This window comes from Leptodactylus fuscus, chromosome 2 (genome assembly GCF_031893055.1).
Source record: "Leptodactylus fuscus isolate aLepFus1 chromosome 2, aLepFus1.hap2, whole genome shotgun sequence".
Classification (NCBI taxonomy): Eukaryota; Metazoa; Chordata; class Amphibia; order Anura; family Leptodactylidae; genus Leptodactylus; species Leptodactylus fuscus.
In genome coordinates, this window is record NC_134266.1 from 155,689,435 (window position 1) to 155,833,219 (window position 143,785).

Consider the following 143,785-nt stretch of genomic DNA (forward strand, 5'->3'; position numbering starts at 1 on the left):
TAGTGAGACAGGGAAGGTGGAAGGGGCTGGGCTTAGTGAGATAGAGAGCCCGAGATGCCGCTGGCCCTGTGTGCGCGCTCATAGACCAGTGACCATAGACACAGGGTGTCGGGTCTGTATTTGCATTGTGAAGGCTAGACTGGTCTATGAGCGTGCACGCAGGGCCGGCGGCATCTCGCCGCTTGGCTTTGCATATGTGACCGCGGAGCGGAATAACAGCATCGCTTCTGCCGCTGCTGGCTTCATGCAGGGCAGAAGCATAGTGATGTTGCTGGCTTCACCTGTGCTGGCGTCTAACAGTCCCCAGCATCCGCCTACCTATTACAGCGGACGCCGGGGAGTGTTAGACGCCGGCACAGGTGAAGCCAGCAACATCGCTATGCTTCTGCCCTGCATGAAGCCAGCAGCGGCAGAAGCGATGCTGTTATTCCGCCCCCCCCCGGAATAGCAGCATCGCTACTGCCGCTGCTGGCTTCATGCAGGGCAGAAGCATAGCGATGTTGCTGGCTTCACCTGTGCCGACGTCTAACCCTGTATTGGCGGTCCCTTCCCCCCAAAGGGTAAACTACCCCCCCCCTCCAGGCTCGCTCCCGTGCACTTAGCCCCTCCTCCCTCCCCCTGAGAGCAGGCTGATACATCACTTGACTCATGAGCAGCTAGGTCAGGGCTGTGGCCATAAAAAAATGAATAAAGTGAGATAGTGGCCAAACAAAGCAGTTTTGCTGAAGCAATGTATTTAGGAAAAGTCTTACATTCACATTAACAAGCAGTATAGATAGGATCCTTGTGATGGGACAACCCCTTTAAAGGTCAGAATTTAATTTATGAATTGTTAGCATGTATCATTAAAGTCAGTGAGGAGGGAACATGTAAATAGGAGTTACAAAGGGTTCAAGAATGAGAATGGAACCTTGCTAGGAACCAGGGTTGAGCGGGGTAGCCATACTGTGATCCAGTGCATACTTTTGCATGCACAGGGGGTGGTCGTGCACGATCCGACGTCATCTTCGGTCCCGCCTTCCTCTTCTTTCTTCTTCCAGCGACGTCCTCCTGTCCTGGCTCTTCTCCGCCTTCATCATTCCCAGAACATATGAAGCAGGCGCAACATAGGGCATCCGAATGAAAATCAATCCAGAAAAGAAACCTAGGGTTTCGATAAACACTATGTAATTGATACAAATGAGCCAATCTTTGTACCTCACAAAGGGACATTTTCAGGGTGAGCTCCAGCATATAATTCCATTGCTCTTCAGAAAGAGGCCCAACTTCCACCTCCCATGCTTCCCTAATCCACAATGGGAATTTATCTAAGTGTATAGAGAACAAGCGTCCGCCTTTTTCCAGGGTATCTCATGAGAAAGCCATATCTGTGAGATGTTCTGCAAGTATACCTACATACAAGGAGATACGCTCACAGCATTCAGCTGTGTCCTGTGGCACCTTCACAAAAACAAGCATAGCGCTATACATTTTACAGTGGCTGTGCTTTGCAGGCAGCTCATTCCCATTTACTTGAAAGGGACTGAACTGCGATCAGACCATGTAATGTCACATGACCTGTGAAGTAGTAGTGGTGCTCTGGGAGTGCTGCCATTGCTTATAAATAGTGATCCATAGATGTGGGACCCCTGATCATCTTCAGTTTATGATCTACCCTAAGGATAAAACCTGGAAAATATATTTAAAGGGGTTGTCTGGTTGCCCTTTAATTGGCAGACCCATAAAAGTTGCAGTGGTCTTTGAGGTTTTCTATCAATAATCTAGGCTTGATGTGGATAGTTACATGCATATGACAAGTGCATTCTGCTTGGATCATAATAATAAAGTCTGATCACTCTTCATATAGTCACTGGACGTTGTACTACACACATTAGTAGGCAGCATTGCACAACAGGAAGCCGGGATCATGTTATATGACCTTCCTAAAATGGCTACTGTAAAATGACCTTCCCAAGATGGCGGCACTTTCCTCCCCACCCCCCAGCACGCAATGTGTAGGTCACACAATGGGGGAAGGGTTAAGACTGCGCAGGCGCGCTGGGGCCAGAGCTAAGAGTGAGAGGGACAGAGAGTGAGGAGCCGGGGAGGGAGATCGAGAGGTGACGGCTCAGACCAGCTGTGCTGCTCCCTCCTCTCCGGGGTCGCTTGTTCCTTAGTTCAGTCACATCGGTACAGCATGACGGAACCGCAGTCTGCGCTCCTGCTGCGGAGGCAGCTCGCAGGTAATGTGCCCCCCTCCCCGGGGTAAGAAGGGAAGAGGGGAGGGTATAGAGCTACACATAAAGGGGGCAGCGCCAGAACGGGGAGCTATGTGTTTGTGCTGAAGGCTGGCGGGATGTCCGGGCTCTCCTTCCTGTCCCCCGGCAGCGGAGACTGGAGCAGGGCAGATGGCTGTGCAGTGAGGAGGGGGCAGTGTTGCTATAGAGAGGGGGAGGGGGTTGTTGTGGCTAGGCAGCGGGCGCGCAGTAGGCAGGGGTAAGAGCGGGGCAGGCAGCATGGTGGTGTGGGGGTCTCCGGGGGCTATGGCCAGGTGCTCGCTCTAGTCACGTAGTGGCGTCATAGCTGGGGAATTCCCCGACTACAGAGCCCACGGGGGCGCCTGCTACTGCTCGCTGTTGTCACCGGCGGTGCTGACAGGACGGCGCTGTAGTGCTGCCCTCAGTCACTGACACAAGGCCAGGTGCAGGTAAAGTTTCGTGTTGTGTAATGCCTGCCCGGCGGCTTCCTGCCTTGTGTGCTCTAGTTCGGGCGCCCCCTCCCCTTTGTATCAGCTTCTCTCAGCCCTTGGCTGGTGTTGCCCAGGGCTCTAGCTGCCAGTGACACACGGCCCGGGCCGCTGCTCTGCGCCTGCTCACTGACCCCTCACGTTGGGGCCTCACAATGCAGTTTACATGTGCTGCGAGGTTTAAAGCGACAGGAATCAGGTCCCTGTCATCGGGGCAGCCATGGGAACAGGCTCCTACTAGTCTGGTGACTAGGCTTTATCTAGCTGGTGACTAAGAACTCGTGTAGGAGAAGTAGCACTATAATAATAATACCTAGGGGACCAGGGTTTAATAAATATGTAGGAAAACCTAACATCACAGTAGAGGGTCTAGAGCTCTGACGGGGGGTTCAAGACTGGTTTTCTGTAGAGGTTTGTGAGGGTTTGTTCACACAGTGCAGTTCTGCCAGTTTTTTTTTTTCATACAGCTTACGTTTTCCAGTCCATTGCTGGGATTCTGCAGCTAGTACAGGTGAAGCTTGTCTTAATCTGCAGTATTTTTCTGTACAACTGTATGCAGTGTTTAGCCATCCAATACACAGCAGAATGACAAGAACAGCAGTACTCCCAGGCCGTCTGAATACCGCCTTATGCATGTTAAGAAAATCTGTATATATCATTTGATTCTTGCCGTTCCCCTGAATAATTTTTATTTATTTTAATTCGTCCACCCAGAACAGACGACCCCTGGAAGATTATATGTAAACTAGCTCTAATTTTCCATATGGGCGTGAACCTTTTTTCTCAGTTTCTGCCCACTTGGAGAATCAGAGCTATAACCTTCCAGGGGCCTTATCTTTTGAAAGAAAGGACCGATTGGGGCACAGTGAGAATCAGATGATGGAATTTACTATATTATACTTGGTGACAGATCCTGTGAATTATAGGACAATATGTATTCTACACCTAAGGCTGGGTTCACACCGGCACTGGAACTCCGTTCAGGGATTCTGTTCCCTTAGCTGCTTGAAAAACGTAGAGAGAAAAGCACTACGATGGCAGAAACCCGACGGACCTCAGTCTATGGAGTCTGCAGATAACCACATTTGTTTTATACGGATTAGGTTTCCGTTTGTGGGGTTCATAAGCGGAAGCCCGAATGCAGATGTGAACCTAGCCTAAGGGTGGAAAATGAAGAGGAATTCCTGTTCATTTTTTTCCAGCGGCATTTTTGCCATGGTATAGCTGCGGTTGGATGACGCATTAGCGCATGATTTCATTAGCATTTCGTTGCGGCATCCTGCCCCTTACTAGGCCCGGATGAATAGGCCTTATCATGAGGGAGTCTCAAGCCAGGGCGACATAAACGGGACGCTTCTTTTTTCTGCATCCTGCTGTGAACTCTGATTGTGATTGTTTTCAATGGGAGATGGATTCCAGGAGGAATCTGCTCCGGATTTGGGGGTGAAATTCCACCCCAAATCTGTGGCAAATTCCTCTGTGTGAACACAACCTAATACTACAGCTTCCTAGCATATTAGTTCCTGTTTTACAAATAACCCCCTTTTTTGTAACATTATCTGCTTTTATAATCTCCATTAGAAGATAAAAATATGCGGCTCAGATTAGACCCCCAATGTTAGGTTCACACCTGCGTTTAAGGTTTCCATTCAGGGGGTCCACTTGGGGACCTCCTGAATGAAAACCTAATCCACTTAAAGAACCGGTTACTTGGCAGACTCCATAGACTATAATGGGGTCTTCCGGGTTTCCGTCCAAAAAGGGCGAAAAATGCAAAGAGAAAAACGCTGCATGCAGTACTTTTCTCTTTGCATTTTTCAAGTGGAATGGAGAACAGAATTTCCCCAGCGAGTGGGGAACCTACAGCAACTATTCAGTGTGTGGGTTTTTTTGTGGAAAAATAAAGCATTCCCAAGTGCTCTTCAATATCAATGCAATGTTTTCTGCCCATTGATGCAGGGGTTTGAGCCAGGTTGTATTGTATACATACAACATCTTAGTGAGGTACATGACCAGCAATTCACTGTAAAACCAAAGCTATTTCTCTCCGGCCTTGTGGCAACAACTGTGCATTTGTCACCTAATCTGTTCTTTTGGTCCGTCATAGGAATGGATTAAACAAAAAAACGGATCAATTTAATGACAAATAATGGATTCTGACTGACCCATTTACTAAAAAAAAAAAAATCATGCTTGCTGGAATTTTTCACTTTTTCACATGTGAGTTTAGACTTCCTCTGCGCCGCATGGTGTGACACAGATGCATAATGTTTCCAGGTGTCATTGGTGATGTCTATCAATGTGCTGCCACTAAACCCCACACTGCACTGTTTTCAGGGCAACACAGTTGAATTTCTCTGACAGAGTATTCACGTGGTGTCCCTAGTGTTTGAAAATAGTTGTGCATCTGCCCCTTCATAAGGAGTGGCGGAGATGGCCGAATACTTTACTACAGCCATCTTCAGCACTCCCATTGATGGAAGCACCATCCATCACCATTCACAACCACATTTGGTCAGGCTGCATGTACACCTCCCATGTTCTTGGGATTGATGGGGATCTCAGCGGTCAGGATAGATCAGGGCTAGGGAACCTTTGGCTCTCCAGCTGCTGTGAAACTACAACTCCCATCATGCTCCATTCACTTCCATGGGAGTTCCCAGAACAGCAGAGCCAGTATGCATGCTGGGAGTTGTAGTTTTGCAACAGCTGGAGAGCCGTGCGTTCCCTACCCCTGGGATAGATGATAGATACTTTTTAAAGTAAGGAAATTGATCTGTACTGGTTTGAGAGCTTTTTAGAGGGGATGAAATTGTAGAGAATAATGTGGTGCCCTGCACTGTCCATTAAGTAGGGTGCTTACCTTCCATGCTTGGCATCATAAATGCATACATTGTTTTCCTCCTGTTCATCTTGTGTATTTTGTTGCCACTATGAACCCTTATTTTGCTCTTTTAGATCTTGCACACTGTTTCATTTAGTTTTTTGTGGAGTCACTTGGGATACACTACTGTAATATTGGCATAGTCAGTGGTCGGTGCTGTTTCAGCAATAAGGCATGTGCATGTTATTTGCACCTTAGAAGGAAATTTCAGTCCTTGAGATTACAAATGTGTAGAAACAGATGGCAGTTCAGTATGTGCTTAGTATGTGATATGGGAACTCACATTCTAATGTACTCTTTGTGTGATTTTCCGTTTAGTTTCAGCATATTGCTGCTTTCTACAGCTTGTTTCCAGCCCTGTGCTGCATGTAAGGTATTTATTTATTATATGAAGGCAGAGCATGTTTTCCTCTTGACTTACTTGATACGATGTAAACCATTGAATCTATATCTCATATTTCTTTGTACATGGAGTCATGATGTGAGGGAGATGAGGAATCCCTTTTCTTGTGAGATGACAGCACATAACACCTCCTCAGTAATGAGCACAGTTTTAATATGTATGGTGCAGCCTGGAGTGACAAGGAGGGTGTGTGGTGAGAGAAGAATCTGCGGTAATGGTCTTCTGTAGTAATTCAAAGGTTCTGAAGAGAGAGACAATATCCAGGTAGATTGTGATGAGCTTTTTTTCATATGAATGATCTGTCAAAGCTGAAATCTCAATGGCCTTTAGATCGTTCAGAGTAAAGGATAAAGGCCTGTTTACGTGCAGACATGCTTCAATGGTATTTAGGTCTTTGGACAGCAATCACTCAGGGCATATAACTAAATGCAACTAGAATTTTTCGTCCATACAAATGCTTGAGCTGTAGTAGACAGTGGCAGTTCTGTGGTAAATCAGGTGCCAACAAGTCTTACTAAAATTTCCAGGTAATATAAGACTATACTTGCATGCAGCAGTTGCAGTAACGCCTGTACAGGATCATAGACTTGCCACCCAACTTCCTGACATAATCGCCGGGTTCTCAGCTATTTTACAAAGCTGAGACCCAAAATATTTGTTTTGAATGGAGTCCTCTATTATGGACATTTGGTACATCTCAGGTCTCCCCCTGACATTTGCATACCTGACCCTCACCTCTTCAATTGCTATGTTGATTGTATATCTCTTGTGTGGCCATATTGCAGCAGGGTGTCCAGTATCTGACAGCCAGGAGTCTTGTGATGGCTCTCAGGATTCTCCTAGGAAAATGACTATTGAGGCTTGACTGTGCTTTGCCTCAATAGTTATACAGTGGTTCTCCCATAAATATTTATCCAATACGGTGAAAAAAGATCATAATGTTTGAACTACTATGTTTTGCACTGTTTGGATACATTCACACAGAGGAAACTGCCGCAGATTTGGGGGTGGATTCTGCTCCTGAATCTGCTGCGGATGCCACCCAGAAACCATGGGAAAACAATAGGAGGCATAGATTGCAGCAGGACACTGGAAAAAGTGTCTTGCTTGATCTAGTTCCGGATTCTGCAGCTCGAGACTCTCTATTTGCTCCACACACCTGGGCCTAAGCAGCAGCGAAAAGTTGTGATGGAATACCGGTGCCCTGTGTCAGCATCCCGTGGCCACTGAATATGGTGGCAGAAAACGAAGAGGAATTCCTCTTCAAAACTTAAAATCCACATATAACAGCAGTCAAATATCTAGGTAAAAGTTCTTTATTATGTGTATGAAATTGGCCCATCTGGGAGACAAAATTAAGCCAAGACAAATGTCTTGTACAACTATTTACAATGTATAGAAAGTGTCCCTGTGTAATGTTTAAACCACCACAACATTTTAGACATACCTGCTTGGGCTAGAAGCCTCCATCTTACACATGACACACATTTTGAGTTTCTCTGTGGTAAGTACAGGTAAAATAATCTTGTGTATTGATTATAACATAAGTATTCAGCTTTTCTATAAATAGAGCTGTTTTTTTTATATACAGCCACCTTAGCTTGCTCATGTGATAAGACTGTATCAGCTGAAGGCTCTTGTATTCCTCATCTAGGCATTGTGAGACGTGGCTGTTGTATATTTGTACTGTAGTCTGTGTTGTGTAATGTGCTCTGACATGTTGCTGTGTGCTGTTGAATTCCTAGGTTAATGTTTTATGTTTGACCTGTATGCTTTCTCAGTAAGGGAGCCTGCACAAGGAGTTTACACTCGCTCATTCTGAACGTAAAAAACTCGTTCAGAGTGAGTGGCGTAAAATACAGATCCCATTGACTTGAATGGGTGCCGGCATATGCGCATGTCACATTGAAAGCAATAGGTAAAAAAAGCCTCCCATTGATTTCAACGGGGAGGGCACGTATGCCAGCACCCATTCAAGTCAATGGGATTTATATTTTACGCCGCTCACTCTGAACAAGTTTTATGTTCAGAATGAGTGAGTGTAAACTCAGTGTGCAGGCTCCCTAATCTTGCATTGTTGAGGCATGGCTATATTTGGATTGCTAAGACTCTGTTCACATCATGTTCAAGCACTACATTTGTATATATCAGGGAAGCTCCTGTTAGATATATAAAATGTATCTTGAAGGTTCTATTCACAAAGTGTCATTAGAGTTTAGAGACATCTAGTTAAAATACTGTATAGTGTACTGGATGTCTGTATCAAAGACTGTCTACTATAGCTGGAAAAACGACATCTCCTTTTTATTGTTGAAGGCCTATCGGTATGTACTCTAAGGGGGCGTTCACACTACCGTCGGTGTCCGCTACTAATGTCCATGCAAAATCTTGTGCGGGCTTTAGCAGCGGACACTAGCTGTGTCTGTGACATTTTGAATTGATTTATATGGAGATCGGGTGCGTTCTTTTACAGTCCGTGTCTGTCCTTAACTGTCCGTTCCCATAGATGTCCGACTTTTCAAGCGGACAGAAAAAACCTACATGTTGGGTTTTTCTGTCCGCTTGAAAAGTCAGACATCTTTAGGAACGGACACTTAAGGACAGTAATGTCCGCACAAGATTTTGCATGGACATTAGCAGCGGACACTAGCTGTCTGACACTGACGGTAGTGTGAACGCTCCCTTATACTGTAACATACATTTGAGACACATGTTCAGTGTTTCTTTAATAGAATTAAAAGTGGCGTATACAGGCCTTAACACATTAAACCTGCTTTTTATATTTTCACCCACTTCTAAATTCTGGCTAAAAAGCCTTTAGCAGAAGTGTTATTCATATTCCTTTATAACATTATTCCTTTGGGTCCTTGTATACAGATGAATTGCCCATAATGAGCACTAATCAGCACTATATTTATTATTTATATTACTTATATAGCACCAACATGTTCTGCATTGATTTTTAAATCTTGCTCACGGTCGGATTTGCAAAGCAAATCCCTATTCGTACCGAAGGCAGGTCAGCAATATAGAAAGTTGATCTGGACAAGCCTATTTTTATTTTCGCTTAGTGTTTTGATCAAATTGTTGTTCTTTCAGTCTTTCATGCAAACCCTCTTTATCAACATACAGGGACAAATAAATGAATGCTTCCTTTTAGACAGTGCGAAGTGTCCATATTTATTTATCTTCCTACATTGTGAAGTCACGGGCATGTCTACACTGCAGCGATGGAATGAATGTAACTATGAACACTTCTTCTGCTGATCATTATTAGCCTGTATAAGGGCCCATCCACACGGCGGAAAAGTTTTTCGCCGTATGTTTTTTTGGCGCAGCTAGCCGCAACTTGATGCTGATGCAGTGTATCGGCATTCTGCTCCTGATTAGGCCCAAATGAACAGTCCTAAACATTGGCGTGTCTCAAGCCGCGGAATCTGCGGCAATATAGGGCATCTCTCTTCTTTTTTCTGCTACTAGCTAGTGGGGAAAAAAAAGCGAGTAGCTCCCATTGAAGTGAATAGGAGCCTTTTTTGCAGGCGGATTTTGAGGCGATTCCACGTCAAAATCCGCCGGCAAAAAAAAATGTGTGAACATCCCGACAGGGCATTGGATTACTTTTATACAGTTATACTATTATTTAGCTTACTTGGATCACTACCAATTTAGAAACAAACAGTTAAAGCAAATTCACGACACAGATTTAGTTAACGAAATGTAGAAGTCTCAAAAATTAGGTAATAAATCTAGTCACTTGCTAGCTGCATGTGGCGGTGGAGAATTTAATTTTGGTGCAGATTTATGGTCAGTATGTCTGACAGACAATTTATGAAAATGCCCTTCTTTCAGTTCTCAATGTAGGTTATTTTTTTTCTTTTCTTAAACTCATTTTAAAGGGTACCTATTTCCTATAATTTATTTATGTATCACTAAAGCATTTTTATGCATTTGAAATAGTGTTGTGTATTAATACGCATGAGACTTTTCCCGGTAGCTAGACCACCCCCTCTCAAAGATCCATGTCCTGGTGGTGAAAGAGTAGATCCCAGGGCAGGATGGGGAAATCTCATACAGGCAAAGCAGCATCAGTATGGAATAAGAAATTCTGTGGTCAGTAGCTGTAGCCAAAAGCAGCATCTACCTCCTGTTTCCCCATAGCATGATGACATTCTTGGACTTGAAGGATGCCTGTTAGCGTGTCGCAGTCTTTTCAAATTTTCTTTTATTTATTTAGCTCCATAATATTCCGCAGTGATTTACATTGGGCTCACAATCTACTTTCCCCCATTGGGTATGTCTTTAAGGTGTGGAAGAATACACATACAAACTCCTTGTAGAACCTGTGATTCCAGCGCTGCAAGGCTGCTTTTCTAACCACCGTGCTGCCAAAGGTTCTTAAAGTTTGCAGTGTTTTTTTTTTTTGTTTTTTTTTAGTAGGCCTTTACCTGCTGCAGTAACTCCAGCAGGTAACAGGACCTACTTACTGTTTGATCCATGCTCCTGCCCACGGCTGCCTCCAGTTTGCTTCCAGCCCTCTATGGGGTCCTGTGCGTAACTGACAGATATATATATATATATATATATATATATATATATATATATATATATAATATGAGATATCCTGGACTGAAGGGGCAGCAGAGGTGGCCGTTGCCAGGAGCAAAGACCGGTAGGTACGGCTATTGGCCCATGGCAAGAGTTATTGTTGGCCAAACCTTACGAGGTTCACCTGCCAATTATAAAATTTAGATTAATTTTATGCCCGATTTAGCTCCCAAATAAGAGGTAAATCCTTCCCTCATTCTGCCTCCAGGGATTGGAGCAAAAAAGAAAAGCGTCCTGATCGATTTTTCCAAGGATTCTGTATCTGATTCAACCATGGAAGCTGTGGCTTGAGACTCGCAACTGATTAGGCCCATTCATGTTCGCCCCAGGTTCTCTGCTGCGATGTGCATGAGTTGCTCCAAAAAGGGGCCCACAGGGGCTCTGTTGCCCAAAGGTTCAAATAGTCCTGGAGCTGACCATCCTGTCTCAGGACCCAGAAACCAACAGTTACACGTTTCGGCTAAGGCCCCACATTGTGGAAACACAGCTTTTTTTTTTCTTGCGGTTTTTTGAGCCAACGCTACGAATGGCTCCAAAGGATTGGGAGATATATATAAAAGTCCCAATACTTCTCCCTTCTGCTCAATCCACTCCTGGCTTTGGCCAGGAGTGGATTGAGCAAGAAAAAAAGCTGCGTTTCCGCCTTCAGAATATTTTCAGAATATTTTCAGAATAGACTTTTGAATTTTTCAAACTTTTTGGATTTTTGTAAAGGCTTTAAAACATGACGGACTGTTAAACTCCTTCCCAACTTCTGCTGTACTAGTTTGGAGGATGTCAGATTTTTAAATATGGCAGCCGCTCAGGAATTATACAGTAGAGACCTGATGCCTGTGATCAGTGCCCGAAATATTAAATGGGTCTATGACAAAGTTAGATTTGTCCTTTAAAAAGATAAAATTAAAAAAAAACCTTCAATACAACTTTATGAATAGAAAAGTCATGGCTCTTGGAAAGCAGGGGAGTAAATGATGCTAAAAATGTAGTGGTTAGGGGTTAATGCATGAATAATAGTGATGTGTCTTTAATGTCAGTTGTCTTGATGTCGCTTTGAAGCAGTACAAAATGTCTGCTGGTAATGGGTGTTTTAGTGAGGTTTTATGCTTAGGAAGCTTGCTTTCCTGGAGGAAATCCTATCCTCTCAGGAAGTAAAATGAGCTGTGACTACAAAGGTGACGCAAAGTTCCCAAGATACTGTTAAGTTCTGCTAAATATTTTAGGTGCCCGAGAAATATTGCAGATTGTATTTTGCGCTATGGTACAGATCTACTCTGCTTTTCAAATAGTAGTTTGCATTGAAGTTTATATTGATTGGAAATAAAATTATGGATTGTTTGAGAGTTAGACAAAGTTGTTTGGGACTTTATAAAAACTGAGATGAGGTAAAAATGGTTGGATTTTAGTCAGTGACTTCCCTTTCATATGCAGGGTTAGGAAGCATGAGTGTGTAGTTAGAGCAAATCTGTGCCCGGTGTAAAGCGCTATCGGTCCCGGTACTGTAGCTCTTTACAGTCAGAAGGGTGTTTCTGACAGTCTGTCAGGAACGTCCTTCTCTACAGCAGTGCCTATTGCGCTGTACAGTGTGAGCGGGGAGGAACGCCCTCCCTCTGCTCACAGTACTCGTCCATAGATGAGTATTATCAGGTTGGGAGGGGGCGTTCCTTCCCGGTCTCAGAACACAGCGCTATTGGCGTTGCTTTGAAGAAGGACGTATCTGACTGACTGTCAGGAACGCCCTTCTGACTGTAAAGTGCTACGGCACCGGGACCAATAGCTCTTTACCCGGGGCACAGATCGGGAAAGCCAACAGTGCACTGAATTCAGCGCACTGTCGGCTTTCCAGCAGTATATAGAACTGCCTGTGTCCCGGACCATGAAAGGTCCTCTTTAAGGTCAATTTAGGCACCACCAGATTTCACCCAGTTACTTTGGCCATATGAGTAACTTTCCCTTTGGGGTATGTTTACACTTTGCTTTAGCAATGCTACTTTTTGCCTATGTTAGATTATTCCTCCCATTGTTTCCCTGGTCCCTCTCCTATATCTTATAAGACAGGTCAGAGGATGACTGTGTGGGGACTGTGCTGTTATGTACAGTTCTTTGTTCAGGATAATCAGATCAGATGCTTGTAGTTTGCTGACAAATGCTAGGACAATGTCTGTTGTCTCTCCATGTAAACACAAAGATAACATTGAGTTTACGCCCACACTCATATATGAGACTTCTCCCTCACCACTCCTCTGGAATGTTATATCAGACTAACTTTCCCTGCACCACCTGCACAGTTAAGGACACTGACTGGTGACAGCTTTTATATGTAATGAAAGTAACCTCTATCACAAAAACGGCTGGGCCACTGTAAAAGCAATGCTACCTTCTATACTGCTCCTACTACCCCTTGTCACCCCCCACCCCCACCTCATAGATTGTAAACTCTTGTGAGCAGGGTCTTCAGTCCCATTTGGTGAACTGACTAATGCTTAATTTTGTCTGTACTTGAACCCTACAATTTATAAAGTGCTACTGCATATGTTGGTGCTATATAGATAAAATATATTAATTGCTGTTTTTGCTAACCTGATTACTACTGAAGTAGGTTGTGTGCACTGATAAATGTGGACATGATGTAGGAGCAGATGGAATGGATGAAGTGACCACAATTTGACGCTGTCATTTGAACATGCCTAGCACACATGCCATAGCTTTGACAAGAGGCCTCTGAGCTGACCTTTTTGTGGGTCGCCTGTAACTGCTGATCGAACGCCGGATGCAATCTGAGCTGATCTTTGCTTGCTCATGGTATATAGTTACAATGGTGTTCTGTGAGGGTGTATATTTTGGAGAATGCCTATTGCAACATAGTGGGCATGACTCTGATGTACAAGATGTACATTACTTTTCTCTAAAATGACACTACAGATTAAATGGAAAGATGACACAGAAGCACTTTCTCTGCTGTGTATATAAAACATCCTTTTTTTTGGAGGGGGGGGCGCTATCCTAATAAAAATAGACTTTTCATATGACAGACATTTATGCTTTAAGAGTTTTTTTTGTTTGTTTTGTTTTGTTATTTCAAAATATAGCCATCACAAAAAATTCAAAATAGCCGGATATGCTGAAATTAGGGGATGTTCACACTTGTGCCCGTGTCCGCCCGCTGGGTCTCTGTCCTGTTCCCAAGAGAAACTGCATAGGGGATGGCTTGCTGGTGGTCTGTTTTAAAAGCTCATTCATTGAATGGGTATTTACAGCAAACCACCAGTGTCCGTATGTAGCCTCTGAATGGGTTTTGGTTTTGTTTTTTGTTATTTTTTGGTACAAGCTTTTGTGAGGAAAGTGTGGTGTGTGTTTGTTTCTGGTTTTTTGTTTCCTTCTCCCCCAGATTTAATTTTGGCTGTGGTGCATATTTTCTACAGACTACCTCTTTACATAGGAAAGTGTAGAGTTTGTGCTGAAAATCTCCATATATCTTTTTTTGTGTTTTAAGCATTATGTAGATGTAATCTTCTTTGTAAAACATTGCATTGTTTTCTGCAGTTTTTGGGCACTGCAGAAATGCTGCATTTCCTTTGTTTCCCCAGCATTAAGAGGGTCCCCTAAGTGGCTAATTGGGCTATTGCAGAATGTGGACAAACCAGGCTCTTCTGTTAGCCAGTGGAGCTTATATGTATATATGCTTGTGTCGGTGTATTTACTTTTCAAGGTAGTTTTCAGTGCTGCTCACTTCTCTGAGCTTCTCCAGGACACTTTCCCTTCACTTTCAGTGTGGTACTGGCTTCTCGCATGTTCCTTTCTGAAGTAAAAGGCTTGTGCGTTAGTAATACATGGCACAAACAAGGCTGGGGTTCGTGTTTTGCTAAGAAGTGCAGCCACAGCCCTTTCCTGATTTTCAGGCTTGTATGAGATCAGTGTTGTGTTTCCATTCGGTCAAATGGTTGGCTGGTGAGTATTAGCACAAACTTGGAACATTTCGGAACTGCTCAGCTTCTGAATTTAGCTAGAGGGTTCTTTCTGCTTAGTCATGTTTTAATAGTTGAGTTGTTTTAGTCAATTAGATGCCTGTAGAGACAAGCAGAGCAGCTGTGTGAATCTGAAGATCTAGAAACTTCAGCCGTATTTACAGCTGTGCATTCACTGTGCCCTGATCATTCCAGAAAAGTGTAGGTGCAACGCTTGTGCCCCGCTCTCCAGCCCTTTCAGGCAGCTATTGTGTGAGTGTAGCTTTCAGTTGTGCTTTTCAGCTGTAAGCTGGGAGAGAAGCATCCTAATAATTGAGATCTGGATTTGTTTTGTTGTGGACCAATGTCTAGGCTTGTTTCCTGAAAAGCAGAACACCACTTTCTTTATATAAGGATTGAAACGTGGTGTGTGTTGGGTTGCTACAAGGTTGTGCAGTGAAATGTCTTACACCTAGAGAGAAAAAAATTCCTGCTTACGTAAAATACCCCCCAAGTAGTGCCAGTACCACATTGCAGCACAAAACACTTTTCCAGCAGTGCCAAAATGTTGGCCACTTTTACCCCCATGAGCAGGGCCTGTAAGCGCCAACCACTTTGTCCTCATACGTGCCAGCTACATTGGCCAGTTTTGCTTTTTTGTTTTTACTCCGCACCAGGGCTAGAAAGAGGAGTGGAATCTGAGGTGCCCAATTCCTCTTCCCTTTCTAAGAGTCCTAATGTGTTGTCCTCTAGATTTGATAGTTGCATACATCACGGCTACATTATAACTTCTAAGTTAGCATGCAGTGCCATCCTATACTGCAGATAGTATTGTGTGTTGAATATAAATGGAAGTCTGTTATTTCAGACCACACTCGACATATGGTATTTAATGCACCTGTCACCTTCCTCCACGCAGAATGTATATAATTGCATTACAGATCTAGTTACTGGTCAGCGGAAACTGTGCTGTGACATCTTAAGCATCTAAAGAAGTGTGGAGAGTGCTGAAAGCTTCATTCCAGATGAATTTTCCAATTCAATTCATTTTTTTTTTTATACATTTTACATGACTTATTTTAGCATTACACTTTAAAACATTACTACTTCAGCACTTCACATACTACGCTGCCATTTGTATATGATGCACCATAAAGGGTTAGTTCACACATAGTTTTTTGGTCCGGGTTTTGATGCGGGAAGCTGCGCCAGAATCCAAACCAAAATGCATTTGTCGCGGCTTACGACAGTCGTGGCTTTCCGCTCTGGGTTAGGCCTAAATGAATTTGCTTAGTCAGGAGGGATTGTCTTGACGCAGACGCTGCGGCGGTTTCCGCCGTGGAATCCGCGTCAAGATAGGGCAGGTCGCTTCTTTTCTCCGTGAGCGATATTTTATTTTAAAAAGGAAATGACCGGCTCCCATTGAATTCAATGGGAGGCGTTTTTTTTATGCAAATTCTGCATCAAAATCCGGACCAAAAAACTACGTGTGAACTAGCCCTTATAGGCCATATAAATGGGGTGGATGGTTTGGATAAAAGGTATCCAATCCTATATTTACCTTCACTTGGCTATATTTTCTATGGTCTATATGTATGCCAAAGCATCCCTTTAGTGTAATAGCTGGGGCGTTCCTCCCCGCTCCACGGTACACTGCGATAGGCACTGCTGGGCAGAAGGGCGTCCCTGGCTAAGTGTCAGAAATGCCCTTCTGACTGTAAAGCCCTACGCTACCGGGACCGATAGCACTTTACCTGGGGCACAGATCGGGAAAGCCAATAGTGTGCTGAATTCAGCGCATTGTCAGCTTTCCAGCAGTATATAGAACTGCATGTGCCCGATCTGATGAAAGGTCCTCTTTAAGTGTAAAGAGAAAAGTATTGTATTCCTCAGTTGTATTGACCCAATCGTGGTGTGTATGTTGAGGAACAAGCTTCCAAGTTACTTTATTGTATCAAAAACCATATTTATTTTGTGTAACTGTAAACCTTTATTTTGTTTTGCAGAACTAAATAAAAATCCCGTAGAAGGGTTCTCAGCAGGTTTAATAGATGACAATGACTTATACCGATGGGAAGTTCTTATTATTGGTCCTCCAGACACATTATAGTAAGTATCCCACTGGTTAATATATTCCAAATTGCACTACAGTACTCAAGTGTAGTCTTATGTCACACAGTTATAATGAAAATGACAGTTCTGCATCCCTGTCTGTATATTTATAGTAGTAGTCAGAGCTGGTACTGTCTCTAACTCTCCGTGTGATACTGTTCTGACATCATTGGACTAATGGAGAAAGGGGAATCTAAAAATAAAGATGGTGTCCAGTTAGAAACAGAATGGTGAAGTGCTGGAATGTGACTGGACTTTTATGTTTATAGCACAGTTTGAAAGAAATTCAAGAGTGGGGTGGTGTAGAGGTGAAAATGGCTATCTCAGCAAGAGTGGCCACAAACAGACTGTTAGGGGGCGTTCACACTAGCATCGGTGTCCCACAGCTAGTGTCCGATGCTAATGTCCGCGCAAAATCTTGCGCGGACATTAGCAATCGGACACTAGCTGTGTCCGTTCCTTTTTGCATTATTTTAAATGGGACATCATGTAATGTCCTTTACTGTCCGTGTCTGTCCTTAAGAGTCCGTTCACAAAGATGTCCGATTTTTCAAGCGAACAGCTAAATCCTACATGTACATGTTCCGTTTAGGAACCAGCTATGGCACTGACTGTTCTGAACTGGAGTCTCCATTACATAGATTTGAAGTGAAGTTTTTGTGTTGACCTTTATATTAGGAGGTTGTTTGTAAAACTAGTAAATCCTAACTTTCCTTCACAAAGGCTAGGTTCACAACTGAACATGGGTCTCCGTTGTTTAGGCCCACTGGGGATCTGAACAATAGGGAGACTTACCACTAAAACAGCCTGTGGACCCCCTAGACTATAATGGGGTCCGTCTGTTGTCCACAGTTTTTATGCTAAAACTGGCACTGAGGAAAGTCCTCCATGCAGGACTTCTCCCTGCCATTTTTATTGGTGGTTTATGCTGAGGCGTTTCCAAACTATGGTGCAGGATGTGAACCTAGCCTAAGCCAAATTATGTGCTTCTGCTTCCTGTTCTATATGTGATTTTGTTTTTTTTTAACAGCCAAATCTCATATCTACATATACATGATAGCTGTGATTCTTATCATTTTGCTGATAAGACATAGAGCTTACAAGTCACAATAGGAGATTTCACAATTTATCTGCTCCCCTATCTGCACAGGTAAAGTAGCATATTTAGAAAACGCTCCCATAGAACTTAATAGGGCCTGCTCTAGACCATTGCATCAATAATCCATGCTAATTGTCTGGAAAATGGGAAGATGGACTATTTTAGGATAAATGGCTGTAATTGCAACTGTAAGATTGTTAAATATAATTGAGACTATTGCTTAAATCAAATGATTTTAAGCTTTAAATACACTTCTCGTGTCGTGTTCCCTTTAAGTCAAAGGTTTGTATATGAGAATTGGTTCTATTTCAGTTATTTTATTTGCATTAGAAAAAAATGGTCCATGCAAACAAGAACAAAGAGAACAAAATTGTGATATTTTGCCATACGACTGTATTGAAGAAAAACAAAAAATTCTGTAGTTCTGACTCTGTCCACTAAGCCATACAATATGCTGACTCCCTGTTTTCTGTAGATTTATTTACAGCTGCCTCACTTATACATGATAGATGTGACCATCAGTGTACTTATATGTAGATATGCTACAAATGCTATGCTGCCCTCAGTGCTATAGCCATTTGTCAAGAAATGGGGCCAAAAAAGGTGTAATTGCACTCCAGTACATGGGCAGTGTAATGAGCCTGTCAGGTCAGAAAGGATTAAAAAGGGGCTTTTTTTTTTTTTTTTTTTTTTTTTTTTGAGAAAAAAAAAAAGGCAAAGTGCACATGGCTCATAAATGTGATTAATGCATGAGCAACATTAAACAAGGGGTTCGCCTACATTATAAATGGGCACCACAGGAAAAACTAGTCTTTAAAAAAAAATTGAAAAGTACCTATGAAAAACATGACCAAAAAAGAGGCAGCTGCTAGATAACCCCCAATGGACTCTGCCCAGATTCAGCCTGGGTTGTACATAGGCTCATTCGAGTAGCATCAGAATGGTGCTGTTGGCAACATAAAGCAGGATTCTACCTCCTCCTTTGTGTGCATGCATATATGTTGTGTTTTTGTTTAATAACCATATCTTGCTTGCTCCATAGTGAGGGTGGAGTTTTCAAAGCGCATCTTACTTTTCCACGGGATTATCCCCTAAGGCCGCCTAAAATGAAATTTATAACAGAAATCTGGCACCCCAATGGTAAGTAATTAGTCTCCAATTATTTATTTTTTCCCAACTCTCTATGTTTAGAATGTATAACATAAATTGAAGTTTGGCACACTTTGTATGTGGCACTCAGTGGTTTGCTTACTAAATGGGTGCTTGGAAAGGGTCCTAACTAGAGAGGAGCGAATACTAATTGAAACGGCAGTTTCGAATACCACACTGCCATAGGAATGAATTGGAGCAGCCGACGCGCAGGGGGTTAAGCAGCCGGCCCAGCTGTGTCCATTCGTTCCTATGGAGCGAGGTATTCGAAACGGCCGTTTCGAATAATATTCGCTCATCTCTAGTCCTAACCTGTTGTTCAAGTGAAATTAGAGATCCAAGCACTCCAGTAATAAGTTAGCAAGTGATAGTTTAGTTATAGTTTGTAAATTCACAGTAATCCATACTGAGTAAACTTCGGTTAAAGAGCCTTCTTCTGACACTATAGATTCAGTGTTATCAATATTGTATCAATCTTATCATTGATACCTACAAACAACTGGTGGATACCGCTCACAACCATAAAAGGAAGAAACCTATCAATATCATTGAACTGTAAATCCTCACATACTACTTTCCTTGGCATACCTGCACAAGACTCTAAGGTCACACATCTCACTGCTGTGGACCCTCTTTAGATGAACCAACTGTTTCTACATTGTAAATTCTGGGATCAACTAAGTCTTACATTGTGCACCTGAGGACCACATTGACTTTCAATCTTGATAACGTTGAATCTATAGAGTCAGAACAGTTCTTGTGTCTCTAATTTCACATAAAATGAAGATTTGGTTACCATAATGTCACATTAGCAGTCATGTAATGAACAGCTAACCGATATGTTGTAGTACCGTACTTTGTTCTGACTGCCATAAGTAAAAGGTGTGTGTGGGTTTTTTTTTTTTTTTTTTTTTTACTAGATTCAGATTTGTAGGTTACCTACCATAAGCTTTATGGCATTCAAATAACTGTTAGAAAGCCAAATGGTGATGTGCTGTAGTTCGTTCTGGCTGTGCATTGTGTTTGGTATTCTTTGGCCAAAAAAAAAAAAACCTAAATTCTTGTGGGTGATGTATTAACCAACACCCCCCCCCCCCCATGCCATCAGAAAGATGCAAATTGTGGCACACTTGTTCATTTTGTGCCACTTGTCTAAAAAGTAGGCAGGATGGGTCCCCTGCATGTGACATATTTATTATAATTCACTCCAGAAAACTGACACATACTGTGATCTATACCAGCTCCTAGTTGGCATAAATAAATTCTAGTGCATGGTCAGCCCAACAGGTGGCACAATCTGAAGAGGCACCTTGTTTAGGCAAAAGTGTATTATGGTGTGTGTGTGTGTCCCCTTTATTTGAATAATATAACATATATATGCGCACACTCAGCTTTGGCCATGATTACTACTGGGAATGATGGCTGAATAGACTGTAAATTCGTCTTTATTTTGTGTATGCTTTGACAATGAGAGTCATTGAATCCTGTGAAAATAAATTATACATACTTTACATCTGGAGTTTTTTAGTTTTATAGAGTTTCATGCATGACAATATATACGTTTGGTTCTTGTATTCTAGTCTGCTCTTACCTATGCTACTTTATAGGAGAAGATTTAATACTGTTACTAGTAGCCCTAGGTGACTAACTTCTATTTTTAATTTTTAGTTGATAAGAATGGTGATGTGTGTATTTCTATTCTTCACGAGCCTGGAGAGGATAAATATGGCTATGAAAAACCAGAAGAGCGTTGGCTTCCTATCCATACAGTGGAAACTATAATGATCAGTGTAATTTCTATGCTAGCAGACCCCAATGGAGACTCCCCAGCCAATGTAGATGCAGCAGTACGTTAACATTTATATTTTGTTTGGTTTGTCTTGTGATTTCTATTTTTATTTTTTTATTTTTTTCCTTCCCTTCCCCCGCCCCCGCAGTAGCATGCAGGTCCTGGAATTTATTCCCTGTTATACAGAGCTCACTTACTGCAGAATTTCTTCTCACCATTGTTTGCATCTTCACTGATCACTTGACTTGAGATGCTATGGTGCTTTGGCAAGTGTAAAAGTCTTGCCTTTAAATAAAAAAAAATTAAAAAAAAGTGACACCATTTTATAAACTTTGCATAAATTAAAAGTTTAGGTGAAGAAAAACTTTGCAGCTAATCTTTTTAAGAAATGTTTTCTTCACTTTTCAGGCTGTTACCTTCTACAAATTAATTTATGGAGAGGGGGAGGGTTGGATGTGCTTTTAAGACTGCTAGGCTTGTAGACAATAGACTACTAGTGCACAGAATGAGGCAATAAATGCACCACTTGACAGCCTCCCCCCCCCTTCCTTCCTCAGCCCCCTCTCCCTGTGTCCATAGAGTTCTGTATGTGAGGCTAGATATGGAGATCAATCTGACTGCTTGTTTGCATAAGATTCAAGGTCAGGAGAACAGCTTAAAAGGTACCTTTGACCAACACCAAGTTCAGCTCTATACATCAAATAGGTGCTGCTCCACTGATTCCAATGCAGTTGGAACTTTTTTTTCTCTAGCCCCCACCATTCCTGAGCAATCAATGCTGTTAGTTTTCTGTGCATGATATGCTATTTAGTCTTTGTACCGTCAGTAGGATGTGTCAGACAGGAGCAGACCAGGCGTATGATTCTGAGCTCTGACTCTGACTGCCTACGATTGGAGCTCTGAATCACACCTCTGCCTGATACTGCCCTTACGGAGCTTAAATAGCACATCAGCCACCAAAACTAGTTGTGCTTGTTGCTCAGGAATTGTGGAGGCTAGAGAGAAAATTCTAGCTGCGCTGGAACTGGTGATGCAGCGACTATTAACAGATGCTAAGAACTTGAATTGGTAGAGGTGGTGAAAAGTCCTCTTGGTGAAGGAAACAGATCTCAATAATGTGTTCTAACAGTTCTTGTATACAAATGCACTCATCATTTATAAAAAGTTTAGAACTGGAGGTACACTTTATACTGGAGCACAGCTCTCTACATTTTCTAGCAGCTGGATCTGTTACCGCAGCTTTTTTTGAAGCCACGAATATCAGTCTTAGAAAAACCCCATAAAGGCTAAGGCCCCTTGTTAATTGAACATTTTACCTTGATTACGATTAATGAACTATTTTAGAACACACCCTTTTTACAGGCCACATCCCATATTTATATGCAACGCAATGCTACTGAATTTTGGATATTCACATCAGCAATCCTGGTCAGATAATGTGCAGTTAGCGACATCTCTTGGCCACTAGCAGTATGAGACGAGATGGCATGGATGCAAAATAATTTAATCTGTGTGAGCAAGTTCATATTGTTGGAGCTACCTTGGCAATCTATGGCCCAAGGTAGCTTTTAAAAATCTGTACCAGCTGAAGTCAACATATCTGGCATGTTGGAAACTATTTTTTTTTTTTTTTTTTTTTTAATGTAGATTGTGAGCCCCACATAGAGCTCACAATGTACATTTTTTCCTATCAGTATGTCTTTTTTGGAACATGGAATGGAAATCCATGCAAACACGGGGAGAACATACAAACTCCTTGCAGATGGTTTTATGCCCTTGGCGGGATTTGAACACCAGAACTCCAGCGCTGCAAGGCTGCAGTGCTAACCACTGAGCCACTGTGTGGCCCCTATGTTGGAAACTTTTGGCTGTTTGGTTGACCAAAAACAATTATTTAGCATGATTGGCTAAATTTGGACAATCTTTTGCCATTTTGTACACACGAGCAAAAAAAAATTTTAATAGCTTTGTGCCCTTTTTGTTGTATGAATGACTATATCTTGGCTAGGTTCTATCTAATGTGTATGGCTAGCATTACTGTTACTTCATTTGTATTAGTTTTTCAAATATGCTCTGTTTTATTCTCTTCATAGAAAGAATGGAGGGAAGATCGTAATGGAGAATTTAAGAGGAAAGTTGCCCGCTGTGTAAGAAAAAGCCAAGAGACTGCTTTTGAGTGACATTTATGCAGCAGCTAGTAGCTTCACAATTTCAGGGTAAGTTTTAATTTTTGACTTCTTGTCTGCTCCCCCAATATTTGTGTTACTCAAATATTAATTGGTGTCTGTTAGAAGCCGTTTCAGGCAGAGGTAGTACTTAAAGGGTTTGTTCGGTTTAGGACAAAACATAAGACGAATATTGTTTGTATAATGAGAAGTTATATCAGTTTTCTAGATCTCTGCTGGCTGTCATTCATTCTGCTTACTTTGAGTGAATAAAAATCGGTCCATGGTCATGTGATGAACATTGGATATCTGCCTGGTTAACCAGTTGTGCACCTGGTCGTGTGTTTATCATGTGACCATGGACTTATGTTTATCTATTGGAAGTAAGGTCTGGTTCACATCTGCGTTCGGTATTCCATTCGGGAAGTCCGCTTGGGGACGCCCTGAATGAAATACTGAATGCATGAAAAAGCAGTGAGCAATGAAAGCGCAAGAACCCCGTAGACTATAATGGGGTCCGTGTTTTTTCCGCGCTGTGTTCGCACGAATCCTGCAGAGGAGAAAGTAGTTCTTGAAGTTTTTTCCCTCCGCATAACTCATGTGGAAAATACATTTAATTGCTCACTGCTCTTTAATGCATTTGGTGTTCCATTCAGGGGGGTCCCCAAGCGGATTCCCCGAAAGGAATACAGAACGCAGATGTGAATTAATTCTAGATCCCCTGCTGTTAAACTGTGGAATTGCTACAATTTTGTAGCCCACGTTCTGTATACGTTCCTCAGTTTTCTAGATTTCTGCTTGCTATTGTTCATTCTGCTTTCTGTTTTTAGCATTGGCTCTTCAGTCCCAAAAATTAAGCTAATGTTTAGGTCTTTGATGTAATATATCATCTTTTCATTCAGTCTCATAGGTCTGCGCTATATTTTAACTCTTGTATTGCTATATATTCTAATCTGGCTTTTTGCTCTTCCACACAGGTCTCCATTTGAGAAACAAGGCACTGTTTTTCCTGCACTCTACCCACCTTTTGCTGGACTTTTTGTTGTAATTAGTTGGCAAACACTGGCTGGCACCGGGGTTGCAATAAAACATGCCAGTTATCAATGCTGACAAGAGCCTAAAAAGTGCCAACTTAAAGGTGATTTTCGCATTTCAAAAATCTAAAGAACTGCTTTAAACTTCAGGAAGAATTGTACAGACCTGTACATAGCACAACATGATCCGGATAATATATATAATGTTCATGTACATCCATAAATACACATTGTACCAAATAATGCTTTCTTGTTAGGAAAACAATTATGTAAAGTCTGAGAATGCAATGAAGGAAGAGTGTACTTGGGGTTTGCTAGTCTTCTGTTCAGCCTCTTCTACTGATTTCTTTTCCTCCCTTTCCCGGTTTTCACCCTTGTAGTATGTAAAAGGTGTGCAAAAGGGAATTGGACAGTTTTAGAGCAGTGCAGGGTCCCCCTTCTCTCTTGGCAAGTGCTAATGAAATCTTTCAAATGTAACCCACTTCTGCTCTCAAAAATGAAAGTCTATTCTATGCAGAAAACCCCTTTATTGGTATTGATGGGTGACACTGTAATTGGTTTTAATTTTGCTGTGCAGCAGGATTTTAGAATTCCCCCTCCTTAATCCCCAAATTCCCATCTTAGTTTTTTTGACCTAACCATCGCTTTCAAAATGTTTTGTCACTGCAGGAGTTTGGTTACCCCTTTTTGTGATATTCCATATTTAACCCCTAAGGGGAGTATGGTAATTAAACTTCTGAAGTGCCTTATGTCCCAGCAAATGTTATGTGAAACCCCTGGTTCTACTGAGCTGACGCACAAGCTTCTCATCCTGGCTGTTCTAACGTTTACTCGTAGAGCCCTAGGACCCTACTGCTTTTAATGAAAAAAACAGTCAATTTTGCATTTCCTGTACAATACTTTTCCTTAACTGCCTGGTATTGAACTTGAAAGATGGAAAGCATGCATATGTGTCAGTTTATTAAATTATCTTCAGGGTTTGACATAATGTTGCATTTTCTCTTCTTTTTTTTCCATTTCTTTTTTTCTCTCATGTGACTTTTCCACTTAAACTCTATCATTCTTCTTTTCAGCAGATTTTCCTCACCCATTGTACAAAAAGAAAATTGCGATGTATATTTTCATGTAATTTGATTTTGGAATTGTCACCTACTGTAGTGCGTTCTTCCAAAATATAATTTTTTTTTCCAATGTTGTCTGTGTGAATGAATCATTCCCTGAGGTATCACATAGTTATGACTTAACTTCGGTAGTGTTATTAGGACTAGACATACAGTTAGAACAGTACATTTTCTGGAATATTCTTGAGAGAAAATCTTGTTTATAACAAATACAAAATGGCTCTATGACCTGACCAATTACTGGAAATAAGTATTCATAGGAAAGCTTGCTCCTTTATAATGGCCCCACCCTTCCCCATGTTCTTTGTATTACCCCATATAATTGACTGATGTGTTGCACCTACAAGATGTATAGTGCTGTGCCTGGAAGGAAGTTGCTGGAGTGCTGTGGCCCCTTCAGGCAACTGTTAAGAATACCACGAGTTGCATCCCCACAAACTCAAAAGCCGTTAAAGGGGTTTTCCCATGAGAATAACCATATTTATCCCCTTAACGGCAAAGGACATAATAGTACGGTACTATATAAAATGAATTATATAAAAGAAAACCCTAAAAATTCATAAAATCAATACATATTTGGTATCTTCGTGCCCGTAAAAATCCGTACAGTAAAACTGAAACCTTATTTAACATGCACGATGAAGGTCGGGGGAAAAATACGCTGGGAATTTTTTTTTTTAAATCTTTGCCATCTTGCCTTACAAAAAAATGCCTATCAAGTGATCAAAAAGTCATATGTACTCAAAAACTGTACCAATAAAAGCATAGGTCATCCTGCAAATAAGCCCTCCACCAATTGGGTATCGACCTGCAGAATAAAGGTAACGTCAATTATGCTGTATGTTTTGCAGAAAACAAATTAAAAGGTAAAAAGCTATGCCAGGATTGATAGCTTGAGTTTGTTTTTTCCACTGAGAAGGGGTTAATAAAACGTAATCAATAAGCCATAGGCACCCAAAATTGGTGTCATTACAAAATGCGTCTCATACTGTAAAAAAATAAGCCCTCATATGGCTAAATCACCAGAACGATAAATTATAGCTTGTACAATGTGAAGACAAAACCCCCTAAAATTTACAAATCTTTAGACCACAACTCACTGCATCAGGAATGGAATGTATAAGCTGTGTGAGCGTATATTGGGCTACACCCCAAATTTAGTGCTTGGTATCTTTACCACCTCAGACGTGACCCCTCCTAATCATAGGAGACACTGTGGAAATAATAGGAAATTTAGTATTTCCAATGTACTCTGGACAGCTTACCGGTACTTATTCACTATTTACCATCTGCTATGCATTCACATCTGGGATACTAATGCTCCATACACCCCTACATAAATTCTTTGAGGGGTGTAGTTTTCAAAATGGGGTTGCTTTCTAGGGTATTCCACTTTTCTGGTACCTTAGGTTCTTAAACATGACATCCAGATTCCAAACATCTGCTCTCCAAAAGCCACATAGCAGTCTTTCACACCTGTGGCCTGCAGTTTGTCACATGCATCACTGGTGCAACCAGGATAATGTACTTTAATGTCATATATGAGTGTAAACTACTATTTGGGCACAGTGTCATGACAATTTTGCAGAGCTCCTGAAATGCCAGTAAAGTGGAATCTCCTGACAAGTGATCCCATTTTGCAAACTACACCCCTGAAGGATTTTATCCAGGGGTACAGCGAGTATTTTTAACCCCCACGTGTTGCATTAATTTATTATCCATTAATGAATAAGCAGCTGATAAAGAAAGGAGCAAATGGCAATTTTTCCAGGAATATGTAATATAAATATTTTTTTGTCCCTAGGATTACTCGCTTAATAGATTTAGAAGTGCATGTCTCTGATGACACAAAATGAGCACTGAAATTGCATATTTCTTTAAAAATTAAAATTTTCACTTTGTACATTTAATTTTTGGAAAGCAATCTTGGGCTCAAACTGCACATACCCATGCCACTCCTGGACTTCCTCCCTATGCTTGGTCTTGGAACTCTGACCTTGCCACTAGTCTACCGCCTGCTCCATATCTGGGGGGGGGGAGTGTGATGTTATGCGACCCTTCTGGGATGTGGTTTTCTCTCTGTATTCTAAGGTATGTGATCGTTCTATTGCTCCATCGTCCCAGGTGGCTCTTCTCTCGGTCCTTGCTGGCAAGATCTCCAAGATCAAAAAGGTTCTTTTGCGTCAGTTTCTTACGGCCACCAGGGCTGTCATTCCTAGGCATTGGCGCAGTACTGCTCCGCCTTCCATGTTCAAATTTTTGCAGGAGCTTCTCCTTATCAGGAGAATGGAGGTCCTGGTTGCAAAGACTCTCTGGTCCTCTCCAGGTTTGACAGTGTCTGGCAGCCATGGGTCGTGTTTCAAGATTCTTCCGAATTCTCCTCTTCTTTCTCATGATTTCGCTTGTCTGGTTCCCTTCCTCTTCTTTCCTTCCTGTTTCATTTGTCCTCGTCTATTTGCTTGTGTTGCCTCTGTGTCTTCCCGTGGTTGTCTTTGTCCCTTGTGTCTTTTGCTGCCTTTGAGTTTTCACTCCATATTTGCCTTGTTTGATGCAGATGATCTTTATATTATGATATGCCTAGCTGATTGGGGGCTCCCCGATCGGCTTTTGTCACTGGGAGGCCTGCGAGCCTCAGTTTTCTTGTTGTTTTCTATTCTTGTTTACCCCTTCCCCCATATTTGAAAAACCTTCAATAAAATGCACATACCCCTTGAGAAATTCTTGAGGGGTGTAGTTTCTGAAGTGGGGTCACTTTTGAGGGGTTTCCACTGTACTGTTTTTTTTTTGTTTTTTTTTGTTTTTTTTTTTTTATGAGGCTCTGCAAATGCGACATGGCACCTTTAAAACTATTCCAGCAAAATCTTCCCTCCAAATAGTCTTTTTTCCATTCTGAGCCCCACCATGTTCCCATACAGCAGATTATGACCACATACGGAGTTCTTCTGTATTCAGGAGCAATTGTTTAACAAACCGTGGGTTGCTTTTTCTCCTTTAACCCCTTGTGAAAATTAAAACTTTGGGGATAAAGTGACATTTTAGCAATTTTTCATTTTCACATCACACAATGTTAGTAAAATCTGTGAAACTGCTTTGCAGTCAAAATGCTCGCTATATGCTTTGATGAACTGAAGTCACTTTTGGGGGTTTACATTGTATTTGTACTCTAGGGGCTCTGAAAATGAGACAAGGTATCTGAAAACTATTCCAGCTAAATTTGCTTTTCAAATGTCCGTTGTCTCTATTTCCCTTCTGTGCCCTGCTGTGTGCCCAAACATCAAACTTTCCAAATGCTATTTTAAATTAAGACAAGATAAAATAAGGTAATTCTTTAATAGTGCCACCATTATTTGACGGATTCAGTTTTGAAACTGGGGTAATTTATGGGTATTCTGCTAGTGGGGGAAAAAAATGGCAGAACCCATTGAAACCAATGGGAGGCTTTTTTTCAGCGAGTACTGTTCATGAAAAGCCGACACGTAGGGTTCTTCTGTCCGCTTGAGAAGTCTGACATCTTCACTTGCGGACAGGAAAGGACAGGCACGGAGTGCAAAAGAACGCACCCGATGCCCATTTAAGTGAATGATAGGTGTCACGGACACAGCTAGTGTCCGCTCCTAATGTCCATGCCAGATTTTGAGCGGACACTACCTGTCGGACACTGGCGGCAGTGTGAACGCCCCCTAAATTGTGATATTCTCCCAGTCCAGTATGGAAGCAGGAAACACTGTTACAGATGTGTGTGCAGGCTTTGAGAAAAACTACCCCCTCCCACTTCATTCACTGTGAACAGGTTTTATATCATACTGATAACTAAGGACGAACATTCCCTATAACACGGAGTGTAAAGCAAATATAGAAGGGAGACACCTAGTGGCAGGTTTCTCAGGCAGGTAACCGCAACAGTTTTAAATAAAAAGCATTATGTTTTTGTCCAGAATCCCATGATCTGGTAAATGAGAACAAGTTAGTGAACATTTAAATTTGTAGACAATTGCGTTAAACATTTTTGCAGTGTTTTACAGATTTTTCTCTTAGTGGTGACAATCTTTTGTTTAATGGATACCATGAATGCAGGAATACTGAACTACTGTTTTCGCTGTTTCGCGTCTCATAGAAATTTGAATAAAAAGCAATGGACTTTCACCAAAATGGTATAACTAAAAAGTACATCTGGCCCCGCTAAAAAAACCAAAAACTCCCTATTCATCTCCACATACAGAAATATAACAGTTACAGTGTAAGAATATGGTGTGAAAGCCTTGGATTGTAAGAGGTCAAAACGTAACTAAAACCTTATATAGATATGGAATCCGTGGAATCATACCAACCAATAAAATAAAGGTGACTTATTTTTTTGGCTGCACAGTGAATGCCATAGAAATGAATCTCATACAAATGCAGTTTTCTTCATTTCCACCCCAATTTGAGTTAGTTTTGTGTGTTTTTTTTTTTTTTTTTTTGCTGCAAAAATAAATTAAAAACCTACATCTAGTATTCTGTGTGACCTTTGTGATTTTTCATGACAGAATGGAATGAACAAGTTGGTGACATTGCAATATCATCCATTTCCATTCTTCAAGGACAACATCTTTTAGAGCCTGGATGTTGGATGGAGATTCTTAACTTGTCTCTTCAGAATTTCCAATAGGTTCAATTCAGGAGATGTACTTGGCCACTGAATAGCTTTTAACCTGTTCTTTAGAAATTCATCAGTAACCTTAGATGTGTGTTCGGGATCATTTTCATGTTGGAAAAGTTCACAACCACCAAAGGAGTCATGGTAGCATCTTCTCTTTCAATATAAAGAAGTTCATCTGTGAATTCATGACACCATCAATGAAATGAAGCTCCCAGCAGTACTCATGCATCTCCACATAAGGACACTGCCACCACCATGTGTCACTGTAGACCATGTGCATTTTTCTTTGTACTCCTCCCCATACGCCTTTGAAGCCATTAGTGCCTAGTAGTCCTCTTTTTGAGCATGTTTCCTGCAGATTGTAGGTTAGTTTTTTTGCGAATGCTTTCTTTCATAGATGATACCCATAACTGCATCAACAAGGCATTGTACACCGCATTGTGTCACATTAATCAGGACACCTAATTTTTCAGTGTCCTGTTTCAGTCTCCTATTCAATACAATACTGATTCAGGGCACAATTTGGTGCTGATTTTGAAGTGGAATCAGCCCCAAAAATCAGACCCTAGTTTGAATTACATTGTATTTGCTTGGTGATGCTCATGTTTAGGTTCAGTTCCATCTTTTTTTTTTTTTTAATTACCGATTTTGCTACAATATTCTGGCTGATAAGTAAAGCTGCTTGTATAAAGAAATCATTTTCTTTCTCAGGTCTTGTGACATTTTCTCCATGTGGTGCCATTGCTGACAGTATGAAATGGGAGAGTCATCGTTGCTAAGTTAAAGCCCTTGTATAGTCAGCTGTCTGCTGGACACCTGTTTAATGAAGGATTCGGTGGCGTTGGCAGTCCATTATGATGGTCCATTAAAAAAAGAAGATGGACACCTATCATAACGAACACTAACTTACGTTCATGTGCCCATTTTTTTTCCCCAGTGGATAAAAATGAGTCCATGGTCGTGATCTACACAAAGGTGCACAGCTCTGCCCTTAAGGAGGTTCAAATATATAAGTATCACAGCATGTAATTTATCTGGAGGTTATTAGGTAGCAATATAATAAGTAGTACCCGATGGTATTCTTACTGTGAGGGTTTCTGAGGTTTACATTGACTGGGCTCAGCTCACTACACTTTAGCATACTGTATTGACTCATTGAGCTTCCACTGTCAGGTTTTAATTGGCCTAAGATCAGATTTATTATGTGTAGATAAAGTACTGCACACGGCCAAGTACCCTGTCCTGGCTAAATAACAGAATGGATGCAAGTGATATGTGTGTATATATCTGCTGGCAAAGGTTGATGCACCATCTTTAAGAGCAGATGTCCCAGAATTGCATAAAGTGACAAATCCTGCGTTGTGCTAAGCTTTTCAGCACCCCTTCCCCCACTTGCTGATTACGCCTTTGTTCACATACTAATTGGTAATAACGATTCTTTGCTTTTGTTAGGTCATATTTCGGTCTGATTTCTTCCCTATTTTCATCATGTACAACACCCTTCAAATTACCAGCTTCTGAATAGTGGTTTTTGGTAAGCGAACAATATGTGCTGCTTGACAGTTGGTTAGTAGCCAGACACAATAGACTTGCCTACATTGAGAATGATATGTGCTTGGCTTCCAGCTGGGCAGGACTCTGAGGGGCAGCCAGCTGGCAACCAGTCACATTACAAAAGATGTTTCTTGTCTGCTGTGTGTCGGTAATACCGTTAAATATGAGCGTAAAGCAGTGAAATAAGAAAATGTGTTGTCTTCCTTTTTTTTTTTTTTTTTTTTTTTTAAAGCCATCTACCACTTCATTGAAATTTATTGCAACGGTTTCTTTTCCTCACTATGACTCCTGCAGCAAGCCATTTCTTTTCAATAATAATTTTGGAAGGTTGCCCTCTTGTCAACATGATCTAACATTGTACAAACATAAACCAATGTGTATAGTATCTCACTTTAAAGAGGACCTTTCATGTCCTTGAAGATCCTCGATATTCTATATAGCTAGAAAGCTTACAGTTCTCAGAATTCAGCGCACTGTCAGCATTACCGGTATGTGCCCCGGTGCCATTAGTTATGGACATATTGCATATATGTAACAGAAACGTCTAACTAGATTGCCTTCAAGCATTGTGATGGTGAATCTTCTACTTGGGATTAATAAATGTAAGATGACTTGGTTAAACATTTCCATGTTGGAGCCGAGGTGCCAAGGTCCAACACCAAGGGACCACCTCTGTAGATAGTTTTATTGAATATACTAATGCAGTCTAGAAAGTCTCATAATGTGAGCAAATCACCATTTTATTTTTAAAAACACAATGTATGTTCTTTTTGTAAAACTACATTTACATGGATATATACTTTTATTTTTTTATGTGTTTTTTTTCCTTTCCTTAAAGACTGGGGTGGTTCAATATATCACGATGACAGGGAGGAGGGCATCCTTCCATCAAAATGAACCTGCACAAGTAGCTGTGTAAGGCTAAGGCCCCACATAGTGAGCTGCAACATAAAAGCACTGCAGGAAAAAACATGGCAGCAATGCATCATGGTTTTTCCCTGCAGTGATTTTCACAGAAAGTCCCACCGATATTTCCTATGGAATAAACAGCACTGTATAAATGTTAGTGTTATTTTATAGCTGATACAATTATGATAATACAATACTAAAATTAGAGATATACACACAGAGAATTAAATACAATGGCTTGCAAAAATATTCATTCCCATTGAACATTTTCTCATTCTGTCACCTTACAACCACAAACTTAAATGGATTTTATTGAGATTTTAAGTGACAGACCAACACAAAGTAGCCGATAATTGTGAAGTGGAAGGAAAATGATACAGGGTTTACAAAATTTTAATCCAATAAAAATCTGAAAAGTGTGACGTGCAAATGTATTGAGCCCCCTACATGATTGAAGCACATGGGAGAACATAACGCACTACCCACTGATCCAACCTGCAGGACCTATAGGTGAGTAGTAATTAAATGGAGGGGCAGGATTTAAATATTAGACAGGATAAGAGTAATTACCACCAGGTTATTCCTGAGACAGATAAGGCAGAAATGCTGTAACACCACTGTGGAAGCTAACACTTTATTTCAGTCTCTCCCCAGTTATTACACCCTGGGAGCATTTAAAGGGGCTCTAGCATTAGATTTTAGGGTTTTGAGATAAAGATATACCTGAATAGCCTTTAAAAAAGACCCCCTCGTTTTTGTTACTTACCTTTGAAAGTAACAGGGTTCCTCTGTCCGCTTGATAAGTCGGACATCTTCTCTTGCGGACAGGGAAGGACGGGCACGGAGTGCAAAAGAACGCACCCGATGCCCATTCAAGTGAATGACAGGTGTCACGGACACAGCTAGTGTCCGCGACAGATTTTGAGCGGACACTAGGAGCGGACACCGACGGTAGTGTGAACGCTCCCTATGACGTCATGATTTGCTGCACTAACAAAAGCGGAGAATGAGAGAATGTTATCTTGGCACGGCAGTATGACTCATAACTCACGCCATCACTCCCTTCTTTCTATTGGTCACATGGCGCCATTCTGGGGAGATCAAGTCAGTGCGAAGAAGGGACTGGTCGCATTCGGTTGTTTCTTTGTGGTGTGTGCAATGGCTTCACGTAGTTGTGTTAATCATCCAGACGTATTCTGCTACATATGTGGCTGTTATACGACAGGAAAAAAACGAAGGCAAAATATTACGCCTTTCGTGAAAAATGCTTATTTCCAATACTTCGGGATTAAACTAGCAGATCAGGACAAAGTTTGGTTGCCTCACAAAGTGTGCCATGCATGTGTGGAGGGGTTGAGGAAGTGGAAAAAGGGCATCAATGCCATTCGGTGTACCCATGGTGTGGCGTGAGCCAAACAATCACAGTGACAACTGCTATTTCTGCACAGTGAAAATCGTGGGCCATACCAGAACCAGTAAGTGTAACATTGTGTATCCCAATATCCCATCTGCCATAAGACCAGTGCCCCATAGCGAATACATCCCTGTGCCATCCCCGTCCAATGTCAAGCCCTCAACAGACACCGATTCAGACAGTGATACAAGTGATGGGACGTACCAACCAGACAGTATGTTAGGTATGTTTGCTTTTAAATATGTATTTATGTTTATCTATTCCTTACACAGTCATTCCATCCCTCCGGAGAACATTTTCACACTTTACAAACGTTGTCATATAGCAATGTCATTAAAAAATTACGTTGTTTTCAATTTTCACATTTCCATCATTTTTGAAAAAACCTGACGTGATACGGAAATTTGAAGATTATTTTCAGAATCTGCAGAAAAAATCCATTCAGATACACCTATTTATTTGAAAACAACAGAAAAAAGTTGAAAAATTGTGTATCAGTGTCATTATTTAACTGGTGTATGCTATATCCCATTAACTGGAATTGGTTGATATATTCTATCCATATGGTTGAAACATGGCATTTTAAATTTATTTATTAAAAGTTATGTTTTATGGTATCTTGAAAATTTAACATCAATGCTGGTTATGTAATAATGGGAATGTACTGAAATTACTGAAATGTATTTAATACTTCATACCAAAGCCTTTGTTGGTGATGAAGCTTCAAGATGCATTTTGTAAGAAGAAACTAGTTGCATGCATTTTTGCCCACTCTTATGCTGTGTTCACACATCAGTATGCCATCCGTCCGTTTGAATTCAGTTTGACACTTCAAAACGGACTGATACACATACTGAGTGCAAACTGACACCTTTTTATACTGATAGCAAACACTGTCTGTTTACAATTGCTACTTTTAATCCCCTTATCTGTCCTCTAGGGGATGGAGAACGTTTACTATCAGCATAAAAAGGTGTCAGTATACAATCAGTATGTGCATCAGTCTGTTTTGAAGTCTCAAACAGAATTCAAACGGATGGATGGCATACTGATGTGTGAACATACCCTTAGACACAAAATCTTTTCAGATCCTAAAAGTTCTGTGCAATTCTTCTATGAACACCGAGCTAATAGATTTTCTATTGGATTCAGGTCAGGAGATTGGCTGGGCCATTCTAGTAGCTTTATCTTCTTTCTCTGAAAACAATAGAGAGTTTCCTTGGCTGTGTGTTTGGGATCATTGTCTTACTGAAATGTTCATCCTTGTTTCTATCCTACCAACTATCCTTGGTAGTTGGCAGATTTTAATAAAGAGTGTCTCGGTACATTTGTCCATTCATCCTTCCTTCAATTATATGACTTTTGCCAGTACCATATCCTGAAAAACAGCCTCACACCATGAAGTTCCCACCTCCAGACTTCACTGTTGGTATAGTGTATTTGGGGTGATATGCAGTGCCATTTGGCGTCCAAACATGGTGTCTATTATAGCACCCAAATAGTTTAATTTTGGTTTCATCTGACCAGACTATATTCTACCAGAATTTCACTGGCTTTCTAAATGTTGTTGAGAAAACCTTAAAGAGGACCTTTCATCAGATCGGGCACATGCAGTTTTATATACTGCTGGAAAGCTGACAGTGCGCTGAATTCAGCGCACTGTCGGCTTTCCCGATCTGTGCCCGGTATAAAGCGCTATTGGTCCCGGTACCGTAGCGCTTTAGTGTCAGAAGGGCGTTTCTGACACTTAGCCAGGGACGCCCTTCTGCCCAGCAGCGCCTATCGCGCTGTACAGTGTGAGCGGGGAGGAACGCCCCCTCCCTCTGCTCACACAGCTCGTCCATAGACAAGTATTTGTTAAGATCGGGTCTCGCAGGGTTCCATCACGGCGCACAGCGCCACCTGCGGGCCAATCCGAACCTCGCCCTCGGCGTTGTGTAATAGGATGTCTGGAGTCTAAGTCCAGTTTTCAGCCCACTGAGCATGCTCAGGCATTTTGGAGCCGCTCAGAGGCTAAGTGCCGTTTTCTCCCCACTGAGCATGTTCAGGCATTTTGGGTCCGCTCTGAGGCTAAGTCCCAGTTTGGCCTTACTGAGCATGGTCGGTGATGTCATGCCACCGCCCCTGTTGGGCGGGGATTAGCCTTTAAAAAGTGTGAGCCGACGCCCGCCCGGTGCTCACACTTTGCTTAAAATATGTTTGAGGTAGGAGCTTAGGGGCAGGTTCCAGACAAATTTAGGAGCTGTTTAGGGATTCAGCTTGTAGTCCTTTGCTCTTCCCTGTGGAACCAATCTACCCAGTCCTACTCCAACTGCTCTGTATCCCCTTGCAGGGTTAGGAGTTTGTTTAGACTGACCAGGAGTGGAGTTTAACCCCTGGCAGTCCTGTGTTTGCAGTTTAGTGTAGCACATGCAAGGTCTGCCTCTCCTGCTGTAAATAGCAGGGGCTTCCTATAGCTGCACTTGCTCAACTGCTTTACATTGGCACGCTCCCCCAGTGACAGTAACTGGAGAGAGTTAGTTGCCGCCAGTTCTCTTTTGTGTTGCACAGCATCACTGCCAGTGCAGTTCAACTGGTGGTGCATAATTAAGACATACGGCTGCCCATCTGGGCCTGTGGACCTCGCCGCAGTGCTCTGCGGCTTAGCGGTTTTGTTGCGTTTGTTATTATTTTTGTATTTGCACACAGAACCATAACAGTATTATCAGGAGGGGAGGGGGCGTTCCTCCCTGCTCCACAGTACAGCGCGATAGTCGCTGCTGGGCAGAAGGGTGTCCCTGGATAACTGTCAGAAACGCCCTTCTGACACTAAAGCGCTACGGTACCGGGACCGATAGCGCTTTACACCGGGCACAGATCGGAAAGCCGACAGTGCGCTGAATTCAGCGCACTGTCAGCTTTCTAGCGGTATATAAAACTACCTGTGCCCAATCTGATGAAAGGTCCTCTTTAAACGCTCTTAAACATGGTTTTTGTTCAGCAATGGAGTCTTGCGTGGTGAGTGTGCACACAGGCCATGGAGGTTGAATGCATTACTTATTGTTTTCTTATAAACAATTGTACCTGTTGATTCCAGGTCTTTCTGTAGCTCTCTCCAGTTGGTCCTTGGCTATTGAATAACTCTTCTGATTCTTTTCACTCCTTTGTCTGAAATCTTGCGGAGCACCTGGTCGTGGTCGTTTTATGGTGAAATTATATTATTTCCACTTCCGGATTATGACTCCAACAGTGTTCACTGAAACCTTCAGTAGTTTAGCAATTCTTATTTAACCAATGCCATCAGTAAGTTTTGCAACAATAAGGTTGCGAAGGTCTTGAGAGAGCTCACTGTTTTTTCCTGTGTAATTTCTCATTATTACCCATAATTTATGGACATCTATGGTTTGATTTCTTTGCCTGTGTGAATTGGATGGGTTGTTACTAGAGATGAGCGAACACTAAAATGTTCGAGGTTCGAAATTTGATTCGAACAGCCGCTCAATGTTCGTGTGTTCGAACGGGTTTCGAACCCCATTATAGTCTATGGGGAACAGATACTCGTTAAGGGGGAAACCCAAATCCGTGTCTGGAGGGTCACCAAGTCCACTATGACACCCCAGGAAATGATGCCAACACCTCTGGAATGACACTGGGACAGCAGGGGAAGCATGTCTGGGGGCATCTAACACACCAAAGACCCTCTATTACCCCAACATCACAGCCTAACAACTACACACTTTACACACTCAATACCACCTCTCTGACAGTAGGAAAACACCTTGAAACATGTGTATTTGGCACTTGCAGTGAGGAGAGCTTGTCACCAGCAGTGAATTTGGCCCTTGTAGTAAGTTGAGGTTGGCACCAACATTTGTTTTGAAAATCAGGGTGGATTGAGCCTCTAACCAGCAGAGTTTGGGCAAATTCATGGTGGAGGGAGCCTCTAAAAACCCCAGTTTGGACCAATTCATGGTGGAGGGAGCCTCTAACCAGCCCAGTTTGGGCAAATTCATGGTGGAGGGAGCCTCTAAAAAACCCAGTTTGGACCAATTCATGGTGGAGGGAGCCTCTAACCAGCCCAGTTTGGGCAAATTCATGGTGGAGGGAGCCTCTAACCAGCCCAGTTTGGACCAATTAATGGTGGAGGGAGCCTCTAACCAGCCCAGTTTGGACCAATTAATGGTGGAGGGAGCCTCTAACCACCCCAGTTTGGACCAATTCATGGTGGAGGGAGCCTCTAAACAGCCCAGTTTGGGCAAATTCATGGTGGAGGGAGCCTCTAAAAAACCCAGTTTGGACCAATTCATGGTGGAGGGAGCCTCTAACCAGCCCAGTTTGGACCAATTAATGATGGAGGGAGCCTCTAAACAGCCAAGTTTGGACCAATTCATGGTGGAGGGAGCCTCTAAAAACCCCAGTTTGGACCAATTCATGGTGGAGGGAGCCTCTAACCAGCCCAGTTTGGGCAAATTCATGGTGGAGGGAGCCTCTAAACAGCCCAGTTTGGGCAAATTCATGGTGAAGGGAGCCTCTAACCAGCCCAGTTTGGACCAATTAATGGTGGAGGGAGCCTCTAACCAGCCCAGTTTGGACCAATTAATGGTGGAGGGAGCCTCTAACCAGCCCAGTTTGGACCAATTAATGGTGGAGGGAGCTTCTAACCACCCCAGTTTGGACCAATTCATGGTGGAGGGAGCCTCTAACCAGCCCAGTTTGGACCAATTCATGGTGGAGGGAGCCTCTAAAAAACCCAGTTTGGACCAATTCATGGTGGAGGGAGCCTCTAAACAGCCCAGTTTGGGCAAATTCATGGTGGAGGGAGCCTCTAAAAAACCCAGTTTGGACCAATTCATGGTGGAGGGAGCCTCTAACCAGCCCAGTTTGGACCAATTAATGGTGGAGGGAGCCTCTAAACAGCCAAGTTTGGACCAATTCATGGTGGAGGGAGCCTCTAAAAACCCCAGTTTGGACCAATTCATGGTGGAGGGAGCCTCTAACCAGCCCAGTTTGGACCAATTAATGGTGGAGGGAGCCTCTAACCAGCCCAGTTTGGACCAATTCATGGTGGAGGGAGCCTCTAACCAGCCCAGTTTGGGCAAATTCATGGTGGAGGGAGCCTCTAACCAGCCCAGTTTGGACCAATTAATGGTGGAGGGAGCCTCTAACCAGCCCAGTTTGGACCAATTAATGGTGGAGGGAGCCTCTAACCACCCCAGTTTGGACCAATTCATGGTGGAGGGAGCCTCTAAACAGCCCAGTTTGGGCAAATTCATGGTGGAGGGAGCCTCTAAAAAACCCAGTTTGGACCAATTCATGGTGGAGGGAGCCTCTAACCAGCCCAGTTTGGACCAATTAATGGTGGAGGGAGCCTCTAAACAGCCAAGTTTGGACCAATTCATGGTGGAGGGAGCCTCTAAAAACCCCAGTTTGGACCAATTCATGGTGGAGGGAGCCTCTAACCAGCCCAGTTTGGGCAAATTCATGGTGGAGGGAGCCTCTAAACAGCCCAGTTTGGGCAAATTCATGGTGGAGGGAGCCTCTAACCAGCCCAGTTTGGACCAATTAATGGTGGAGGGAGCCTCTAACCAGCCCAGTTTGGACCAATTAATGGTGGAGGGAGCCTCTAACCAGCCCAGTTTGGACCAATTAATGGTGGAGGGAGCCTCTAACCACCCCAGTTTGGACCAATTCATGGTGGAGGGAGCGTCTAAAAAACCCAGTTTGGACCAATTCATGGTGGAGGGAGCCTCTAAACAGCCCAGTTTGGGCAAATTCATGGTGGAGGGAGCCTCTAAACAGCCCAGTTTGGGCAAATTCATGGTGGAGGGAGCCTCTAAAAAACCCAGTTTGGACCAATTCATGGTGGAGGGAGCCTCTAAAAAACCCAGTTTGGACCAATTCATGGTGGAGGGAGCCTCTAACCAGCCCAGTTTGGACCAATTCATGGTGGAGGGAGCCTCTAAAAAACCCAGTTTGGACCAATTCATGGTGGAGGGAGCCTCTAAACAGCCCAGTTTGGGCAAATTCATGGTGGAGGGAGCCTCTAAAAAACCCAGTTTGGACCAATTCATGGTGGAGGGAGCCTCTAACCAGCCCAGTTTGGACCAATTAATGGTGGAGGGAGCCTCTAAACAGCCAAGTTTGGACCAATTCATGGTGGAGGGAGCCTCTAAAAACCCCAGTTTGGACCAATTCATGGTGGAGGGAGCCTCTAACCAGCCCAGTTTGGACCAATTAATGGTGGAGGGAGCCTCTAACCAGCCCAGTTTGGACCAATTAATGGTGGAGGGAGCCTCTAACCACCCCAGTTTGGACCAATTCATGGTGGAGGGAGCCTCTAAACAGCCAAGTTTGGACCAATTCATGGTGAAGGGAGCCTCTAAAAACCCGTTTGGACCAATTCATGGTGGAGGGAGCCTCTAACCAGCCCAGTTTGGGCAAATTCATGGTGGAGGGAGCCTCTAAACAGCCCAGTTTGGGCAAATTCATGGTGGAGGGAGCCTCTAACCAGCCCAGTTTGGACCAATTAATGGTGGAGGGAGCCTCTAACCAGCCCAGTTTGGACCAATTAATGGTGGAGGGAGCCTCTAACCACCCCAGTTTGGACCAATTCATGGTGGAGGGAGCCTCTAAACAGCCAAGTTTGGACCAATTCATGGTGGAGGGAGCCTCTAAAAACCCCAGTTTGGACCAATTCATGGTGGAGGGAGCCTCTAACCAGCCCAGTTTGGACCAATTCATGGTGGAGGGAGCCTCTAAAAAACCCAGTTTGGACCAATTCATGGTGGAGGGAGCCTCTAAACAGCCCAGTTTGGGCAAATTCATGGTGGACGGAGCCTCTAAAAAACCCAGTTTGGACCAATTCATGGTGGAGGGAGCCTCTAACCAGCCCAGTTTGGACCAATTAATGGTGGAGGGAGCCTCTAAACAGCCAAGTTTGGACCAATTCATGGTGGAGGGAGCCTCTAAAAACCCCAGTTTGGACCAATTCATGGTGGAGGGAGCCTCTAACCAGCCCAGTTTGGACCAATTAATGGTGGAGGGAGCCTCTAACCAGCCCAGTTTGGACCAATTAATGGTGGAGGGAGCCTCTAACCACCCCAGTTTGGACCAATTCATGGTGGAGGGAGCCTCTAAACAGCCAAGTTTGGACCAATTCATGGTGAAGGGAGCCTCTAAAAACCCGTTTGGACCAATTCATGGTGGAGGGAGCCTCTAACCAGCCCGGTTTGGGCAAATTCATGGTGGAGGGAGCCTCTAAACAGCCCAGTTTGGGCAAATTCATGGTGGAGGGAGCCTCTAACCAGCCCAGTTTGGACCAATTAATGGTGGAGGGAGCCTCTAACCAGCCCAGTTTGGACCAATTAATGGTGGAGGGAGCCTCTAACCACCCCAGTTTGGACCAATTCATGGTGGAGGGAGCCTCTAAACAGCCAAGTTTGGACCAATTCATGGTGGAGGGAGCCTCTAAAAACCCCAGTTTGGACCAATTCATGGTGGAGGGAGCCTCTAACCAGCCCAGTTTGGACCAATTAATGGTGGAGGGAGCCTCTAACCAGCCCAGTTTGGACCAATTCATGGTGGAGGGAGCCTCTAAACAGCCCAGTTTGGGCAAATTCATGGTGGAGGGAGCCTCTAAAAAACCCAGTTTGGACCAATTCATGGTGGAGGGAGCCTCTAACCAGCCCAGTTTGGACCAATTAATGGTGGAGGGAGCCTCTAACCAGCCCAGTTTGGACCAATTAATGGTGGAGGGAGCCTCTAACCACCCCAGTTTGGACCAATTCATGGTGGAGGGAGCCTCTAAACAGCCAAGTTTGGACCAATTCATGGTGGAGGGAGCCTCTAAAAACCCCAGTTTGGACCAATTCATGGTGGAGGGAGCCTCTAACCAGCCCAGTTTGGGCAAATTCATGGTGGAGGGAGCCTCTAAACAGCCCAGTTTGGGCAAATTCATGGTGGAGGGAGCCTCTAAAAAACCCAGTTTGGACCAATTCATGGTGGAGGGAGCCTCTAACCAGCCCAGTTTGGACCAATTAATGGTGGAGGGAGCCTCTAACCAGCCCAGTTTGGACCAATTAATGGTGGAGGGAGCCTCTAACCAGCCCAGTTTGGACCAATTAATGGTGGAGGGAGCCTCTAACCAGCCCAGTTTGGACCAATTCATGGTGGAGGGAGCCTCTAACCACCCCAGTTTGGACCAATTCATGGTGGAGGGAGCCTCTAACCAGCCCAGTTTGGACCAATTCATGGTGGAGGGAGCCTCTAAAAAACCCAGTTTGGACCAATTCATGGTGGAGGGAGCCTCTAAACAGCCCAGTTTGGGCAAATTCATGGTGGAGGGAGCCTCTAAAAAACCCAGTTTGGACCAATTCATGGTGGAGGGAGCCTCTAACCAGCCCAGTTTGGACCAATTAATGGTGGAGGGAGCCTCTAAACAGCCAAGTTTGGACCAATTCATGGTGGAGGGAGCCTCTAAAAACCCCAGTTTGGACCAATTCATGGTGGAGGGAGCCTCTAACCAGCCCAGTTTGGACCAATTAATGGTGGAGGGAGCCTCTAACCAGCCCAGTTTGGACCAATTAATGGTGGAGGGAGCCTCTAACCACCCCAGTTTGGACCAATTCATGGTGGAGGGAGCCTCTAAACAGCCAAGTTTGGACCAATTCATGGTGAAGGGAGCCTCTAAAAACCCGTTTGGACCAATTCATGGTGGAGGGAGCCTCTAACCAGCCCAGTTTGGGCAAATTCATGGTGGAGGGAGCCTCTAAACAGCCCAGTTTGGGCAAATTCATGGTGGAGGGAGCCTCTAACCAGCCCAGTTTGGACCAATTAATGGTGGAGGGAGCCTCTAACCAGCCCAGTTTGGACCAATTAATGGTGGAGGGAGCCTCTAACCACCCCAGTTTGGACCAATTCATGGTGGAGGGAGCCTCTAAACAGCCAAGTTTGGACCAATTCATGGTGGAGGGAGCCTCTAAAAACCCCAGTTTGGACCAATTCATGGTGGAGGGAGCCTCTAACCAGCCCAGTTTGGGCAAATTCATGGTGGAGGGAGCCTCTAAACAGCCCAGTTTGGGCAAATTCATGGTGGAGGGAGCCTCTAACCAGCCCAGTTTGGACCAATTAATGGTGGAGGGAGCCTCTAACCAGCCCAGTTTGGACCAATTAATGGTGGAGGGAGCCTCTAACCAGCCCAGTTTGGACCAATTAATGGTGGAGGGAGCCTCTAACCACCCCAGTTTGGACCAATTCATGGTGGAGGGAGCCTCTAACCAGCCCAGTTTGGACCAATTCATGGTGGAGGGAGCCTCTAAAAAACCCAGTTTGGACCAATTCATGGTGGAGGGAGCCTCTAAACAGCCCAGTTTGGGCAAATTCATGGTGGAGGGAGCCTCTAAACAGCCCAGTTTGGGCAAATTCATGGTGGAGGGAGCCTCTAACCAGCCCAGTTTGGACCAATTAATGGTGGAGGGAGCCTCTAACCAGCCCAGTTTGGACCAATTCATGGTGGAGGGAGCCTCTAAACAGCCCAGTTTGGGCAAATTCATGGTGGAAGGAGCCTCTAACCAGCAGAGTTGTGGGAAAGCAGGGTGGAGGGAGCCTCTAACCAGCAGAGTTGGTGGAAATCAGGGTGGAGGGAGCCTCTAACCAGCAGAGTTGGGGGAAATCATGTTGGAGGGAGCCTAGTATTAGCAGAATTGTGCAACGCTTATGGTGGATGAGTATGAGGATGCGGAGGAATTGGAGAGGTTGAGTACAGACATGGAGTTTCATGTTGGGGTGCTTTACACAGGTGGGCACAAAAATGAAGGCTCTATCCAGTGGTGGTTCATTTTTATCAAAGTGAGCCGGTCGGCACTCTCAGCTGACAGACGGGTGCGCTTGTCAGTGATGATGCCACCGGCTGCACTGAACACCCTCTCAGATAGGACGCTGGCGGCAGGACAGGACAGCACCTCCAAGGCATATAGGGCAAGTTCAAGCCACAGGTCCAACTTCGACACCCAATACGTGTAGGGCGCAGAGGGGTCGGAGAGGACAGGGCTGTGGTCGGAAAGGTATTCCCGCAACATGCGCCTATACTTCTCACGCCTGGTGACACTAGGACCCTCCGTGGCGGCACTTTGGCGAGGGGGTGCCATCAAGGTGTCCCAGACCTTAGACAGTGTGCCCCTCGTTTGTGTGGACCGGTGAGAACTTGGTTGCCTACTGGAGGAACTGCCCTCCCTGCCGCCAACGTCACATGCTGGAAACATCTCCATCATATTCTGCACCAATTGCCTGTGGCAAGCATTGATGCGATTGGCCCTCCCCTCTACCGGAATAAAAGACGAGATGTTGTTTTTATACCGGGGGTCAAGGATAGCAAAGATCCAGTACTGGTTGTCCTCCATGATTTTGACAATACGCTTGTCGGTTGTAAAGCACCCCAACATGAACTCAGCCATGTCTGCCACAGTGTTAGTTGGCATGACTCCTCTGGCCCCACCGGAAAGTTCAATCTCCATTTCCTCCTCATCCTCCATGTCTACCCATCCGCGCTGCAACAATGGGACGATTCGAAGTTGCCCGGAAGCCTCCTGTATCACCATCACATCATCGGACAACTCTTCTTCCTCCTCCTCCTCCATTAAACGCAGTGAAGCGGACAGATGTGTGGACCTACTCTCCAGCTGTGACGGATCGGATGCTATCCCTAACTCCTCTGTGTGATCTGAGTTATCCCTGATGTCAATCAGGGATTCTCTCAGAACACACAAGAGCGGGATTGTAAGGCTCACCATCGCATCCTCAGAGCTCACCCTCCTTGTGGACTCCTCAAAGACCCGTAGGATGTCACAAAGGTCTCTCATCCATGGCCACTCATGGATGTGAAACTGAGGCAGCTGACTTTGTGGCACCCTAGGGTTTTGTAGCTGGTATTCCATCAAAGGTCTCTGCTGCTCAACCACTCTATTCAACATCTGAAACGTTGAGTTCCAGCGTGTGGGGACGTCGCACAAAAGCCGGTGTTGTGGCACATGCAGGCGTTGCTGGAGAGATTTTAAGCTAGCAGCGGCTACTGTCGACTTGCGAAAGTGGGCGCACATGCGCCGCACTTTCACCAGTAGCTCTGGAACATTGGGGTAGCTCTTTAGGAAACGTTGCACCACTAGGTTGAAGACGTGGGCCAGGCATGGAACATGTTGGAGTCCGGCAAGCTCCAGAGCTGCTACCAGGTTCCGGCCGTTATCACAAACGACCATGCCTGGGCCCAGGTGCAGCGGCTCAAACCATATTGCCGTCTCATCGAGGAGGGCATCCCTCACCTCGGAGGCAGTGTGCTGTCTGTCCCCCAAGCTGATCAGCTTCAGCACAGCCTGCTGACGTCTACCAACGCCAGTGCTGCAACGTTTCCAACTCGTAGCTGGGGTCAATCTAACAGCGGAGGAGGAGGCGGTGGCGGAGGAGGAGGCGGTGGCGGAGGCGGTAGAGGAGGAGGAGGAGGAGGGGGGTGTTCTTCTCGTGTCCCTGCCAGGAATGTTAGGCGGGGAGACGAGGTACACCGGGCCAGTTTGGGAAGCAGTCCCAGCCTCAACTACATTCACCCAGTGTGCCGTCAGTGAAATGTAGCGTCCCTGTCCGCATGCACTTGTCCACGCGTCGGTGGTCAAGTGGACCTTTGTGCAAAGCGCGGAACTAAGGGCCCGCCTGATGTTGAGTGACATGTGCTGGTGCAAGGCGGGGACGGCACACCGGGAGAAGTAGTGACGGCTAGGGACGGCATAGCGAGGTGCCGCAGTTGCCATCAGGTCCAGGAAGGCGGGAGTTTCAACAAGCCGGAACGCCAACATCTCCTGGGCCAGCAGTTTAGCGATGTTGGCGTTCAAGGCTTGCGCGTGTGGGTGGTTAGCAGTGTATTTCTGCCGCCGCTCCAATGTCTGAGAGATGGTGGGTTGTTGTAAAGAAACGCCTGATGGTGCCTTTGATGGTGCAGGAGAAGGAGATAAGACAGGACCAGGGGAGGATGAGGTAGAAGTCAACAAAGTGGCGGAGGCAGATGAAGTGGTGTCCTGGCTCGTCCTCTGGAGTGCATCGCCAGCACAGTCAGCAGTGGCAGTGGCAGAGGCAGTGGCAGAGGCAGTGGCAGTGGCGTGAACGGCAGGCGGCCTTTGTCCTGCCGTTGCTGCCTGCCACTGATTCCAGTGCTTGGATTCCAAATGACGGCGCATTGAAGTGGTGGACAGGTTGCTCTTCTCAGAGCCCCTAATCAATTTCGAGAGGCAAATTGTGCAGACAACACTATATCTGTCCTCGGCGCATTCCTTGAAAAAACTCCACACCTTCGAGAAACGTGCCCTCGAGGTGGGAGTTTTTCGGGGCTGGGTACGAACTGGAACATCTTGGGAGATTCCGGGTGTGGCCTGGCTTCGCCTAAGCTGCTGACCTCTGCCTCTGCCTCTAGCTACCCTTTTTGGTGCTGCACCTGCCTCAACATCCACACTACTTTCCCCGCTTGACATCCCCCCTGTCCAGGTCGGGTCAGTGTCCTCATCATCCACCACTTCCTCTTCCAACTCCTGTCTCATCTCCTCCTCCCGCACAATGCGCCGGTCAACTGGATGCCCTGACGGCAACTGCGTCACATCATCGTCGATGAGGGTGGGTTGCTGGTCATCCACCACCAAATCGAACGGAGATGGAGGAGACTCTAGTGTTTGAGCATCTGGACACAGATGCTCCTCTGTTAGGTTCGTGGAATCGTGACGTGGAGAGGCAGGTTGAGGGACAATGAAAGGAGCGGAGAACAGCTCTGGGGAGCAGGGACAGTTTGGGTTATTGTTCTGTAAAGCTTCGGAATTTTGGGAGGAAGGAAGACAAGACTGTTGGGTAATAGGAGGAGAGGAGGCAGAGTCTGACTGGCTGCTGGACAATGTGCTGTAAGCGTTCTCTGACAGCCATTGCAAGACCTGTTCCTGGTTCTCGGGCCTACTAAGGTTTGTACCCTGCAGTTTAGTTAATGTGGCAAGCAACCCTGGCACTGTGGAGTGGCGCAATGCTTGCTGCCCCACAGGAGTAGGCACGGGACGCCCTGTGGCTTCACTGCTACCTTGCTCCCCAGAACCATTCCCCCGACCTCGCCCACGGCCTCGTCCACGTCCCTTTCCGGGAGCCTTGCGCATTTTGAATTCCTAGTTAGAAATTGGCACTGTATACCAGTAGTAAAAATTGTGGGTGCACGTAACCCCAATATATTCTTTGAATTCCCAGTCAGACACTGGCACTATATGGCAGTAGCAAGAAATGAGGGTATTTATAACCCCAATATATTCTTTGAATTCCCAGTCAGACAATGGCACTGTATACCAGTAGTAAAAATTGTGGGTGCACGTAACCCCAATATATTCTTTGAATTACCAGTCAGAAACTGGCACTATATGGCAGTAGCAAGAAATGAGGGTATTTGTATTCCCAATATACTCTTTGAATTCCCAGTCAGACAATGGCACTGTATACCAGTAGTAAAAATTGTGGGTGCACGTAACCCCAATATATTCTTTGAATTACCAGTCAGAAACTGGCACTATATGGCAGTAGCAAGAAATGAGGGTATTTATAACCCCAATATATTCTTTGAATTCCCAGTCAGACAATGGCACTGTATACCAGTAGTAAAAATTGTGGGTGCACGTAACCCCAATATATTCTTTGAATTCCCAGTCAGAAACTGGCACTATATGGCAGTAGCAAGAAATGAGGGTATTTGTATTCCCAATATACTCTTTGAATTCCCAGTCAGACAATGGCACTGTATACCAGTAGTAAAAATTGTGGGTGCACGTAACCCCAATATATTCTTTGAATTACCAGTCAGAAACTGGCACTATATGGCAGTAGCAAGAAATGAGGGTATTTATAACCCCAATATATTCTTTGAATTCCCAGTCAGACAATGGCACTGTATACCAGTAGTAAAAATTGTGGGTGCACGTAACCCCAATATATTCTTTGAATTCCCAGTCAGAAACTGGCACTATATGGCAGTAGCAAGAAATGAGGGTATTTGTATTCCCAATATACTCTTTGAATTCCCAGTCAGACAATGGCACTGTATACCAGTAGTAAAAATTGTGGGTGCACGTAACCCCAATATATTCTTTGAATTACCAGTCAGAAACTGGCACTATATGGCAGTAGCAAGAAATGAGGGTATTTATAACCCCAATATATTCTTTGAATTCCCAGTCAGACAATGGCACTGTATACCAGTAGTAAAAATTGTGGGTGCACGTAACCCCAATATATTCTTTGAATTCCCAGTCAGAAACTGGCACTATATGGCAGTAGCAAGAAATGAGGGTATTTGTATTCCCAATATACTCTTTGAATTCCCAGTCAAACAATGGCACTGTATACCAGTAGTAAAAATTGTGGGTGCACGTAACCCCAATATATTCTTTGAATTACCAGTCAGAAACTGGCACTATATGGCAGTAGCAAGAAATGAGGGTATTTATAACCCCAATATATTCTTTGAATTCCCAGTCAGACAATGGCACTGTATACCAGTAGTAAAAATTGTGGGTGCACGTAACCCCAATATATTCTTTGAATTCCCAGTCAGACACTGGCACTATATGGCAGTAGCAAGAAATGAGGGTATTTGTATTCCCAATATATTCTTTGAATTCCCAGTCAGACAATGGCACTGTATACCAGTAGTAAAAATTGTGGGTGCACGTAACCCCAATATATTCTTTGAATTACCAGTCAGAAACTGGCACTATATGGCAGTAGCAAGAAATGAGGGTATTTGTATTCCCAATATACTCTTTGAATTCCCAGTCAGACAATGGCACTGTATACCAGTAGTAAAAATTGTGGGTGCACGTAACCCCAATATATTCTTTGAATTACCAGTCAGAAACTGGCACTATATGGCAGTAGCAAGAAATGAGGGTATTTATAACCCCAATATATTCTTTGAATTCCCAGTCAGACAATGGCACTGTATACCAGTAGTAAAAATTGTGGGTGCACGTAACCCCAATATATTCTTTGAATTACCAGTCAGAAACTGGCACTATATGGCAGTAGCAAGAAATGAGGGTATTTGTATTCCCAATATACTCTTTGAATTCCCAGTCAGACAATGGCACTGTATACCAGTAGTAAAAATTGTGGGTGCACGTAACCCCAATATATTCTTTGAATTCCCAGTCAGAAACTGGCACTATATGGCAGTAGCAAGAAATGAGGGTATTTGTATTCCCAATATACTCTTTGAATTCCCAGTCAAACAATGGCACTGTATACCAGTAGTAAAAATTGTGGGTGCACGTAACCCCAATATATTCTTTGAATTACCAGTCAGAAACTGGCACTATATGGCAGTAGCAAGAAATGAGGGTATTTGTATTCCCAATATACTCTTTGAATTCCCAGTCAGACAATGGCACTGTATACCAGTAGTAAAAATTGTGGATGCACGTAACCCCAATATATTCTTTGAATTACCAGTCAGAAACTGGCACTATATGGCAGTAGCAAGAAATGAGGGTATTTATAACCCCAATATATTCTTTGAATTCCCAGTCAGACAATGGCACTGTATACCAGTAGTAAAAATTGTGGGTGCACGTAACCCCAATATATTCTTTGAATTACCAGTCAGAAACTGGCACTATATGGCAGTAGCAAGAAATGAGGGTATTTGTATTCCCAATATACTCTTTGAATTCCCAGTCAGACAATGGCACTGTATACCAGTAGTAAAAATTGTGGGTGCACGTAACCCCAATATATTCTTTGAATTACCAGTCAGAAACTGGCACTATATGGCAGTAGCAAGAAATGAGGGTATTTATAACCCCAATATATTCTTTGAATTCCCAGTCAGACAATGGCACTGTATACCAGTAGTAAAAATTGTGGGTGCACGTAACCCCAATATATTCTTTGAATTACCAGTCAGAAACTGGCACTATATGGCAGTAGCAAGAAATGAGGGTATTTGTATTCCCAATATACTCTTTGAATTCCCAGTCAGACAATGGCACTGTATACCAGTAGTAAAAATTGTGGGTGCACGTAACCCCAATATATTCTTTGAATTACCAGTCAGAAACTGGCACTATATGGCAGTAGCAAGAAATGAGGGTATTTATAACCCCAATATATTCTTTGAATTCCCAGTCAGACAATGGCACTGTATACCAGTAGTAAAAATTGTGGGTGCACGTAACCCCAATATATTCTTTGAATTCCCAGTCAGACACTGGCACTATATGGCAGTAGCAAGAAATGAGGGTATTTGTATTCCCAATATATTCTTTGAATTCCCAGTCAGACAATGGCACTGTATACCAGTAGTAAAAATTGTGGGTGCACGTAACCCCAATATATTCTTTGAATTACCAGTCAGAAACTGGCACTATATGGCAGTAGCAAGAAATGAGGGTATTTGTATTCCCAATATACTCTTTGAATTCCCAGTCAGACAATGGCACTGTATACCAGTAGTAAAAATTGTGGGTGCACGTAACCCCAATATATTCTTTGAATTACCAGTCAGAAACTGGCACTATATGGCAGTAGCAAGAAATGAGGGTATTTATAACCCCAATATATTCTTTGAATTCCCAGTCAGACAATGGCACTGTATACCAGTAGTAAAAATTGTGGGTGCACGTAACCCCAATATATTCTTTGAATTACCAGTCAGAAACTGGCACTATATGGCAGTAGCAAGAAATGAGGGTATTTGTATTCCCAATATACTCTTTGAATTCCCAGTCAGACAATGGCACTGTATACCAGTAGTAAAAATTGTGGGTGCACGTAACCCCAATATATTCTTTGAATTCCCAGTCAGAAACTGGCACTATATGGCAGTAGCAAGAAATGAGGGTATTTGTATTCCCAATATACTCTTTGAATTCCCAGTCAAACAATGGCACTGTATACCAGTAGTAAAAATTGTGGGTGCACGTAACCCCAATATATTCTTTGAATTACCAGTCAGAAACTGGCACTATATGGCAGTAGCAAGAAATGAGGGTATTTGTATTCCCAATATACTCTTTGAATTCCCAGTCAGACAATGGCACTGTATACCAGTAGTAAAAATTGTGGGTGCACGTAACCCCAATATATTCTTTGAATTACCAGTCAGAAACTGGCACTATATGGCAGTAGCAAGAAATGAGGGTATTTATAACCCCAATATATTCTTTGAATTCCCAGTCAGACAATGGCACTGTATACCAGTAGTAAAAATTGTGGGTGCACGTAACCCCAATATATTCTTTGAATTACCAGTCAGAAACTGGCACTATATGGCAGTAGCAAGAAATGAGGGTATTTATAACCCCAATATATTCTTTGAATTCCCAGTCAGACAATGGCACTGTATACCAGTAGTAAAAATTGTGGGTGCACGTAACCCCAATATATTCTTTGAATTACCAGTCAGAAACTGGCACTATATGGCAGTAGCAAGAAATGAGGGTATTTGTATTCCCAATATACTCTTTGAATTCCCAGTCAGACAATGGCACTGTATACCAGTAGTAAAAATTGTGGGTGCACGTAACCCCAATATATTCTTTGAATTACCAGTCAGAAACTGGCACTATATGGCAGTAGCAAGAAATGAGGGTATTTATAACCCCAATATATTCTTTGAATTCCCAGTCAGACAATGGCACTGTATACCAGTAGTAAAAATTGTGGGTGCACGTAACCCCAATATATTCTTTGAATTCCCAGTCAGACACTGGCACTATATGGCAGTAGCAAGAAATGAGGGTATTTGTATTCCCAATATATTCTTTGAATTCCCAGTCAGACAATGGCACTGTATACCAGTAGTAAAAATTGTGGGTGCACGTAACCCCAATATATTCTTTGAATTACCAGTCAGAAACTGGCACTATATGGCAGTAGCAAGAAATGAGGGTATTTGTATTCCCAATATACTCTTTGAATTCCCAGTCAGACAATGGCACTGTATACCAGTAGTAAAAATTGTGGGTGCACGTAACCCCAATATATTCTTTGAATTACCAGTCAGAAACTGGCACTATATGGCAGTAGCAAGAAATGAGGGTATTTATAACCCCAATATATTCTTTGAATTCCCAGTCAGACAATGGCACTGTATACCAGTAGTAAAAATTGTGGGTGCACGTAACCCCAATATATTCTTTGAATTACCAGTCAGAAACTGGCACTATATGGCAGTAGCAAGAAATGAGGGTATTTGTATTCCCAATATACTCTTTGAATTCCCAGTCAGACAATGGCACTGTATACCAGTAGTAAAAATTGTGGGTGCACGTAACCCCAATATATTCTTTGAATTCCCAGTCAGAAACTGGCACTATATGGCAGTAGCAAGAAATGAGGGTATTTGTATTCCCAATATACTCTTTGAATTCCCAGTCAAACAATGGCACTGTATACCAGTAGTAAAAATTGTGGGTGCACGTAACCCCAATATATTCTTTGAATTACCAGTCAGAAACTGGCACTATATGGCAGTAGCAAGAAATGAGGGTATTTGTATTCCCAATATACTCTTTGAATTCCCAGTCAGACAATGGCACTGTATACCAGTAGTAAAAATTGTGGGTGCACGTAACCCCAATATATTCTTTGAATTACCAGTCAGAAACTGGCACTATATGGCAGTAGCAAGAAATGAGGGTATTTATAACCCCAATATATTCTTTGAATTCCCAGTCAGACAATGGCACTGTATACCAGTAGTAAAAATTGTGGGTGCACGTAACCCCAATATATTCTTTGAATTACCAGTCAGAAACTGGCACTATATGGCAGTAGCAAGAAATGAGGGTATTTGTATTCCCAATATACTCTTTGAATTCCCAGTCAGACAATGGCACTGTATACCAGTAGTAAAAATTGTGGGTGCACGTAACCCCAATATATTCTTTGAATTACCAGTCAGAAACTGGCACTATATGGCAGTAGCAAGAAATGAGGGTATTTATAACCCCAATATATTCTTTGAATTCCCAGTCAGACAATGGCACTGTATACCAGTAGTAAAAATTGTGGGTGCACGTAACCCCAATATATTCTTTGAATTCCCAGTCAGACACTGGCACTATATGGCAGTAGCAAGAAATGAGGGTATTTGTATTCCCAATATATTCTTTGAATTCCCAGTCAGACAATGGCACTGTATACCAGTAGTAAAAATTGTGGGTGCACGTAACCCCAATATATTCTTTGAATTCCCAGTCAGACACTGGCACTATATGGCAGTAGCAAGAAATGAGGGTATTTGTATTCCCAATATATTCTTTGAATTCCCAGTCAGACAATGGCACTGTATACCAGTAGTAAAAATTGTGGGTGCACGTAACCCCAATATATTCTTTGAATTCCCAGTCAGACACTGGCACTATATGGCAGTAGCAAGAAATGAGGGTATTTGTATTCCCAATATATTCTTTGAATTCCCAGTCAGACAATGGCACTGTATACCAGTAGTAAAAATTGTGGGTGCACGTAACCCCAATATATTCTTTGAATTACCAGTCAGAAACTGGCACTATATGGCAGTAGCAAGAAATGAGGGTATTTGTATTCCCAATATATTCTTTGAATTCCCAGTCAGACAATGGCACTGTATACCAGTAGTAAAAATTGTGGGTGCACGTAACCCCAATATATTCTTTGAATTCCCAGTCAGACACTGGCACTATATGGCAGTAGCAAGAAATGAGGGTATTTGTATTCCCAATATATTCTTTGAATTCCCAGTCAGACAATGGCACTGTATACCAGTAGTAAAAATTGTGGGTGTATATAGCCCCAATTCTATTGCTAGGGGACTTGCAGGGTATTTCTGGGGTGAAGGTGGGGGGGCACACCGTTGGAACGGGTATCGGGGTATATATCGGGTATACGGGAATACACTGACAGTGTATTCCATTCAGGATCCTGGGAAAGCTGGGTTGCGGCGATTGAGCCCGTCAGTGCCACGTTACACTGACAAGCTTCTCCCTGGAATTTAGCTCTTACAAGAGCTGTTGGTTGTCTTCTCCTTCCTATCCTAGCCTGTCCCTGCCTACCCAGAATCTAAGCCCTAGCTAGCTGGACGGAAACCTCCGTCCTCGGTGAATTGCAAGCTCAGAATGACGCGAACCTGGGCGGCGCTGTTCTTTTAAATTAGAGGTCACATGTTTTCGGCAGCCAATGGGTTTTGCCTACTTTTTTCAACGTCACCGGTGTCGTAGTTCCTGTCCCACCTACCCTGCGCTGTTATTGGAGCAAAAAAGGCGCCAGGGAAGGTGGGAGGGGAATCGAGTAATGGCGCACTTTACCACGCGGTGTTCGATTCGATTCGAACATGCCGAACAGCCTAATATCCGATCGAACATGAGTTCGATAGAACACTGTTCGCTCATCTCTAGTTGTTACCGATATCTGGTGGGAAATCCATGTCAATAGCACCTTTACAAATACAGTATATTAACTTAGAAAATTGGTGACATGTTCAATACTTAATATGCCACTGCGTGTGTGTGTGTGTATATATATATATATATATATATATATATATATATATATATATATATGTATATTTTGTAAACTACTTTTGGACAATAACACTTTTTTTTTCAAAAAATAATTTGAATTTGTCCATGGTGTCGTCATTTCAAGACCATTTTTTTTCCCCATTTCCAGCCTAACAACATTCAAGCACTGATGCACAAATTATAAAACTTAAAGGGGCTCTATCAGCAAAATTATGCTAATAGAGCCCCACATATGCGTGAATAGTCTTTAAAAAGGCTATTCAGGCACCGTAAATGTTACATTAAATCCCGGTCCTGTTTTTAAATAAAAGCATCCTATTAATATTATAAATGTGAAAGTTTGTGGGTTTGTGAGTTTGGATGTTCGGATGTTCGGATGTTTGTTCCTCAATCACGCAAAACCCGCTCGACCGATTTGGCTGAAATTTTCCACAAACATAGTCACTACACCCGATTGCGCAATAGGCTACTTTTCGTCACAATAGCGCACATACGTTTGTGCCAGGACCTCCACAAAACCCAAACTCATATCACCATCTCTGCAATCTCACACACTTTGGACCATAGCAAGCCACAAAATTCATATTACCCTCTACAGCTTAGCCCCTAACCCCACACAATCACATATACTTTACGACTTTGCCCCTCACCTTAACGATACTCCAGGAGGCGCTCTATAACGCTCCGGAGCAGTCATGTTTGCCGACCCCCACCGCTCTGACAATCCGCGACACCGCCCACCCATGTCAATACCCCTAGGCGGCCTAATAAATGCAAAAAAATTTTTTTTAAAAAAGTAAAAAAAATAATAAAAAGAATTAAAAATTCAAATCACCCCCCTTTCCCTAGAACACATATAAAAGTAGTTAAAAACTGTGAAACACAAACATGTTAGTTATCCCTGTGTCCGAAATCGCCCGCTCTACAAAGCTATACAAATATTTTTCCTATTCGGTAAACGCCGTAGCGGGAAAAATGGTCAAAAGTGCCAAACCGCCGTTTTTTCACTGTTTTGATTCTGATACAAATTTGAATAAAAAGTGATCAAAGCAATAACATTTCCCGAAAATGGTAGAACTACAAAGTACACCCGGTCCCTCAAAAAAAGACGCCCTATACATCCCCGTACACACACGTATAAAAAAGTTATGGCTGTCGGAATATGGCGACTTTTCAAAAAAAAAAAAATTTTAACAGTTTTGGATTTTTTTTAAGGGGTCAAAATGTAAATAAAACCATATAAATTTGGTATCCCCGGAATCGTAACGAAACACAAAATACAGGGGACATGTCATTTTGGTTGCACAGTGAACGCCGTAAAACCAAAGCCCGTAAGAAAGTCGCAGAAATGCATTTTTTCTTCACATCCACCCCATTCTGAATTTTTCCCCTGCTTCCCAGTACATTATATAGAATAAATAATGGTGGCATCATGAAGAAAAATTTGTCCCGCAAAAATTAAGACCTCATATGGCTCTGGGAGCGGAGAAATAAAAAAGTTATGGGGTTTAAAAGGAGGGGAGTCAAGAATGAAAAACGAAAATCAAAAAATGCCATCAGCGGGAAAGGGTTAATTCAAAAACTTCTGTCCCAAAGTCACTATGTAAAGTTTCTCACAACACCGTATATATAGCAGCTCAAATACAAATTACATCCAACACAAAAGTCTCTCGTATTCTCTGAATTTAAGCAAAAACAAGATACAAAGTTACATTTCATATCCCATACCTTATACACAGTACGAAAACCTTCCCCGCGCCTGTATATACCCACTGCAACAATCACCGCAGACGAAGTCGCGGGTACCAGCTAGTTAAAACATATATGTAAAACTTACCTATCGTGCACGATGGGCGGGGATAAACGATGCGACGTCAGCTTCAGACACGCCTGCCTCTTCTGTCTTCTTGGAGCGACGGCTTCTGGTTCCGTGTCTTCCGGCTTCTTCTCTTTAAATCCCACGCCTGCGTAGTAGCGCTTCCCTCCGAAGCGCTACTACGCAGGCTCACTCGCGAGTGAGCCTGCACAGTAGTGCTTCGGAGGGAAGAGATGGAGGGGACATGAATCTGGGGGAAGAGATGGAGGGGACATGAATCTGGGGGAAGAGATGGAGAGGACATGAATCTGGAGGCAGAGATGGAGGGGGGACATGAATCTGGGGACAGAGATGGAGGGGACATGAAACTGGGGGCAGAGATGGAGGGGGAACATGAAACTGGGGGCAGAGATGGAGGGGGGGACATGAAACGGGGGGCAGAGAAAGGGTGTATATGAAACTGGGGGCAGAGATGGAGGGGGACATGAAACTGGGGGCAGATGAAGGGTGTATATGAAACTGGGGGCAGAGATGGAGGGGGGACATATAATTTACGGGTGACTGTAGGAGGATTATACTGTGTGCGGGCACATGACAAATTAATGAGAATGGGCGGAGTCAACACAAAAGTGGGTGGGGCTAAATTTGCCACGGCGCGCTATGCGCGCCGCACATTTTGTCCCTCTTTCGGGTTCTTCAAAAGTTGGGAGGTATGTATATACACATACATACACACAGCCCCCAGGAAAAAACTGCATTTCCTGGATAATCCTTTTAAATGTATTAATCCACCATCTATTTCCAGTATAAAAAAGAGGGACTTGCCTCAAGAACAGGAACTGCCCCTCCTGAAGAGTATATATAAACTCTGCCCACGTTATTCTGGTATTTTAGGTATGATACACATAGCATTAGCCACTAATTTATTTTTATTAATTAAAAAAAATCTAGTTAATTTGACCTAATCGGAAATTATTACCAATTAATGTGGAGAAAAATGAGCACACTCCTTCCAGTATCACGCAGTGCGCTGAGGGATTTCCTCCTGATTGTAAGGGACTGTGGGTTTTCCTCCATTCCTCCAATAGATGGCGCCAATCTCCTTTTCTCGAGATGTCGTAAACACAAAGGCAGCGAATGAGTCAATGGGTTTCCTTTCTCTCACATCCCCCGGGATCTACCTCACCCCGCCTGCCCGTGTTACTTCCCATCTACCCGCTCTTCTCGCGATATCAGCCGGGCGGATCCATCATGGCGGAAGGTAAAGAAGTGGCCCTGGGGTAGGCTCAGGGGGCTTTAGGAATGCGGGTTGGAGGCAGGTCACTGGGGGACGGGACCCTGCAGCGGCTGACAGCAGGGGGCGGAAGTCTAGGTGTGTACTGCATGTCTGCTACAGGCTGTCAGTGGCTAAGGAGATGTGAGGGGCTGTAGTGGTCTCTGTAGTGTGCTGGACACTTGTGTAGGTGCTGCCACTGTGTGGGTGTGACTGAGGCTGCATACATAGGAATACTCTGAGCTGTGCCAGGACAACTGTACACTATAGGAATACACTGAACCATATACTGACCTGTGGTATAGGCAGTATATCTCCCCTATAGCCCATAGTAATACTCAACTATGGCACTACCCAATCTATAGGGACACAGTAAGCTGTGACACAACAGTGTTGGTGCCATTGCTGCCGGATATATTGGACTGTGCACAACAGCACCGCTCAAGAAATATATTGAGCCATGGCACTGCTGTTATAGTCCATAGGAATCCATCACACAACAGCCCCGCTCCAGTCCATAGGAATGTATTGAGCCCTAGCACTACTGCTATAGTCCATAGGAATACATCACGCAACAGCCCCGCTCCAGTCCATAGGAATGTATTGAGCCCTAGCACTACTGCTATAGTCCATAGGAATACATCACGCAACAGCCCCGCTCCAGTCCATAGGAATGTATTGAGCCCTAGCACTACTGCTATAGTCCATAGGAATACATCACATAACAGCACAGCTCCAGTCCATAGGAATATTTTGAGCCATGGCACTGCTGCTATAGTGCATAGGAATACATCACATAACAGCACAGCTCCAGTCCATAGGAATATTTTGAGCCATGGCACTGCTGCTATAGTCTATATTACAACAGGAATACATGACACAACACGCTATGATCTATATGTAGCACATCCAGCAAGTAGAATATTCTGCAGGTTATCGCTAGTGTAGATCACTGGCGTCGCCTTCTTATTTTTAGTAGTAAGCTGTCAACAGTAGTAAAGGTGTCGTAATAAACCAAGGATGGCAGGACATAGATTGCAGAAAGATTGAACTTCCAAAAGCCCGTTCTATAAATATCATCAGTATTAGAAAGTTACTACAGGTCTATATGTGATGGCATATACAGTATGATACTGTGTTATAATACTGGATATTCGTGTGTCTCCTTATGTTCAAAGAAAATTTTCATGTTTTTCCTAGCACAGGTTTAATACCTGTTAATACCTATTGTGCAGGCTTCTCCATAAATTAAATCTTAAATCCATGTGTTACTATTCCTTACAATAGTAACACATACTCATGTCACTAGTAATACCTCCCTGCTACAAACACACAGTCAGCAGCTTATTGTTAAGGTGATCCTAAGGTCACAACTGAATGCACAGACCTTGGTCAATCTTCACCTGGGATGTTCTTTGGTTAACCAATTATTAGCTGCTTTTCTTGAATATTCAGTGACAAGCCCACAAATTGTGTATTGTTACGAGATGCTAAAGAGAACTTGTCAGGTCGAATTGGAAGAAAAAAAACCAGCAAAAATGTACGAGCACAAATAGATACAGAGCCTTGCTTTACAAGGAGTGCACTAATAGCAACATAATAGTCAATACATATTTTAGCACTGATGCCACATTAAAACATAACATTTATTATTATTTTTAAAAAATTGTTCTATGTAAAAAAACAAACAAACAAAGTGCAGTCACTATAGTTGTATATATGACAGAAGGATATCATTTACGGGCAATTGACCTATATTCAAGATTGTTTAAACATAGGATAACCCTTGCAATAGAAAGTTACACATAGGTAAAAAAAGTGGAACAGTCTTACCAGAGTGTCAGCAGGAGTCAGTTGATACACAGAGAAAACGCCAGGTGGTAAGGAATACACCCTACTTACACCCTGACCGGGCCCTGGCTCCCATAGACTCCCGCCCTAACAAGGGCAGTCCCAAGCTTTCCCTGGTTGACGGCCCTATTTGTCCCTAGTCCCTACGCGTTTCCTGGAGCTGTTATGTGCCATTCATCAGGGGACTCATACAAATTCTTAGTGCAAGGATACTGCAGAATAGCTGCCTAAATAAATAGGTAAATAGGTCCGCCCACAGTGGTAGGTCTACCTTCAGCATCTAGCATCCTAGCTGGCTAACACCATAGTGACAGTGGTAACCAAACACACAGTCCATAAGGACCTTTGGGAGGTTTAGTGTCCCAGTTTATCTTGACAGGTTCTCTTTACAGTGACTGAATGATGTCATAGAGAAATGTCAGAAAATTGCATTAATAGTTATCTACGATCCCTGGATCTTGCTTTTAGCTTAGAGATATTTCATTTCAGTCAGCAGGCTAAATTTGCTTCTACATATGTTCTTTGGATTCGGTGTGACAGTATGGGCTAATGCCTGACTATGACAGCACGCTTAATATTATAAGTCTGTTACATTTCATTTCAAGGGTCTGTCACAATGCCTGATGCAAACTGTACTTTATTGAAAAATTGTTAGTACATAAAATCCTCTTGCATAAAAGACGAGATCAGTGGACAAACAACCAAACGTTTGTCAGCTGAGTGCAGCCATGTTTAAACGGAGCTCCAAGTGCCACACGAAAGCACGCTCATTTTATTTCAATAGGAGGTAGAGGCTGATTTTGTTTCAAGTGTCATGCTCAGTATTCAGGCGAATTCTGCCTGAGGACTCCTATAGAAATGAATGGGAGGCAGAAAAAAAAAAAAATCACCTGCGTGGATTTGAATATTCTTCAGTAGATTGAACAGCGAATTTGGTAAAGCGGAAAAATTCTGCTTTTAAATTCATGAATTTTTCTTTTAACTTCTAAAAATTCAGCCACGTGTATTCATTTTTAAGAGTTGTTCAACTCTTTTTCATTAATGCGGTCCGCTCACTGCCCCTCAAGTGTCTTGGGAGCATTAGACACGATGTAGTGATGTCACTTATATTACGCCTGTTGCTCCCTGAAGTCTCTGGGACCAGGGTAGGGTGAGTATTAGTTTTTTTTGTTGTTTTTTTTTTCTTTGATATATACTATGTGGGACATGAGACTGTGGGGGCAACCTGGAGGGGGACAGATTAATGTGTGTGGGCCACTAAGGGACCATATACTGTGTGTGTGGGCACTGAGGGACATAATTTGTGCAGGTCAGGTAAGCCTTAGCGGTTGTGACGGAGGAGTCCCTCTTATAAAACTTTTGCAATGGGCCCACAAATGTATTAAAACATCCCTGCCTCTTTACTGTTGACACGCTCTGTTTCGTAGCAGCCGTGCAATGTAGTTACAGCCTTGCACCCATTCACTTCTATCACATGGGTGCTATGAAACAAACTTCATTCCCATCAGTGTCATGGTCTAAGGCTGACGAGGGGAGGTCTCAGATATCAGACTTAACTTATCAGGAAAGTTGTTCCAAGAGAGAGAGATCAATAAAAAGGAATTGGGCCTCCACTTTAGTTATTTATTTATGCACTTTCTTCTCACAGTTGGGATCTTCAGGCCCTGTTAATAGAATTTCACTGTACATCATTTGTGTGTTTTATATGACCTGTACAATAAAGCTTTATAATAAATGTTCAATTATGTTTTTGGTTTAATTTCATGTGATAAATATATTTTTGTTTTAAATTTTGTTTTCTGTTAAAGAGGAAGTGGGCAAATTGCAGAAGCACTTGGCGCTTCTACGCCAGGAATATGTCAAACTGCAGCAGAAACTGGCAGAAACAGAGAAGAAATGTACCTTATTAGCAGCCCAGACAAACAAAGAGGTTTCCGACGACTCCTTCATCAGCCGTCTCCTGGCAATCGTTGCTCAGTTATACCAGCAAGAGCAATACAGGTCAGATGGGGGATATTTCTTTTTCTATATTGTCTCTTTCCTATTTCATCATGAGCAGCGTGACTTTGGTAGATAAGTAACCCTAGGTTCACACTGGCGTTTGGGTCTGCATGGGGAAAGACGGAGAGCCTGTCCACTTACATAGCAGTCACATGTGGAAACCTGCAGACCCCCATAGAGTATATAGGGGTCTGTTGTGTTTCCACCAGTTTTATTCTGAAACCTGCGGAGAGAAAAATCCTCCTTGCAGGACTCTTCTCTCTGCCGATTTTAGGCAGAATCTTCAGCAATGTCTCCTACAGAGACTTCAATGCAGATGTGAGTCCAGTCCAGAGAGTGTTTTTTCATAACTTCCTTGAAGTTTTTCTTCAATCTCCAATCAGGAAATAATTAATTTAACTCCTTACATGAAAAGTTTGACACTTAAATAGGCCAGGGGAAGAGGGAAAAAAAAGAAATCATACTCTCGTTTCACGGTGCTTCCCAGCACGGTCCTGACCTGCCAATCGATTGTTGTCTTCTGGCACAAATCCCTGCTGCATGTGACGTGACTAAGGACACGTGACATCACTGCCTATGATGTCCCTGGTTCACTTACTGATGCCGTTGAGGTCACTGATTGCCTTCACCGGTCACGTAACATTTGAGGCCAATCAGCGACTTGAGGGGAAGGGATCCAGGACGTCACAGCTGGCAAGGAGTTTTACTTCCAGAAGACACTTGGAGCAGCAAGATGTTGCTGATGTTGCTCTGGTGACATGGCCTTATACTGTTGACAACGGCTGTTCCCAATAGTATGATTGTGTTCACTGAACATGTCCCTGGATAGAGCGTGGAGTCGTAGAGAGCTGGCTTAGTCAGTAACAGCACCATGGAATGTGCCACGATTTTGTCATTTTAGTACTGCAGGTGCTATATGTGCTAGCTTTTTCTAGTGTTCATGCCCCATAGCAGTGACTTAAGAGCATTTATATAAAATATAAATAGTGTAGATGCCATGTAGCACACTGAAACATGTGTACGATCTGCACTGAGCCATGTATCTGACGTATTCCTATGCTAATTGTAATTGTTTTCCTCCTAAAAATGCAGGAAATTTAGAAAAAATCACAATCTTCAAAATGTTCTGTTTTTCAGACAGTCATACCAACGAAATACATTAATATTAATTTATTTTGGACGTTAGAAGGCTTACACATGTAACTGCAGTTTTCCAAATTTACAAAGAAAATTTCTCAAACTCAATTACTAGGGGATTATAAAGGCCTATGTATTAGAAACCCCCATATAGCACCCCATTTTAAAACCTGCACCCTTCAAACAATACAAAACTGCATTTGGGAAGTTTGTTAACCCTTTCATGGGAATTAAACATTTCAGTGGAATTAAAACAGTATGGTGGTGAAATTTAGACATTTCAGTTTTTCTTTAATAATATGTTCACTTGGCTCTTAAAGTAACAGATTGAGAAAGAGTTAAAGAGAAAATGCATGTCACAGTTTGTTATGCAATTTCTCCTGGACAAAGAAATAACCCACATGTGGAAGTAAACTGCTATTTCTTCACATTTGAAAATTTTGCTGGAATAGTTTTCAAGTGCCATGTCTCTTTCACTGAGCCCCCTAAAGTAGAGGTAAAGTGGAAACCCCCCAAAGTAACCTCATTTTGGAAACTACGCCCCTCATGGAATTTATCAAGAGGTATAATGAGCATTTTGACCCCACACCTGTTTCTTAGATTTTACTAACATTGGAATGTGTAAAATACACTTGTAAAATGTTGTATGGGTACATGGCAGGGCTCAGGATGGAAAGAGCGCTAATTGGCGGTCAGAGGACAGATTTTACTGGAATAGTTTTTGAGTGCCATGTCACATTTGCAGAGCCCCTAAAGTACCAGTACAATGGAAACCTCACAAAAGTGACCCCATTTTAGGAACTGTACCCCTCAAGCAATTTCTCAAGGGGTACTATCATTTTGCGCCCAATAGTGTGCCCCAAAAATTTATGTACAAAATGAAATCGGTGCAATTAGATTTGATGATTTATATGTTACTTAGGGTGTGTACTGTCAGTACTGTGCACTGGGCAGTGTCTAGTAGGAACAGGCATGGTGGAACTTCAATCAGACGTGGACAGTGCAGGGCTCAGAAACACACCCCTGCTCCTGCCTGACACTGCTCATCTAACAGCACAGACCCTAAATAGAATATGAGGTACCAAAAGTAACTGTTAGGCATGGTGGGGGGTTACAATCGGTGGAGCAGTGCCTGTTAAGTAATGCAAAGAGTTGGGCTTGGTGAAGGTCTGTAGTAATACTGCACAGTTGAGATTGGTTTCCTGAATTCTACCGTACTACTGTGGCAGAAGCATGGTGTGCACTCAGACATTTTCAGTTGTGTTATATAGAACTGAGCTCTGATTGTGGGTGTTAACACCTGGTCAAACATATCTGTGACATCTAAGGGTTTTTCTCTGTATTTGGTGGCCCTGTTTGTTGCCTCTTTTTGCACATAGTGTGTTTAGGGGGTGCCAATGGCCTATGTGTCAGCCCGTGTTCTGCTCAGTGTCCCCGGTTCTGATAGTGAGCATGCATATTGAATAGTCTGCATAGCCTGACATGTGTATTCATTTTCACATCCTATTGGTAGTAGATTAAAACAGTTGTGGGTGAAAAATCTTGACTGTTCCCTTATTTATACTTAATAAACTTCTTGAGAGGTCTAGTTTACAAAATGGGTTAATTTATTGGGTTTCTATTGTGCTGTTACGTCAGGGGCTCTGCAAATGCTACATGGCACCTGAAACCAATTTCAGTAAAATCTGCCCTCTGAAAAGTTTGTGTTCCTTCCCTGCTGTGTGCCAATACATAAATTTACATCCACATCACATGTTGGGCATTTCTATCGTTGGGAGAAATTGCCTAAATTGTGGGGTGCATTTTCTTATCAAAAATTAGGGGTTAATTCTACATTGTATATATAAGAATTTAATTTAACATTTTCACAGTACGATTTTGTGAAATACCTGTAAGGTCAAATATGCACTATACCTATTGATGAGTTCCTTGAAGGGTCTAGTTTCCAAAAGGAGGTCACAATTTGGGGGTTCCCACTGTTCTGGCACCTCAGGTGCTCTCCAAATGGGAAATGGAAACTAATTGTAGCCGAATCTGTCCTTCAAAAGCTCAATGCCACTTTTTTATTTTTTTAATTCTGCATCCTGCTGTGTGCCCATATGTCAGTTTACATCCACATGTGGGGTACCTCAGTAGTTGGGAGAACTTGCATAACATATTGTGGGATAAATTTTCTCCTTTAACCCCATGTGAATGTGTAAATTATTGGGCTGAATGAATTATTAGCAAAAAAAAAATTTAAATGTGTAAATTTCACCTCCATTTTGGTTTAATTTCTGTGAAAAGCTTAAAAAGTTAAGATGATAATTTTTATATCTTGTTTTAACTTATTTAAATGAGTTTCTAATACAGAGGACTTTCAGACCTAAATTAGTCCCTTGAAAAATGGGTTATGGAAATGTTCTTGAAAGTTGGTGACGTTTTTTGGAATGTTTGTGAACTAATTTGGTTGGTATGACTATCTTTATTGAAAAACAGATAATTTCAGACTTTTTAAATTGCATATTTTATAAAAAAAAATGTTACCAAATTTCACATTTTTTCATAATTAAACATAAAACATATCATCCAAAATTTACAAATTACCGGAAGAACAATGTGTCATGAAAAAACGGTCTCAAAATCTTTGAGTTAAAGTGTTCTAAAGTCACTACATGTCACATTTGACAAATGGAGCGCTGTCAGTAAGTCAAAAACTTGCTGTGGCGGGAAGGGTTAAGCACGATTTACATACCGCTGGACAAAGGGCCACTGTCATTTCACAAAACCTCAGTCATTTTGATAGGGTTCTGGTACTGAGCGGTGTGTGCTCACAGATACTCATACAGATGCAGCAGAGATAAAGCATACTTCTGCATGTTGGTTAAACTGCTGCAGCGTGAAGTCTTTTCACAGAAAACAACCGAAAAAAAGCAGGCATTGCAAAATATTTTTCCAAGGAATTTTCATTATTTTTTGTCGTCTGTGATGAAATATCACGCTGCAGCAGATTAGCCAATTGCAGAAGTTTGGTTTACTCTGTTACATATGTATGTACATATGAAACCCATAATTTGCAATGAAAATATCACATGCTGTCTGTTGCAAAAGCAATATCTTATTTTTCAACTTTTTTTCAGATTTTAAAAATAGCTGGTTTCTCATGCAGCCCTGTACTTTTTATAAGTGTGCCCCACCACAATATTATTGCTGTAAGGAACAGAAGTGCAAGAGCCATATTAGTACTCAGTGAGGTCATTGGTTGCATCTGGGTCACAATGGATCCGTCACAGCATTTTGACTTCCATTGCATATGAAATCATCAAGAAAGTTTGATCAGACCTGACATTTCCCAGTCCGCAATTCATGTGCCTTTACCAGAGATGCAGCTCAAAGTTTCCTATGAATAAACCTGAGCTATTTGTGTGCCCTAAGAAACAAACCATAAAGTTGTCTCTTGATAATTTTCATGACATCCATAATGTACGAGAACTAAAACCAATGTAGAAATCTGGCCATATTTGAGGTATGAGATCTTGGCTATATGTAAACATTGTTCATATAGATACATGTATTGCTTTTCAGGTGCCAGCTATGATATGACCTTTGTAGTCTTGCACAACTTTAATGCAGTGTGTTCCTTTATCTTCATTGGAACTGACAATGTGACTAAGTCCTTTAGTTTGAATATATCCGCATGTTTTGCAGAGTCTACTAACTCGTATAACTATGCATTTATTGCTAAGTTAGTTCCTGTGTGTAATTCCGGGAAAGGATCTGTTATCAGAGGATGTGAGTGAAAAGCTCATTTCCCTGCAGTGACTGCAGTTTCTGGGGTCTCCCGATTTCTGCATTGGTCAGATTTCCTGCTATGTAACTGGGCACATTCCTGCCATTTGTGTCAAGCCCTGTATTTTTCACTGCAGACTATCATAAGTCCCAGCATGACCTTTCATTCTTTGCAGTATGATTGGAATCATATTATAAACCTGGGATATTGGAAAACATAGTACTTAGAAACAAGCTTTTGGTTCAGACAGTCTTAACTAATGTGTAAAGCATACAAAGGGGTTAATAAGTGTATTTTATATTATTGCTGATTGTCTATAGCGCAGCCACATTGTAGTCATCTTTCATAGTTCTGCTTCCCTTGTCTTCATCTGCCTAGTAGCATTACTTTGACATCTGTTGATAACAGATAACAAATAGTTTTGCCCTTAGTGGAGTATGAAATTAAAACTTTATGATGAAGTAATAGCTCAGGCTGGGTTCACACCAGCACTTTGTTTTCTTTCGGGTATTCCGTCCCCATATCCGCTTGAAAACGTGTGGAGAGAAAAGTCCTGCAAGCACTCCACATTTTTCGGATGGAAACCCTGCAAACCCCATTGTAGTCTATGGCGTCAGTGGGTACCCACTTTTTAAGAGGGTTGAATTTCCGTTTTTGGTGTCTCCAAACTGGTATGATCTTAGTCAGATAGTTCTGTACTTTAGTCTTATCGTTAGTAGCATGCCAACATGAAAATAAGTAGTAAAACCCCAGCGTAACCAGCTAGAAATATAATTATATCCTGCTACTATACTGTCATTAAAGGGGTTGGCAAGGGTAGGCAACCTTCGGCACGCCAGCTGTTGTAAAACTACAATTCCCAGCATGCATGCTTACTCCTATGGAAGTGAATAGAGTATGTTGGAAGTTGTAGTTTCACAGTAGTTGGAGTTCTGAAGGTTGCTGACACCTTCCCTAAGGCCTCTTTGTGAGTGGAGCACTGGTGTGCATGTATGACTGGTGCTCCATTCACTTTTATGGGGCTGCCAGAGATTACAGTCCCAGCGGTCCCATAGAAGTGAATGGATCACCTGTGGATAGGGGGTAAGTCTGTAATGAACAACTCCTTTTAGTGTGGAGGGAGAATTTCTTTAGCAACTGAATATACTATGTAATTCATCTGACTGAAGAAATGATGAGCAGGTCTTTTGCTTTATTTCTGTGCCTCAGTGATCTTAAGATAAAAGTTGGAGACCAGAACATCAATGCACACAAGTTTGTGTTGGCTGCAAGAAGTGAGGCCTGGAGTCTGGCCAATTTGGCAACTACAGAGGAACTAAACTTATCAGGTGAGGAAACTCTTAAGTTACACTCTACAACACTACATTTGGTTTAGAGTTTGTTCAAATGAGCCGGCTGTATACTCAGACATGAAAGAGTACATATTTCACAGCCAGTAAACCTCTCTAGGTAATCTGCTTTCACAGATCACTCATAGGCTTGAGTCTTTTGAGGGAACATGGGCTGAGAAAAATTATCTGTTCTATTATTCATTCCAAAAAACAAATCCAAAAACAGAAAAAACACTCGTGTGAATAGACCTATTGACTTCAGTGGGCCGATGTACTATCTGTGAAAAAAAAAATGGATAGCAAGCGGTTGTGAAACCCTATTGTGTGAATAAGCTCCTAGCCGTGTTTCTACTTTCTAAGGGCCCCTTCACACGGAGTTTACGCTCCACTCATTCAAACACGTATACCCAAGCGCTTTAAAACACATCCCATTCGCTTCAATGGGAGCGCGTGTAAAGCCGGCTTTACGCGCGCTCCCATTGAAGCGAATGGGATGTGTTTTGAAGTGCTCATGTATACATGTCTGAATGAGCGGAGCGTAAACTCCGTGTAAAGGGGCCCTAACAACGTAAAATGAATGTCTGACCTAGAATGCCTAAAGAGGCAAAAATCTGTGCTGATGAATTATATCCTTATCATTTTCGCAGAGCTCCAAATGCACGGCAAGTGGCCCATGTGTATGTTTATACATTAAACTCAATAATAACAATGTCATCTCCAAGATTCTTTCCAGTCGTTGCTATCTAGCATACCATTTTTTATATCAAATCTACAGTATTTTGATGCCAAATAAATATATATTTTGAAAGGATCACAAAATATTATGCCTAAATATCACATAGTTATAAAGGGATGGAGAAATTACGGGGGCTGTCTTTATGAGAAAACTCCTGTCCATATGCTCTTTTACGCTAGGTTCACACTAGCGTTCACCTTTCCGTTCTGTGCTTTCCGTCTTCTTCATGCCAGAAGTCGGAAAGCTCAGACCGGGTCCAGCCGTGAGCGGCGGTGAGCGTTTTATGCTCTCCGCCGCGAAACCGGATTTTATTATCCGGACACAGAGTACTGCATGTCCGACTCTGTGTCCGGATTATAAAACCCGGTTTCGCGGCGGAGAGCGCAAAACGCTCACTGCCGCTCACGGCCGGACATCTCTCTCACCCATTCAAATGAATGGGTGAGAGAGACTCCTGCAGGTTTCCGTCTCCTGCCTCTGTTTTAGGCAGGAAACGGAAACCTGCAGAACGGAGTTCACAACGCAGATGTGAACGAGCCCTTAGGCCAAATGGACATCATAAAGAGTTGGTCTTCTGCTGATTCATGTATTGCCAGTGAAAACTGAGTTAGCCTCTTCTATCCAGTCTTTATCACTACTGCTGGAAATTGATTTTGCTTCTCTCTGATGTTTTCAATTGAAAAAAAAAACAACTTTCTAAAATCCTGGATCTGTCCTCAGATTCTAACCCAGAGGTGACCATGGCAATGCTTCGCTGGATCTATACTGATGAGCTGGACTTGCGGGAGGATGATGTTTACTTAACGGAATTGATGAAGCTTGCAAACAGATTTCAGCTTCAGCTTCTGAGAGAAAGGTAAATTCTTCCGTCAAGTGTTATTTTCTTTATCTTTATGTTGGCTCCCTAGTTTTTCCCCAGACAACATTTATGTACAATAATCAGGAACCTGCTATGGTAATAATAAATGATGTTGCTTTTTGCATAGTAAGTTTGTATCGTGATATTATGTCAGCATCTGGGGTGGACAATGGTAAAGTGATTTTCTTCCTTTCTTGGAGTGTAACTATGATAACCTCTGCTTTTTGGGTCACAAAAATTTTTTTCTCTGTGGCAGGTGTGAAAAGGGTGTCATGTCACTAGTGAATGTGAGGAACTGTATCCGTTTCTACCAGACAGCAGAAGAACTCAATGCCGCCACCCTATTAAACTATTGTGCCGAGATCATTGCAAGTCATTGGGTATGAAGATATTGCTTATTTTTTATTTTTCTTACTTTTTTTTTCAAGTTGAATGATTAGATCAATTTGAGTTCTATATATATTTATTTAATAAATTATTTGAAAAGAATCTAAGGCTAGGTTCACACCTTCAAGCAGGACTTTTCAATCTGCATCTTTTGGACAGAACCCAGTGGACCTCATTATAGTCTGGGGGTAACCGCTTTTTAAGTGGATTAGGATTCCGTTCTTCGAGTCTGGGGAACCTAGTGTGGACCTAGCATAAGGCTTCAAACAACTTTAGATTTTCTGGAAGCATTTGTGTGATTAATTTTGGCTCCTTTTTGCAAACTCTTGTATGTCTTTATTTCTCTATCAGATGAACTTTGTTACCAATTTCTCACTCAAGTACAGGAGTATGGGCTTTTGTGTAGTACAAGGAAGCTGAGGCTGGGGGCGCCACTTCAAAAAGTTATATCTCGAGTATTAAAACATAGGACTGTGTCGTATAAAAGATGAGATTCTTATGAGATCCAGAGAGATCATCAGTTGAAAACACAGTCTGGTTTAGGAACATTTGCACATACTGTACATATACCAGTCCTGATTGTGTTTTCAGCTGATGACATCTCTGTAAATAATACAGGTAGAGCTTGAAAAATGTCATGGCGGGAAGGGGTTAATATATATATATATTATATATATATATATATATATATCCTAGATTATAAGCCGAGTTTTTCAACACAGTTTTTGTGCTGAAAAAGTCCGCCTCGGCTTATATTCGAGTCATTACGGTAATACCGTAGTTACAGACCCGGGGGGGGGTGTTACAGTAGAGATGCCCTCCGCTGCGGGGAAGCTGCAGGCGCCGCCATGCCCCTGGAGAGAGGAGGGAGCGAGCACGACCGCGCTCTCTCAGATGAGGCCCTGAAGCACTGAGGGAGATCCCTGACCGCCGGCAGGAGCGCGTACCTGCAGGAAGACCTCGGCCGGCCGCCGGCAGAAGCGCTGAAGGGAAATCCAGGCAGCCGAGTCTGCCGGGGATTCCCCTCAGTGCTTTTGCCGGCAGCCGGCTACAGTTCCCCATCAGGTCTGGCGGCCGAGGTTCTCCTTCAGGTCCGCCCCTCAGTGCTCCTGGCGGGGATTCCCCTCAGCGTCTCTGTACAGGCTCTCTAGCTGCAGTGTTTTTATTTTGCAGGCTGCTCTATGCAGCCTACAAAAGAAATCACGATTTTTGTAATGTATTGCAATGCAGTAGCATTGTAATGCATTGCATTAGTGATCAGACCCCCTCGGGTTCAAAAATTCAAATCACTCCCCCTTCCCTAGAACACATATAAAACGAATACTGTGAAACACATACATGTTAGGTATCCCTATGTCCGAAAACGCCCGCTCTACAAATCTATAAAAATATTTTTCCTGTATGGTAAACGCAGTAGCTGGAAAAAAAGTTGTCTAATGGCCCCTTCCCTGAGACAGTGTTTTTTTTTTTTTTTTTTTTTTTTTTTTTTTTCCCCCCCACTTGGAATTCAGTCTGACTATAGCCAGACTAAATATAGGGTATCTGCAGTGCTCCTATTCCGTCGGGAAGGGGTTAATAGAAGCACAGCAGATACCCTATATTCAGCCAGGCTGAATTCCAAATGGGGATAAAAAACCCAGCTCAGGGAAGGGGCAGACAGACAACCAAAACACCCTTTCCCAGCATCCAGCAACTACTGCACCCAAAAACTCTGACCATTTTAATTTTTCAGCAGCTGCTGCATTTCCCCCCTAGGCTTATACTCAAGTCAATAAGTTTTCCCAGTTTTTGTGGTAAAATTAGGGGCCTCGGCTTATATTCAGGTCGGCTTATACTCGAGTATATGCGGTATATATTTTGGATCTTGCCAGTCCTATAGGATCTACTTCCCTATAAAAAGACTCTCAGAGGCTACGTTTTGGTGTTGTACCTCTTTTTGAGAGATCGATGACTGCTAGGCATGTCTTTACAATGCACTCAGCAAGGGTTTCCCAGGAATGTCACTTCTAGATTGCAACATTTCCAGTTGCCAGATTTATCACCAATCGATTGCTTATAGGACCAGTTGGTGCACAAGCTTTGGCAACATATGAATATGTGAGTCCAGCTGCCATATGGAACCTTAATGCCTCCGTGCCTAGCTTATCTCATCTTCTGTGCAGGCTAGTGTTGGCTTATCCGAGTACCACAGCCTCTTTTCAGTTATACAGTTTTCCCCCAATAAACGTACATATATCATCATTGCATTTACACATATGTTTCATTTGATTCCAGCAACATCTCCTCTGTGAATTTAATTTTTTTTTTTTTTGTCAATGAGTGTGTGTGCTTGTATAGATATACAGGAAAAAAGAAAATGATTATAATACAACACATCTATTTCATGTTTGGTTTACTTGTTTTGTATGCTGATCAACCCTAACATTTAGAACCTATTAACATAACTGCTGTGTGCTGCATGTGATCCATGGAATAATAAAGTATTCTCTATTCTATTCACGGATTGGACAGTCAGGTCTTTTTTCACAGACCTCGATCAATTTGTGATTAATGGGTCAGTGATAAAAAACAAAACAAGCAACTCATGTAGTGGACACAGTTGGTTTTTGAAGTTGATATGTTGGAAGTGGGAAGAATGAGCAATCTTCAGGTTCTGAACAACTTTGGCCGTGGCCAAATTGTGATGTTGAGACACTGGGTCAGAGCATTTCCTAAAGTATGGGTGTTATGGGGCATTTCTTATACAGGGGCACTTATACATGTTGATGCAGGTGCAATAGTCTGTCACTGTGACTGTGTTAAACAGTAGGCATACTTTCAGACTTTCCTGAAGCAATGACAATTAACATGAAATATATAGCATCTGCTGATCATGTATATCCTGCAATAGACATCTTACTATAATTGAATATTTTGTTTGGTTGAACTTTAGGATGACCTGAGGAAGGAAGACTTCAGCTCAATGAGCGCTCAACTGTTGTACAAAATGTTTAAATCAAAGACCCAATTCCCTTTACACAAAGCAATTAAAGTGGAAAGAGAAGATGTTGTTTTCTTGTATCTGATAGAGATGGATTCCCAGGTATGTAATATTGTGACCATGTGGATAAAATACTGGATCCAAAGTCAATGCAGGGTGTGTAATAAAAAAATAAATAAATAAATAAATTATACCATACCAATACCATATTATTAGTGCAGTTTGCAATCCTATGATGAGCCTGCATTAAACTGTTGATCAGAGCGCTTCATAAATCATACAATTTCCAGCTGCCATTAGACTACAGATCAATATAGTAATATTAATAATAATCGTATGTAAACAATTTTGTTTCAGTTACCTGCAAAATTAAACGAACTGGACCAAAATGGGGATCTTGCCCTGGATCTTGCGCTGTCTCGGAAACTAGAGAGCATAGCCACCACTTTAGTTAATAGTAGGGCAGACGTTGATATGGTGGACAAGAAAGGTTGGAGTCTCTTGCACAAAGCAATCCAAAGGGGTGAGTAGATAACTTTTTATCTTGGATAATAATATAATATAATACATGTAATAATGTTTTAATTTGCTTTGCAGATGATAAATTTGCTGCCAATTTCCTAATAAAAAATGGTGCACGTGTAAATGCTGCTACAATTGAGGAACAAGAAACTCCACTACATCTTGTAGCTGCTTGCGCAGTGAAGGACCACTCTCTGGAAGTTATGTCTGATATAGCACAAATTGCTGAGGCACTTTTGCATACAGGAGCTAATCCCAATATGCAGGACTGTAAAGGAAGGTAGGCTTATGCTTTTTTTTTTTTTTGTTTTTTTTTGTTTTTTTGTGGGGGGGAGGGGGTAGTTAAAGGGCTTGCCAGTTTAAGTTATAATGTACTCAGGTTAAAGAGTGTCTCGCTTTGCAAGGCCTTTCCTTTCTTACAATAGACAGACAACCTATTGATGTCTACAGGCATTGGCGTTTCCCCATAGATTAAAGCTGATCACTGTGGTTCCCGGCAGAGAGATACTTTGTGATTAGCTTACTGTCTTGGATCCTTTTAAAACATAGACAATCCATTTAACAAAAGTTATAACTCAGTTTATTAATTCATTAACATAAAAATACTATCAGCGGCTTAAAATTTTCATTTTCCTATTTATTATGTTTAGTAGCACATGTATTCTGATGTCATACAATGAAAAACCTCTTTCAGCATGGCAGAAGCTATATTAACTTTATAGGTAGCGTTAAATAGCTAAGTGCAAATTCATCTGAACTGAGCTGAAAAATACTAGTGGGCGCAATTAAACTGCTTGATGTAACAAGTTATATGAAGAGTAACGCACTGACAGTAATGGGCATCATACCCTTCCAATCTTTCTGCTGCTTTCAGTGTTAGTTGTTGTGCAATTAGTGAGGCTCAGAATAAAAATGTGTACATACCGTATTTTTCGGACTATAAGGGCTAGTTCACACGTGGGCAAAGGGGAGGTTTTTGACAGCGGAATTCGCTTCAAAAACCTCTCCTTTAACATGGTGGTCTATGTAGACCACTAGCTTTTTTTTTCCTCCTAGCGTTTTCCGCCTGAAGAAGCGACATGACCTTTCTTCAGGCGGAAAACGCCTGAAGAATTGCATAGAAGTGAATGGGAGGCGAAAACCGCGCGGTAAAAAACCGCGCGGTTTTTTGCACACAAAAACCGCGCGGTTTTTTGCAAAAAACCGCGCGGTTTTCGCCTGCAGTTTCTATAGCACATATAGGAAAAAAAAACCTAGCGAAAACCGCTAGCGAAAACCGCGTCAAAAACCTCGTCAAAAACCGCGCGGAATGCAAAAAACAGCGTCAAAAAAACTCCTCGAGGTTTTTTACCTCGCACAAATAAGCTAGGCGGTTTTCACGTGTGAACTGACCCTAAGACGCACCTAGGTTTTAGAGGAGGAAAATAGGGAAAAAAAATTTTGAAGCAAAAACTGGTAAAATAATATATGGGAGTTGTAGTTTTGCAACAGCTGCAAGGCCACATTGACAGGTGACCCTGCAGCTGTACGGGGATGCATAGAGTGTTTTTTTTTTGCGGGGCCAGAAGTACTTTTTAGTTATACCATTTTGGGGAATATCTATTGCTTAGATCACCTTTTATTGAAAAAAAAAACCGGTGGTTTATGATATATGATTTTCTACTTTTATATATATATTCTAGGGACAGGAGGTGATTTAGAACTTTTATTTATTTCATATTTTTATTATATATTTTTAAAGCTTTTTTTTTTTTACTATTTTATTCCCCCCCCCGGGGCTTGAACCTGCGGTCACTTGATTGCAAGTCGCATAGACGGCAATACAACTGTATTGCCGTCTATGGGACATTCTGTGTATTAGTATTACGGCTGGTCATAGACCCAGCCGCAATACTAATATATAGCAGTGACAGGCCTGGGAGCTCATTAGGCTCCCGGCTGTGACCCGAACAGGTCGGCTCCTGCGATATCGCCACGCAGGAGCCGGCCTGCAACTTCACAGGTACGGGGCCGGTGGGGACCGGCCCCGGGGGAGAAGGGGCCGCTGATACTGACCCGGCATCCGCTGTACTAGAGAGGCGGATGCCGGGGAGGGATAGACGCCGGGGCCTGAGACATCGCTGCCCTGCCCTGCAGGGCATCACTCCTCCCGCTGCTGGCTTCATGCAGGGCAGAGGAGCGCAGCGATGTTTCAGGCCCCGGCCCCTTTAATGGCGCCTATCACTTGCCGGCTTCCGCCTCTCTATTACAGCGGATGCCAGGCGCCACATTCGGCCTATAAGATGCACCCTTCTTTTCCCCCCAAATTTGGGGGGAAAAAAGTGCGTCTTATAGTCCGAAAAATACGGTAATGTTTTAGCAACAGATTTAATATTACCAATGCATTTCCATAGCAACAGCAAATACTAATATTACTACCGTGTGATGTTTCTACTAGTGGATGGGCAGCAAGTGCAGTGCCGCTCCCAATAAAGTAATACCAGCAGTGCTGAACACATTCCCCATCTTCTGGCACCCAGAGGCTGCTGCAACAGCTGATCTGTGCAGGGTCTGGGTGTTGCACCTTCACATGTCAGATACTGATGACCTATCCTGTGGAAAGGTCATCAGAATAAAAACTCTTATTTGGGGCTGAAAAACCCCTTTTAACCACTTCCGGACCGCCCATAGACTATATACGTCCGGGAAATGGTTGCCTAGTTCTGCCAGGACGTACCTGTAGGTCCACCAGAACACAGCAGCTGCACGGAGACCGTGTAGCTGCTTTCACTAGGAGCCGGCTGTAACTTCAGCCGGAGCTCCCAGAGATATAGCAGGGCAGATTTATTACCTCCCCTGCTATCTCGCTGTGTATACAGCACTCAATGAGCGCTGTATACATGGCTATGGACGCAGCCATAAATCAGCTGCCCTCTGACCCGGCAGACACGTGATCTGTTGGGCTCAGTGTCCTGCCAGAGCTGCTGGGTCCTACAGGACTCAGATCAGCTCTGTAAACCATGTAGCAGTGTGCAAGAAGTTGGATTTCTCCTGTACCTGAGGTTAAATGTAGCAGCCCCAGTTATAGGAGAAATCAGCCTCCAGTACAAAAAAAAAAGTGATCAGATGTCCCCAAAGGTCTCTTATGACTTTATGGGGACACAATCTGGAAAAAAAATAAAATAAAAATATAATAAAGAAGTTTTTTAAAAAATGTAAATAAAATAATAATAAATAAATAATATGCTAATAAAACGCCGTTATTAAAGGTTATAGCCCCACCCCCGACGACACCATACAAAATAAAAATTACCGTAACGGAGAGGAAAAACTATTTTATAAAGTTTTTCAGTGACACTTTGTGTTATTTAAATTTAAAAAAAAAAAAAAATTGAAAACCAGACACAATTTCCCTCCTATTTTGTTTATATTTTCCCAGATATAAAAAAAATTAAAACACATTCGAAAATAAAGATAACATAAAAATAAAGCCCTATGTGTCCCTGAAAAAAGACGCAAAAATTAGTTGACTGAGACATACGGGAAAAATGTTACAGCCCTCAAAACCGCACATACAAAATAAACCTAAAATGTGTCTGGTCCTGGACCACAAATTGGCCCGGTACTGAAGTGGTTAAAATAGAACTTCAACAAAACTTTTTATTCTCTGGCCAGTGAGAAAGGTTTATGATGAAAATAGTAATGCAGGTAATCTTCTTTATGTATTTGTGAGTTATTCACTCTTTTCTGATCCACAGCGGTGTCATGTGACCATCAATGAGACTCTCTGACACGGCTTCTCCTGTGTAGACAGTCATTTTCTAAATTCACGTCTTTATGAGCCTTGATGTGATTCTCATAGGAATAAATGTAGAAACTGACGTCTTGTGCACACATGAGGAGCGTAGAAATAGTGAATAACTCACAAATACAGCCACCGATAAAAAGATTACCTGCACTACAATTTACATCAAAAGCCTTTCTCACTGGCCAGAGACTAAAAAGTTTTGTGGGAGTTGTACTTTAGTCATCAGAAATAAATGCTTGACTTAAGTGAGCCACTTGCCAATAGATCAATGATGATAAATAAAAGTCTAATTGTCGTTTCACTGTCCCTTTTTTGGGGGTGAATGTTTTTCTTTATACAGTCATATTTTCTCAAAGTTGAAGAACAGCTAAACATGGATTTATGTAAATTTTTGTTTCTCCTTCCTTTCAGGACTCCTCTACATAGAGCTATTCTTTCCAGAAATGAATATGTGTTTAACCAGCTGCTGCAATGTAAACAGTAAGTAAAAAGATTGGTTGCCCAATTTCAGGTTCTATTCTTTCCAATCCTTCAAACCCCTAATACCACTTTGCAGCCACATAAGGCTATATTCACAACAATTTTGTGATACGGCGGAGGAATATGTTTTTTTACTGGATTTACACTATTTAGCTTCCTTTGTATGATCCTTTCCCAGGTGCAGGCTGGAGCTGCAGACCTACTTTTTATGGTACAACATTTGTAGTCAATACCATTATATAGTTGCATGGTACTTGTTACCCTTACATAACTTTTTTTCACCGATGTGTGGCTGAAAATTAATCACCACAGAGATGAATGAAGAAACCTTCGTGTAGAGCCACACTGCAAAAAAAAAAAAAAAAAAAAAAAGCATCAAGCTTAATTTTGCCAAGGCCCATGGCTCACACTGATCAGTGTGTAAACCTCCCAGCAAAAAAGCTGAAACTGCTTCATCTTTCCACTTCGGGTTCCGGCAAGCCCATTTTTAAAGAGGTTTATGAATTTAAGGTGTAAGACTATCTTAAATTACTCTCCATATTCCTCTGTTTGAACCTGCCCTAAAACTTCCTACTTCCACTGGATCCCCACAAGGACAATCAGTACTAAAAGAGGGAGTGTCAAATGGTTGGATTAAATAGCTTATTATACATGTATGTTGTTGTTTTTTTGTTTTTGTTTTTTATTTAAATTATATGTTTTCTCTCTGTATTTATGATTTTGTGATTTAATGTCCTATTAAAAAGGACCTTTCACCACCTTCAATAAGTCCAACTCTTTACATCCTGTAGTAGGTACTGTTCCAATGATTCTGGATTTTTTTCTCTAGTTCTCACTATTTCTGAGCAATCAATGCTGTTAGTTTTGGTACCGGAAACCGCCCTCCTAACTGCACTTTTGACATTACAGAAATTGCAAATCGGCATCATAACTAACTTCTCTTTTTGCTTAGGAACAGTGGGGCCTCGCAAAAAAAATCAGACTATGCTGGAATAAGTGGAGTGTCAACATATTTTACAGATGGTAGGCAGTAGAATTGGTGGAGGTGGTGAAAGGTCCTCTTTAAGATACCAATTAGTAGGTATACTTTAACATTGTTTTGTTTTTGGTTTTTTGTTAGATTAGATTTAGAACTGAAGGATCATGAAGGAAGCACGGCTTTGTGGCTTGCTGTTCAGTACATCACTGTTTCCTCTGACCAGTCTGTGAACCCTTTCGATGACGTCCCTGTTGTAAATGGAACTTCATTTGATGAGAATAGCTTTGCAGCTAGACTTATAAAACGCGGCAGCAACACAGATGCCCCCGACACAGTAACAGGTAAACACAAGAGGTTTGTATTCTCTACAAAGCTATGTATTCCATTTATAATGAAGATTTTTGCTTTTACACTTTTTAATATTTTCTTTGTAGATACTGAATTTGCTATGGACTTATCCATAGTTATTATCCTTATTAGGGCTCGTTCAGATCTGCACCCTGGTCTCTGTTTTGGAGGTGCCCAAAACTGGGCAGGAGACGGAAACCTGCAGTCACTTTTCAAACCCATTCATTTGAATGGGTTTGGAAAGTGTTCGGCCGTGAGCACCGCTGTGTGTTTTGTGCACTCCACGGCGAAACCGTTTTTTTAAAACTGGACACAAAGTCGGACATGCAGGATTTTGTGCCTGGTTTAAAAAAAACTGTTTAGCCGCGGAGTGCACAAAACGCTCACGGCCAGACACGGTCTGCCAGGTTTCCATCTTCTTTCGGCAGAAGACGGAAACCTGAAAACGTAGATCCGGGCGCTGGTGTGAACCCAGTGTTATTAGTTATTAATGCTGGGCATTATGTGATGTGTACAAAGGCTCAACATCACATTGCATTTACAGAGAAACTGCAGGGCTCCATTACCTATAGTATAACTATAACACGTCTTTGTAAGCCAAAACTGTAACAGAAGTTTAGTAAATAAAACACTAAAATTAAAACTCCTAAGGCCTGAGTGCTGTAGTCTTTCGGCATCTGCTGTGCGAGTCCTTCTAAATAGAATTTGTTATATATATTGTAAAAACAAAATATAATGGACTTTTTTCCCCATAATGTACATGTTTCCTAGGAAACTGCTTGTTACAACGAGCTGCTGGGACAGGCAATGAAGCTGCTGCTCTCTTCTTGGCAACTCATGGAGCTAAAGTCAATCATAAAAATAAATGGGTAAGCTATGGTACATTTATTATAACAAGTCATGGCAATTATTTAGTATACACTCGAGTATAAGCCGAATTTTTAAGCACAGTTTTTGTTCTGAAAAAGCCCCCCTCAGCTTATACTCGAGGTAAGCGGAAATTTTTTTTTTGACCCGCCGCAATAGTAATGTATAGAATCTCCCATAAAATAGTGAAGAAAAAAAAAAAGTTTTAAAAAATATAATAAAAAAATAAACTAGATAAAAGTTCTAAATCCCTCCTTTCCCTGGAATACTTATAAAAGTAGAAAATTACCGTGAAACACATACACATTAGGTATCTTGTGTTTGAAAGTGCCCGGTCTACTGAATATAGGGTATCTGCAGTGCTCCTGTTCCGTCAGGAAGGGTTTAATAGGAGCCCTGCAGATACCCTATATTCAGCCAGGCTGAATTCCAAGTGGAGGAAGAAAAAAACAGTTCTCGGGGAAGGGGCAGATAGACAACCAAAACACCCCCTCCCCTTTCCCAGCACCCAGCAACTACTGCACCCAAAAACCATTTTAGTTTTTGAAATTTTCCAGTAGCCGCTACATCTCCCCCCCCCCCCCCCTCAGCTTATATAAGTTTTCCCAGTTTTTTTAGGTAAAATTAGGGGGGTCGGCTTATACTCGGGTCGGCTTATACTCAAGTATATAAACTTATTTGTGTGTGTTGATTCTAGCTACTCTTTGGCTTCTGTTCACATTTAGGTTTTGTTCAGTTTTTTTAAACTAAACTAAGTAGATTAAAAAGAATGAGAAGTTAGAATCCTGTCCTTTTACACATTTTTCCCTTTATGATCATTCCCTGCATTTAGCTTCAAAATTGTATAAAAAAACCTGTTCAAAACCAGAATGGCCAACCTTCTATGTATATGTTGATAGGATTTAGCGTGTGTGTATAATCATTGGATGAAGTAAGTGATGGTAGAGAATATGGATTTGTTCTTCCAAGAAGTCTTCCTTTCCTTGGATTATAATAGTGAAATATTTGTTTCTAATTGTATTATCACAGTATCCATCCTTTTAGTATGATAGCTTATTGGAGGCAGTATAAATATGTGGCTTGTGTCTTATCCAGAACACTGCATGATTCCTAAAGATAATATTCTCTGGTTGTAGTATTCAGCATTCCATAGTATAAATGTTAACTGGTACCAAAGCTTAATGTACTCATCATTACTTTAAAATTAATATATTGTAGGACATGTCACATTTCCTCATATTTAAGGCCTTCTAAACAATACGGTTTGTGGATAAGACTGTGTTCACATCTGTTACAGTGCTGTATTTGACCTGTTGGATAACAGACCCCATTGATGTTATAATAGTCTGCTATTTTTTCTGCAGTGATTTCCATTATTCTGACAGCAAATCCAACAGCATTGCAGACAGAGGCTGTTAATGGAAACTCCAACTCATATTTGAATAGAGTCTTAATTCTTGGTTATATTATTATCATTCTAGGGGGAAACGCCGCTACACACAGCTTGCCGACATGGGCTTCCCAACCTTACTACAGAACTATTACAACAAGGAGCCAATCCAAACTTACAGACCCAAGAACCCATTCCTGTACCTAAAACATCACCACCAACCAGTCCATCATCCAGCACTTACTTACAAACACCACTGCACATGGCAATAGCTTACAACCATCCAGATGTTGTGACAGTCATATTAGAACAGAAAGGTGAGCACTCCCCCTAATGGTTATTGTTAGTATTGGACGTTTTAGTTTACTGTGTTTATTTTTTTTTTTTTCCCTTTAACCCCTTCCTGACATACACCCTACTATTATAAGAACAGCCGCCATAGCCATCAGGTCTGTGCTGTAATGTATATGGGAGACCTGGAGCTAATGCATGCGATCAGTCTACTCTGATCGTGGGCATTGTTAACTGTGAACGTCTACCCCCGCCTCCCCACCCCTCCCAAGTGTAGAAACTGCCCCTGGGGACAGTCCTTTTCCATTGCAGGCCGGCTTCTTTTTTCTAGCTTCCCAGTACATTGTATCGAATAATAAAGGTATGATTATGAAGAAAAATGTATCCCGCAAACATTAATCGTGAACAGTAAGATAAAAAAAAGTTATGGGGCTTGGAAGGCAGAGAGTCATAATGAAAATTCAAAATTACCACCTGCAGGAAGGGGTTAAACTGTTTACTGTATTATCTTGTTTGCCTGTTTTTTATTGCAGTAATTATTATGCAGATATATAGGTAATTTCTCTGTTTTCCTTAAAGCCAATGCTCTACATGCAACAAATAATCTTCAAATCATTCCTGACTTCAGCCTGAAGGACTCAAGAGAACAAACAGTATTGGCACTAGCCTTATGGACAGGTAAGGTCAACTGAGCAATACAATATACTAAATCAGCAATTTGTGGGGTCACGTTAGTGGATGTTATTGCATGTGTAGTTTTATTACACCATCTTAAAGAGGGCCTTTCATGGGTTTGGGCCCATGCAGTATTATATACCGCTGGAAAGCCGACAGTGCGCCGAATTCAGCGCACTATCGGCTTTTCCGATCTGTGACCCGGGTAAAGAGCTATCAGTATTGGTACCGTAGCTCTTTACAGTCAGAAGAGCATTCCTGACAGTCTGTTAGGAACGTCCTTCTCCATAGCAGCGCCAATAGTGCTGTACAGTGTGAGCGAGGAGGAACGCCCCCCCCCCCCCCCTGCTCACACAGCTCGTCCATAGACGAGTTACAAGTTATAACAAATAGAGAGTAGTATTTGTACAGAAAAAAAATATCTTATTTTAAAATCTTCAAAGTCCTAACTAAACTCTTATTTTTTAATTATTTAATGGCAACACTGACACTCCTGGCTTTGCGTTTAGGTATGCATGTCATTGCTGCACAATTGCTTGGATCAGGCGCCTCAATCAATGACACCATGTCTGACGGACAGACTTTGCTGCACATGGCTATACGAAGACAGGACAGTAAGAGTGCGCTCTTCTTACTGGAGCACCAAGCTGATATAAATATCAGGTATGGTTACACTTGTTGAGTGGCTGGTCAGCAGAATGTTAATGGAGAGTGGTTGGTGAAAGGAACACTGTGTCATTATTTGGACAGATACTGTTTTGTTTTCTTCTCTTACAACCCTTTGCAACTGTTTTCATACATCTTAAGTATAGTATTACTAGTATTATTTGAATATACCACAGCATTTAGAGCATATACCCATGATGGTCTGTATGTATTGTATAATCAGCATTGTCTAGTCGATCGTAAAGAAGCACTATAGTAAGGTTTTTTTTTTCTTTTGATAATGAGCCTGTATTTAGTGTGTTGTTGCTAAATAACCTACTGCTTTATTGTGAAGTTGTGATCTCTTTTGGATCACTGATTCTTCTGATGCACAATGTTTTCTGAATGAACAAAAGATCAGACTCACAATTTAAGAAGTAATGATAATAATAAAACAAATATAAGTCTGTTAGTTTTGTGCTGATGCTCATAGACCTGCATTGTGCATTTTTCCTGTTTACACAGAGAGTAAGTCACTGGTCTTAAAAGGAGAACATAGCTTCACAATAGATCTGCCACTAAGTTATTCAATAAGCTTGCACCACACACAGACTCATTTTCAAATGGTGGAGACAAAATTTGGAGCAACAGTGACTGCTTCATAGATGATATATTTTCCATTTTAGGACCCAAGATGGAGAGACTGCACTTCAGCTAGCCATTAAAAATCAGCTTCCCTTAGTGGTCGATGCTATTTGCACTCGAGGGGCAGATATGTCTGTTACTGATGAACAAGGGAATCCTCCACTGTGGATTGCATTGGAAAATGAGCTAGAGGATATTGCTTCCACATTGGTAAGTTAAAACTGTTCTTCAGAATCTTTTATATGACCAAAAATAATTGTTAAAAACAACATAGTCCGTGGTTAGAGATCCTCTAAATATAATTTTAGAGTAATTGAGGGCTTCAGCACTATTTCTATTCAAAGAAACACTATTCCCAGACAGTCCCTTTTACCAAGTGTATATTCTGAAAACTACCCGAAAAATACACCTACACACTCAAGTAATACTAAAATATTAAATTTTATTAAATACTTATTAAAAGCATAAACAAAATAACAATACAATAATCACAATGAGATATTGGGGGATACAATACTCCATTAGTACTGGAGACCAGTTATAGTGTGAGGTGGCGAAACGCGCGTCGGGCGCTTTGTGTGATTAGGTAGGTGTGGGTAGCAGTCTATGGCATTCTTTATTTATTTTTAGTATGATGGGTGTTTCTTACTCTGGATATGTAATGCTTACTCCCTGGGAGAATGTTTATCTCCAGTAGGTGTGGCTCTGAAGTATTTAATTATGCTAACCCCATGTACTGATCTTTTCTTATGCCTGTACATTGTGTTACCCTACCACCTCACACTATAACTGGTCTCCAGTACTAATGGAGTATTGTATCCCCCAATATCTCATTGTGATTATTGTATTGTTATTTTGTTTATGCTTTTAATAAGTATTTAATAAAATTTAATATTTTAGTATTACTTGAGTGTGTAGGTGTATTTTTCGGGTAGTTTTCAATTTATTCTATACACAGGCTAGTATAATTACCTCTGTTGGTGTGATTAACAAGTGTATATTCTGTGTTTTCTAAATAGATTTAAAAGGGTTTTGTTTATTCTTTTTCACACTTTCTCTTTTATTCTGTATATTGCGTGGATCATACATAAGATAGAAAGTGTGCAAGCAACACAATGTGCATACAGCAGTGTCCATCAAGATTCTTTATTTTCCTGTTTCAGGTAAGGCATGGATGTGACGCAACATTTTGGGGGCCAGGCCCAAGTGGATGTCTACAGACTCTTCTGCATCGTGCCATTGATGAGAATAAAGAGCAGGTTGCTTGTTTCCTTATACGCAGGTTAGCTCTATGTATTGTTTATTGCTTTGTTTTATTGAAACTTTCATAATTTTAGCTTATTTCTTTGTATATTCTTGCTACAGATGTCTAAGAAAAGTGAAAATTATCTGCAAAATGGGTGATGTCAAGAAAAAGGGATTTTTGTACTCACCCTAAAATGCTTTTCTCATTGTTTGACTGGGGGATATACCACCTTGGGTATAGACCTGATCACTAGGAGGCGGACATTAGGAAAATGAAGGCTGTTGGCTCCACCCACACAGTCCATACCCTCTCACTGCAGTGCACTCGGGCAGTTTTGTACCACAACAGTAGGAGAGAGCCCAAAAAACAAGAAATACGGAACCAACAACCACCAACTTCTAGCCGACTGTGCATGCTCACTGTCATTTTTTGTGTAGTACGCTCGGTTAAGCGGCCACAAAAAAATGGCCGTGGGCATACTGAGTCTGCTCTGCCCGAGGCCCGATGGCAGAGCCGACTGCTCATGCCTAGAAGTTTGATGCCAGCGCCGGAAGAAGACGTGGAGAGAGGCGTTCCAGACGAAGATAGAAAATATAAGATGCAGCCTACAGAGAAGCAGTAAACATGAAAGTGAAATTTCTTGTTCTCTTTCAGTGGCTGTGATGTAAATAGTCCTAGAAAACCAGGACCAAATGGAGAAGGGGAAGAGGAAGCCAGAGATGGGCAGACACCTCTACACTTGGCAGCAAGTTGGGGATTAGAAGAAGTAGTTCAGTGCCTTTTGGAGTTTGGTGCCAATGTGAATGCACAGGTATGATAAATAAGGTAAACTACAATCTCTGCAATGCACTCAGCTTGCATAGTAAATATACAGTACTGCTAAATATTATTTTTCTTCAATTGTAATTTTTTTTTTTATGTTTTTGAAACCTGCAAAACAAGGCAAAATAAAATGGGCATATAACACTCATGCTACAAAAGAATCAGAAAAGGCAAAAAGGAAAGTGCCAGTATGCCCCCAAGGACGAAAAAAGTATATAGGTCCAAAACCCAGCACATATAAAGACCCATAATGAGCAAGATGCACTGTCTGCAAAAAGTTCAGAGGAAATCATGTCATCGGCAATTTAAAGTTGTACTACCCAAAATATGCCCTTTGGTTCCCATACAGCCTAGCCTTGATCCTCCTAGTTGTTTAGAAGGGCAGTCAGATGTTCCAAAGTGCTAAGCTCTCTGATTCTGTTATACCAGAGACTGGGGGTGGGGTGGAGGTGGATAGTTCTTTGCCTCCAATGCTTAGCTATGAGGCAACGTGCAGAAGGACATATAACAATAGCTGGAGGGTTTTTTTTTCCTCTCAGTTGTTCATTGGGAAAATGAAGAAGGTGCGTGCGGGGGAGAAGTGGGAGATGAAGGCCCAATACTTGTTCATTTGAAATCTGGACCTGGCGCCAAAATGGTTGGATTAGAGGGAAAGAAAAGATGAAATATGTTGGCCCCATGATCATCGCACTGCAAGTGTCTGGTATAGCATCATTGAAGGAATGGAGTATAGCTGGAGTGTGATACCAATGGAACAACACCTTGTAAAGATGTACATGTAGAGGTTTTGGCTGCTCTTCTCTAAACGAAGGTCCTGGAGAGAGTCTCGCCCAGATAACCTTCCCTCTTATACCTCACACATATATGGGTGTCTGAGATATTTGCAGTAGTGCTAAATATTATCGAGAAACTTATTTTTGTTGAACTATAATGGAATAAGTGATTTGTTTTTTGTTAGTGCAATAATTTTTCTCATCTTTGCCTTACAGGATGCAGAGGGGAGAACTCCAATACATGTTGCCATTAGCAACCAGCACCGTGTAATTATCCAGTTATTAATTTCGCACCCTGAAATCAGGCTGAATGTGAGGGACAGACAGGGTATGACTCCGTTTGCATGTGCCATGACATTCAAGAATAACAAAGCTGCAGAGGCCATATTAAAACGGGAACCAGGAGCAGCAGAGCAGGTAATAATTGGATGGTTGTATGTTTTTAGACTTTGTTTTCGGTCCATGATTGCCTTTATCAGAATTCAGAATTATGCTAAACAGCATCCACATGGGCCATAGGAAACCGTATTCTGGTGATACAGTGGGGAACATTCATATTAGTATTTCTGCCAGTTTTTTGGTCTAAAAAGGCGCAGCTTTTGGTTTACCTGTTTTGTACTCCAAAATTGTGCCTTTTTCAGGTTTTTTACACTTGGTCAGAGCCTCCACTTTTAAATTCAATTAAACTAAATTTGCAACAGAAAACTAGTGCACATTATAGCAGACATCTACACCAGCCCTAGCTGCTACTATCACACAGAACACTCCAAGATGTGCCTTAATAATGTTGCACATCTCTTTCTGGGGAAGCCATTATTAAGACTGGTGTACTACACACCAATCTTAATAATTCGACAACCCTGTCTTTTAGGAGTACTTAAGGTATACACTGTGACCTGGGCAGATGTCTCAGCAGACAGGGATTAGATGAGCTCTGACCATTGCCTGTTAGGAATGTTGGATCTTGTGTTATCTACCACCAACTCTAATGGAGTTATTCATTTTTACTTCAATTCTGAGTGTGCTGATAGTGATAATACTGTTGAAAAGTGATCTCTATAGAACAAGAGGTACGAGCCTATTATGAGACTCACTGGCTGGAGTGAAAACATCGAAATTCCCACAAAATAAATGCTTGTTATGACTACAAAGTAGCTACAATGTCCAGGAGAAAATTTAGAATATTTTTTTGAATCCAGTCATTTAGTTTAAACATGTGAATGATTTTTAACTTGGATTTTGTGTCACTTGTATCATTCAAAAATATAAATTCTTATTGTGTGCTGATTTGTTTCTCTCACTTTGTAGGTGGATAACAAAGGGAGGAATTTTCTACATGTGGCGGTGCAGAATTCTGACATTGAGAGTGTGCTGTTCCTGATCAGTGTGCAAGCCAATGTCAATTCAAGAGTGCAGGATGCCTCCAAGTTAACTCCCCTGCATTTGGCTGTGCAAGCAGGATCTGAGATTATTGTCCGCAACCTGGTATGTACAGTGATGTCTATCTATAAATCATGGAATTTATACCTATAGCTATAGTGTATATTCAATACTATTGTTTCTCTTTGGATTGTACTGTTCCTTCTACAAAGCCGTAAATAACATGCTATTTTACAAGACACGAAGTAGTCTAGATCTTTAATGTCTTTTATCTGCTTTGTTAGCTTCTTGCAGGGGCCAAAGTAAATGAACTCACAAAACATCGTCAGACTGCTCTTCACCTTGCAGCACAACAAGACCTCCCCACCATCTGTTCTGTACTCCTGGAAAATGGTGTTGATTTTGGAGCTGCCGATGAAAATGGGAACAATGGTAAGTAAAGACGTTAAAGGGGTTGGCCACTTTCAGACCAATATTGACAAACAAATGTACAATAAAAAGATATAAAATTTTCCATTATACTTTCTATATCAATTCCTCAGTTTTCTAGATCTCTGCTTTCTGTCATTCACTCTGTTACTTCTAGAGGATAAAAGTCTGACCATGGTCATGTGATTTACGGTCCATGGTCATGTGATTAGCACACAGGTGATGCTCGTTATAGTCACAGCAAAGTAATCAGACATCTGTCTGGTAATCAGCTGTGCACCTGTGTGCTCATCACATGACCATGGACTGTAAATCACATGACCATGGTCAGAGCTTTATCCACTAGAAGTAACAGAATGAATGACAGCAAGCAGAGATCTAGAAAACTGTGAGGAATAGATACAGAAAGTATATTAGAAAATTCTGTAACTTTTTATTGTACATTTGTTTGTCAATATTGGTCTGAAAGTGGCCAACCCCTTTAAGGGGGTTCTTGTTATTAGACACCCCTTTTTCTAAGCATAGCTTCCTTATGATCAGCTGGTCACCATGGCTCTGGCTCTTGACCAGTTATCACTAAAGGCAAAGCTCCCTGATTGTTTAGTACATGGGCGAACCAGATTTTACTCTGCCTTAGCAGCTCTTTATACTATCCAAAAGAAAAGGTGTGCGCTCCAAGAGGGGGACCTATCTATGATATCAATTGTGCCCATGTTTTTTTTTTGTTTGTTTGTTTTTATCATCTATCTAAAGGTTGTTTTTTTACTTTTGTACACATTTTACTATTTATAAAGCTTATGTTTATAATAAACCCTAATTTTAAATTAAAATTCTTGATTTTACATTCCTCTTTAAATATACTTTTCCTTTCAGTTGACTCTTCATAAAAAGCTGTCACGTGTGTACATCAGAAATATCACCATATTAGGCCATTCTATGATTTGTACATGGCACTTTAGCAGTTTTCACATCTGTAGGCCCTATTACTAGTTCTCCGTTGTCTCTGAGCTAGTGGGTACAGACTAGCTGCTGTGGGCTTTTCTCCTTTTAGCAGTTTTTCTGTGCCATCCCCTCTGTATAGACTTCTATCTAATATTATGTGTCTGAGCTGCTAAGAGGTCTTTACTGAAGAGTGAACTGTGCAAGCAATAGGAGGGAATAGGAAAGTAGAGAAAGGGGTCTGTGATGAGATATATTTCAGTTTTTGTTTGTTTCACTTGTACAATTCATTTATCAAAAAAATTCAAAAAATTGAAACAACGGGTGCACTTTCTAGCGACATGGTAAATATATAGTTTACGCAGTTTTCCAAGTATTTATTAGTCGTGAGCCGTCAAACTACAGCCAACTTATATTCATGCTAGTTAGACTAGTCTCATCATACATTACAAGCATTACTGACTGGATTTGTTCTTGCTTACAGCACTTCATCTGGCAGTAATGCATGGCCGCTTGAACAATATTCGCTGTCTTTTAACAGAATGTAACGTTGATGCAGAGGCACTTAACTTAAGGTAAGTAATCAGTATTTATTGAGGTCACTTTTCAGGATAAGGTGTCTGTGTATATGAAAGATAACACTGTCTGCTAAAGGCAACATATAAACCATATAATGGACAGTTTTCCTTTCTGCAAGCTGTAGACAGAGACTAGCAGCTATGATGTCTGTCATAGTAGAGAAAATGCTCATCTAACAATCTCTCTTACTCAGCAACAGCAGTACCACCACTACATATAGCGGGTGAAATAAGTGTTGAACAGGTCATCAGTTTTCTAAGTAAATATATTTCTAAAGGTGCTAATGACAAGAAATTCTCACCAGATGTTGGTAACAATACATCTAAACCACACAGGCAAAGAAATCAAACCATAGATGTCCAGAAATTAAATTATGTGTAATAATGAGAAAAAGTATTGAACATTCTTACTAAAATGTATTTGCTACAAAAGCCTTTGTTGGTGATGAAGCTTCAAGACTAGGGTTGAGCCGATCTTGACTTTTCAGGATCGATTTTTAAAATCCGATTTCCGATCATTTTTCATTCGGCTGCTTCTATTCATTCCTATGGAACTGCAGCGGAGCCTTCACACTGAGTATACAGCGTATACTCAGTGTGAAGGCTAAGCAAAGCATTGTGGGAAAAGATCACCGATCTCGATCCCACATAAAAAGATCGTGTTCGGAATTCCGATGGCGATTGTGACATTTTCTCAATCGCCGATCGGAATCCGATCTTTTCCGAACACGATCGCTCAACCCTATTCAAGACGCCTCCTGTATGGAGAAACTAATGGCATACGTTGCTCAGGTGTAATTTTGGCCCATTCTTCCACACAAAAACTCTTCATATCCTGAAGGCTCTGTGAGCTCCTTCTATCAACTCTGAGCTTTAGTTCCTTCCATAGATTTTCTATTGGATTCAGGTCAGGAGATTGGCTGGGCCATTCTAGTAGCTTTATTTTCTTTCTCTGAAACCAATTGAGAGTTTCCTTGGCTGTGCATTTGGGATCGTTGTCTAGCTGAAATGTTCATCCTTGTTTCATCTTCATCATCTTGGTAGTTGGCAGCAAGTTTTTATCAAGAATGTCTCAGTACATTTACCCATTCATCCTTCCTTCAATTATATGAGGTTTGCCAGTGCCATATGTTGAAAAACAGCCCCACACCATGATGTTCCCAACTCCAAACTTCACTGCTGCTATTGCGTTTCGTGATATGCCGTTCCCTTTGGCCTCCAAACATGGTGTCTATTATAACATCCAAATAGTTTACTTTTGGTCTCATCTGACCAGACTATATTATCCCATAATTTCACAGGTTTGTCCAAATGTTGTTGAGCAGACTTGAAATGCTCTTCTACAGCTGATATTACTTGTCACTAAGTGGTAGGATTGCTTTCTAAATACTTATAGATTTCAGATGGTTTCATGACTTTCCATGGCTTTTTGCAGTTTTTGGGTTTGTTTTTTTTCATGTATTCGCTACTTTTTCCCAGGTTGTCATTTCTCATTATTACACATAACTCGCCTTTTTTTTTTTTTTTTTTATAACTGTAATTTTTTTTAAAAGTTTTAAAATACAATACAATACAAAATATCAAACAAAAGAGATAAACAAAAGGAAAAAGTGCAGTGTCGCGGGAAAAGTACCCAAGATGACTCAAACGAACAGGGGACAAGAAGAGGGGGGATAGAAGAGGAGAAGATGAAGAGAAAGGAACCAGAGCTCAAAGACGACAGAGGAAACAGTAAGCCTCCCGTGAGGACCAAATAGCCTAAAAGGCCTCTACTGTATTATTGAGCGTAGCAGTCAGATATTCCAGACTATTCATATGTTTAACACGAGCTGCCAGGACGGGACCCTTACTTAGAAAATTGATGACATGTTCAATTATTTCACCCACTGTAGCAGATTATAGAGACGTAATGAACAGTATTGATGTGGATTGATGTGGATCTTACCCAAGTAAGATAGAAATAGGTTTTCTCTGTGAGTGCCTTTTGGGAGACCAGGACAGATGTAGCAGAGAATTCAGAATGAGTAGGTTCATAGGTAGAGGGTAAGAAGGAAAGGAACCCCATAAGTGGAAAAAGAGGCATTTGTCTCTGATAACATATTACTAAATTTCATATATCTTGTAACTCATGTGTTTGCAGTAAAATATACTGCAGTATTTTGACTATTAATATAATGTTCCTGAGTCATCTATGCTATTTCTGCTATAATGGATGCCTGTCATATATTATAGGCCTAGAGCCTCACTGTTGCAACGTTCGGGAAAATTTATCAGGTCTTATCCTTTATCACAGGACATGCTAATGTAAACTCATTGGACGCATTAATTACTTTATTCAGCCTCTGAATAGTCCCAATTGGTCATGTCACCAACAGGCTGAACTACCAATTTACAAAGCAACTGAAAATACCTGAGCTTTATGTAAGTCTGTGAGAGCGTAACATGGTCAGTCGATGGAAAGGGGGGGGGGTGTTTGGAGGCTGAATAAAGTAAATGATGCATTTAGTGAGTGCATTGTTCTTTTTACAGTAGTATGTCCTATACTATAGGGCTAAGAGCTGATACATTTGGCCAGATTGGGTCTTAAAATATATCTCCAAATACTTACCAAATAACATATCCAATTTGACAGGGGCCAGTCACCAATGCACATTTTGGGACAGTATGGAAAGGAAAATGCCGCTGCTATCTTTGAACTCTTCCTGGAGTGTATGCCAGAATATCCACTTGATAAACCAGATTTAGAAGGAAACACAGGTGAGTACATTTTTACTGCTCCTACCTGCAATCTCAAAAAAGTACTTGTGCGTTTTGCTTTGATGGGAGCCTTAGGGTCTTAGTACTCTTATGGGGATGGCTACTTGCTTAACTGTGGCAAAACTACCCTGGAGTTCTAAGTTTACATTTTGTACACATACTTTATAGTCAATTGGTGAATATTTACCATCAGATTAGTCTCTTTATACTGTCACCCTAGTCATTGCCAGCATACAAGATGTGCTCAGTAGTGTGTAGTATTACATGGATGACCACTTTCAGAAATTAGGAGAATTTCAGGTTCCAGATAATTCAGCATTTGGAGGGGGTGACATCATCAAAGCTCCTAAAATGCTTGTCTTTGTATTATTTTCTAATGCAAATTTTCATGAGCTATTAGTTTTTTGTGAACCTTTCCAGGTTGGTCTATTTTTCATCATCATCATGTTTATCACTTTATCTATCATTATGACCATTAATAGGAAATGACCTTTCTTTCTAGTACTTCTCTTGGCCTACATGAAAGGAAATGCCAATCTCTGTCGAGCCATTGTGAAAGCTGGTGCCAGGCTTGGAGTAAACAACAACCAAGGGATCAACATCTTCAACTATCAAGTTGCTACAAAACAACTTCTCTTTAGACTTCTAGGTAACTTATCCTGATTCTTAACATGAATAATACAATATCAGTTTATATATAATTTGGTCTAACATATTTTGCATGGATTTCCTCTACCAGACATGTTAACTCAGGAGCCTCCCTGGTGCGATGGTTCTAACTGCTATGAGTGTGCTGCCAAGTTTGGCGTTACAACCCGAAAGCACCACTGGTAAGATGGATCACTTTCATATATGATGATAACACAAACTCTCTTAAAGCAATTATACAGTGACTGTTCTCATAGTATCCAAGAACAGATAAGTAGAATCCTAACCAAAACCATAAAAATTGAGGTTGTACTCTCCCATTGCTAATGTCTGCTTTTGCCTTACTGTGAAGTTCATATTTTTCTTCTCTCTTCCTACAGCCGACATTGTGGACGACTCCTATGTCATAAATGCTCAACAAAGGAGATTCCCATTATCAAGTTTGACTTGAATAAACCAGTTCGAGTTTGCAACATATGCTTTGATGTTTTGACTCTGGGAGGAGTGTCTTAGTACATTTGGAAGCATATTCTTGCTATGTGAAGAACGGCAGCATAAGAGGCTGTTGGGCTGAGCTGCAGATGTTTGCACTTCATCATGGACAAAGGACCATATTATGATATATTCCAATATAAACAATTTGATTGTACATGTATAGGCTTTGCTAGATACTAACTGGATTCCTTTTTAAGTCAAGTGAAAATCTGTACTAGTCTGGGAAGATACAACGCTGATCTGACTTCATAGTATGGTCTGAAGATCAATGCCTCATATCCGCAGTCTCTTCCTCTTGGTCCTTAAGAGCTTTTCAGACTACCACTCATTTACATGATCTTAAAATATCTTCTGCCTGTAAAATGTGTGCTGTATGTCCCCATAAAATGTGGGTGAATATACAAGAGGATTTTTTTTTCTGTAATACAGGGTTTAGTTTTGAGGAAAGCCAATAAAATTGTGGCCTTAAATTATAAGCTGTAAAACCAACATTATAAAATGAAACCTTTATAGCACCTTCCTCATTTAGTACGCCCATATCATAAAGAAATACTGGCTTCAACATCCTCACTACCAACAATCAAAGGCCTTTCTAATTTTCTCATTACCTTTCCTGATAATTCAATTGTATTTGTCAGACATTTAAACAATGTTTCTCATTTCCTTATAAAAGCAAGTTTTCCCATGTATTACTTCTAAAATTCTTTAAACACTAACATGTCATAAGATAAAGATGTTGAGCCTAATCATTTGTTATACAAATTAAATATCCATGCTATATGGACATGATATATGTTTTGTTTTTGTTTTTTAACAATTTGTAGATTATGGAAATAAACCGTGAGCGGCAATAGACAGCGATGGGGGATTTCTCAATAAATCCCTCAACAATCTTAACCTTTACTTATCTAACTTAAAGGGGCTCTATCATTAGAATTTGAGATATTCATATGCCTGAATAGCCTTCAGGTGCAGCTAATTGTTTTTTCAAAGCCCCCCCATTTTTATTACATACAGGTAAAACCGACATGTAAATGAGCCTGTCCATGCTCCTTGGCCGTTCCTTCAAACCGCCCCCTCTTTTGCTTGAGCTCCGAAAATTCCTCCTCCTCTCTCTATGTAACCGCCTCCAGTGTCTCTCATATCGCTCCTGTACATTGAAATGTTGGGCATGCACAGTAATGCTCCTTTCTGAGCGCTACTGCACATGCCCGAGCGCCATTTTCTTGTGGACAGAAAGCGCATTGTATGCATTTGCGTACTAATGTTGAGTCTCCACCATGTTAACAGGGTCAAATAATCATTGTGATACATGGATACTTCCTTATATACTCGTCACTTATTTCTACAAGCACTGACTGAGGCCACACGTTTCCAAAGCCAGAAGTGGAGAGAGACGTAGAATTGTTGCCTTTATATTTCCTATTCCTTTTGAAGCTGTTCTTGGCTGAAAAAAACCCACTGCAAAATGAGTGACAAAACAACATGTAGGTTTTCCACGTGTGGCCTTAAAGAGAATTCTGGGAATTTAATATTACTGGCCTAGGTCATGATTATCAGATCGGTGGGAGTTCGATTTGTGGTACCCCCATTTATCAAGGGCCACGACACTTTCGAGAGTGTAATGATCTGTTCATTGTATAGTAGGCACTGTGCCATACACATCATAGTAGCTGTACCTGTGTCAGTCAGTCCCACACTGAGAGCAAACCCAAGATACAGCCATTTGAAGTAACCCCTTCCAGCCTCCTCCTGTATGCAGCATATGTTATTGCAGTGCAGAGGCCGCCAACATGCCCCATGTACATCAAGGGTCTGAAAGTGGATTTCCGCTCAGAATTACAGGAGAGCCAACATTTCATAATAAATTATATTACAAATTTCATGACTCACAAACTGCCAGAAAATCAGAAGTTGTGTAAAAAAATAAAATTAAGTACGCTTTTAGTTTTTGGAAAGGTGAAAGTATACAGTGGCACATAGCACAGTATGCCAGTGTACTACTTCCTACAAACTGCTTCTGTGCATGAGGTCTTACAGGCAAACATATGAAAAGGAGCAGTCGTGTAAATGCTGAAACCAAGAAGCAAATCGGGCTAAAGGAGAATAGATTAGAAATAGAATAAAAACTGCAGTAGATGAACTAAGATTTTGACCTTCACCACCAGATTTAAGAGGAAATGTATCCTCTTGGTAAACCTAGCAAACACTGGACTGGAGAGACACTGCCACTGTGTTAATACATGTCCGGGGTCTTTACAGTCTGACAAGGCAATTTGTAGTGTAATTCTTCACTGAAGAATCCATCTTCAGGAACTTCTAGATGTATCATTCATTCTTTGAGCAAGCACCAGTCAAACAGAGGGTTGCAGTCTTTATATTCCTTTAGGGAAGGATTTTCTAGATCTCCACGGTTGTTGTGATCTTCAGAATCTGGATTTTCTGATGGTGGCCCAGTAGTTCTGACACACACACAGCGATATCCATCATAGCCAGCTAGATACAATTTTCTGGGGACACCAACCCAATCTCTCTGTATTCCACCACTACAAAGACAAATATAGCAGCTGGCATTAGAAAAGTTATTACAAATACACATATATTCCAGATCACACTTTTTTTTTTTTCCCCTGAAAGTTAGAGGTTTTCTGGAAAGTGTGCAGCAAGTGACAAGAGTGGCGCTGCAATTTCCCAGAACTACTTCTATGCAGTGGACTCGAATAGGAACGGTGCTATAAACACTGCCTGTTCACAAGCAGCTTTTGGCACTCAGGTGCTTCTAGATAAGATGATCCGTGCGGGATATGGGTGTCAGACCCCCAACAGATCCTGTGGTTGAGTCAGTAGTATGAAAAGTCATTTTTGGGGCTTGTAAACCCATTTAAGGGTAAGTTCACACGGGGTTTCTTGGTCTGGAACCTGAGGTGTAGGCCGCCTCAGGTTCCGGACCAAAATACGGATAGCTGTGACTGGATGCTGGTGCACCGGTATCAAGTCGCGAACACTGCTCCGGATTAGGCCCAAATGAATGGGCCTAGTTGGGAGGGAGTGTCTTCAGGTGGATGTCACGAGGCGAATGAGCATCTCGCTTCTTCCAGGAGCCAGAACAAACTGCTCCCACTGATTTCAATGGGAGCAGTCTTTTTGGTCAGGATTTTGAGGAGGATATGGCTTCAAACTCCTGACCAAAAAACCCCGTGTGAACTTCCCCTTAGTGAAAATGCTACTGAATGTCCAAAATGAGTTTCTTCCACTGGGTCCCCTGAAAATTTCTCTGCAGTCCCCCTGTGACTTTCAACCACCGCACTACAAAGGTTGAAAGTTGGGTGAAAAACCTGCAGTGTTGACTGACATGCTGTGGGTTTAAAGCCTTCAGTACAAGTCACTGCGTTGAGGGTTTTTGTTTTTTTTTTAGTATATGTATGAGATTTATTTACATGCACGGTGCTGTAATTTATAAAGCGCTGTGGGTTAAGGGTGACTAACATGCAGAGTTTGCACTATACGTGTTCCCAGCATAAAATGACAAGATGTCGCTAAAAGTGATTCTAAAGCAGAACACATTGCCAAGCTCAAAATGTTGCCTGTAACAAAGCAGTGCACCTTGAAATGAATTTTGTGGATTTTTTTTTTTTTTTTTTTGCAAAAACCATGCTACAAACATAACTTATTGCTGAGGTCAAGTGAATTACATGGGGAAAATCTACTAATGTAGTGGCCTGGATTATATGTAGATTGACGGACACTTGCCTATTTTTGGAACACCACACTCTGCTGCCATCAGAGCTAAATTCTGAGTTACATGGTGGGAACTGCTTATTCTCTTCAAGTCTCTGCTCTTTTAACTTCAGCCCAACATCAATGACTGCTAACGCATCCTCTAAAGCTTTTGTAGGATTTCCATCTTCATCATAAAAGTGTCCAATGAGTTTACCTTAAAGAAAGAAAGCCCATCAGTACAGTCTTCAAAAGCTACCCATATGGACCAGAATCCCTTATTAGGGTCAAGTAGTTTGACATTGCCCATCTCTAAACCTACCAACTGCTGCATAATTCTTCTGATAAAAGCTCAGCCAGTTATTGAGGTGCAGCATCTGCGTGGGTGACAGTTCAGACACATCATCTACTAGGCCGCCGTTTGTGAAGTCACCAGTCACATAGGCTCGGGAGGCATCTCTCGCTGTACAAAAGAAACAAATATATAGTTGTTAAAGAGTTTTTCCCGGACTGTTAGATCTGATGGCGATCCGAGTGTCAGATCCCACCAATAATTAAAAAGTTTGTCCTCAAATAAGTTTTCAGCTTAAATTCATTTTCCAATGTAATCCTTTATTAGGATTTATTTTGCATATATAGTGCTATCATATTCTGCAGGCTTTACAGATATTGTCAACACTGTCCATATAGCACTCACAACCAAAGTTTCCGATCAGTAGTGTAGGAGGACACCCACGCAAACTCCTTGCAGATGTACTTGGCTGGTTGCAAACCTGAGACTCCAGCACTGCAAGGCAACCATGCTAACCAGTGAGCCAAAGCAAGTCATTATAAATCTATAGGATAGGGCATAACTTAAAAACCAGTGGAGATCCCAACACTCAGACCCCCACTAATCGGAAAAGTTCCTTGTACTGAATGAGGCAAAGATCAGGGAGCGTGTGCACAGCTCCATTCAGAACAGGTTCTCAGAGGTTGGACCCCTACTGATCTATATCTTGTCCCTTATTCTATGGATGAGGAATAATTTGCTTTGGTGGGAACCAAAGAACACAATACATAGTGCAAAAACCACCATTTTACTTAAATTGGTGTACAAACCACTAGTCGCAGTCAATGTGGGCATTCAATAGCAGCTACATAAATCTACAGTACATCCTAGTGGTGGTAACAGGCATCCAAAGTTTTATCTGGGAATTTCAATTAAAGTTTTTTTGTTTTGTTTTTAAAGTGGTACACAAACCAAATGTTAACATGCTGAAAGGAGTTTTCTGAAGTGTAAGTACGTTGTGGCTTGTCTTTGGAAAGGGTCTTCAATATCTAATTGGTGGTAGTCCAAAACCTACAACCCACACTGATCAATTGTTTGCCATTTTTGCTTAACATCACATTAATTCATCATATTGCCTGTGTGCATCTCAGTTCCATTCAAGTGAATGGGGCTGAGCTGCAATACCAAACAAAGCCACTATACAGTATATGAAGCTCTGCTTGATGTGCTGTAAAGAAGCCACAGTGCTCCTCCAAATGTTGCAGTCTCTTCAAACAGCTGATCGGTGAGGTGCCAGGTGTCAGACTGACTCCGATATTTCCGGGATAGCAGGAGCGGATCCAGGGCCGGGCGAGCCGGGCAACCGCCCAGGGCCCCGCGCCCAGCAGGGCCCCGGGGCAGGGCCTGGACCTAACAAAACGCAGGTCGGGTAGGTCCGCAGGGCAATTGCCGAGGGCCCCAGCACTTGCAGGGGACCCCTGTCGGTCCTCTATCAGTAACTGCAGCTCTCTGCGCTGACTGCTCTCTATTAGCCGATGCTGCAGGTACACAGTGTGCATATACTTTCCCTATTAGTATATATGTGAAGCACACTGTGTACCTGCAGCATCGGCTAATAGAGAGCAGCCAGCACAGGGAGCTGCAGCTACTGATAGAGGAAGCTCCACTCAGCGCTCTCAGGAAGCTCCTCCTCACCCCCCTTCTCTGGCTGCCCTCTGTCAACCAATGAGAGGGTGAGGAGAGCCCAGGAGGCGGAGCTTATCACTATACAGAAGATGGACCCCGCCATCCTGCATCTTGCACACATGAGGGAGAAGAGGAAGCTTCAGCAAAGTGAAAGTAAAGAAAGAACATGCAGGTACAGGCTGGAGGGGGGAGGGGGTTACTATACCTATTAATGTCAGGCATTTGGAATTATTCATTTAGTTTTGGTAACTCCATGTGCCTCATATTAATAGCAACTAACCCCATCATGTCCCTCACATTAACCCCCTGTGTACTTCAGCATAAGGGTTACTGATGTGTGAGATATATGGGGGTACTAATCATGAAGATACTTCATTATTGCCTCCATGTCTCTCACATATCAGTAACTCTTATGTGAGGCATACAGGGGGTTAATGTGAAGGACATGATAGGGTTAATTGCTATTAATATGTGGCACATGGAGTATCTTAGGGGTTGTTCACACTACCATCAGTGTCCGCTGCTAATGTCGTTCAAAATCTTGCACGGACATTAGCAGCGGACACTAGCTGTGTCCGTGACATTCTGCATTCATTTAAAGGGGCTCTATCAGCAAAATTCTGCTAATACAGCCCCACATATGTATGAATAGACTTTAAAAAGGCCCCGTAAATGTTATATTAAACCCCGGTTCCATTTTTAAATAAAAGCATTAAAACATATATGCTAATCGTACCTGAATGTGCACCATGGGCGGGGATGCACGATGCTACGTCATCTTCAGGCACGCCTGCCTCTTCTGTCTTCTTGTAGTTACGCCCTCTGGTTCCGTGTCTTCTGCCGGCTTCCTATTGGTCTTCTTCTGTCTTCTTGTCTTCAAATCCCCTCCGGAGCACTACTGCGCAGGCTCACTTGCCAGTCCCCATTGAACTACATGATCGTACTGCACGCTCGCAAACTGCAATTAAGTAAAATGGCGAGTGAGCCTGCGCAGTAGCGATCCAGAGGGAAGCACTACTACGCAGGCGCAAGATTTGAAGACCTCAAGCCGGAAGAAGACCAATAGGAAGCCGGCAGAAGAGACGGGACCAGAGAGCGTCGCTCCAAGAAGACAGAAGAGGTAGGCGTGCCCAAAGATGACGCGGCATCGTGCATCACCACCCCCAGTGCACGTTCGGTAGGATTTGCATATATGTTTTTATGCTTTTATTTAAAAATGGGACCAGGGGTTAATATAACATTTACGGTGCCTGAATAGCCTTTTTAAAGGCTATTCACGCATATGTGGGGCTCTATTAGCATAATTTTGCTGATAGAGCCCCTTTAAATGGACATCGGGTGCATTGTTTTACACTCCGTGCCTGTCCTAAAGATGTCCGACTTTTCAAGCGGACAGAAAAAACCTACGTCAGGTTTTTGTAAGTAGGGCCCCGCCACAGTCAATTGCCCAGGGCCCCGCAAAGCCTGGATCCGCCACTGCGGGATAGGTCATCAATTTCTTTGTCTTGGTATACCTTTTTAAAAGGGGTTGTCCGGGCTTTTTTTTTCCCCTCAGGATAAGCCATAAGTATATGATTGTTAGGGCGCAGACACCCGTCCCCAAACCGATCATCTATATGGAACAGTCCAGTACACAATAGGACGTCAGAAGCAGAAAGCGCCAGATGTCTTCACTGCTGCTCAGCTCCCACTGACTTTAATGGCACCCAGCAACTAGACAACGGAAGCAGCGGTCTTCTTCTGGCCCTGCATTGTGTACTGGATAGGCGCTGGGTGTTGGCCCCCTATCGCTCATATATTTCATGAGAGGCTATAAGGCTATATGAATAAACCCGGGGGATCTCTTTAACTGTATGGGGGATTCTTGCATCACCAGTCTGGATTTCTATCCTGACTTCACACCATATAATGTGAAAATGAAGATCCCCACTGTAACTGACCGGAGCCTAATTCTGCTTATCAGGACAAAGAAGCCTGTTGGAACCAACACCAATGTGAACAGAACCTTATAGAAATCTATTCTCAATTGTAAAGTGGGAATTTTATGAGAATCCCATATACTGTATCAGTAATACCGTGTAGACTTCCCATTATCACTAATGACATTTACAAGGCAGCATCAACCATTAATATAGATTTGTACCTGCAAAAAAGCTGTAGGAGCCCCCAGGCCCATAGTGCTTTATGCCCTTGTGTACATCAAACACCTGCCCTAGTACAGCCAGATACAAGCCAGGGCTTCCCTGCCCCCCATGGTAGCTTGCCAGCTCGTCCTTACTAAGCAGCCTGTCTGCCTTCACCCCACACTTCTTTGGAAAGAGAGAGCTCAGCCCAGGGATCTCAGTGAAGGACCAGGGATCTGTGTGCATGACTAGCACTGCCGCCAGGCACAAAGCAGCTGCTGCCAGGTATCCGAACATGGGCACTTCTTCTCCCGAGCTGACAGCTCATAGCTTCTTCCGGGTGACACAGGGAAGTGGAGCATTTCTACAGCTGCATACGGTATATTCCGAGTCTGTACACTGCCCTCTGGTGGTTCGAGAGACGCAGTGCTTATATGTCTTGTATCTTCCCTGCCCTCCAGTGGTGAGAGAATTAATTGTATCTTGCATCACCTTGATACTCGCGAGTCTGTGCAATTGCCCAACAATGTGATGTTGTGAAAGTCAGTTCCCTATCGTCCGTACCAGCGGCACAATGTGGGGTATTTCTGCCCCTGTGTAGGACAGGCGGATTTTTAATTAGCCAATCAAAATCCGTGGCTGGCCCTATAAGAGGGCACAAGGACCTCCCCTATGCGTGTTTTTTTCTGTCCTGTGTGGACAGAGGACAGGTGGGAGGACTTGTGTCCTCTTATTGGGCTCAATTAGGTTGCTTACCTTTGAGCATGATTCTTTCTTCTTTCTTTTCATTCTAAACTTCAGTGCTTGAAGTTCTTCTCCTGTTAAGGGAAAAAAAAAAAAAAATTAGCCTTCGACTTTCTCCTCTCTCCCTCCCTCCCCTTCTTTCCTCCTCTTTACTTACCTGCCGGTGAGTGTGTTCGGCCCGGTCAGCGCACCGCACCACGGCTTTTCCCCCTTAACGCGCTTCTCCTTTCCAGGTCTGCGGCCGGAACCAAGTTTCCCCGCATTGGTTCGCAAGCGTCCGCATTCGCGAGCGCGCACTTCCGGCTGTGACCGGAAGTATGCCGGCGCCATTGTTATTCCTGGCGCCGGCGACATTCACCTCCGACATTGCGCTTCTGCGCTCTCGGGCCAAGGTTTGGCCACAAGGAGGTAAGGGGAGGTGCCTCCTGCTTGCCAGGGAGGGGGGGAATGTTGTTCTATTCGGAATCTTCTCTTTATTTGGGATAGAGCTTGTGATGGCTGTGTATGGCCATAGCTCCTCCCGTTTCCGGCCGGCCGGGTTAAAGGTCAGGCCGGCCGGTTATTGATTACCTCTCCCTTTCCTAAGGTGAAGGTTGTGTATGGAATTGGTTGCCTAAAAGCTCACTGCTTTGCTTAAACCAAGTACTATTTCCTCTCTTGTCACCTTGCTTCCGGTCTTCTGGACCCGGTAAGATCTACCCTTATACTTGGTATGATGTATTGCTACAGGGTTGCATGGTCATTTGTCTCTCTCTTAGGATATGTCATCCTCTACTACCCCTCCTGGGGATTACAGGAGGAAAGCTACTACTAAAAGAAAACATCTCTCTTGTTTTGACTGCGACATGCCGCTCCCTGATGGTAGGTAGCGGCTTAAAGGATTATTTCCCCCCTGGGGTACTATTGGTCCTTAACCTGCCTATTATTTTTAGGCTACGAATGGGCCCGTTGTCGCGGTTGCAGAGGCCCTCCACCTGAGGAGCCCTCTCCCAGGGATATGATGGCCTGGGTCAAGGAGATGGTGAGTTTGGGCATCGCTCTGGTAAATATAATTTCCCTTGCTTGTACTCTCCTTTTATTGTTTTTGCAGGATGAGTCCCTTAAAGGTATTCAGTCTACCCTGTCTCAGCTCACCAAGAGACCATGCACTGAGCATCGTTCCTCGTCCCTCCCCCCCTTGGAACATCTACGGGTGGCAGAGGATGATTCCTCCGAGGACGACTCAGTAGTTTCCAGCAGACCTGTGTTCCACTATGAACAGACAAGCAGGCTGCTGAAGTCCATCCGGTCTACAGTGGGCCGAGATGTTGACGGGGAAGCCTCCACGTCTGCCTCTGGGGGACATATTGCCTTCCATGCGGACGCCACGCTGACCGACCTCATGGGGCAGCAGTGGAAGCAGCCAGAAAAGGGACATTCACTGTCCAGGATCTTTAAGACCTTGTTCCCTATGGATTCGGCTCAATGGGACTCCTGGGGGCCTCCCCCGAAGGTGGATCTAGCTGTGGCGAAGTTTTCCCGTAGAACCCTGGTGCCCCTTGAAGATGGATCAAATCTTCAGGATCCTCTGGATCGTAGGGCTGACGCCACATTGAAGAAGGTTTATTCGGCCTCCTCTGTCCAGGCTTCAGTAGCCATAGCCTCTACCACTGTGGGCGATTTTCTACATAACCGCTTAGCCACCTTGGAGCGAGATATTGATTCTGGCGTGGACAGGGATGACATCTTGGCTTCCATGAAGAATATTCACAGGGCTGCAGATTTTTTGGCGGAGTCTTCCCGCCATCAATTAAAAATTTCAGCCAAATCGATGGCATTGTCCACTGCGGCCCGTAGACCCCTGTGGCTAAAGCCTTGGCGTGCAGACTTCGCATCCAAAGCTGCTCTCTGCGCTCTCCCCTTTGAGCCAGGAAGAGTGTTCGGCCAAGGCTTGGATACCATCATGGAGGGATTAGCAGAAGGTAAGGGGAAGTCCTTACCTCAAGCATCCAGGGGCAGACGTGCCCCCTCTAGAGGCAGAGGTTCTTCCTCTAATTATAGACGCCCGGCTCAGCAAAGGCGTTCCAGATATCGTCCTAGGGGATCTGGACGAGGCGCTTCCAGGGAAGACACCAAGAAGAAGCCGGAGTTTTGACGCGGGGCAGCTCCCTGTGGCCCCCCTTCCTGTGGGAGGACGTCTTTCTGCTTTCTTCGGAGCATGGGTCACCCATATTCAAGATCCATGGGTGTTAAAAATTATACAGCACGGGTATCTCATCGATTTTCAGCTTCCACCTACAGATCGGTTTGTTGCCACCAGAACCCTTCCACCTTCTCAACAGGCCAGTCTAGAGGCCTCGGTCGCCGAGTATGTTATCAAGGGCGCCCTAGAGAAGGTCCCAGCCTCAGACCTCGGTCGGGGAGTTTACTCTCCCGTCTTTCTGGTCCCCAAAGTCACCGGGGGCTGGAGAATGATAATAGACCTGAGGTACCTCAATCGCTTTATCAGGAAGAGGTCATTTCGTATGGAAACCGTGGATTCCGTGACTGCTTTTCTCCAGCCAGGAGACGTGATGGTTACCCTCGACCTGAAGGACGCCTACCTTCATGTCCCTATTGCTCACTCCCACAGGAAATTCCTCAGGATTGCCGTTCTTATGGCCGGCCACAGGGAGCACTTTCAATTTACAGCTCTGCCGTTCGGCATCACATCCGCCCCCCTGGTATTTACCAAGGTGATCGCTCCGGTCACCGCGGCCCTCAGACTGCAGGGTCTCTTCATCGTTCCTTACCTAGACGACTGGCTACTGAAAGCTCAGTCTCCTGCTGCTCTCCTCCAGCAGCTCAACCTTGCCATCAGCTTCCTACAAGAGTTAGGATGGATCATCAACTGGGAGAAGTCCGAAATCGTTCCATCCACACGGAGGAAATTCCTCGGGTTCATAGTCGATTCAGAAGCGATGCAGATCTTCCTCTCCAGCCCAAGGAAGGAAAGGATCCAGGCCAGTGCACGTTTTCTATTGCACACCCGGCGGGTAACTATCCGCACCGCCATGAGAGTCCTCGGCCTAATGTCATCCTCGGCCAGAGCAGTCCCTTGGGCTTTATGGCATTTGCGTCCCCTGCAGATGGAAGTGTTGAGAACCTGGAACAGGTCTCCACGGGGACTGCACAAGAAGATCTGCCTTTCTCCCGCTACCCGTCTTTCCCTCAGATGGTGGATACACCTGAAAGACGGAAGGTCCACGGTCCCGACATTGTGGACCTTGTTGACAACAGATGCATCCCAGTGGGGATGGGGAGCCCATTGCCAGGACAAGACTGTACAAGGACGATGGAGATGTCCGGAGCTGGGGTCTTCCAATCTCAAGGAACTCAGAGCTGTGTACCTGGCCCTAGTACACTTTGCCCCGGAATTGAAAGGCAAGTCTGTCAAGATCAGGTCAGACAACATGACGGTGGTAGTCTACATAAACAAACAAGGGGGCACCAGGTCACCAACCTTACTGAGAGAGACGAATCTCATATTCACCTGGGCAGAGAAGAATCTGGTCCAGTTATCCGCTGTTCACATAAAGGGCTCCCTGAACATAGTAGCGGATCATCTGAGTCGGGGTATTACCGTATCAGGAGAATGGTCTCTCAATCCAGACGTATTCCAACAGATCGTCCAGAGATGGGGTCTCCTGGAGGTCGATCTTATGGCTACCCGACTCAATGCCAAGGTAGGGACCTTCTGCTCCCTATACCAGGAGGACAATCCCTTGGCAGTGGATGCCCTGTCCATCCCATGGAGGTTCAGGCTGTTTTACATATTCCCTCCAATTCCAATCATACCGAAGGTATTGATCAAAATAAGACAGGACCAAGCCTCGGGAATAGCCATAATCCCGTTCTGGCCAAAAAGGGCTTGGTTTGCTCAGCTCATACAAATGAGTCAGGGCATATATTGGAGGCTTCCCCCACTCCCAGACCTGGTAACCCAAGGAGAGCTGAGATGCCAGGATCTGAGGAGACTCAACCTGACAGCCTGGAGGTTGACCAGTCCCTATTGAGGAATAGAGGACTGTCACAAGCCGTCTTGAAGACCCTATCCAGCGCCAGAGCGGATTCGACTAACAGGAATTACCGTTGAATTGGTAACATCTTTAATGCCTGGTGTCTGCAGCATCAAGTGGACTCCACCGATCCCCCTACGGAGGCGATCCTGGACTTCCTTCAAGACGGACTAGACAGAGGTCTTGCTGCGGCCACACTCAAAGTACACGTAGCGGCCCTGTCCGCCTATCTGGGGAGGCGTTTGTCTCAGGATCCTTTAGTGAGCACCTTTATTAAAGGGACAACTAGGCTGAGACCGGTGGTGAACACCCCTGTCCACCAATGGGACCTTATTCCGGTCCTGAACGCTCTTTGTGACCAACCATTCGAACCCCTGGAGGAAGTCTCCCTTAAGTTACTAACTGGCAAAATGGCGCTGCTATTGGCAGTCACAACTGCCAAAAGAGTTAGTGAAGTACAGGCTTTATCTGCTGAAGAGCCATATACTATTTTCTTTTCGGACCATGTGCAGCTTAGGTTCCTCCCAGGTTTTCGTCCCAAGATACCATCTGCTGCAAATAGGAACCAGACAATTTCTCTTCCAGTATTTTGTCCTTCCCCTTCTTCACCTGAAGAGGAAAGATGGCACAGGCTGGATGTGGTCAGGTGCTTGCATATCTACCTGCAGCGTACTCGCCCTTTCAGGCAAGCTGAAAACCTGTTAATCAGTTACACAGGGAAAAACAAGGGCGCCAAGGCCGCCAAAGCTACAATATCCCGGTGGGTTTTGGAAACGATTAAGGTCGCTTACACCGCCCGGGGGCTATCGGCTCCATCTTTTCTTCATGCCCATTCGACCAGGGCAGTGTCCACCTCTCGGGCCGAGAGAAGTGCGTTGTCTGTGGACCAAATTTGTGCAGCTGCCTCCTGGGCATCTGAGTCAACTTTCATTCGACATTACCGCCTGAAGGACCGAGTGGCAGATTCTACTGCTTTTGCCCAGTCCGTTTTAAGCTCGATTATGGAATAATCCCACCCATCTTGGGGCCTACTTGCTATATCCCCACATTGTGCCGCTGGTACGGACGATAGGGAACAAGTGATTATGAAGATAATCTTGTTTCCCTTAGTCCTAACAGCAGCACAAGATTTCCCACCCTGGGAATCAGATCCTTTGTACGAAATTGTATGTAGTGTATGGAGGTACTTTTGTATTTACACGCAGAGGGGAGGTCCTTGTGCCCTCTTATAGGGCCAGCCACGGATTTTGATTGGCTAATTAAAAATCCGCCTGTCCTACCAGCACACAGGGGCAGAAATACCCCACATTGTACCGCTGTTAGGACTAAGGGAAACAAGATTATCTTCATAATCACTTGTTCCTTAAAGGGGTCAGCTAGCTTCTGAACATTGCTATCATTACTTAGATTATCTGCAAATACATCCACAGCAGTGCTCAAGGGAACAGTCCTCACTGCTCCCTTGAGCAGGGGTGAACCTAACCTTTCTCCTGAGGTGAACTATAGAAAGCAGTTCATGATCTCCTTTTATACCCCCCCCCACACACACACACACACACACAGACAGTATATAACACCCCCCCCCTTTTTTTTTAGCCCAGCTCCACACAGAGTAGCAGCCAATAATCTTTACTCACCTGTCCACGCTCCTGTCCTGGCTGCCAAGTGCTGCTACACTTACATCACGACGCTATGTAGTGTCCCGGTGTTCTTAAGCGCCATGACATAAAGGTATGTTCACGCAGAGTTTTTTTCAGGTGTATTTTGACACAGAATCTGCGTTAGATTTGTCTTGCAAACTCAGATTCAAGTTATTTCTGTGACAATTGTAGGTTTTTCTTTCATTAAACAAGGGGGACCAACAATTTTATCCATGTGTGTACATAGCTGCTTGTGGGGTCCCATTGTATATTCCAGAACTTTTTGCAGCACACCTCCGGGGTGAGTTTGTACTTTTTGATTAGGGTCTTCTTAATGGCTTCATTGTCCAACTCAGGCAGTAGAGCAGCAAATACTTCCAGGGCTTTGCCCATTAAAGAGGACCTTTCACGTCCTCTGGGCACATGCGGTGTAATACGCCAATAGATAGCTGGCAGTGCACTGAATTCAGCGCACTATCGGCTTTCCCGTTCTGTGGCCCCGGTGAAGAGCTATCATTGTCAGTATCGTAGTTCTTCAGTGTCAGAGGGGCATTTGTGACAGTCAGAAACGCCCTTCTTCACAGTAGCGTTTATTGCTTTGTACAGTAAGAGGGGGCGTTCTTTACCACCCACCCATGACGCTGAATACAGCGCACTGTCAGCTTTCTAGCGATGTATTACATTGCATATGCCCAGAGGACATGAAAGGTCCTCTTTAACCTTGGAGTTAAACATTGTACCCACTGCTCATGGGGCAAATAGTATTGCCAGCAGGTTTTTTCAAACCACTGCAATAAAAAGTCCCCATCCTTGCCTATAACTGGAAAATTCTCTGTGGATGAACCTCCAGGATTTGGGACTAGTGAGAGCTGCTACCTTTCTCCAGCTGGGCCATTGTTAACTGGAACTCTCTCACTGCCTGGTGTTCTGAAGCAGCAACCTGACGTTCTGCCACTTCTCTCTTAGCTTGTTGATGCTACAAGATCAACTGTGGATGCATGGTAGAGTCACTTGGGCCCAGTTGTTGCAAGGTCACATGCAAAGCAAAGTCCATTTTCCCCAGAGGGCAAGGGTTGCTTGTCCCCCCAGGAGAAGTTACCTCTGGGGCAGGGTTAACTGCTGGAGTAGCAATGGTATATCGCCCCAACACGTTAGAATGTTGCACCGAGTCCTGCTCTACCAGTGCAGAGATCAGCAGGTCTTTGGCCTTGTCAGCTGTCTTGATGTCTCTCTGCTCACAGAGATGGATGAGACGCTCCTTGGTTTACTTACAGTATAAGGTTGCCATGTCTGATAGCAGCCTTTGCCAAATAAAAGATAGGAAAGAAAAACTGGATGGGAAACTGTTTGCAAGTGTGTCTTAAAATAAGCCCTAAGGTAGTTTGTGTAGAGCTGGTGTACTCCTTGTAAGAGTGACATCAGTCCCTAAGTAAAAGGGTTAATCTTGGCACTTAATGAAAAAATAAAATTATCCCACTACTTGCCACCCACCAATTTGTCATGTACGGGCCGTCCTAGCATGTGATGCGGGTACAGCTGCCAACTCCATTCACTTAGGCTGCAAATTGAGCGTGAATTGCACACCAACACAGTCCAAGCACCACCACTGACCTGACAGGCTCAGCGGAAAGCGCACTATCATGTACATGCGTCAGACACAAAATACACTTCAAAAAATTAATGGGTTCATAGAGCAAACACAAAATAACCTTAAATTTAACAATTTAATACCCAAAGGTTTCAGTGCTATCTATAAAAGAAACTATACCAAATGAAACAAAACACAAACAGCCTTAAAGGTAATGGGAGAAAATGTAACTTCTCTGCCTATTTGAGTTTCTGCGCCACCCTCCGCTCGCACGCTGCAGCGCAGGAGGTGTGTTCAGTTTCTTTGCTCAGAGTTTTTTTTGTTGCTCTGTGTGAACACTGTCCTATTTCTTCTCTGCAATTGAATTTCCACCACATCCATCTCCTCTACCTTGTTTCCCTCTGTTCTTCAAATAGTTAATCTTAGCCTTGTCTGTGTGATTGGCAGCCTGTCTACCAGGCAAGTCTGGGGCTGTTCCTGGGCTTCCTATATACAGGTCATCAGCAACACAGGTTTGTTGGCTATTGTGACCCTGTCCTTAGACTTTGTCCCTACTGAGCTCCTCTTTTTTTGCTACTATTGTATTACTGACCTCTGACTTCCCTTGTGACTATTCTCTTGGATTACAATTCTGTACTGCGTTGTTCAACTGTTACCTACCCTTTGCATGCCTGACCAAGACTTCATATAACGATAAAAATGGGCATCTGCTGACAGATAATAAATACATAACTAGTCTCCTTTCATCACTCCGATATACTATACTATATGGGTCAGTGATGAGGGCCATTGTACTTTGAAGGGGGCATTAAACTATGTGGAACATTAGGGGAGAATATAAGTGTATGTTCACATGGAGGAATCTAGTGCTTATTTCGAGGCGACTCCACCTTGTTTCGGGTTCCCATTATTTTCAATAGGAGACATAGATTGAAGCAGTAACCTGAAAAAATAAATTTCCTGTTAAATCCTGCTGCGGATTCAGCCACAAAGCCTTTGGGCCTAACCACCATGGGAAAGGTGAGGCAAGCTCTTCTTCAGATCTCCACTGCCGTGTGCTGTTATGGCGGGAAGCGGATTCTAAGGCAGGTGTCCACCATATGAACATGGGCTTAAGCAATTATCCACCTTTCTAATACTGGGATAGGCCATAAATATTGCATCTGTGGAGTCTGACAACTAGGGGCCCTGCATATCAGCTGTTCAACGGACAGCACAGAGCCCAGTTATGTTAACATGCTGGAAGTCACGCTGCTCACTCACCATACAATGTATAGTGGTTGGATTAGGAACTGCAGCAGTGCACATCATGCGGTGGGTGAGCAACATGGCTCCTAGTATGTTAAAATTACTGGCGCTTGGACCCCTGCAGATGTAACATTATACTAAAAGGGATACGTCAATCCTCCTCCATCCCTTGAAGAGTTGACATAGTGTGCTTCACGCACCACCTTGCATCCCCCATCCTACTCTATTTTCCAATGGAAACTGTTGTTAAAAATTTGAATCTCACCTCTGCAGGGGTGAGACTGATGCGAGTCAGCTGTTTGCCCCATGACTGTGCGGGCTCCAGTGCTCAGTCTCTGTACTTTTAGGGCCCGTGCACACGGAGTTAACGCGAGCGCATTTTAGCATATGTAAGCCGATGGCTGGTCAGGTAATGGAGGGGGTATACATCTCACCCAGACTACTCAAGTAGGTAAGATGAGAAAACTCTAGGAATGTTTGTTCTCAGCAGACAACTTTCGTCTGATGAGCATTTTGGTAAATGCTCAGTACTGGGCTGGATTTTTAGGAATGACAGGTAGGATTGGTAGTGGGACCTGTCATTCCGCCCCCCTCCAGTCCACACTTTGGGGATGTTCCGGCAGCGACTCAGCTGCAGAGAGTCTCCTCGTCAAAGGAGACAGCAGCAACACTTTGGCAGAGCTTGGCTGGAGAACCAACAGAGAGTTCATATTTTTGGAGCTGTGTCTTGAATGATTCTACTGGCTTTTGGAGTTCTGTTATTCTAGGTGAGGTAACCTATTCTATGTTTAGTTAGAGCCTAGCTGGGCAGGTATTTATTTTTATTTTGTTTCCGTACTACCTTTTTGAGTGAAAATAAACTCTACCTTTGTTTTGGACTAAAGAATCTGGACTTTTGTGTCTATGCCACCCCACCTAGCAAGCCCAGACCCTGACAATTGGTGGAGGATGCGGGCAGTACTGGACTCCATAAGTGAGGCAAGCCTTACTAACAACCCTGAGAAATGTGCTTTAGGGCTGGAGGAAGCCAAGTACCTGGGCTATGTAATTGGCAAAGGGGTAATAAAGCCCCAAATCAATAAGGTGGAGGCAATACAAAGCTGGCCAAGACCACTGACCAAGAAGCAAGTCAGGGCATTTCTTGGCATTGCTGGCTACTACTGGAGGTTTTCTTTGCCTCTATTGCAGCTCCTCTCACTGACCTGATGAAAGGTGGGAAGTCAGTGATGATTCACTGAACACCAGAGGTTAAAGCAAGCTCTATGCCAGCAGCCAGTGCTGATAGCCCCTGGCTTTAGGAAGGAGTTCCTGGTGTAGACAGATGCCTCAAATGCAGGTCTAGGAGCAGTGCTGTCCCAGGTTGTAAATGGTGAGGAGCATCCAGTAATGTACCTGAGCAGGAAGCTGTCCCCACTGAGAAAAATTACACCATTGTAGAGAGGGAATGTTTGGTCATTAAGTGGGCACTGGATGCCCTGAGGTATTACCCCCTGGGGAGAAAGTTTAAATTGATCACTGACCATGCTCCCCTTACATGGATGAAAATCAATAAGGACAGAAATGCTAGGGTTACCCGATGGTTCCTTTCTCTGCAAAATTTTGTGTTTGATGTAGAACACAGGCCAGGGAAATTATTGGGAAACGCTGATGCCCTGTCAAGGGTGCATTGTATGATGGCCACAAATGCCCAGCCCTCCGGTCTGGAGAAGAGGGGGGGGATATGTAAGCCGATGGCTGGTCAGGTAATGGAGGGGGTGTACATCTCATCCAGACTACTCAGGTGGGTGAGATGAGAAAACTCCAGGAATGTTTGTTCTCAGCAGACAACTTTCGTCTGCTGAGCATTTTGGTAAATGTTCAGTATTGGGATGGATTTTTAGGAATGACAGGTAGGATTGGTAGTGGGACCTGTCATTCCACCCCCCTCCAGTCCACACTTTGGGGATGTTCCGGCAGCAACTCAGCTGCAGAGAGTCTCCTCGTCAAGGAGGCTTAAGAAGTCAGCTCCAGCAGCAACACTTTGGCAGAGCTTGGCTGGAGAGCTGACAGAGAGGTCATATTTTTGGAGCTGTGTCCTGAATGATTCTACTGGCTTTTAATTTCTGTTATTCTAGGTGAGGTAATCTATTCTTTGTTTAGTTAGAGCCTAGCCGGGCAGGGATTTATTTTTGTATTGTTTCCTTTTGTTGCTGCACTACCTTTTTGAGTGAAAATAAACTCTACCTTTGTTTTGGACTAAAGAAACTGGACTTGTGTGTCTATGCCACCCCACCTAGCAACCCCAGACCCTGACACATAATACACGTGTATAGAATACACGTGTAAAAATAACACTCCCATTAACTTCAATGAAATTTTTTACACGTGTAAAAAACGCATCAAAATACGCAGCACGGTTTGTGGTGCGTATTTTGACGTGTTTTTTACACGTGTAAAAAATTGAATTGAAGTCAATGGGAGTGTTATTTTTACACGTGTATTGTGCTAAAATGCTCACGCGTTAACTCCGTGTGCACGGGCCCTTAGGCTAAGACCCTACATTGTGGAAACACTGCTTTTTTTATTGCAGTTTTTTTTTTTTTTTTTTTTAGCCAAACCTAGAAGTGGCTACAGAAGGAATAGGAAATATAAAAGAAGCACTTAGGGTATGTTCACATGGAAGAATTTGCCACAGATTCTGCCCAGAATCTGCCCTACATTGTTTCAATAGGAAAAAGAGATCACAACAGGACACTGAGAGAAATTGCAGCTAGCCCGTGGCAGAATATGGTGGATAAACAAGGTGTGAACTTACCCTTCTCAGCAATCCATTTATCGCTTTGGCTCAAAAAAAGCCGCAACAAAAACTGCAACAAAAAAAGCAGCTGTTCCACAACAATGGGCCTTAGCCTTAAGGAGAGTCTGTCACCAAAACCAGCATATCAACCTGAATCAATGTTTTTCACCTTGTGAATGAGTGCATCAGTCAGTTGTCACTGATACTGCAGTATTTGGGTTGATATGCTGGGTTCTGGTGACAGACTCCCTGTCATTAGAATCTCTTTTTCAGTTAATATCACATTGGAATAGCCTTAAGAAAGGCTATTCGTCCCCTACATTTATATTTCTGCTCTGCGCCGTTGATATACAAGTTTTTCCCGGTATGCAAATGAGTCTCCAGACAGCACAGGGGGCACTCCCTGAAGACTCTCCAGTGACGCCTCCATCTTCTACAGCCGCCTGTCTCCGCCGCGTCCTTCGTGTAGTTTTCTTCCGGTAAGCTTGCGTTCGGAATCTAAATTCCACGCATGCACAGTCAGCTATGCCATTGTGCAGAGCCAACTGTGCATGTCTGTTTGGCTATTTTACTGTGGCTGCTTGCATGAGCGTACTGTACCTGTAAGTGGCCACAGTAAAATGGCCGAACAAATATACACAGTCGGCTCTGCCCGATGGCTGAGACGACTGCATATGTGCAGAATTTAGATTCCGAATGTAGAAGACTACATGAAGGAAGTGGTGGAGAAGCGTGGCTGTAGAAGATGGAGGCATTGCTGGAGAGTCTTTAGGCAGCACAAGGGGACTCCCCATGTGTTGTTTGAGCGTGGGGGAACACCCACTGTGCTGTCTGGAGACTCATTTGCATACTGGGAAAAAAAGGTATATCAACGGAATGGTAGCATGAAGCCGAAATATAAAGGTAGGGGATGAATAACCTTTCTTAAAGGGGTTGTCCCATCAGAAGGATCCTATCTATACTGCTTGTTAATGTGATTGTAAGACTTTTCCTAAATACATTGCTTCAGCAAAACTGCTTTGATTGTCCACTATATTACTTTATTCATTTTTTTTTTTACACATCCCTTGACTTATCTGGTCATAAGTCAAGTGATATATCTGCTGCTCTGAGGGGGGAGGGAGGAGGGGCTAAGTGAACGGGAGTGAGCCTGGAGGGGGGGGGGGGTAGTTTACCCTTTGGAAGGAAGGGGCCGGCAATACAGACCGGCATCCGCTGTAATAGAGAGGCGGATGCCGAGGAGGGTTAGACGCCGGCACAGATGCCTGCAACATCGCTATGCTCTTGCCCTGCATGAAGCCAGCAGCGGCAGGAGCATAGCGATGTTGCAGGCATCTGTGCCGGCGTCTAACCCTCCCCGGCATCCTCCTCTCTATTACAGCGGATGCCGGGTCTGTATTGGCATTGTGAAGGCTAGACTGGTCTCACCATCTATGAGCGTGCACGCAGGGCCAGCGGCATCTCGCCGCTGGCTTTGCATATGTAACCCCGCCCACCAATGACGCAACAAAGCAGGAAGACTAGTGAGTACGCAACGTGGGAATACCCCTTTAAAGGGATTGGTCACTTTCAGACCAATATTAAAAGAAAAATCTTATTGTTGTAAAAAGAACAGTTGTACAATTTTCCAATATACATTACATATCAATTCCTCACAGTTTACTAGATCTCTGCTTGCTGTCATTCATTCAGCTTAACCACTTCAGTACCGGGCCAATTTGTGGTCCAGCACCAGACACATTTTAGGTTTATTTTGTATGTGCGGTTTTGAGGACTGTAACATTTTTCTCGTATGTCTCAGTCAACTAATTTTTGCGGCATTTTTCGGGGACACATAGGGCTTTATTTTTATGTTGTTTTTATTTTCAAATGTGTTTTAATTTTTTTTATATCCGGGAAAATATAAACAAAATAGGAGGGAAATTGTGTCTGGTTTTCAATTTATTATTATTTTTTTATTTAATAACACAAAGTGTCACTGAAAAACTATATAATATAGTTTGGGGTGGGGCTATAACCTTTGATAATGGCGTTTTATTAGCGTATTATTAATTTATATATATATATATATATATATATATATATTTTTTTTTTTTTTTCAGATTGTGTCCCCATAAGGTGATAAGAGACCTTTGGGGACATCTGATCACTTTTTTTTTGTACTAGAGGCTGATTTCTCCTATAACTGGGGCTGCTACATTTAACCCTAGATGCAGGAGGAATCCAGCCTTCTGCACACTGTATATACAGCTTACTGAGCTGATCTGGGGTCCTGTAGGACCCAGCAGCTTTTGGAAGACGCTGCTCCCGGCGGATCACGTGACCGCCGGGTCAGAGGGCAGCTGAATTATGGCAGCGTCCATAGCTGTATATAAAGCGCTCATTGAGCACTGTATACACAGCGATCGATCGAGATGGCAGGGAAGGGAAAAAATCTTCCCTGCCATCTCTCTGGGAGCTCCGGCTGAAGTTACAGCCAGCTTCAGTAGCTGCATGATCTCCATGCAGCTACTGTGTTCTGATTGGACGTAACGGTACGTCCTGTCAGAACTAGGCAACCACTTCCCGGACGTTTATAGTCTATGGGCGGTCCGGAAGTGGTTAAAGGGGCTCTATCATTGGGAAAAGTAATTTTTGGCTAAGTGCATACTTGCATAGCCTTTAGAAAGGCTATTCCACACATACCCTTTGTATGTAAATTGCCTCAGTAGTTTTTGAATGATTCCGTTTTTATTCATGTGCTAATGAGCTTCCTCTGTGCAATGGAAGTAGTCAGTCAGCTCTCCTCTCCTTGCTGTGTGCTGTGTGTGAGAGCAAGGAGGAGCAGTCATCAGTAGCAGCAGCCTGTGCTGTATACTGTACACAGTGCACGGTGAGACTTCCGATGCATGGAGAAGGCTAATTAGCATATATAAAAACTGACTTATTCAAAAACTTCTGAAGTGATTTACATACAAAAGGTAGGTGTGGAATAGCCTTTCTAAAGCCTATGCAAGGATGTGATTAGTTAAAAATGACTTTTCCCAATGATAGAGCCCCTTTAATGCCAGTGGGTAAAAAATCAGCCCAGTGGATAAAAATCGCAGCGTTTTACAGTACGGGCAAAGTGGATGGGATTCTGGTGAATTCCATGACAACTTTACGGGAAAAACCCACCGTGCGGACACGCCACAATTTCCAGAACTGGTGCAGTTTTGGAAATTGCAGCATGTCAATTATACTGTCAGGAGATGAACTCTGGGACTTCAGTGTCCCAGGCTGCAGCTCTTCCAACTGAGCTATTCATCTTCCTGGACAGTTCCTGTGCTGATCTGAAGCCTAGTTCCCGATGCCTCTAGTTTCAGTTTCCGCCTCTCTAGTTTGCTCCACCCTGTTCTCTGATGGAACTTCATATATAAATCCATCCTTGCCCTTCCTGCCTTGTGAAATTATTGAGCTCTGCCTGTAATCTAGCTAGACTCTTCTGCTAACACTGATGCTCATTTTGTGTATTGACCACTAGCTTGCTCCTGACTACGGTATTTGCCTTCTCCTCCAATACTGACACTCATCTTGTACATCAACCACTGGCTTACTCCTGACTACATTATCTGCCTTGCAAGTAAGTCATCCCTCAAGGACTAGCAACTTAAAACTCCAAACCAGACCTGGACCATTACATATACCTACGGAAACACTAGCAGTTTCCCCATAGGTATAATTATAACAGAAATTCCACGGAGGAAAACTCCACAAACTTTCTGTTTAAAATGCTGCGGGAAGAATTGCAATGCGCTGCTGCCGGGGTTTTTCCCGCAGCGTTTTATTGCTGCGGGATATCCTGTGGAGCCTTAACCTTAATCTATATCCAAAAGCTAAAAATCGCATTTCTCCTTCCCTTCTGAGCCCTGCTGTGTGCCCAAAGTGGGCACAACATATTGGACACTGAAATGGCAGATTTCTTTAAAAATTTCAATTTTGAATATATACATTAATTTTTGGGAAGCACTCTTGGGCTCAAAATGAAAACACCCCTTGAAAAATTCCTTTAGGAGTGTAGTTTCTAAAATGAGATTACACTTGGGGAATTTCCATTGTACTGGTACTTTAGGGGCTCTGCAAAGGCGACACATGGCCCCTGAAAACTATTCCAGCAAAATCTACCCTCTGAAACCCAAATAGTCCTCTTTCCAATCTGAGCCCCGCCATGTTCCCATACAGCAGTTTACGACCACATATGGAGTATTCCCATGTTCAGGAGTAACTGTGTAACAAACTTTGAAGAGCATTTTCTCCTTTATCCTCTTTCGAAAATGAAGACTTTGGGGATAAAGTGATGTTTTAGTAATTTTTCATTTACATATCTCAGTGTTAATAAAATCTGTAAAATGGCTGTGGGGCCAAAATACCTATTCATACATTTTGTGAGGGGTGTAATTTCCCTTTTTATGTTTCCATTGTATTGGTACGCCAGGGCATCTGCAAAAGAGACATGGCACTTGAAAACTATTCTCACAAAATCTGCTTTTCAAACACCCAGTGGCACTCATGTGCCCAAACATCAGTTTACACCCACATGTGGGGTATTCAATTGCATAACAAACTATGTGACGCATTTTCCCCTTAAACTTGTTGTGAATGTGTTAATTTTAGGGCTAATTAAATGTATTATTGAAAAAAAAAAATTAATGTACAAATTTCACCTCCATATTGTTTTAATTCTTGTGAATGCTTAAAGGGTTAACAAATTTCCCAAATGCTGTTTTTTTCGTGAAAGATTTCAATTTCAGTACTCTGGCAGACTGCCCATTTGAGATGTACTCATGAGACTGGTTTGATCCACCTGGGTCCTGCTACGACTGCCTTTTTGCCCTGTCTTCTTGGCTTTTATTGCACTGTTGGGGTGCATTCAATAGATGTAACGCCTCGCTGATTCTTGCATGATAACTCGTGTAAGGATCATCGCTGCAAAACAAAATCCAATTGACTTCAATGGGTTCCATTTAGCACGTGTCAGGGCTCGTTTACATCTGCGCCCGGTCTCCGTTCATACAGGTTTCCTGCACAAAACAGAGGCAGGAGACGGAAACCTGCAGGAATCTTTCATACCCATTCATTTGAATGGGTTTGAAAGATGTCCGTCCGTGAGCGCCGGTGAGCATTTTATGCTCTCCGCCGCAAAACCGTTTTATTTAAACTGGACACAGAGTCGGACATGCAGTACTCTGTGTCCGTTTAAAAAAAAAAAAAACAGTTTAGTGGCAGAGAGCATAAAACGCTCAGTGGCGCTCACGGCCGGACCCGGTCTGACAGGTTTCTGTCTCTGCATGAAAACGGAGTCCGGGCGCTAGTGTGAACCCAGCGTAACACATTGAAATCAATGGGAGGCTTTTTAACCCATTGATTTCAATGTATTACGCACGTTAAACAGAACCCTTTGAAGTCAATGGGAGTTTATTTTTCAGCGCTGCTCCTTACACGAGTTATCATGCAAGAATCAGCGAAGCGTTACATCGTGTGAATGCACCCCAACAGTACAATAAAAGCCATGAAGACAGGGCAAAAAGGCAGTCGGAGCAGGACCCAGGTGGATCGAACCCGTCTCATGAGCACGTCTCAAATAGACAGTCTGCTAGAGTCACAAAATATTGTAAGCGATAATAGATGCAGCCGCGTTTGGCCTCTGGACTTCCCTCCCAACTGCACAACAGGGGTCAGAAGGAAAAACTATATGCATGTAATAAGCAACAATGATTGGAGAGCGAAAGAAGAAGAAGAAAAGAAGAAAAAAAAAAACGTGGGGAGGGTAAAAATGTAAAGGGAGAGTAGAAGAGAAGGGGGGCTAGGTTGTCCCAGAGCCTGGTGCAAACCCCAAACCATTAAAGGGGGGGTTCTCCCTGTACCTTGATGAAGAGACAAAGGCGATTCTGTAGTGCTATATCCTCTCAAAGTGAGCTGCACGCTCAGGGGAGATGTGGAGAAGATTCTCCACATGATAGATCTGATTCACTCTATCAAACCATTGTGGAATCGTCAGAGGCCCATATAAAGTGACACATGCTCAGAAAGGCTCAGAGGATCTCCATCTCACAGGAATACAGGCCTTTGTTGTATTTAGGAGGTGTCTAAGGAGAAGGGTTTGTATCTGCCAAAGAAAATGTTGTGGCGATGAAGGAGTATCCAAGCGGGATTGTCAGTCAGGAACTAATCCATGATGTCTTGGATAATCGTCTGCACCTCAGTCCAGAACCGCCTGAGCCCGGAGTGGCCCCAGAAAACATGTAGCAGAGTCTAAGGAGAGAGTGTTCATAGTGTCTGTTAATGCTACACTAAATACAGATATGGCTGTGCTATTATTATTCAGGAACCTAAGGGAATACCACAGCACATTGTGCCAAATGACCAGCTCAGCTCTGCTACATTGATGTGCTCATACCTGATGATAGCACTGCAGGAAGGTCTAGTGTGCGCTGTTTCTTCTGTGATCTTTGATGGCTTGAAATACCCCAGAAAATGGGGCATAATAATTTACAGTGGGGCCCCATGGCAAAATCTGGGGAGGGGTTCCTTAGCTACTCCCATCAGGGAATAGGGGTGTAATAGATATTATACATAAACTGCTGGTTTTGTCTGGAACCTTCTATTCTCTTTCTGTTCATTGTAGTGTTTGTCATTTCCTTTTCAATCTTTCCCTCCCCTTTGACATGTTCCATTATCAGTTCACTGGTTCTGATCTTCTAGATAAATGGCCCCTATCCCCACTCCTCAAGAAGTTTTGTAATTGCATGGATAGATAGTATGTCATGGAAATACTGCCCATAGAGTCATGGAAGAGAACTGCCTGAGAATTCTCACCTTAATTCATCGTCTATGCATCTTATCTGTGAGATAGGAGATAAGTGTCTGACTGCTGGAGTTCCACCACTACAACCATAAAAATGGGTGCCCCGTGTCCACTTTAGTCAGAATCCCTTCCATTCTGCAAGTACTAAAAATTGCGGCGATTTCGCAATGTGAGACCCCAGCCGAAGAGAGATTTTTTAAATACCGTATTTTTCGGACTATAAGACGCACCCAGGTTTTAGAGGAGGAAAATAGGGAAAAAAAATTTTGAAGCAAAAACTGGTAAAATATTTAATATATGGGAGTTGTAGTTTTTCAACAGCTGCATAGAGCGTTTTTTTTGCGGGGCCAGCTGTAATTTTTAGTTATTTAGTTATATTTTTAAAGCTTTTTTTTTTTTTTTTTTTTACTATTTTATTCCCCCCCGGGGGCTTGAACCTGCGGTCACTTGATCGCAAGTGTAACTGTATTGCCGTCTATGGGACATTCTGTCTATTAGTATTACGGCTGGTCATAGAGACCAGCCGCAATACTAATATATAGCAGTGACAGGCCTGGGAGCCTCATTAGGCTCCCGGCTGTCACCCGAACAGGTCGGCTCCTGCGATATCGCCGCGCAGGAGCCGACCTGCAACGTCACAGGGGGAGAAGGGGCCACGGATACTGACCCGGCATCCGCTGTACTAGAGAGGCGGATGCCGGGGAGGGATAGACGCCGGGGCCTGAGACATCGCTACGATCCTCTGCCCTGCATGAAGCCAGCGGCAGGGGCACGGAGGAGCCCCTGCCGCTGCTGGCTTCATGCAGGGCAGAGGAGCGCAGCGATGTCTCAGGCCCCGGCACCTGTAATGGCGTCTATCACTTGCCGGCTTCCGTCTCTCTATTACAGCGGATGCCAGGCGCCACCTTCAGACTATAAGACGCACCCTTCTTTTCCCCAAAAATTTTGGGGAAAAAAAGTGCGTCTTATAGTCCGAAAAATACGGTATCTTATTGGTCAGCGGCTAAGGTCTAGTTCCTGTACTATACAGTGCAAGGAGCTGAAGCAGGCACTGTTAGGGTTAGTTCGCATGTGAATACTGTGTGGCGTAATTTGGTTCAGAAAAAAAAACACTTCAGGAATTAGGAAGCCATTTTTGGACACTGAGGTGTTTTTTGGAGTGCTTTTTGGTAAAACCGCCTCAAAAAACGCCAGGCGGTTCTCCCCTCCGGGACAGTGAATGGACCTTAAAAAACTGCGCCAAAAACCGCATTGCGGTTTCTGCCTCCCATTCACTTGTATTGACTTCCTGAGGCAGAATCCGCCTCAAGAAAGGTCATGACGCTTCTTTTTTCTGCTAGCGGCAAAAAACTGCTAACAGAAAAACTAACGCTAGCTGTCTACATAGACCACCATTGTGAGGGGGCGGATTATGACGTGGATTCCACACCATAATCCTCCCCCTCTGTGCCCGTGTGAACGAGCCCTTACTACATATAGCTCATGTCCTATTGATGTCTATGAGCTGCAGTAATGGTTCCCAGCACTATAGAGGGCCTGGAGCCTCTGCTTCTGATACCATGCACTATATCTTGGCCCCCCACAATCAATTATGTATGGCCTACATTTAGGAGTTTACACCCCCTAGTATCCTGGATGGCCGTCTACATTTCCAACCCCTTATCCCAGCTCTGCTTATAAACAATGGTCAGTTTCCTGAGGAGAGCAACTTATATAACTTTTATTGGTTGTGTCACAAATCTCAGTAAGGGCTCATTCACACTACGTATACGGCAGCTCATGCCGAGCCGTACACGCAGCTCTTCCCATTCACTTCAATGGGAGCGCTCGTAGTGAAAAAAGCAGCCCATTCATTTCTATGGGGAGCGCTCGTATGCCGGATCCTCATAGAAATGAATGGAACTGCTTTATACGCCGCTTATTCTGAACGTGTTTTACGTTCAGAATAAGCTGCCGTATACGTAGTGTGAATGAGCCCTAAAAGGGATAAAATGGGCTCATAAATCAATAGTGTATAGAATTATATTTCACAAAGCAAATTGTGGAGCAAATCCCACCAAATTTCACCCCATGGTGCATGCTAGATAATATATTGGCCATTTCTCACCGCATTGTATTTAGCGTAACCATTACATGTTTCCCATGTAATGTATTTGTATTACAGTTGTCATACATGTCACAGAACACAGCTTACATAAATATGGCAGATGTTTGTGCCACATTTACATTGCTATGAATTAAAATGAAATCCATTACAATGTATTAGAACATATCAGTTCATGTATAATGTATAATATAAGTCAATGGCTGAGCTGTAATGGTCAGTTACTGATCACCTGACCAGTGCCAGCCGTGCGGCCATTCTGATGTATGTGCATGAGCGGTGACTGGCAAGTGACAGTGACAGTTGGATTTGATTGGCGACGTTGGAGGATCGACTGACTATTTCGAAAGCGTTTTTCATGGATTTGGAGGAAGCGGCGATTGTTTTGAGGAGAAGAAGAGTGAAGAGAAGAAGACCTACCTCTGTTTCATCGGCTGATGTACAGAGCGTCATGGATAAAGCACCAAAAAAACGGCGTGCTGTCCTGTCCTCATCGGCTGATGAGCAGGACATGAAGGATGAAGAAAAGGACTTCATCATCAGGAAGGAGGGAAAGAAGAAGCGATGTACCGTCCTGACCCTACTGGATGAAGATACGAAGACATCTAAGAAGAGGAAAAGAACCGTCCCACCCAGCTCCTCCAAGATGTCTTCTACCATTCAGGATGAGAAAGAAGATGTGAATACCCACCGGAAATGTGCCAAGAAGAGAAGATTTATGAAGACCTCTTCAACTGAAGCACAGAAGGCCGGTGAAGATGTCCAGAAGCCCCAAGACCGGCCCGAAGACCAGAGAGTCTCAGGTAGGTGCATGCACACATACATACATACATACATATATATATATACATACACACACACATACATACATATATATATATACATACATACATACATATAATTTATTTATAGGGCTATTTTGGTAGTATCAGGTTAGCACCTCTCCAGTTCTATTGCAACCAGACAACCAGAAGTAAGAATATTCTAGATTTACACTTCACCTTTACAGCTGTACTATGACTAGGGGGTAAGGAGGGAGAGTGCTAGCGGGGCATGTACCCTGGGGTCTAAGTTAACTGGCGATAGTAACATGGCATTCTGCCTTGGTCAGGTTATTTAGATACTAGGGGTACTAGGGCATTCACCATGAAATAAAATCTATCATTTCCAAAACACAATAACAGAGCCAAGAAGGGCCCTATAATATGGTCCACAAACCAGTAAAGTGATGCAGAGATGATCATCTTCTCATGGCCATGCAAATTATCTGACAAGTGCATATTGGTTTGGAGACATTTTGGACTGGACAGACTCCATTTATAGGGGTTTCCAGGACTAAAACATTTTTTAATCTGTGATACATTATGAACTGCCTTTTGGGCCTATTTGCTAGTTTGATGCAATTTTGTGGTGGTTTTAGGTGCATGTTCACATGACAAGTTATTTATTGATGCTATTCCGTATATATTTATGTTTTTTATGCTATTTATGACTGTTTTAATTGATTGAAGTTTTGCGTCACCTGTGTATAGCTTCTAAGCGCCTGTTCACACAAGGCATTGCATGTATATTTTTCTGTTTATAATAAATATTTTATTTGGTTGAAGTTTTCCCTTTCTGTGCATGCAGACTGTAGAGGACACTAGGTATTTGTTCACACAATGCGTCATGTACTCATGTCATTGTACATATATCCATGCTGGTCACTTTGATGGAAATCCAGCAGTAAGTGCATGCAATATAGTGGAGGATACTAAGTGCCTGTTCACATGATGCATCACTCACTGATATTATTGACTGTATGGTTATGCTTATAGGGACTGGTTTATATGACTGAAATTTCAGCTGTCTGTACATGCAACTTAAAGGAGCTCTATCAGCAAAATCATGCTGATAGAGCCCCACATATGTGTGCATAGCCTTTAAAAAGGCTATTCAGGCACCGGTAAAGTTATATTAAACTACCCTCCCGTTTTAAAATAATAACCTAAAAAAGAATGTGCTCTACTTACGGAACGTGCACGCTGGGCGGGCATTCTGGGTGTGTCTTCATCTTCCTCCACGCCTCTTCTTCCTCCGATGTCCTCCGGTCTCGTCTTCCTCCAGCGCTCGCGAACGGACAGTGATAGCCTGGGCGCATGCGCAGTAGCCGTAGTAGAAGCCGCGTGCTACTGCGCATGCGCCCAAGCAATTTTTTCTTTATCAGTGTCCGCGAGCAAGCGCCGGAGGAGGACGGGACCAGAGGACATCGGAGGAAGAAGAGGCGTGGAGGAAGATGAAGACACACCCAGAATGCCCGCCCAGCGTGCACATTACGTAAGTAGAGCACATTCTTTTTTAGGTTATTATTTTAAAACGGGGGGGTAGTTTAATATAACTTTACCGGTGCCTGAATAGCCTTTTTAAAGGCTATGCACGCATATGTGGGGCTCTATCAGCATGATTTTGCTGATAGAGCCCCTTTAATAGGAATGTTAGATGTCTGTTCACATAATGCTTTATTTCAATGACTCCATATTTTTTTGCCTACAATTTAAAGTGGTTATCCAGGTGTATGTTACTGAGCCCCACTTCCTCTTCTCAGGAATTGCATCATGTCCTTTGGTCACATAGCCATGCTGCAGCTCAGTCCCATTCAAATGAATGTGGCTCAGCTACTGCAGGAAAAATACGAAAAAACAACTAAAGGCAAACAAATTTTAAATGATAATTCAAAAAAATATATCGAGAACATGGACAATGGAATCATCATATGTAAAAGAATGATTTATTTGAAAATATTAAAAAACATTGATACAACACAATACAAAAGACATAAACATATACATATAAGGGGACCAATGCTACCTGTCAAAGAACATACGTGGTAGTTGAAAAAATGTGTAAATATATGACAAAAATGTAGTCCAGCAAAAAAGTATGGTGATAAATGATAGCCTATAGCAGAGAAATCAACATTAGTGAGTGTTTATATGTAGTGAAGTCATAGTGACAGCTTTCATATGGGAGTTAGTATAGCAAGCTCTGCATAAGGACAAGTGTAAAAAATACTGTGGATGCTGGAAAATAGTGAAGTAAATGACATCAGATCATGAGGGATAGTACATACCACGATAGGAACACGATATGTACTATCCCTCATGATCTGACTTCATTTACTTCACTGTTTTCCAGCATCCACAGTATTTTTTACACGTGTCCTTATGCAGAGCTTGCTATATTAACTCCCATATGAAATCTGCCACTATGACTTCAAGGGGTATTCCCACGTCGCATACTTACCCGTCTTCATTCCTCTAAAATCTTCTGTCTTCCGGCTTTGTTTCGTCATTGGTGGGCGGGGTCACATTTGCAAAGCCAAGCGGCGAGATGCCGCCGGCCCTGCGTGCGCGCTCATACACCAGTCTACCCTTCACAATGCGAATACAGACCCGACACCCTGCGGGTCTGTATTAGCATTGTGAAGGCTAGACTGGTGTATGAGCTTGCACGCAGGGCCGGCGGCATCTCGCCGCTTGGCTTTGCATATGTGACCCCGGAGCGGAACAGCATCGCTTCTGCCGCTGCTGGCTTCATGCAGGGCAGAAGCATAGCGATGTGCCTGTGCCGGCGTCTAACAGTCCCCAGCATCCGCCTATTACAGCGGATGCCGGGGAGTTAGATGCCGGCACAGGTGAAGCCAGCAACATCGCTATGCTTCTGCCCTGCATGAAGCCAGCAGCGGCAGAAGCGATGCTGTTATTCCACTCCTCCGCCCCCCCGCCCCGGAATAGCAGCATCGCTTCTTGCAGGGCAGAAGCATAGCGATGTTGCTGGCTTCACCTGTCCCCCAAAGGGTAAACTACCCCCCCCCCCCCCTCCAGGCTCGCTCCCGTGTACTTAGCCCCTCCTCCCTCCCCCCTGAGAGCAGGCAGACACATCACTTGACTCAGGTCAGGGCTGTGGCCACAAAAAAATGAATAAAGTGAGATAGTGGCCAAACAAAGCAGTTTTGCTGAAGCAATGTATTTAGGAAAAGTCTTACATTCACATTTACAAGCATTATAGATAGGATCCTTGTGATGGGACAACCCCTTTCACTACATATAAACACTCACTTATGTTGATTTCTCTGCTAAAGGCTATCATTTATCACCATACTTTATTGCTGGACTACATTTTTGTCATATATTTACACATTTTTTCAACTACCACGTATGTTCTTTGACAGGTAGCATTGGTCCCCTTATATGTATATGTTTATGTCTTTTGTATTGTGTTGTATCAATGTTTTTTAATATTTTCAAATAAATCATTCTCAGCTACTGCAGGGTCACATATCAAATGGTTGTGATGTCACTGCCTGAGAAGAGGAACTGGAGCTCAATATCATATACCTGGACTTAATAAGTTATATAGGTGAGGTAGCATTCATCTTAAAGGGGTTGTGCAGGGCTAGGATAGTAAGCTTCACTTCCTCTTCTCAGGCAATGACATCACGTCTGTTGGTCATATGACAATGCTGAAGCTGAGCTCTATTCATTTGAATGGGACTGAGCTATAGCAGTAGTGTGTGCAATTTTGTGGTGGTTTTAGATGCGCGTTCACATGACAAGTTATTTATTGATGCTACTCCATGTATATTTATGCTTATAATGACTGTTTTAATTCATTGAAGTTTTGCGTTACCTGTGTATGTATTCTAAGCGGCTGTTCACACAAGGCATTGCATGCCGAGGACACTCGGTATTTGTTCACACAATGCGTCATGTACTCATGTCATTGTACGTATAATCCATGCTGTTCTGTTTTACCGAAATCAAGCAGTAAGTGCATGCAATATAGTGGAGGATACTAAGTGCCTGTTCACATGATGCATCACTCACTAATATTATTGACTGTATGGTTATGCTTATAGTGACTGGTTTATATGACTGAAATTTCAGCTGTCTGTACATGCAACTTAATAGTAATGTTAGATGTCTGTTCACATTTTAAAGTGGTTATCCAGGTATATGATACTGAGCCCCACTTCCTCTTCTCGGGAATTGACATCATGTCCTTTGGTCACATGGCCAAGCTGCAGCTCAGTCCCATTCAAATGAATGTAGCTTAGCTGCTGCAGGGTCACGTATCAAATGGTTATGATGTCACTGCCTGAGAAGAGGAACTGGAGCTCAATATCATATACCTGGACTTAATAAGTTATATAGGTGAGGTAGCATTCATCTTAAAGGGGTTGTCCAGGACTAGGATAGTGATCTTCACTTCCTCTTCTCAGGCAATTACACATACCTCCCAACTTTTGAAGAACCGAAAGAGGGATAAAATTTAGCCCCACCCACTTTTGTGTTGACTCCGCCCACTCGTTAATTTTTCATGTGCCCGCACACAGTATAATCCTCCTACAGTCACCCGTAAATGATATGTCCCCCCTCTATCTCTCCCCCAGTTTCATATACACCCTTCATCTGCCCCCAGTTTCATGTCCCTCTTCCATCTCTGCCCCCAGATTCATGTCCCTCCATCTCTGCCTCCAGATTCATGTCCCCTCCATCTCTGCCCCCAGATTCATGTCCCTCCATCTCTGCCCCCAGATTCATGTCCCTCCATCTCTGCCCCCAGATTTATGTCCCCTCCATCTCTGCCCCCAGATTCATGTCCCTCCATCTCTGCCCCCAGATTCATGTCCCTCCATCTCTGCCCCCAGATTCATGTCCCCACATCTCTGCCCCCAGATTCATGTCCCACATCTCTGCCCCCAGATTCATGTCCCTCCATCTCTGCCCCCAGATTCATGTCCCACATCTCTGCCCCCAGATTCCTGTCCCTCCATCTCTGCCCCCAGATTCATGTCCCCCATCTCTGCCCCCAGATTCCTGTCCCTCCATCTCTGCCCCCAGATTCATGTCCTCTCCATCTCTGCCCCCAGATTCATGTCCCCACATCTCTGCCCCCAGATTCATGTCCCACATCTCTGCCCCCAGATTCATGTCCCACATCTCTGCCCCCAGATTCATGTCCCTCCATCTCTGCCCCCAGATTCATGTCCCTCCATCTCTGCCCCCAAATTCATGTCCTCTCCATCTCTGCCCCCAGATTCATGTCCCCCATCTCTGCCCCCAGATTCATGTCCCCCATCTCTGCCCTCAGATTCATGTCCTCTCCATCTCTGCCCTCAGATTCATGTCCTCTCCATCTCTGCCCCCAGATTCATGTCCCCCATCTCTGCCCCAATGTCATGCCGTCCTCTCCTTCATCTGCCCCCAGATTCACGTTCCACCTCCACATTAAACTTACCTTCTCCTCCGCTCCCTCGCCGCCTCTCTCGCTGACACATGCGGCTGAAGGAAGGAGCTGACACAGGTCAGCTCCTCGCTTCGCCGCTGCCCGCCTCTCTCCCTGACACACGCGGCTGAAGCTGCTCGCGTGCTCGCTTTGCCGCTGCGTCTCTCTCTCTCTCGCTGACACATGCGGCTGAAGTGAGGAGCTGACCTGTGTCAGCTCCTCGCTTCACTGCTGTCGCCGGCTCCTGGCTTGTACATCGCGTCTACAAGCCAGGAGCAGCTTCAGCCGCGTGTGTCAGGGAGAGAGGCGGGCAGCGGGGAAGCGAGGAGCTGACCTGTGTCAGCTCCTTCCTTCAGCCGCATGTGTGTTCAACTCAGATCTGCGTCCTCTGGACGCAGATCTGAGTTGAAATCGGGACATACCTCCCTCCAACCGGGACCGCGGGACATGTCACCCAAATCGGGACTGTCCCGCGGAAATCGGGACGGTTGGGAGGTATGAATTACATCACGTCTGTTCGTCATACGACAATGCTGACGCTGAGCTCTATTCATTTGAATGGGACTGAGCTATAGCATGAGTGTGATGTCACTTCCTGAAAAGATAAAGTGGAGCTCACTATCATAGGCCTGGACATCCCCTTCAAGGTGCATGTTACCCCACCCATATAACTTATTAAGACAAATAAGTGTCTAAAAGGGGTTGTCCAGGACTAGGATACTGATCTCCACTTCCTCTTCTTAGGCAGTGGTATCATATCTGTTGGTCACATAACCATGCTACTGCTGAGCCCTACTCATTTGAATGGGACTGAGCTGCAGCATAGATATGATGTCACTTTCTGAGAAGAGGAAGTGAAGCTCAATATCATAGGCCTAGAAACCCCTTTATGTTGGAAACTTTAGCCCCTCCCCCTGGTCCAACCACAAATCAACTGACAACACCTTTACACACCCAGGAATGCCCACCAACTATGCCCCCTTGTGTCTGACCATGCCCATCTCCTGGGTGGATTGGCAACTATAGTTTAAACAGCCCTCTTGTTAACTTCATGTTCACTTACAAGCCTCCTATGAGTGTACGGCCCTTTAAATCAGTCATAGTCTCAGTCATGACCCACCAGACACATCATGTGACCTCTGGTATCCAGTTAGTGCTGTCCAGGTATGACACAGGCGAATAGTAATTTGAGGGGCAGAACATCCACAATATATCACTACAACACCTCACCATGTCTGTGGCCTAACAGCTCCACAATCTCCTCCATGTCTCCTCTATGGATGCTTTGCTTTTTTTTATTTCTAATAGTAAACTTTATTGACAAAATGACAATATCATCTAGTAAAAGTTGTCAGGGTTTTTTTGTTAACTTTATTTAAAATATCACTTACACACAGTAATGTTATGTATGTAAATAAAACCCACAGTTGTTTGATAATAGGTAACAATACTGCTTAGGGCTCGTTCACATCTGCGTTCATCTGTCCTTATTGCAGGTTTCCGTTTCCTGCATAAAACAGATGCAGGAGACGGAAGCCTGCAGGAGACTTTCTCACCCATTCATTTGAATGGGTGAGAAAGCTGTCCGGCCGTGAGCGGCAGTGAGCGTTTTGCGCTCTCCGCCGCGAAACCGGGTTTTATAATACGGACACAGAGTCGGACATGCAGTACTCTGTGTCCGGATAAAAAAATCCGGTTTCGCGGCGGAGAGCCTAAAACGCTCACCGTCGCTCACGGCCGGACCCGGTCTATGGTTTCCGTCTTCTGCCATGCAGAAGACGGAAACCATAGAACGGAGACATGAACGCAGGTGTGAACCCAGCGTTACTGAATGAGAAGAGTCACATAAAGATTTGCCTGTATGTATATGGCTGTGTGTGTGTGTGTATGTGTGTGTGTGTACATGTGTGCATTTGTGTGTATTTGTATACATGTCTCTATGTATAATTGTGTATATGTATAGGTATATCTGTGTGTATAGGTGTATCTGCTTTCCATAGGAGAGAGCATAAACTGTTGATCACTGCAGTCAGACCCCCCCCCCCCCCAATGCTAAAAAAGGGGGTTGTTTCACTCCCATCGAGCATATAGCATTACATGCAGACTCACCCACACTCCATTCATTTCAGTAGGAATTCTGGAAATACAGCACTTAGCTATCACCAGCACTCTTTTTTGAAATGACTATAGTAGGGAATGTGTCTGCCTTCACTGTTATTCTCGATGGATTTAACCCCCTTGTTCTAAAAACGGACTAGGTAGCTGCTATGGGTCATGTGTTTGACACATAGCACAGGCCACCTTCTCCAGCTTCCCAACAGAATGAAATTGTTTTCCTTTAGCCACCAGGAGAGGGAGCTCACGGCACAGAAATTTTACACTTTCTATAGAGCTCTATGACAGCTGTATTAAATCCTATGGACTGAGCTCCCTCTAGTGGTGGCTTCAGGTATACAGTGCTTTTTTCAGTGATGAAGTGAATTTTCCAAGCTAAAAATGGTGTTGTGGTACAAGGAGGGAGGACAGCATTGTGGTACATGGAGGGAGGACAGTGGTGTAGTATATGGAGGGAGCACTATGGTGTGGTACAGAGAGGGAAGACAGTGGTGTAATACATGGAATGAGGACTGTGGTGTCGTACATGTTGGGAGGACAGCGGTGTGGTACATTGAAGGAGGACAGTGATATAGTAGAAAGAGAAAAGTGAGTAGTGTGGTACAAGGAGGGAAGGCAGTGGTGTGGTACCTGGAGGAAGGACAGCGATTTGGTTCATGGAGGGAGGACTATGGTGTGGTACATGGAAAGAAGAAAGTGGTGTGGTACACAGAGGGAGGATAGCGATGTGGTACATGGAGGGGGGGGGCAGCGGTGTGGTACATGGAGGGAGGACAGTGGTGTAGTACATGGAGGTAGGATAATGCGCATGGAGAGTAAAATAGTGGTATACCTTTGAGCAAGCTAATACTCCCTTATAGTACAATAATGTCCTTATCTCCAGGTTTTGAGGACACAGATACAGTTAAAAATGACATTTGTCTGGTTATGTGGAGTTGTAGGTCAAAAGACTGGAGGTTCAAATGCCCATGGGCCCATCTGCATTAACAGTTTAGTATTGTCAATGTAACAGAGTGCTTCTCTGTATAATCCCCAGGTTTTGATATCAAAATAAGATGGTTCCACTAATATTATTAACAGAGATATAAATAGAGAATTTCTATTGCCATGTTTTAATTGTCTTCTTATTTTTCCTATTATTCTCCCCTCTAACAGAGGACAGCGGCGTCCGGCCAACCTGCTCTAGAAGTGCAATCTCCGGTAACATCAGAGACAGATTGATATTCCACCGTATACTCGGGCAAGGAAGTTTTGGAAAAGTCGTTCTGGCTGAGGATGCTTCGAACCAACACATGTATGCTGTGAAGATCATCAGCAAAAGATCCCTCCTGTCTTCTAGCAACGAGGAGGATTTGTGGGTTGAACATAGAGTCCTACGGCTGGCAGCTGGGAGCCCCTTCCTCATCCATCCGGCCTTTGCATTTCAGACGAAGATGCTTATTCTACTAGGCCTGGAGTATATGAGCTGCGGAGACTTCGATCAACTCCTGCAGCTGAAGGGGCGGCTTGACATCCCCAGTGCAAGATTCTACGCTGCCGAGCTCGTCTGTGGAATCCAATTTCTACATCACAAAGGCGTCATCCACAGAGACCTCAAGCCCGAGAACATCTTGGTGGCTGAGTCGGGCCACATAAAGATCACGGATTTCGGTCTCGCATTGGAGAACATGTTTGAAGACTGCACAGCCACCGAACTTGCTGGAACTGAAGGCTTCATCGCTCCCGAGATGCTCGCAGAGGAGAAATATGGCGCCGGAGTGGACTGGTATTCATTTGGCATCATCCTAAATATGATGCTTACCAGTGAGTGTACGTACCATCCCACACAGTACACCTCAATGCCCTCCGGCGCTGAAGACATCATTACACAGGTCAGTATGCCACCACTGTATTATGCACAAATATCATCACACTGGTCATCATACCATCATTGTATTAATAATGAGATTGTATTTTTTTTGTGTGTGTGCAAGATATTTGTAGATATTCATAATATTATTTCTCATTTTCAGCTCCTCCTGAAAGATCCTGCAAGGCGCTTAGGAGTGAATGGCAACATCCGAAGCCATCAGTTCTTCGAGGATATTCATTGGGCCTCTGTGGAAGCGCTCCGGATGTCCCCACCATACATCCCAGAGCCAACAGTACCTCGTGGCGACGCCAAAAGCTTCAACTTGGCCAAAATGGAGAAAGCAGAGGCTAAGAAAAGACGAATACCAGCAAAAGATCAAGCCAAATTCAGAGGATTCTCATTCATCACCTGATGAATCCTCTGCAAGACACCGGCTCTAGTGTCACCAGAGCAAATTTCCCCTGAGCTCCTGGCAGAAGACGGACAGACAGACCGAAGACAGGAATCTTCTTCAAAAATACCGAAGACTGGCACTGGACTGAAGAGAATCATCTTCAAGGAAGAGGACACAGCTAAGGAAGACACCACTGGACATCGCTAATGGACCCAGCTAGTAGAAGACCTGCACAGCTGACGGTGGTAAGTAGGAGCAGTAGTAGGACCTGTCTAATCATGGGCATGTGTACTACACCGGTAAGTGGATTTCCTCAAATTTATGATAGCGCCTTATGATGCTGTCATGAGTTGGAAGAAGTCAGATGATCACATGCCTATGGTATTTTTAATACTGTATACAGAGTTATACTCTCTATACAGTCATTAAAGAAAAAATCTTGCCGGTATTAGGATTTCCTCTTGTCCCTTACAGAACTGTCATGGGTGAGAGGAAAAGGTGCGAGTTGGCCGGCTATTAAGGGGTGGAGGAGGCCGGATTTTTTTTTTTTTTTTTTTAACTGACATTTAATTCTTGGCGGTGCAGTAACAGCAAAACCCCAGCCAGGAATTAATGGGTGTCATACTTACACGAAAGTGACTGGTCACTGGTGCCCAGGAACTGGATTTGGCTATAATTGCATCTGGTTACAGTGTCACCACCCAATAGAATCACACTAAGGCTGAGGCACCACATTGCAAAAATGCAGCTTTTTTTGTTGCAGATTTAGCTGCATTTTTTTTTTCCGTCAAAGCCAAGAATGGCTACAAAAGGAATGGTAAATATATAGGAAGCTTCTTATATGTCTCCCTTCTGATCAATCCACTCCTGTCTTCGGCTCGAAAAACACAGCAAAATCTGCAACGAAAAAAGCTGTTTCTGCAATGTGGGTCTTTAGCCTAAGGCTGAGGCCCCCACATTGTGGAAACACAGCTTTTTTTGTTGCGTTTTTCTGAGCTTAAGTTAGGAGTACATTGAGCAGAAGGTAGACGTATAAGAAGCTTCCTATATATTTCCCATTCCTTCTGTAGCCATTTTTAGCTTTGGTTGAAATAAACCTCATCAAAATGAATTGACAGGGCCACAAATACAGACAGATATAGGGTATGTATAGGACAGATATAGGACCTGCTCCATAATTTTTAGCTCTTCAATTTGGCCCAGATACACAACCACAAAAAAATGGCTGTATATATGGGTCAATTGAAATGTATAGGTCTGTACTTTTATCCACAGTTGTGGATAAAAATCGTGGTCATGTGCATTACAGGTTAGCAACTCCATGTGCCTCATATTAATAGCAGTTAACCCCATCATGTCCCTCACATTAACCCATGTGCTTTACATATGGGATACTGATATGTGAGACATATGGAAGCAATAATTAAGTAAATATCTTAATAGGTCGTTTATTAGTACCTCCATATGTCTCACATATCAGTAACCCTTATGTGAGCCACACAGGGATTAATGTGAGGGACATGATGGAGTTAATTGCTATTAATGTGAGACATATGGAGTTACTAAAACTAAATTAATAACCCCAAATGCCTGACATTAATAAGAATAGTTAGTAACCCCAGCATGTACCTGTTGTTGTTTTTACCATTGTTTCCGTAGGAATAATTGACATGCTCCAATTTACAAAAACAAGGCGGTTTCTGTCCGCATCAGATGTATTTATTCTACAGGGGGCCCCGGGCCTAAAGTTATTTCTCTCCAATTTTACAAAAGTTACATTCATAACAAGGATATATTGTTTCTCACTGTATTGTACTCTGTAACAGTGGTGACAGCTGAATACACTTGTGGAAGTGGTAGACTCATTTTAATGAATAACACCAGTTGAACGCTTAGGGTATGTTAACACAGCGAAAACCAAATTCCGTCGCGTGAATTCTGCACGGCTAGCCACGACGGGATGCCGATGCCTTGCACCAGCATTCAGTCGCAGCATTCCGCTCATGATTAGGCCTGCTAGTGGAAACAAAACGCTAGCAGGGAAAAAACAATGTCCCATTCAAATGAATGGGAGCCTTTTTTTGCAGGTGGATTTTGAGTTGGATTCCACGTAAAATCTGCCTGCAAAAAAATCCTTGTGAAGAAGCCCTTTTGGTGCATTTACACGGAGGAAAATGGTGCTGAATTTGGTGTGGAATCCGCATCAGATTCAGCGCTGAAAAAAAAAGCCTCCCATTGACTTCAATGGGTTCCCTTTTCTGCTAGGAACCCATTGAAATCAATAGGAGGCTTTTTTTTCAGTGCTGAATCTGACCCAAATTCCACACCAAATTCAGCAACATTTCCCTCCATGTGAATGTACCCTTACTGTACAGGGCATTTACCTGAAAAATTGTTATTACAAAGTCAGGTTCTGGTATAAATCTCACTACTCATTCATACTACAGAAAAGAGGTTAACTAAGTACACTGGGTCCTGTATTAAAGTGTTCAGAGCAAAACCTCATGTAAACGTCTTTGTGGAACTTACTAGTTCTCACCTCTGAAAGTCACATGCCATTTCACTAATTCGCAGGTGCGACTTTCGTCATTAGGGACTTGTATAGAATATGATTAATCAAAAAATGTTGTCGCAAACACAGGTTTTGTTGCCAAAAAGGGAAATAAATTTATTTACAACACCGTGTACATCATTTGTTGTGCCTTTGGACATAGGGATCGCAGTAATATGAAAAAGACTGATAGATCACAATAGTTGACGTTTCGGTCGTGTAGACCTTCATCTGAACTGATCTATAGTGTGAATACAAGGCATGTAGGATGCAGCGAAGATAGGGAAGATAGAAGAGGATAGGGAGCCTCATAACACTGCTCATGTTAGTATTGTAAGTGTACAGTATAATGTTACTGGAATACCTTGCAGAGCATTTTTGTATGGATAGTTTCTTGTTGGTCTTCCAGTACGTAACGTGAAGCTGCTCCATCTCTATCTTCGGTATAATGCTTGTTATAATGCTTGATCTCAAATAAACAATAGATTGATGAGAAAGACATGAAACAACTTATCAGGATGCCCGTACACACTATGGCAGTATGTGGTTACCACTAATCCCATATACCAGGGCAGTCTGACAATTCACAGCAATCACATGCAGTCGGGTTTACCAGTGTATCCAGTGGATACTTTCACTGTAGTTTGTTTCTCTTCTGTTGTCATTTTTCTGATATTGGCATATTATATAATCTAGGTAATCTCCTTTATTATAAGTGCAACAATGTTTTACTTTGATTCCACAGTAACCTCATTATCCCCTACTTGCTAAATGACAAATATATTCATCATGAGGCATGGCAGTAGATGCTCCATAACAAATATATATTCTTCAATGGTGATCTTACAGACACTGTCAGTGTATCTGCACAATCCCCATCAGGAGTCCGTCTGATATAGCCAGGTCCCTGCTGAAAGTGTCAGGGATGGATAACTCTGATAGTCAATAATGTCTATGGCATGTAAGGGGGGATTCATACAGAGTAAAGTGGCGCTGATTCTGCCACGATAACTCGCGACAAAATCAGCACTGATAAAAAGACACCCATTGACTTGAAAGGGTTCCGTTTAACGCTTTTTAACCCATTGATTTCAATGTGTTCCGCGTGTTAAATGGAACCCATTGAAGGTAATAGGAGTCTTTTTATCAGCACTGATTTTGCCACGAGTTATCGTGGCAGAATCAGCGCCACTTTACTCCGTGTGAATGCCCCCTAAAGATGTTAGACAAAGGCTATGCTAACCTGCTGTTAGCATTGGGGATCACTGTATACACCTTACGCGTTTCCAAGTTATGATTGCTATAACTGTTCATCAGAGGTGAGTAATTCTATTTGTCTAGTATTCATTCTATCTATCTAAGAAGAGCTGTAACTGTTCATCAGAGGCTGCAGATTAGTGCTGAGAGGGAAGCAGGGGCATTACAGCTCTTGTTAGATAGATAGAATGAATACTAGACAGATAGAAGTACTCACCTCTTATGAACAGATATAGCAATAATAACTTGGAAATGCGTAAGGTATATACAGCGGTCCCCAATGCTAACAGCAGGTCTCTCTTTTACACTAAGTCAAAGATAGACAACCAACCAAAAATAAGCAACCTAAAGTATATGCGTAAATGCATGGGTTCCTTTAAACTATACCAAGCCCTAAAGAAATCTGTGTCCTCACCATACACATAAATATCCACAAAAAAAGCAATCGTGAGTATGGCACTTAGTATAAAAGGAATATACTACACATCCAGTTTAGGTCAATAAACTTGTCATAATTTTATTTATTACATCATACACATATAAAAGATGGACATTAGAAGGGGAATCTACAAATACAAACTGACTGGGTAAAAGTGAAGTGCAACAGATGGTATGTGGTCCCTTTAAGTATTTTACATACAATGGAGTGCACATGGATTAAGCTAATGCCACTCCACTATGTCACTATAGAGAGATCTGTTTAATATAGTGTGAGGACCAGCAGCTATTTGTCAGTGCCTTTATTGATACTATGTTTGGGTTAGGTGATTGATACGATTGCACTAAAAGCTGATCTGTGACTTTATCTTGTGCAGGATTAGCTTTTGTATAGGTTTTTAGACACACTCAAATGTGGCAGGGGGTTAACAGTGACCACAGTGTTGTTCTAAAATAATTTTTGTTGTGTAGCCCCACCCCCCCTTTCAACTTTTGCTTTCACTAGAGACTCCTAGGACATTATAGTTATATCAAATTATTGATTTTAACGCCTGCAAGCCACTAAGAGATCTACTAGGGGTGAGGGGGTTAATGACATATCGACCACACCTAATCTTGTCTCAAGCTCACTGCTATTGAATTTAGGCAGGACCCGCTTACCATCTATCAGTAATCTGCAGTGTTTTTTGTTTAGGTGTGGACAGTGCTTTAAAGGGGTATTCTTCTTTCTTCTATAAATCATCTTTCTTCCTGGTTTCTTGCATCATTTGGTGGGCGGGGTTTCACATGCAACCTGTCGTTTAGCTCCGCCCCCAAATTCACGTGTAGCTCCGCCCACCCATATTGGACTATGAAGTACAGGCAGCAGCAACTCCATTCTGTGTTACATACTGTTGGGGGAATCATAATACCCCAGAGATATGCTGTCTGTAAAGGAAAATTAATTAACAGGCCAAGATCGGCTACAGCCATCTTTGACCTGGAGAATCAACAGAGACACATGGTGGTAGTGTATCAAAATGGATTCTGCTTTAATGGTGGCTAGAACAAAGTATATATCACATGGCATAGACAGAACAGGATTGGCTAGTATAATATGCATACATCCATTGGTGGAGAAGTTTGTAACAATAGCCCTGATGCATATCTATTGGATAAGAAACTGGAGAGAGGTCACACCCCCCTGAGGACTCTAAAATGGAGTCAGTGACCTCATGGTAGTCGCATGGTATCGATCAAAATGGCAGCCATCAGCACATGTCTCAAATACACATCCTAGATGTCTATCTCATGGTATTCTAAAGACAATAGACATCCTTGTTGGAGACAATTAGCTTAATTACCCTTCTCTTGTCCCTTTATCTTTGGAAGGGTCTTTGGTCTTTGATCCTTTCCTAACAATGCCCGTGGTTCCAGACGATCTGTCCCCATCCCTTGTAAGATAGCATCACCCAATACACAGAGCATAGTATTTACATAACCAGTCTGGCAAGTCTCCAAATTGCTTATCTCTGGACAGATAAAACCATCTCAGCCCCCACCTCTATACACAATTTTTCATAAGGTATTATTAGCCCCCCACAATACAGAGACTGCCTGTCTCTGCCACAGGGGTGAACCTACCTTTTTCGCCGCCCGAGGCAGACGACAGAAAGCCGCCTCCCCCCGGGAGGAGGGGGCGGAGCAAAGGGGGCGGGGTGGAGCGGAGGGGGCGTGGCGGAACGGCGTTAGCAGGCAGAGAGCAGGCAGGGAGAGGACATTCTCTCTGCCTGAGTGTGAGGGGAGGCCGCTGGAGTAGCGCTGCGTCCACAAGGCCTCCCCAATCCACTGCTCGGTGACGCTAAGCCAGTCCAGGACAGCTTGTCCTGGACTGGCTTAGGTAAGCAAAAATGCCGCCCTCCCCGGGGCCCTGGCATAGCGCCGCCTGAAGCGGTCGCTTCAGGTCGCCTCATGGGAGGTCCGGCGCTGCTCTGCCATAATGAACACAATTGAATTAGCTAGCCTGATAACTGGGAGAACAGAAGAAATGAAAGCAGCTCCTCTCCCCTATCTGCTAACAGGAAGCTAGGTCACGTGGTGTAGACACAGGAATAGCTAGATACACAGGCTCGCTCCTGTGCACTTAGCCCCTCCTCCCTCCCCCCTCAGAGCAGCAGATACATCACTTGACTCATGAGCAGCTAAGTCAGGGCTGTGGCCACAAAGAATTGAATAAAGTAAGATAGTGGACAAACAAAGCCGTTTTGCTGAAGCAGTGTATTTAGGAAAAGTCTTACATCTACATTAACAAGCAGTATAGATAGGATCCTTGTGATGGGACAACCCCTTTAAGGCTATTCTGATGTGCTATTACCTGAAAAAGGAATTCTAATGATAGAACTTCTTTAACCCCTTAACGACCGGCCCATAGGGAATCTACGTCGGCACTGACAGGTCCTTCCTGACTGCCCTATAGGAAAACTACGTTGGGCAGTCAGGGAAGGATTCCCTGTCAGTGCCCACGTAATTTGAGCAAGTCTTAGCTGTATCTTACAGCTAAGACCCTTCTCCATAACCCCCCATCGGAGGGGTCTCCGATGTGTTTTTTTTTAACCCCTTCAGTTCCGTGATCAAACATGATCACAGAACTGAAGCGGTTCCGTGATGGTGCCAGTCAGATCGGCACCCCCCCCCGCGGCGAGATCGGGGGTGCCGATATACAAAACATGCAGTCTGGGGTCTGGCCAGTGACCCCAGACTGCCTGAGCCCCCCCATTACCTGGTTGATCCTGCCCCAGACTCAGGAAGCCAAGCGATGCGTCTACATCGCTTGGCTTCCTGTTACAGACTGGAGACACGTGCAGCCTGTGTCTCCAGCCTGTAATACTGATTCAGCAATTAAATCATTGCTGAATCAAGTGTCCTAAGAGGGACACATAAAAAAGTGAAATAAAAAGTGAAAAAAAGTGAAAAATAAATAAATAAAGCTTTTGAAAAAAATGAATAAAGTTATAAAGCCCCAAAATCTCCTTTTTTCTATAGAAAATGAGTTATGTAAAAAAAAAACCTAAAAATTAATAAAAACAATACATATTTTGTATCGCCGCGTCCGTAACAATCTGTACAATAAAACTGAAATAATATTTAATGTATACGGTAAACGTCGGGGAAAAAAGGAAAAAACCCGCCGGAAGTAGTGATTTTTCGCCATCTGACCTTAGAAAATATGCTATAAAAAGTGATCAAAAAGTCATATACACCCCACAATAGTACCAATAAAAAGCGCAGGTTGTCCTGCAAAAAATAAGCCCCCAATCAACACTGTCAACCGAAAAATAAAAATGTTACGCCTCTCAGAAGATGGCGATGCAAAAATCACTGATTTATGTCCCCAAATGTGTTTTTGTTCTGCAGAATTAGTATTGCATAAAAAAAATACTATAAATGAGGTATCGCCGTAACCGTACCGACCCGCAGAATAAAGGACACATGTTACTTATACTGTACGCTGCATGGCGAAAAATTTAAAAGGGAAAACTCAATGCCAGAATTGATTTTATTTTTTTAAATCCAGCAAAAAAAGAGTTAATAAAATGTACTCAATAGATTGTAGGCACCCAAAAATAGTGTCATTACAAAATACACCTCATCCCGCAAACAACAAGTCCTTATATGGCCACGTCACCAGAAAAAATAAGAAAATATAGCATCCAGCAATGTGAAGACAAAAACCCGCATAAATCGCCAAATCATTAGAACACAACTGGCTGCGGCAGGAAGGGAATATATAAGATGTGCGAGCGGATATCAGGGGACACCGCATATGTACACCTTATGAGGGAACAGAGACCAGAAATGACCCCCAAAGTGACTCAACCAATCATAGGAGCTCCTGGGACATAGTAGGGAATTTGGTGTCTTCAATGTCCTCCGCACTGCTTATATATTTCTTCTTCGCCATCCGCTGTGCAATCACGTCTGGGATACTAATACTCACTACACCCCCCGATAAATTCTTTGAGGGGTGCAGTTTTCAAAATGGGGTCACTCCTTACAGGCTCTATAAACATGACATGGCATCCAGATATCAAACATCTGAATCTGTACTCCAAAAGCCTCATCGTGCTCCTTCCCTTCTGCGCCCTGCTGTGTGCCCAAACTGCAGTTTATGACACATGTATGACACATGTATGACACTGGTGTACCCGGGATAATGTACGTAATGTCATATGTGGTATAAACTGATATTAGAGCCCAGCCGGACACAGAAGGGAAGAAGGGTTATTGGGTTTTTGGAGCACAGACGGTTTGGTTTTTGGATGCCATGACACTTTTGCAGAGCTGAAACGCCAGTAAAGTGGAATCCCCTGATATGTGACCTTATTTTGGAAACTACACCCCTGAAGGATTTATCCAGGGGTACAGAGAGCATTTTTAACCCCCAAGTGTTGCTATAACTTATTATCCATAAATGAATACGAAGCTGATTGTGAGAAGTGAAAATACCAATTTTTCCAGGAACCCGTCATTTCAGTGCGTAATATGTTGTGCCCGACTTGTATCAGAGATGAACGCTCTGAAAGCTGTTGTGCCCGGGATACCCGCTTAACAATTTTTGGAGTGTGTATCTCTGCTGACATAAGTTGGGCACAACATATCGGACACTAAAATGGCGAATCTCTGGAAAAATTTCATTTTTAACTTCTCATTGTCAGTTGCGATTTCATTTCTGGAAACTAAATAAATGCAACCCTCAAGGGTTAAAAGCGCTCGCTATGCCACTTGATAAATCCCATCAGTGGGCTAGTGTCCAAAATGGGGTGACATGTCTGCAGATTCCACTTTATTGGCAATTCAGGGTCTTTGCAAAAGTGACGTCCAAAAACCAAACTGTGCGCCAAAAAACAAAATAGCGCTCCTTCCCTTCTGTGCCCGGCTGTGCCCAAACAGCCGATTCTACCCACATATGGCCTTAAGTCCGTTATCCGGTGTACACCAGTGTCACATGTCGGCATACACTGCCATTTGGGTACACAGCAGGGCGCAAATGTGAAGGAGCGATATGTGCTTTTGGAGTGCAGATTTAGATTGTTGGTGTTTGGACACAATGTCACATTTGCAGAGACCTTAAAATTTCCCCCTACAAAATGGGGTCACTTCTTGGGGAATTCCAGTTTACTGGAACCTCCAGGGCTCTGCAAAAACATCATGGTTCCCAGAGGGTCCCTCTAAATCTGTACCCCAAAAGCTAAAACGCACAGTGCTCCTTCCCTTCTGAGCCCTGCTGTGTTCCCAAGCAGCAGTTTACACCCACATATATAATTTTTTGACCCTCGGGATGGCCCCTTAATAGTTTTAGGAGTGCAGGTCTCTGACAACACAAAGTGGGTGCAATGTATGGGGCACCGAAATGGCAGATTTCTTTCAAAATTTCAATTTTAATTTTATACATTAATTTTTGGGAAGCATTTTTAGGCTCAGAGTGATAATACACCTTGATACATTCTTTGATGGGTGTAGTTTTTAAAATGGAGTCACTTTTGAGGGGTTTCCATTGTATTGATACTTTAGGGGCTCTGCTAATGCGACATGGCACCTGAAAACTATTCCAGGAAAATCTGCCCTCCAAAAGCCAAATAGCCCGCTTTCCATTCTGAGCCCCACCATGTCCCCATACAGCAGATTATGGCCACATATGGGGTATTGCCGTGTTCAAGAGAATTTGTGTAACAAACTGTGGGGGGCTTTTTCTCTTTTAACCCCTTGTGAAAATGAAAACTTTGGGGATAAAGGGACATTTTAGTAATTTTTAACCTACACATCCCAAGGTTAGAAAAATCTGTGAAAAGGCTATAGGGTCAAACTACTCACTATTACCCCTCAATGAATACCTTAAGGGGTCTAGTTTATAAAATGGGGTCATTTATGGGGGTTTTCAATTGTTTTGGTAAAGTAAATCTTGTTTGAATGTGCAAAGGGCCTGAAATATCTGCAAGCAAAATTTGTGTCTTGAAATCCAGTTGGTGCTCCCATCTTTTTGGGCCCTACCGTGCATCCGCACATAGGATTAAGGCCACAAAGTGTACATTTTTGAATACGGGAGAAATGGGGTCATCTATTTTGGGGAGTTTTTCTTTATTTTCATGTCTTGTGTGCAAAAAACTGCCTTTAAAATGACTCTTTTGTGTAAAGAATATGACAATTTTTTGTTTGACACAAATTCTTTTAAAACCTATGGGGTCAAAATACTCACTATACCCCTCAATGAATACCTCAAGGGGTCTAGTTTATAAAATGGTGTCATTTATTGGGGTTTTAAATTGTTTTGGTAACTCAAATCTTGCTTGAATGCGCAATGGGCCTGAAACATTTGGAAGCAAAAATTGTGTCTTGAAATCCAGTTTGTGCTCCCTTCTTTTTGGGCCCTACCGGGCGTCCGTACATAGAATTAAGGCCACAAAGTGTACATTTTTGAACACAGGAGAAGAGGAGTAATCTACTTTGTAGTGTTTTTGTTCATTTTCATGTGTTAAGTGCAAAAAAACTGCCTATAAAATGACACTTTTGTGTAACAAAATGACATTTTTTTGTTTGACACAAATTTTCTAAAAACTTATGGGGTCAAAGTACTCACTATACCCCTCAATGAATACCTTAAGGGGTCTAGTTTATAAAATGGGGTCATTTATGGGGGGGGTTCAATTGCTTTGGTAACTCAAATCTTGTTTGAATGTGCAATGGGCCTAAAATATCTGCAAGCAAAATTTGTGTTCTGAAATCCATTTGGCCCTCCCTACCTCTTAGGCCCTACTGTACGTGCGTATATAGGACTAAGGCCACAAAGTGTACATTTTTTAACACGGGAGAAGTGGGGTGATATATTTTGGGGTGTGTTTCTTCTTTTCGATGTGTTGTGTGCAAAAAAACTGTGCTTTAAAATGACACATATTTGAAGAAAATAAAAATGTAATTTTTTTCATCATTTGTAATAATTCTTGCAAAACAATATTTGTTTGATCAAAATGCTCACTAAACCCCTCAAATAATACCTGAAGGGGGCGAGTTTTACAAATTGGGTCAGGTAATGGGAAGCTCTATCATTATGCCACCAATTCCTGTCTGCAAACATAGCTTGGTACAGGAAAAAATCACAAACTCAAAATTTCCAAAATTTGCTTATAAACTTGATAAACTTCTAAATTGTCTAAATTACTCAAATATGCTAAAATTATTTCAAATATGCTTGAAACACAAAAGGA

At 43.0% G+C, this 143,785-nt stretch overlaps 3 protein-coding genes across 3 annotated transcripts; 2 read left to right on the forward strand and 1 right to left on the reverse strand.

Annotated features, from left to right (window-relative positions):
• The first annotated feature begins 2,034 nt into the window (after nucleotides 1–2,034).
• On the forward strand, nucleotides 2,035–25,098 carry UBE2G1 (ubiquitin conjugating enzyme E2 G1). The gene is made up of 6 exons (XM_075264842.1): nucleotides 2,035–2,222; nucleotides 16,565–16,667; nucleotides 18,812–18,909; nucleotides 20,587–20,765; nucleotides 22,801–22,923; nucleotides 23,850–25,098. Exons 1-5 carry the CDS (start codon nucleotides 2,177–2,179, stop codon nucleotides 22,885–22,887), a joined length of 513 nt encoding a protein of 170 aa, XP_075120943.1. The 5' UTR covers nucleotides 2,035–2,176; the 3' UTR covers nucleotides 22,888–22,923; nucleotides 23,850–25,098.
• A 31,935-nt stretch (nucleotides 25,099–57,033) lies between these two features.
• ANKFY1 (ankyrin repeat and FYVE domain containing 1) lies at nucleotides 57,034–93,703 on the forward strand. The gene is made up of 25 exons (XM_075264859.1): nucleotides 57,034–57,157; nucleotides 60,829–61,021; nucleotides 67,137–67,255; nucleotides 68,715–68,850; nucleotides 69,110–69,233; nucleotides 72,173–72,322; nucleotides 72,578–72,743; nucleotides 72,818–73,022; nucleotides 76,941–77,009; nucleotides 78,130–78,329; nucleotides 79,108–79,205; nucleotides 80,685–80,910; nucleotides 81,464–81,562; nucleotides 82,069–82,222; nucleotides 82,891–83,059; nucleotides 84,013–84,131; nucleotides 84,750–84,906; nucleotides 85,907–86,107; nucleotides 86,999–87,175; nucleotides 87,355–87,502; nucleotides 88,923–89,013; nucleotides 91,649–91,773; nucleotides 92,276–92,422; nucleotides 92,513–92,603; nucleotides 92,802–93,703. Exons 1-25 carry the CDS (start codon nucleotides 57,034–57,036, stop codon nucleotides 92,932–92,934), a joined length of 3,621 nt encoding a protein of 1,206 aa, XP_075120960.1. The 3' UTR covers nucleotides 92,935–93,703.
• A 1,069-nt stretch (nucleotides 93,704–94,772) lies between these two features.
• On the reverse strand, nucleotides 94,773–101,049 carry LOC142193782 (neuferricin-like). Its single transcript, XM_075262785.1, has 4 exons — nucleotides 100,734–101,049; nucleotides 96,956–97,096; nucleotides 96,667–96,850; nucleotides 94,773–95,462 (listed from the first exon to the last, which is right to left on the reverse strand). Exons 1-4 carry the CDS (start codon nucleotides 101,008–101,010, stop codon nucleotides 95,249–95,251), a joined length of 816 nt encoding a protein of 271 aa, XP_075118886.1. The 5' UTR covers nucleotides 101,011–101,049; the 3' UTR covers nucleotides 94,773–95,248.
• Nucleotides 101,050–143,785: the final 42,736 nt, after the last annotated feature.

What these genes read in the sequence shown, in the direction of transcription:
- LOC142193782 (XM_075262785.1), bottom strand. Translation starts at nt 101,010, where the DNA reads ATGTTCGGATACCTGGCAGCAGCTGCTTTGTGCCTGGCGGCAGTGCTA. An exon ending in CTCCTACAGCTTTTTTGCAG is followed by an intron (nt 97,097 to 100,733) that starts GTACAAATCTAT and finishes TCTTTTGTACAG; the next exon opens with CGAGAGATGCCTCCCGAGCC. An exon ending in GTGTGGTGTTCCAAAAATAG is followed by an intron (nt 95,463 to 96,666) that starts GCAAGTGTCCGT and finishes TTGTCTTTGTAG; the next exon opens with TGGTGGAATACAGAGAGATT.
- ANKFY1 (XM_075264859.1), top strand. Translation starts at nt 57,034, where the DNA reads ATGAGTCAATGGGTTTCCTTTCTCTCACATCCCCCGGGATCTACCTCA. An exon ending in TCAATCATAAAAATAAATGG is followed by an intron (nt 79,206 to 80,684) that starts GTAAGCTATGGT and finishes TTATCATTCTAG; the next exon opens with GGGGAAACGCCGCTACACAC. An exon ending in AGGATATTGCTTCCACATTG is followed by an intron (nt 83,060 to 84,012) that starts GTAAGTTAAAAC and finishes TTCCTGTTTCAG; the next exon opens with GTAAGGCATGGATGTGACGC.
- UBE2G1 (XM_075264842.1), top strand. Translation starts at nt 2,177, where the DNA reads ATGACGGAACCGCAGTCTGCGCTCCTGCTGCGGAGGCAGCTCGCAG. An exon ending in GGTCCTCCAGACACATTATA is followed by an intron (nt 16,668 to 18,811) that starts GTAAGTATCCCA and finishes CTTGCTCCATAG; the next exon opens with TGAGGGTGGAGTTTTCAAAG. An exon ending in CAGCCAATGTAGATGCAGCA is followed by an intron (nt 20,766 to 22,800) that starts GTACGTTAACAT and finishes TTCTCTTCATAG; the next exon opens with AAAGAATGGAGGGAAGATCG.